The following is a 144,179-nucleotide window of genomic DNA, read 5'->3' on the forward strand; positions in this document are numbered from 1 at the left end:
GCATGTTACAACTAGCTGGAAAGCTATGTGGTACCAGCTCCCATTTTAAATTGTGAATAATTGAAGTATTGCACAGAGGGAATAGAGATGTAGCTGTTAGTAATTCTTTTTGACACAGCTGATTTTGTATGTAGCATCAATTTTGTATGTAACATCACTTGTTAAATCTAGCTATGGTATTTACATCTTGCTCTCCTAAATAATGCTCAATAATATTGAGGAAGAGAAATACCAACAGGTGTTTTTTCTGTTTTAGAGGCTAACCTAGCCTGAATTTTATCTTGTAGCACTAGCATGGATACAGGACACAGGGAACTCCATTCTGAGCTCCTTCTGTTGGGCACTTGGTGTCAAGGGTGTCTACAACTAGCAACAGGGCTGTGTGGGATGTAACTCCTAAGTTCTTAGGAGGCCTGTGAATTATCCAAGGGATCTGTTTCAGGACCCTTTAATACAATGTGTGTGCCATTAGGAACATTATCCTTCTTACCTGTAAGGAAGTAGCTTCTGACTGCACCTACTACAATGCAATCTGAGCCTTAGCACATGCACAATGGAGGACCTTCTTATAGCAACACCAGAGGTACTCCAAGTGTCCAGCTACTGGTCAAAGGACATTTAGTATAATGTCAAGTTTTTAAACTTTGTTTGTGTTTTCAAATACATGACAACTTGTACCCTCTATTCAATTCTGACATGATAAATAAATAAATACCTGTAATGAAAATTGTCTATGGCTGAAGCTCACTATCAAATTCCTCTGGAGGCCCTAGAAAATGCCTGGAATGTTCTCTCTAGGTCTCCAGCACAATGCTATGGTCAACTTCCAACAGAACATCCAGCAGATGATCTTTGTCAATAAATGAAATCACATTCAAAAATTCACACAATAGCCTCCTGTATACGGAGTCCTGCCCTCCATGACATTAACAGAGGCCATTTCTAGATCTCACTTTTCAGGGATAGCTCTGATCTGGCAGCCCTATCTGTGTCATAAACACAGCTTAGAGAAGCTACCTTTTGGATTACAGCTCCAAGAATCCCTGGGGTTAGCTATGATAGCTGCGGATACTAGAAGCAGTACTCCCCTAAAGCTCTAGTTGTGAATCTAGGTTATAAGATGCTTTGTTCAGTTATGCCCACTTGGGAAGGTGGGCATGATAGGATTTTGGAAGTCCTCCCCTTGGGATTCAAATTTAAATGTATTCAAATGAGTATTTGGATTCTCTGTTTTGCTTTTGGTTTGTTCTCTTTCCTCTTCTATGTGTGTGTATGTGGTCAAATGCAGGTTGAATTATTAAAAGCCAAAGAAGCATTTGTATCCCAGGAAAGAAGGGCAGAAGTTATCACTTTTATTACATTCTCCCTATGCTAGAGAAAGGGATACTTATCATTTCCATCAGTAAAACTTCCCTGCTTAATATATTAAATGTACAAAATAGGACTGTTCTCTGGCCAGTATCACTAATGCAGAATGCAAGAGATGGCACCTGGCACCTACAGCCGAAGCTTGCTTTAAAAAAAACTTTCACGTGTTTTGTACACTCTCTGTATCAATGCTGAGAGTTGCCAGATTGGCAACTCAAAGGAAGCTGGTGAATAGATCATAATGACACCCTCTTTGTTGAGCTAACTAATAATTTGCTCCAGAGCAGCCTGTCCCTCCCAGAGTGAATTAATTCTGATGGACTGGAATCAACCTCCCAAGTACTCCCCTCCCCACATTTATTGACAAGCAAACGTGTATTATACACAGTATTATATGCAATGTGTCACCAAAGAAGGACAAGCTGCACAGAAGAAAAACGTTGGCTTGCACTTCCTCTCAAATCCAGGGCAAATCACTGGATAAGGGGACGAGATGAAGAGACAAGGTGTGGCTGCAGGAAAGCTTTGAGCAGTGGTAATTGTGCACCACGTACTTATAGTGCTGTGATAACTGCTCTTTCGTTACCTGAGAGACAGATTAATCAAATAATAATTAACTTTACTGCCTGCGGGGAAACTAATACACAAGCGTCTTCTGTTCAGTGGGTCCCCAGACTCAAGTGATCCTGTCAAGGAAGGGAATCCTAGAAACTAGATTGCGGTGTGTGTTTTTCCCTTCCTGTCCCCAGCCTTTTTGATTTCGGCATAGTAGGATCCCTAAGGGACACAACAGCTGGCACAGCTGCCTTAATGAGCACGGTTACCTTTTGTCAAGGAAGAGAGTCATTGCGTGACTGTATATTATAATTTACATAAACGCATGCACATTCATAATAACCTCAAAATCTGCTGGCATACTGTTATGGTTGAATAATGACAAAACGGTCCCCTGCCTCCATCCCATTCCAAAACAGCCCAGTTAAAACCCAGCAAAACATTTCTGTATTCTGCTCTGATTAATTCAGATCCACCTTACTGGTGTATGTCTCGTTCTATGGATTTAGAGCCATCGGAAGGTGTAGCATGCAATGTGATTACTGATCAGAGAGGGAGATGTTTAAATGGCTGCAGTTTTTAAGCATGTGAGATGGTTTGTGTGTTTCTCACAGATGATAATGCACCTCTTTTGAGCATGGCTTTTACTCTACCTTCATGGGGAAAACGTCAAGTGGGAAACATATTTTCAAGGCATCTCACCACGGTACTTCCAGCCATCCACTTCTGTGGTTTCTAAAGCAGGGTGGCCAGAAGGTAAACCAGGATCTTGTAGTCTCTGAATCAGGGGTCCCCAAACTAAGGCCCGGGGGCCGGATGCGGCCCTCCAAGGTCATTTACCTGGCCCCCACCCTCAGTTTTATAATATAATATTTTTATTGCATTTTAAATAATATAATATATTGTATATACATATAATATTGATAATAATATTATAATGTTATACAGTATAATACTAATAATACCATATAATAATATTCATTATATGATATATACTACATGTAATATTACAGTATAGTGGTATAGCTCAATATAGTAATATATAATGCTAATATTGTGCTATGCTAATAATATAATATATTGTATGTACATACAGCTTCTCTGAGTCCCCTTCAGGGTGAGAAGGGCGGGATATAAATGTAATAAATAAATGTAGTAAATGAATAAATAAATAATTTTAGACTTAGGCTCGCCCAAAGTCTGAAATGACTTGAAGGCATACAACAACAACAATTAACTTGACTATCTCATTGGCCAGAAGCAGGCCCACACTTCCCATTGAAATCCTGATAGGTTTATGTTGGTTACAATTGTTTTCATTTTTAAATATTGTATTGTTCTTTCAATGTTGTTGTTTTGCACTACAAATAAGACATGTGCAGGGTGCACAGGAATTTGTTCCTTTTTTTTCCAAATGATAATTTGGCCCCTCAACAGTCTGAAGGATTGTGGACTGGCCCTCTGCTTTAAAAGTTTGAGGACCCCTGCTCTGAATTATTTGCACTAGATCTTTAAGGATTCCTAATTACCAATAATTTAATCATTCCATGTCAAACTATAAATTACAAATTAAATGTCTTCCATGGCTGACATTGTACCAATATTTCTTTGTTTACTTACCTGCCTTGTCTTTCTGCTTATAAATTATTAAAATGAGTGGATGAAAGAGTACCGACTGAAATAATAAAACAGATTACATTTTTTTTAAAAAAAAAACCCTTTAAAAGTAGTTAAAGCCCAATTAAAACAAAAGTAAGCACCCTGCCTGGATTAAACACCCCTTTCATAGGAAGCCAGCCCAACGAACTGCCAGCTTTTTATAGCCATAACATTCCTCTCCTGTAGACTATGGATATTAGGTTCTTGTCTTCACTCTCTTTGGGGAGCTATTCTGGCCAGTTTTAGAAAGTGATGTGATAATTCCTAATTTATAATAACTAAGGTATTTGTATATGCAGTCTTACAATTGAATGGCCAGCTCATGCCTCACCATTTTATATCTGGATCTGATGTCCCTTCCCCCAACTCAGCTTTGTACTGGTATGACTGGCTGATCTGAGTTTTAGTTAAAACCCAGCTTGGGAACGTTTCTTTGGTGGCTAGCATGCCCTTGGTACCTTGCATATACATAATGGGAGATTATGCACATGTAGGTCCCTTTTTGCCCTTGCACAAAAGGTGGAGGATGCTCTGTCCACATTCATCTCTTTTCTTTTAGCTATCCCTGTAGCTTGGAGGGATCTTCCATATATGTATCCTGGCTAGGCTCTATTCCCTGCCTAGAGTTACATTTTCCAGAATCTGCAAGCAAGTCCTGGAATGGGTTGCTGTGAGTTTTCTGGGCTGTATGGCCATGTTCCAGAAGCATTCTCTCCTAACATTTCACCCACATCTATGGCACACATTCTCAGAGACTGTGAGGAAACTAGGCAAGTGGGTTTTATATATCTGTGGGATGTCCAGGGTGGGAGAAAGAACTCTTGTCTACTTGAGGCAAGTGTGAATGTTGCAATTGGCCACCTTGATTAGCATGGAATGGCCTTGCAACTTCAAAGCCTGCCTGTTCCCTGCCTGGAGAATCCTTCGTTGGGAGGTTTAGCTGGCTCTGATTGTTTCTTGTCTGGAATTCCCCTGTTTTCAGAGTGTTGTTCTTTATTTAATGTCCTGATTTTAGAGATTTTAAATACAGGTAGCCAGATTTTGTTCATTTTCATGGTTTCCTCCTTTCCTTTGAAACTCTCCACATGTCAATGGCTTCTCTGTGTAGTCTCATGTGGTGGTTGTGAGGGTGGTCCAGCATTTCTGTGTTCTCCAATAACATGCTGTGTCCAGGTTGGTTCATCAAGTGCTTTGCTATGGCTGATTTCTCTGGTTGAGTTAGTATTCAGTGCCTTTCATGTTCCATGAGTAGACTTGTCCACAGCTGCATGGTATAAGGTAGACTCCTGCAGAGGTGAGAGGCTTCCTCTTGTCCTTTGCCGAACAGAACATTTGTTGGATTTTATTAGTGGTTCTGTAGATAGTTTGTAGGTTGTGTTCTTCATCAGCTTCCCTTTGCGGTCAGTGATTCCCTTGATGTATGGTAAGAACACTTGTCCTCTGGGCAGGGGTGGCTGAAGCTTCCTGATCCAGGGAAGTTATGCTCCCCCTCTATTCTGCCTTGGTCAGACCACACCTGGAATACTGTGTCCAATTTTGGGCACCACAGTTGAAGGGAGATGTTGACAAGCTGGAAAGCGTCCAGAGGAGGGCGACTAAAATGATTAAGGGTCTGGAGAACATGCCCTATGAGGAGCGGCTTAAAGAGCTGGGCATGTTTAGCCTGCAGAAGAGAAGGCTGAGAGGAGACATGATAGCCATGTACAAATACGGGAAGGGAAGTCATAGGGAGGAGGGAGCAAGCTTGTTTTCTGCTGCCCTGCAGACTAGGACACGGAACAATGGCTTCAAACTACAGGAAAGGAGATTCCACCTGAACATCAGGAAGAACTTCCTCACTGTGAGAGCTGTTCGACAGTGGAACTCTCTCCCCGGGGCCGTGGTGGAGGCTCCTTCTTTGGAGGCTTTTAAGCAGAGGCTGGATGGCCATCTGTCGGGGGTGCTTTGAATGCGATTTCCTGCTTCTTAGCAGGGGGTTGGACTGGATGGCCCATGTGGTCTCTTCCAACTCTACTATTCTATGATTCTATGATTCTATTCTATGAAGCTATAAGCTGGGTAAGCAACTGTGGGTGGCGCAAAATCCACTAGGGGCGCCGTTGAGGTGCTGGGCCCTGGAGTGCCCATGGAGCATTGCGAGGTCACCTCCCTGCATCCCGGCTCAGCGCTAAGGCCTGGTGCTCGGTGCTCGGCTCAGAGCGCTTAGTCAGCCTGGAAGGGAAGGGGGAGGAGCTGCCTGAATGATGGACAGCCATGGGTATCATCATTATTATTTCTTGATGGTCTGGAAAAAAATACACTGTGTAAATAAACTTCTGATTTGTAAGGTAACTCTTTTATCTATTCTATTCACCTCTACCTACTACATTTTATTTTTCAATGATTGGTTTGGAGGGGAACGCCAAAATACTGTTTGCTTACACTTGAAAATTACCTAGGGCCAGCCCTGCCTCTGGGTGGATCTTTGTCTTTACACTCATTGCTTCTTCTTGGTCTTGCAGCTGTCCTGGAATTCTGGGAATTGTAGACCAAAAGAGTAACTTTTCCATGTTATACATCCAAAAGAGAGCCTGGATTTATAGCAAAGCAGGAATGTGTGTGCTGGGGTAAATGTAGGACGTGTTTCATGTTGTTTCTGAGAAGCAGTATGGCTTTCTTTGGATTGTCAGAGTAGGATATCACTGTGTAGCAATGACATATATCTTTGCTCAGAACAATTACAATCTCTCTTTCTCAATCTCTCAGCCACCCAATCTTGCTAGTTCCTATCTGATCTTGTCAGCATCTTGTCAGTGAGGCTGAAGATGGAGGAGGTCCAAATAGACAAACTGCTGAAGGCGAGGCCACAACAACCCTTTGAAACAACAGGTGATGATGCTGTATGCATGTTTACTTGGTTAGAACCTTTGGGGTATAACATAATTTAGGGAACCAGAGCAGAATGCAAGAGGTGCAAAAAGAAACAAGCACTGTAAGATGGGGGACCTGCAGGTTCCTTATGAATCTTAATGATTTGCTTCCCTTAAGCTATGTCATCCCCAGTATGAGGTATCTATAGTAAATTTTGGAACTCAGCCAGCATAGCTAAGTCCTTCAGGAGGGTCCAAATTAAAGGAGGATCCAAATTATACATTGATGTGATGATTAATATCAAGAGATCCTTTCTAGCACACATGGATTACAACTCCCAACATCCCCAGTCATTGGACATGCTGAGCAGAGTTGATGGGAGCTGGAGTCCAACATCATCTGAAGGGCCAGAGGTTCCCCTCCCCATCCCAATATGAGCTGCGAGCTGTATTCAGAGTCATAACTCACACATGCACACAGCTGATTTGTTCAAATCTATATGCTACCTTTAAACCACACATGACTTGTTTCCGATTATGGCAGATTAAAATTAGTTTATTGATGATAGAGAAGATAATTGGATGAGATAAGGGAGAAACAAGATTAAGTTGGACTGCGAAATGAAATAAAAATTGAGTCCTGGCTAGTATATAGATGGTGTAGTTATTTCCCAGCATGCTAAAGTTGTGGGAACAATGGGTGCTGGGATTTCTCATTGATATAGGTGCCCACATTGAACTCTTAGTCAATGAGGTTTTCTCTGGAGTTTTATTTTCAGTCCAAATACCTTTCCTGGATTTACAAAATTGACCTAATCACATATCTTCTTAGTTCCATGGAGTCGGAGAGCCCACAAGTGGTATGAAAGAACTGCCATTAACTCTCCTCTAGGTATCCAAATTCTGACCTTGGACACTGCTAGGCACAAAAAGGCTTCCCCTAAGATTTCACTACCATATCCATTCCAGAACTTTGTTTGAGGACTACAACTATCAGAATCCCCAAGCCAATGCTACTACTTTCCTGGCTAGTTGAAGAATACTTGGAGTTAGAGTACAAACAGGAATATCCCTAAGCTCTGCCCTTTATTCCCCAGCAGGGATATTTATTCCATATCCAGAATCCTGCATTGTGCAATGCCACAAATGATGACAGGAATACCACTTCTAAAAAACGTACGTGTCCCAGAGCAGACTACTCCATCTCAATTCAATATCATGTCATTCTGTAACAAGTATCAGTCTTTAGTAAGGAGGAATAAGAGCATGTGGGACAAACACAGCACAAAATAAATTAAAAGATTATTGGGCTCCTGTTGTAGTAGTATTTGAAGAGACAACTCCTTCTTTGGAGGCTTTTAAGCAGAGGCTGGATGGCCATCTGTCAGGGGTGCTTTGAATGCGATTTCCTGCTACTTGGCAGGGGGTTGGACTGGATGGCCCATGAGGTCTCTTTCAACTTTACTATTCTATGATTCTATGAACTGAGTATGAGACTATATTCGCACTGTAGAATTATAGCAGCTTGACACAACTTTGCCTGCCATGGCTCCATCCTGAGGAATCCTGGGATTTGTAGCTTGTTGTGGAAACAGAGTTCTCTGAACGAGAATAAATATCTCACAAAACTACAAATCCCAGAGTTCCATGTCATGTCAAACTACTATAATACAATGTGTGGACACAGTCTCTCTCTGTTTTAGCATTAAAAAGCATAATGAAAGTCTAGTATATTAGCCAGCCCTCTCAATATCCAGGGAAAATGTTTCCTACTCTGCTCCAAAAGCAAAGGCTGGCTTTGCAGTTTTATACAAGGGATACATTTTTACTATGCCATTGTATCTAATGGGTTATGTCATGTATCTAATGTATGATATTTGGTATCAATAGTGGATGGCATTGGGGTTGAAGGGCTAGAATAGGCATGGGCAAACTTCAGCCCTCCAGGTGTTTTGTACTTCAACTCCCACAATTCCTAACAGCCGTTTAACTGGCTGGGATTTCTGGGAGTTGAAGTCCAAACACATGGAGAGCCAAAGTTTACTGATACATGGGCTAGAATCAACCCTCTCCCCTCCAGTTTCCTCAGTCCATGCCATTCAGTTGTCTATTCATCATCTACAATTAGTGATTACCTTTGTTCTTTTCATCCACATGCTGACACCCTGAACAATTTGGGGAAAGGACTAAGATCTTCATGGTCTTTCTGTTGTCCAAAGTACTGGGGTTCACCTAGCATGCCAAGCTCCGAATGAGTCCAATGAAGACACAAAGGATGGAGAGCAGTCAGACCTTGCTTTATTTCACTTGTCGGCTAAGGAAGGACGTTAGGGGGATTCTCTCAGTTCTGACATGCCTCACCTTTACAGACACTGACATTTTATAGACATTTGAAAAGAATAGACATCACTGGGATTGGTACAAATTACGATCCGCAATCTTATTGGTTCAAAATATATTTACTGTTGTAAGATTTACAGTTTGTGATTGGTGTACAGTGCGGCAGAAGACTTAATAAAGTCTTTCACTAGAAGAATCTGCCTTACATATCCGCACTGCCCCTTTCTGCCCATGGGAGCTCATTTACAGTGATTTTTTTAAAAAGAGGAAACAATGCTTGCTGATGAATATCATGGCTGGGAAGTGGAAGACTTTTTAATTAAACAATAGACAGTAACTGATAGCAATCCCAGGATGATGGGTTTGGGATTTCTTTTGGGGAAGGAGGTAGATCTGGTAAGTTTCTAGATGAGGAATTCTAACCCAGGATAAAAGCTGCTTTTTCTCTCCTATATTAGATTGCTGAATTTGAAAAAATGTAAAGAACAGAAAACCAGAAATGATTTGTGTGGAAAAATTACTTTGTTTTTCTTACCAGAATCCCCCAGCCAACATAGCCATATGCACATGCCACTTGGAGCTTTAATTTTTAAAAGTAATAGCTTCAAGTTTTGTTTGTATATGGAGCAGTTCAGGTACTGAAAATAAATGCCAGGACTGGGCATCTGCAGCTCCAGAGGAGCTTGTGGATCTACTGGTAGCAAATCCACACTGCCTTGTGGACACTCTTCCTGGAGCCCCCGGTGGCACAATGGGTTAAAGCCTTGTGCCAGCAGGACTGCTGACTTGAAGGTTGGGTTGCTGACCTGAAGGTTGCCGGTTCGAATCCAACCTGGGGATAGCATGGATGAGCTCCCTCTGTCAGCCTCAGCTCCATGTGGGGAAACAAGAGAAGCCTCCTACATAAAACATCGAAAACATCTGGGCATCCCCTGTGCAACATCATTGCAGACGGTCAATTCTCTCACACCAGAAGTGACTTGAAGCTTCTCAAATAGCTCCTGACACACACAAAAAATATACTCATCCTGGAGTTGCTTGAGGGTGTATATATGGCACATAAATTCTCCTGGCACCAAAGCTTTCCTCAGAGATATGGCAGAGCATATTTAGATGGTCTCTGTACTTGCTATAAAACCAATAATGAATTCACTGTGTTGTTGAAGGCTTTCATGGCTGGAATCACTGGGTTGCTGTGAGTTTTCTGGGCAGTATGGCAATGTTCCAGAAGCATTATCTCCTGATATTTCACCCACATCTATGGCAGGCATCCTTAGAGGTAGCAATATTCACACAGACAATTCCAACAGATAAGAGTTCTTTCTGCCACCCTGGACCTTTGACAGATATATAAACCTCCATTACCTAGTTTCCAATATACCTCACAACCTCTGAGGATGCCTGCCATAGATGTGGGCAAAACATCAAGAGAGAATGCTTCTGGAACATGGCCATACAGCCTGGAAAACCCACAGCAACCCAATGAATTCACTGTCTCCACAAAATGAATACACCAGACTCCCCCGCCCCACGGTTCTGGATAAGGCTTTTATTCAAGGGATGAATCTATTGTTCTGCCCATTCACTTAATGTTGTGGGCTTTGCCTCTATCGTTCTCCACCTGTAATCCCTCTATTTTTTCCACAATTGTTCTTAATATGGGGAAAGTGTTAAGAAGAAAAATGATGGAATAGCTGTACATTCCATCTACCTGTTAGTGTGAGGAAACACTAATTACGGAAGTTTCAAATCAGTCTGTTTGGAAACACTCAAGTGGTCTGAAAAATCCCATGAATGAAGCAGGACAATTGTACAATAAAAGCCTGATCTAGAAGTGTTCGAGCTTGTCTTCCATTTGTAACCCTCTTGTGTTTTCTCGCTTCTGCTTCTCCCCTCCTTTTTTTTTTTTACTATAAAAAGCTGCATTAGCAAGAAAGATGGAATAGCGAGCTATATGGTTCCTTTTAACTAGCGCTAGGAGCCTTCTCTCTGAAGCACCTTTGTTCCTCCAGTTTATGCCACTGTCATGAGTAATTGTTTTAGACCTAACTCCATTTGGTGGTCCTTTGGGTTGTAGAGGAGGCACACTTAAAGAATATTAAAATATTATTCAATTGTAGTTTATACCCATACCAAGGTTTACATAGTACCTTTTAAAAAAGACATTTCTCCTGTTTTGGAAGTAGACAGGCATTTGGAACGGGCCTGGTCAATCATTTGCTGACATAATTTCTTAACTACTTTTAAAATGTCCCAATTTTAAAATGTCTCCTTCCCATGCTTTCCTCTTTTGCCTTTGTTTTACTTCAGCTGCTGAATGCATAGTTCACAGTGCAAAAGCAGCACTCAACTAACTTAACAGGATGGACATGATTGGAGGGAACAGTTTTGCCCTTCCTATTGCCAATAGTGGTTGTTCTTTTCCTTTCTTTAGGGTTTCCTAAACTCATTAATACATACCAGGATTTACCTGCTTCAAAAAGCATTTTGACTAGTTCTTTCCCATTAATAACTTGCTCTCTTTTTTGCTAATCACACTCTTTCAACTACAATCTGATGTTGCTCAGCTTTACATGTCCTGGTTTTCATCTGTGAAATCTTGGAGGGATGCTCCCTACCAATCCTTGCACACTTTGTTTAGTCCTTCTATTGGACCCCTCTCAATTGAACAACTTTCGGCCAGGTTCCAATCTCCCCTTTTTGGGCAAAATCATGGAGCATGTGGTAGCCTTGCAACTCCAGATGTTCGTCAAAGAAATGGATTATCTAGATCCGGCACAGTCTGGCTTTAGGCTGGGATATGGAACTGAAACAGCCCTGGTAGATTATCTACGCTGGGAACTGGACGGGGGAGTGTGTCGCTGCTGGTTCTCCTGAACCCCTCAGAAGCCTTCGATGCTGTTGACCATGGTATCCTTCTTGGCCTCCTTGTGGGAATGGGGCATGGAGGTACTGTTCTGCAGTGACTCCGGTCCTTCCTGGAGGGTTGCTCCCAGGTGTTGTAGGGGCACACCTGCTTGGGCCCGCAGCAATTGTTCTGTGGGGTCCTGCAGGGTTCAGTATTGTCCCCGATGTTGTTTAACATCTACATGAAGCCACTGGGAGAGATCATCCAGAGTTATGGAGTTCGATCTCATCTGTATGCAGATGATGTTCATTCAACCCTATCACTCCTTTCCACCTGTTACTACGAAGGCTGTTCAGGTCCTGAACTGGTGCTTGGCAGCTGTGATGAGGGTGAACAAATTGAAACTGAATCCAGACAAGATAGAGGTACTCCTGGTCAGTCATAAGGCCAAACAGAGTATAGGGTTACAGCCTGTACTGGACGGGGTTACACTCCCCCTGAAGACACAGGTTCGCAGCTTGGGAGTGAGCCTAGATTTACCATTGAGCCTGGAACCCCAGGTTTCAGCAGTGGTTAGGGGAGCTTTTGCACAATTAAAACTTGTGCGCCAGTTGCAACCATACCTTGAGAAGTCAGACGTGGCCATGGTGGTCCATGCTCTTGTTACTTCCCGAATAGATTACTGCAATGTGCTTTACATGGGGTTGCCTTTGAAGACTCTTCGGAAGCTTTAAATGGTCCAATGGGTGGCAGCCAGGTTGCTCACCAGAGCAGTATACAGAGAGCACACAACCCCCCTGATACGTCAGCACCACTGGCTGCCAGTCTGTTACCGAGCACAATTCAAAGTGCTGGCTTTGACCTATAAAGCCCTAAACAGTTCCGGCCCAGCTTACCTGTCCGAATGTATCTCCCGCTATGATCCACCTCAGAAGTTAAGATCGCCGGGGGAGGCCCTGCTCTCGGTCCCTCCACCCTCGCAAGCACGGCTGGTGGAGATGAGAGACAGTGGTGGCCCCTCATCTGTGGAACTCCCTCCCCAAGGAAATCAGATCAGCTCCCTCCCTCCTGACCTTCAGGAAAAAACTTAAGACATGGCTGTGGGACCAAGCATTTGAGCAGTAATTGAAGCAGTGCGATAATGAGAATAAATTAAGGTGATTGACAAATGGACAAGCCTTGGACCATGATTTGAATTTGCATGGTTTTAATTGACGTTTTAATAATTGATGTTTTAATTGTCTGGTTTTTAATTGTAACTATTTTCGGAATTGTATGTTGTTGACATTGAATTGTGGCCTATTGTAAGGCCATCCTGAGTCCCCTTCGGGGTGAGAAGGGCGGGATATAAATGTGGGAAATAAATAAATAATGAATAATTAAATGTTGTGCCTAAAAATTGGAGTAGTAATTTTCAGGCAGGAAAATATGGTAGGCACTGGCCTGCAGTTGACACAGAGTCCCTCAGAGCTTGGCTACTGGCTGCCAGGAAGTAGGAGTTAATGAATAATGATTTAATGGCACTTCCACAACCTCCTCTTCATGATACTTCTGAAGAAGATGTCAGACAGTCAATCTCTTTTCCTGAAACAAACTGCCTGGCAGAGATTCACTCAACCATAGGACACAGGCCAGAGCTGGCTGCTGCCTATTAGGCAGAAACGACAAGGTGAACACAAGATGTAATTAGAATGGTCAATGTTTTATTTATTAGTCATTTTAATATCTCACTTTCACTTCAATTAATTCTTTCCTTTCTTTATCGTGTTGAAGTTAATCAGATTGCAGGGGAGTGAATGGCCCAAGGTGACCCACTACATTTCATGGCTCAGGAGGAGCTAGAACTTGGACCTCCCAAACTCAGCACCTCAGCCCCTGCATTCCTTTGGCTCTTATCCATGCTGGCCAATATTTGCCAAACTGACTGCCGTAGTTTACCAACATTCCTAGAAAGAGACCTTTTGCAGGCTTTCTTAGTTGACAACCTTTAACTGGATATGCCAATGATGCATGGAACTGAGAACTTATACACACAACCAGTCTGCCCTACTGTAAGTTATTCTATTCTGAGAAATAAAGTCTGGCAAATATGCATGCAACAAACTAGTTTCTGGATCAGTGGTTGTAAAAGCTGCCATGCTTAAGGAGCAAATGACACACACACACACCTTTGTTCACTGGCCTGAAGTATTGCTTGATTGTCATTCTAGATCATAGAAAGATGCAATCTATATATTAGTCATGCCTTTCTTAAGTCTTGGAAGTCACCTTCAAGATGAAAAATAAAGAAACCAATGCTCCTGGCTCCAAAGGGAAGGGAGGTGTACCATTGGGGACATAAGACTCTAGGGAGGATCAAAGGCCCCTTCCACACAGCTGAATAAAATTCCACATTTTCTGCTTTGAACTGGAATATATGGCAGTGTGGACTCAGATAATCCAGTTCAAAGCAGATATTGTGGGATTTTCTGCTTTGCTATTCTGGGTAATATGGCTGTGGAAGGGCCCAAAGATTGATAAAGAAATACAAATGTGTTTGATGCTTAAGGATTGTGTAATGACAGTGTGTCACTGGTTGATATTGGAGATGCTTGTGCAGGGATAGAAGAAGAGACAGAAAAAAACATCACAGATAAGGTCAGGTAAATCTGAAAAGAAGAGATAGAATTCATGAAAATGTAACACGTAGCTGTTGTACTATGGGGATTCAGAGAGCAGGGTATTACTGGATGCAATGAAGGTCGCTTGCAACCTTCTGTCTTAAAATCTGCAAAAGAAAGGGTTGTTGTTTATTATAAATGTTCCAAAAATGCTACATTCAAACAAAACAATTTGATCCAAAGGACGACCATCTGAGTGTGGGCAGACATCAATAAACTGTACTCTCCAACAATTTGCAGATGAAAATGGGGGCATGTTTAACCAAGGAACATCAGAGTGTGGTCAAAATGGCAAAAGATTAATGAGAAAGAAAATGCAAGCTAGAAGAGGCTGCAGTAGTTTCCTTTTGCGTGAGTCTACTGGAAAGAGCAAGATTTCATTCCCCTTTCTCCTCAGTTTGGTTTGCAGCAATTTAAGTAGCTGAAGAGAAAGGGAAGGGGAGGAGAAGAGGAGAACTAGGGTATTTTGAAAGCTGATAAGACACTGGGATGGCAAAGGATCAATTGGGATGGTCCCTGCTGAATTGGAACTGGGACAAACTTCTATCTAGGCCTGGGATGGAAGGTGGCCAATCCTGGGATCTCACAGACTACAAAAAGAAATGAACAAAACCAAAGCAGAAGTTGCCATAAGTCTAGTTTTATTTGGCAAGGAGAAGGTGAATATTTTTCTTGTTAAAATCGAACCCCCTCCCCCCCCTGCACAGAAACTTCCTTAAAAGGTGAATCACCCACTCCCCAGTGGCACAGTAGGTTAAACCCTTGTGCCAGCAGGACTGATGACTTGAAGGTTGGATTGCTGACCTGAAGGTTGCCAGTTTGAATCCAACCTGGGGAAAGCGTGGGTGAGCTCCCTCTATCAGCTCCAGCTCCATGCTGGGACATGAGAGAAGGATACAAGGATAGTAAACCCATCAAAACCTCCGGGCATCCCCTGGGCAATATTTTTGCAGATGGCTAATTTTCTCACACCAGAAATGAATTGCAGTTTCTCAAGTCGCTCCTGACACACAAAAAACCAATCCATTCCTGATGGCTAGCCAGAAAAGGAATAGTCCAGGGCATCTACAGGAATCAAGGGGTACAAAAGCCACAAATTTGTAAGGTTCCAAAAACTTAAAGGCAAAACTCTTCTGTTCTGATTTTTAACCAGAGCTGCATTCTGACAAACCCATAAATCAGCTGAACATGTCTGTCCAGCTATCTCCCCCATTGGCTCCAGCTTTCCCCAAAACATGTGCATTTTCAATTTTGTCAATGTCTTCTTATCAGCATCAGCCTTCCAGCTCTGGCAGTCCTCAAGAGATCCTGCTGGTTGGTGATTTCTGACATTGCAATGTGGCACTGCCATTCTTCAGTAACACATGAACACGCTCACCGGGATCAGATAAGCGGCATCAAATAGAAGCAGAGACAGAAAAGAAACCCAATGCAGAAAGGTAGCTCCTGCCTCTCAGATGGAATGTCTGAGGGCTGAGCAAGCCCAAAGGGTCAGTCTTTTATAATCTTGATTTCTACCATCAAAGGAAGCATAAATCTATCTGGTCCAAACTATCTTTTCAAGAATAAGCCACCTGCTTCTGTTAAATCAGGTTAAAAAGTTTCTTTGACCGAGTGACCAAGCCCACTGAGAACGTTTTAAAAGACAAATAACTCTATATCAGAAGTTGCTTTTTTCAAATCAAAGAAAACCCAGAAAAGTACAATTCCTGATATATGCTTTTAATGATTCAAGCAAATTTATTTTCATTTCTGGTGTTTCATTGGAAAGCAAGCCTTAGATCATTGTCAATTTGACTTTGAAAAATGTATTACTGAGCTACAAATCCTGATAAGCAACTGGACATACAAGACATGTAATGCTCAATTGCGGAGTAAAGGTACATTTAAGAGCTGAGGCCTGAATAGTACTTGAATAGGAGACTGCCAATGAATGCTGGGTATTGTAAGCTACATTTAAAAGGAAGGAATTGGCAAAATCACTTCTGAATACTCATTGCCTAAGAAAACTGCATGAAGTTGATGGGGTTGCCATAATTCAACAAATTACTTGAAACATTCACTTATGGTTAGTAGTCAGATCTTTGAATCTAAAAGGTCCCAAGTTTCAGTCCCTGTTATCTCTACATAGGGATGGAAGAGTCCAGTCTGAAACCCTGGGGAGCCACTGAGCATCAATGTAAATGGTATTGAGAAGGTACACAACAACTGCAAAAATATGTATTGGAGTGGCAGCATGAAGAATGTTCTCCTACATCTCAAATACTTGAAACAACATCATGTGAAATAGAGTAATTTAGAGCAAATAGAGCAACTTAGTTAGATCCAGGCCGCGGACAGCGAAACCCCGAAGCACGGAGACCGAGTCCCTATAAGCAGATACTGGCACCAGCTGTGGGCCGCCTGTGGATCCATGCGCCTGGCCATACTGCCCGGAAAACATACAACAACCCTGTGATCCCAGCCATGAAAGCCTTCGACAACACAATGTGCTCTTTAACTACCACTATTCACTTTTCCACATAATCACCAGACAGTTGGATACATTTCTGCCAATGATGAACAAGTTTCTGAAGCCGTAACAGAAGACATCGACACTCTGTTTCCGCACAGATCTTCCGACAGCCAAGCAAAACAATAATGTGACCCACACGTTCTTGTGAAATGCCGATTATGCTTGAAATTTCTGAGTGATACGACGATCATCCTGAACCAATCTGTTAACCTTCTGCTTGTGAAACTCGGTGGTTGCTGTCACAGGACGTCCAACTCTTTGTCAGGCAAGTCAGATGTTCCCACCTCAACAACTTTAAACTTACTTGTCCAATGACACACAGTACTCACATTAACACAATCACAATCTCTGATGATTCTCCTTTGGGGTGACACCTTCTGCTGTCAAGAATTCAATGACTGCATGTTGCTTAAGTCGCATTGACCGACTGTCTGTGCAGGGTTCCATACTTCGCACTTTAACAACACAACCATTAAATGCTAAGGCTTCCCACCAAATGGAACTGTAGAGGAGAGTTTACTGAACAAGCCAGTACCTGCCACATACCAGTACTGCCATATGTTGAGGAGTTACAAAGGTGGAGGCATTACTTTTCATTCAACCCTCGTACATATACTCCTTTTCATAGCGTGATTATGGTAAAGAAAAATACACATTGTACATGAGAAAGATTATTTTCTTCTTTCTATAATAACAAAGGTTTCATTGTGTGTGTGTGTGTGAGAGAGAGAGAGAGAGAGAGAGAGAGATACAGATGCAAAACTTCCCAAATTTCAAAAACATTTGATTGTCTATTATACATCCCCAAAAAGCAGCACAAGATCACTGAAGGTGTATCTGATACTCTCTTGCTTTTCCAGGAACTATTAAGAGAATATCTGTAGGGGAAACATTATTGCGGAAGACTTTGTATTGAGGAGTCAGCGATATGGTGCCTGAATGTTTTGGTTGAATCCCTAATTACTCGTACTATAAATCTTTACTTGTGCAAGATCAGAGAGAGCCTGAAGGATGTGGAGAGTATGTTATCTGGTTGGCCTCTGACTTTGAGGATGGCTTCAAGAATTCATCTGAGCCTTGGTTCATTAGAGGCACCTGGTGGAAAATTACCCAGGAGGGCTTTCTTGTTGGAACCTCGATGCAGGCATAGCCTGGTCACTGCACGACATGAATTAGCCAAATTGGAGTCTTTCTCCTTGCTTTTTGTAGGGTTTCCGCAACGAAAAAGAAAACTGGGTATTGTATACTTTGCTTTTTATTTACATTTATATCTGTTTTGCTGTAAATACTTTTCTTTATTCATGAATCACCAGAGTGCTTATTTTTTCCGGATCCACAAGAACTAGTTTACAATTTGCAAAACAACATCCGAGCATGCACAGAGTGCCTTTTGCTTGCCACTGAAAACACTTGCTTGAGATTTCAGAGTGTTTGCTGGGAAGGAGTTATAGTTTACAAGGTCCTTAGTTTGCTTTGACAAAGTGCTGGTACCTCACCAAACTACAACTCCCAGGATCCCATAGCATTGGGCTATGGGAGTTATGGGCCGGGCTGTGGCGCAGGATGGTAAACAGCTGCTGCAATAAATCACTCTGACCATGAGGTCATGAGTTCGAGGCCAGCTCGTGGCGGGGTGAGCACCCGTCAATTAAAAATAAAATATAGCCCCTGCTCGTTGCTGACCTAGCAACCCGAAAGATAGTTGCATCTATCAAGTAGGAAATAAGGTATCACTTATAAAAGTGGGGAGGCAAGTTTAACTAATTTACAACGTTGGAATGAGGAAGTGAGGAAGTGCCATCAGAGTGGATGATGAAGCAGCTGCTCCCCCCTGTGGCCAGAATCGAACATCCCCTCAGGAGAAGGTTAAATTGCCTTTGTCTGTCTGTCTGTCTCTGTCTTGGTTTGATGTGTTTATGGCATTGAATGTTTGCCCTATATGTACATAATGTGATCCGCCCTGAGTCCCCTTTGGGGTGAGAAGGGCGGAATATAAATACTGTAAATAAATAAATAAAGTGGTGTCATGCTTAATTAGTTCTACAGAGGTACCCTAAATGAATGAAAGATGTTAGTAGCATAAGCAATTGCAATTGAAGCTTGTTTTTTTTGGTTTTTTTTTACTAAACTAAGGTTCATGTTTGTATGTTAAACATAATTTAATTTTAATTTTAAATGTTATATGTTATACTTTGGTTTTACATGTGGGTTTATCATGGTATATGTCACTCTATTGTGGGTTTTGGGTTGTTTAGTATTGTATTTTTATTTTATATTTATTGTTTTTTCAAGAATTGAATGTTTGCCTTTTTGTTGTTGGAATCCGTCCTGAGTCCTCCTGGGGAGATAGGGTGGAATACAAATAAAGTATTATTATTATTATTATTATTATTATTATTATTATTATTATTAGCTTCCTCTAAGGCAGGCAGAGCTTTCCAAACGGTGTATAGTCCCTAGTCGTATTGTGTGAAAATACATTTTGTTGTTACAATGTATTGGATGTGTCTGTATCTCTTATAAAGGGTTGGTTTAACATCTGAATTACTGTGTCATGAAATGATGCAAGTCTAAAAAGTGTCACCAACATGGAAAGTTTGGGAAGCTCTGCTCTAAGGCACCTTTCCTTTCTGATGGTTCATTGTACACCAACAGTATTTGAAACCTTTGGTATAAAATTACTGGTACTATTCTATTATCCGGGCAGAGACTACCAGGGGAGCTAGAGAGAGAAGGATTGTCTCATTTATGGGGGTGGGTTAAAGGAGGAAAACCATTTCCCCCTTGTTTTCCTTTTATTCCCTCCACCCATGTCCCCATTGTGGAAACAACCCTCCTTTATGACATGGGAAGTGGAGGGGGGGGGGGAATAGCCAGTAAAAATAGGGGAAATGATTTTCCTCCTTCAACTCCACCCCTATAAATGGGACAATCCTTCTCTCTCTAGTGCCCCTGGTGGCCTCTGCCCAGGTAATGGAACAGTACCAAATTACCTTCAGACTATATGTATAAGGGAGCCCCTGGTTGCGCAGTGTGTTAAAGCGCTGAGGTGCTGAACTTGTGGACCGAAAGGTTGCAGGTTTGAATCCGGGGAGTGGAGTGAGCACCTGCTGTTAGCACCAGCTTCTGCCAACCTAGCAGTACGAAAACATGGAAATGTGATTAGATCAATAGGTACCGCTCCGGCAGGAAGGTAATGGTGCTCCATGCAGTCATGCTGGCCACATGACCTTGGAGGTGTCTACAGAAAACACCAGCTTTTCGGCTTAGAAATGGAGATGAGCACCAACCCCCAGAGTCGGATACGACTGGACTTAATGTCAGGGGAAAACCTTTACCTTTACCTATAAGGTGTATATGAAACATGTGTGTGTGTATATATATATGCATTTGTATATATATAAATATATATAAGTATACAAAATATATATATATATATATATATATATATATATATATATATATATAGAGGTAATGTGCAGGAAAAACCATTCCTCTAGAATGCAAGTACCCAGCATTCCAAGCAGCAAGCCTATTCCATTGTATTCCAGCTCACCAAACAAGGATTCCCATAAGAAGAAAATGGCCAGGCTTTGAGGCTGCAAGGCTATTCACTGCTATTCTACCTGGCCAACAAATTATTCCCATAAACCACAGAAACACGTGGCCGGGTACAGCTAGTGTGTGTGTGTGTGTGTGTATGTATGTGTGTGTGTGTGTGTATATATATATATATATATATATATATATATATATATATATACACACACACACACACACACACACACATTTGTATACATATAATCTTAATATATTTATATATGTTATCTATATCTTCTATATATATAATAAAAGTGAAATCGGAGTATGTATCAGCGTTTTGATTGGCCTGGCGGAATATGTGCTCGCGTTTTGATTGGCTGCCACTATCCCAGGCCACTGAGACCAACAGGAATGACGGATCTGCACCAAACTTGGCACACTTCATCCCCACGATGCACTTTATAACCTGCTGCCATTTGGGGGAGGATGGACCACAGATGATGGGATTTGCAGTACTTTCAAACACTTTAACTCCCACAGACTACTGCAATGCCCACCAATGATAGAAATGGACCAAACTTGGCACACAGAACTCCTGTCGACCCCTTTACATCCTGATGTATATTGGGGCAGGATGGACCAAGGATGATGGAATTTGCAGTACCTTCCCTCACTTCTTGAGACCACAGCAACTGCCACAAATCACACAACTGAACCAAACCAGGCACACATATCCCAAATGACATACTTCACATGCTGCAGCAGTTTGACGGAGGCTGGACCAAGGATTATGGGATTTGCAATACATTCATCCAATTCACCTCCCACAAACCACTGTGATGCCCATGAATGACAAAACTGTATCAAACTTGACACGCAGGTGCAGGGTAGCCCACTTTACATCCTGGTGCAGTTTGGGGGAAGAGGGACCGTGGATGAGGGGACTTACAATATCTTCAGTCACTTCCTGGGACTACTGTGACCCCCACCAATGACTGATCAAGACCAAACTTGGCACATAGAGCCACCATGGCCCACTCTACATCTTGGTGAGATTTGAAAGAGCTTGGACCTTGGATGATGGGACTTGCAGTATGTTCACTCACTTCCCGAGACCACTGTCACCCCCATCAATGTCTCATCAAGACCAAACTTGACACAGACAACACCCAGGACTCACTCTACACCTAGGTGCAGTTTGGAGGATGATGGACCATGGATGATGGGACTTCCAATACCTTCACTCACTTCCTGAGAGCACCGCGACCCACACAAATGACTGATCAAGATCAAACATGGTACATGGAGCCCCCATGACCTACTCTACATACTGGCTCTGTTTGCAGAGGGATGGACACTGGACGATGGGACTTGCATATGGGAGTTGGAGCTCACCCGCACCCACTGAACCCACCTGACATTGGATATAGGCTACACTTGGAACACAGGCAAACAATGCCTTTCTCAAATGACCCGGGCACCGCCGGGTCTCCAAGCTAGTATCTATCTATAAATGTCAACGTCTGTCCGTATCACAAAGGCTGTTGCTAGGTGAAGTAGCCCTCTCCGATATGACCAGATTGGTGATGTGGCCCTCTGCGATGTCACAGGATTGGCTGTTACTATCTGAAGGATTTACTGTTGCTAGGTGAAGTGTGATGTCATTGGATTGGCTGTTGCCAGGAGAAGGATTGGCTTTTGCTAGGTGAAGTGGCCCTGTGTGAAGTCATTGGATTGGCTGTTGCTATCTGAAGGATTGGCTGTTGCTAGGTGAAGTGGCCCTGTGTGAAGTCATTGGATTGGTTGTTGCTAGGTGGAGTGGCCCGTTGTTATGTCACTGGGAAAGGTCATGTGTATGAAGGAAGGGAGGGAGGAAGGAAAGAGAAAAAGAAGGGAAAGAAAGAGATGGGGGAATAAAAAGTTGGGAAGAGAAAGGAAAGGGGAAAATATATGAGGGGAATGGAAGGAGAGAGCGAGAAGGGGTGGAAAGGGGCAGCGGTCCCTCCAACACACACGCAGCGCCTCTGGGTTGCTGCGAGTTTTCCGGGCGGTATAGCCATGTCCCAGAAGCATTCTCTCCTGACGTTTCGCCCACAGGCATCCTCAGAGGTTGGGAGGTTTTTGGGGGTTGGCAAGTGGGGGTTAATATACCTGTGGAATAATGTCCAGGGTGGGAGAAAGAACTCTTGTCTGTTGGTGGCAAGTGTGAATGTTGCAATTGGCCGGCTTGATGGGCATTGAATGGCCTTTCAGCTTCAGAGCCTGGCTGCTTCCTGCCGGGGGGGAATCCTTTGTTGGATAATGTCTTTTTCTGGTCCCAAGCCTCATGGAGAAAGAGAGACACAACGGATAGGTACAGCACTCGCCTTCCAACCACGCTTCCCAGCGGCCCTTGCGGCGAAGGGGGCGTGGCCAAGCGAGGCGGGCGGAAGCGGCAAAGGCGGAAGCAGCTGAAGCAGCGCGGGGCTCTTTTACCTCCTCCTCCTCACTACCGGGTAATAATCACTGCGTTATCCCCTCAGACCCCGCCGCTTCTCTCAGCTCGGTCTTGAGAGCCGTGTCTCCAGAGCTGTCCCCGTTTGGGGCAGGCCTTCCCCTGGCTCCCCTCCTGCCCCACAGGCTTCGTGACCTCTCCTCCCCTTTAGGGCTGTAGCCATGATATGACACAGGCCTGGGCAAACTTCGGCCCTCCCTCCAGGTGTTTTGTACTTCAACTCCCACAATTCCTAACAGACCGGCTGTTAGGAATTGTGGGAGTTGAAGTCCAAAACACCTGGAGGGAGGGCCGAAGTTTGCCCAGGCCTGATATACCAGGTCCGTTCAATTTGCATTTGAGCAGCAATTGGGCAGCAGTTGGATTTCTTGAAATGCTACATATTCCCATTTAATATTGAAACTATCATGACAGTGGTTCCCAACCATTAATTTGTATTTAAGGAATAGGTGGGCAGCAGAAAGGTACCATAGATACAGTAATTACATATAGGTAAAGGTTTCCCCCTGATATTAAGACTAGCCCTGTCTTGACTCTGGGAATTGGTGCTCCTCTCCATTTCTAAGTCAAAGATCTGGCTTGTCCATAGTCAGCAAGTTCAGCAGCTCAGCAGTTTAATCTGCTGCACCACTGGGGGCTTCGGATGCCTTTCTGTATTTTCTGCATCCAAACTATAATAACAGTGATTCTCCAGGTGTTTTGGACTTTAAGCCCTAGTTTTGTTGGCCAAGAGTCAGTCATTCTGGAAGCTGTAGTCCAAAAACTTGGAAGATCAAAGATTGGAATCCAGTGACGCAATGGGTTAAACCGCTGAGCTGCTGAACTTGCTGACGGAAAGATTGGTGGTTCGAGTCCAGGGAGTGGGATCCTGCTGTTAGCACCAGCTTCTGCAGTTCAAAAACATGCAAATGTGAGTAAATCAATAGATACTGCTCCTGTGGAAAGGTAACAGCGCTCCATGCAGTTGTGCCGGCCATATGACCTTGGAGGTGTCTACGGAAAACACCAGCACTTCAGCTTAGAAATGGAGATGAGCACCAATCCCCAGAGTCGGACACAACTAGATTTGATGTCAGGGGAAAACCTTTACCTTTTTATAGCAATGGTATCCAATCTTTGGCCCTCCAAGTGTTTGGGACCCCAACTCCCAGAACCCCTGGCCTGCTTGTCTAATGGTAATGAAGTATGGGAACTGAAGACCAAAACATTCAGAGGACCAAAATTTGGACATAATGGCACTATAATGTACAATGACTGGTTCCCAGCCTTTGGTCCTCCAGGTGTTTAAGACTTCCACTACCAGAAGTCCCAGCTAACATGGCCAGTAGTCAGGAATTCTAGGAGCTGAGTCCCAAAACACTTGGAGGACCAAAGATAGGGAACCACTGTCAAAGTATATTGGAATAGTAGATCCCAATGTTTGATCCTCCGGGTGTTTAGGAGTTCCACTACCAGAAGCCCCAGCTAGCTTGGCCAAGAGTCGGGAATTCTGGGAATCAAAGCCTCAAACATCTGGAGGAGTTAAAGTTGCATCGGAAGATTCCTTCCGGCAGGAAGTCTGATCCTGTTTTTAAACACCTGTCCCGTAACTCAGATACTTAGTTGTTGGGGATTGGTTTGTAGCTACAAAGATGGAAGCCTGCGTCATCGTGTCTAATAAATGTACATTTTCTAGAGGGATCCAGGCATTTTTCATCATGGCAGTCCCGCTGCTGTGAGGTTATTGCATTTTCTTTTTACTCACATCATAATATTTTATCATGGGAAAGTGTGATTTGTGTCTTTCCCCTCAACCTTTTTTAACGCTCCTTCTAGAGAAGTTAATGCTCTGTGAAATGGCTCTTGCAAGCATGTTGAGCTCCAGTTGGATAATGTCTGCAACATCACTGATCTCTTAGCTAATGCCACCCTTCTAGGGCTGATGGAAGTTGTAGTATACCCATTCAGGAGGGAACTAAGTTGGGGAAGTCTGTTGCAGAGCATAACTCTCTTTTCTCTCTAATGCTTGTCTCATTTTATGTAGCACTTAAAGGTTTTTATTATCCTTTTTTGTCTGAAAAATGACACTCTTCCAGAGGACTTGTGTATTGTAGAACAATAATTGTTTAAATGCTGTGTGCTTCCCTTCTCTGGTGATGGAGCATAAACCTCCCCCCTCCCCATAAAAGTACTGCTTAAAAAAGGCAATCAACAGATCATCTCTCCCTTCTCTGTCTGGCACCCACAACATTAAGTTGAATGAAATGTACAGCTCTCACATGGAGTACATTTCATTCAACTTAATGGGAATTACAGCCCTATCCTATGCATGTTTATTCAGTGCTGCTGTAGTCATATGATTGTTAGCCTGAATGTAGCACTAAAGAAAAGCAAAGGAGAGTAGGTTTGACTTCTGAAGAGATCATTAGTACTTCATGTGTTTTAAGAATGAATCCTGTCTCTTAGAATAGGTTGCAGAACTAAATCCTGGCCGAGATTTTACTTACATTTGATCTCATTGATAGCGCATTAATTTGACATTTGTTTGCTATTCATTATTTTGTATTCTGTTTGGTCTGGATAGCTTTCACATGTGAATGCATAATGCTATATTCCTTGTCCTTTTTGAGAGAGAACCTTGAGAACATCACATCTGACAAATTTACAAAAGCTAGAGGCAAAATTTTCCCTTGATTCAAGAATAAGGCTTTGAGTTTTTAAAAATGCAATTTGCTCGCTCCTCCATTCTGACATTTTGTATCTGATAATTTATGAAATGCCTAGATAAAATTCCAATAACAGATCATTGATATGAGAACCCCCACTTTTCTCATTTTACCCTAGATGTGATATCTGCAGTTGTTTACAATGACAACAAAACTTGCTCAAGTTCTAACAGGTTCTCCTTGTTATGTTAAGTCAAAAGAGATGTCTTACAATCTGTGTTAGTAACAGATGCATTGTCAAGTGAGATGACATTTTTCACACATTCAACCAGAACAATCAATTAGTTTGGCTAACAGCATGAATTAATGAAAAGGCTATGCCATGTTAGCTGGAGTCTACCTTCGCTAGTGTTCTCTAGCTGTTTTGGTTTAGAGTGCCCCTCAACCAAGACAATTTATCACTCTGGTTGAGGCTGATGAGTGTTGTAGTCCACAACATCTGGATGAATTCAGCTTCCAGGCGGCTGTTCTGCATCCTTGAAATGTCCTATTTTGTAGACAGATGGTAACAATCCAGAAAGAGATCTTAGTCAATTTGCAAATAGGCATATGAGAACAGATAGCCCCTTAAGTATGTTGGCATGATTTTTAATGGCATCACAGGTCACAACTAGTCTCTTACTAGGAAGACAATATGAAACCTGTACAGATGGTAGAGTGTGTTATGCTCTCTGTGTATAGTGAATTATGCTTTTAGTGACCTGTCACTTTGTTCAGCTCTATCAGAATCCTCTGAACAGCTTTTGGTGATAGGAAAGTATAATAGGGTACATTGCAGTAGCTTAGCTCTGCACAGTTTTTCTCTTCTCTTCTGATAATTAGTGTTGTTTGACCATTGTATTTGTGACCATCCATCTGCCACTCTATTTTTAATAGAAAACTATTATACATCTGGATACACTGAGCTAATTTAGTGTGCATAAGAATAAAAAGTTCTCCCCCTCCTCTCTTCTTTCCTCTTTTTTTTATAGGGAGTTCACTCCCTGTCACTATTAATATCCTTTTGAGTGGGATATAAAAATACAAATATTAATGGCAGCCCCCTGTAACATACTAAACATAATGAGCTGATATTGCAACTGCTTGTGCTACTGTACACAAATTTCATTACATCTAACCTCCCACGAGGAGATAGTTAATGTAACCTACACATTTGCTTATTACAGTAGTAATCTGAGAATCTACATTTATTTTCTAACACATGTGGAATGGAGGAGAGGACAGGTAGCCCATGAGGTGATATTGGCATTTACCTTGGCTATGTATTGTATGTCATTGCTGTTCATTTGTGTAAAAAGGCATTGAATGCTTGCCTTCTATGTGTACTGTAATCCTCTTTGAGTCCCTCCGGGGAGATAAAATGGAATATAAATAAAGTGTATTATTATTATTTTATTATGACACAGCAAACAAGGTAGATATGCTGGATTTCGTATCACAAAATCACAAGTCGAACACTTCCCAAGTGTCTAGGACTGTGTGATGTATTTTCGGATGATGCGTGCAGATCCCAGTAGGGTGGCCTTTTGCAGTTGTCAATGCCTATTGTTTCCAAATGCCGGCTGAGATCTTTTGGCACGGCACCCAATGTGCCGATCGCCACCAGGACCACCTGCACTGGTTTCTGCCAGAGTCTTTGAAGTTCAATCTTGAGGTCCTGATAGCGGCTGAGTTTTTCCTGTTGTTTTTCGTCAATGTGACTGTCACCTGGGATGGCAACATCAATGATCCAAACCTTTTTCTTTTCCACAACTGTGATGTCTGGTGTGTTGTGTTCCAGAACTTTGTCAGTCTGGATTCGGAAGTCCCACACTATCTTTGCATGCTCATTTTCCAATACTTTTGCAGGTTTGTGATCCCACCAGTTCTTTACTGCTGGGAGGTGGTACTTGAGGCATAAGTTCCAATGAATCATTTGGGCCACATAGTTGTGCCTCTGTTTGTAGTCTGTCTGTGTGATTTTCTTTCAGCAGCTGAGGATATGATCAATGGTTTCGTCAGCTTCCTTGCACAGTCTGCATTTTGGGTCATCAGCTGATTTTTCGATCTTGCCTTAATTGCATTTGTTCTGATGGCTTGCTCCTGGGCTGCAAGGATCAGGCCTTCTGGCTCCTTCAGTGTCCCATTCGTGAGCCAGAGCCAGGTATTATTATTATTATTATTATTATTATTATTATTATTATTATTATTATTATTATTGAAAGGAAGGCTTTAAAAATGGGTTGCAAGGCATCCCCATCTACCTAACAGAAATGCATGCAACAGACATAAGATACTGGTTTGAGGTATATATGATGTGCTTCTGGGGAAGAAGTTTTTTAAAGCAGTGTACACAAAATGAATGAAATAAAACTATACTCTGAGATGGACCATGTAAGTCTGTAGTAGATGTAGTGTGTATGAGAAAACTATATTGGCATGCACACTGAATTTTTGTTTAAGAACATTAGCAGGAAATATATATATATTAGTGTCTTCTCAAAGACCTGTACTGAAGTGCAAAAAATGTTTGGACAGAAAGGGATTCCATAATATTGTGACCATATTGCACAGGTCCCACTGTTTGTTTGTACAGATTTTAGTTTAGTCATGGTTAGCAGCTACATAAATTAATTGCTGAGCCCATAACAAGGCCATCTGAACTAAATGGAGAAATATATGTGTGAAGGCCAGTCCTTGAATGTCCTAAACCATTTTGATTTTTACTTTTCAACATTAGCACTTTGAATAGAGCCTGGAATAGAGCATGTGGCTCAAGAGTGGTGTTGTATGACAATAAGGATTTTAAAAAGACTAAATAATGTTATATTTATTGATTCCTATTGTGTCTCAAGAAGCATCCTTCCTGAAATAGTTTCAAACTATTTCCACTGATTACCCAGGTTGGTTAGTTTCTTGTTTCTAAAAGGTTTGGCTTTTTCCCTTTCTGGTGCTTACATGCCGTTCAGAGCAGCCTGGGCAATTAATGCCAATTATAAAATACAGCAACATTCCATAAAAATAACAATGTGATAAAATGAAGTCAAGTTTAGTAGTTCAGTAAAGATGTCAGATAGGAAATTATATGCCCTGTAAAATAAAGGCCTGTAGGAATGTTGCTTTGTAAGAAAAGTTATCCCCTATTCAGCAAGCAGTTCAATTGGGCGTAGAAGGCAGGGTCCTCTGAGTATCGCTGGGGCTTTGTGTTCAAACTCTGTAACAAATGATGTTATACTTGGGGAATGCCGATGTACATTGGTATTCCCCACTCTGTAGGTGAGCCTTTTTCCTGCGCATATTGGACTGTGCAAATTTACGTGTGTATCAGTTGTAGTCCTTTGGGTACAATGGATGAACCATGATAACTGCTGGGACTTTATTGAATTACAAAGAGATTCTATTTGTCAGGGCTTCTGCAGGAGGGAAGTTATATGGTGTCCCTCACCAGCACCCCCGTCTTTTCCTGGTGTACTTGCAGTCCCAGGCACTCAGTGCCTCATAAAACATATATTCCTTCATTCCCAGCTGCCAGGCTGTGTTTTTCACTGTTTCCTGTCAACATGCACTGTAACTGCTATTCTTCATTATGGTTCTTTCAGTATCTGTGCCTTATTCACTTAATGTTGTTGAGTGACCACCATGTGATGGGTCACTTTCCGGCAAGAATAAAATTTGTCCTGGGATTCAAAGGAGAGGAGTTGGAGAACAGGCACAGGGATTTGGCGGCATAAAAGAAGCTTGCAATAACTATTCTCGATAAAAATGAGCAGAGTTTTGTACTTTGCAGAATTCAAGACTGCATAATTAGGCTTGAGCTATTCATAAATTCACATCATTTAAGGAGGCTTCTGACATGTGACACTATGAAAGCTTGAAAATGTGACTTTTGTGGAGCATAGTTCCCACAGTCTTCCAACCAGCAACATCATAGTCCAAAAAAGGGAGACCTTTACATCTATTTTGGAACTTGGATTTTCTCAGTGTCCTGAACAGCAATAGAGATAGTAGTCTCCCTCAAAACAATTCCATTGCATTGAGCCACAACAGTTACAGTGATGTCAAACAGCTTTAATTCTGCAGAATTATAATAATTTGTCATGGTTCAATGCTGTAGAATTCTGAAATTTGTAATTTTGTGAGATTTCTCCCCTTCTTTGTCAGAGAGCTCTAGTGCCACAACAAACTACAAAACTCTAGACTCCATAGGATGGAGCTATGGCAATTAAAGTAGTGTTAAGCTGTAATAATTCTGCACTGTGGGTGATCTCTAAGTGGACTGCATGAGGTCACTATTGTAATCCCCCCTTTTCAAACCTGGTTTTTTTTTTTTTTTTTGTGTGGCACCTTGCGCAGTGAAAAGATAAGTTTTGAAAAAATGATACATGTGGGAGAAACTTATTTGCTGACTCATAGATGGGTGATAATGCCTGGGAGATCAGAGCTCTATCCATCAGAAGCAATGGCACTTTTTTCACCCCTGTCTCATTTTGAATCCTCCAGGTATGCCCCATAAGTGCCAGCTAGGTTGCTTTGGGCAAGGCTGGCCCACAGATCATGGGTGCAGCCTACTTCTCACTCTCCTCTTCCTCTCTTGTGTGTGATGTCTCTGCAGCCTGAAATAGCAGCAACTCTTTCATCACTGTCAGCTCATCTCCAATTTGCTCTCATCCTGTGTCTTCTTTCCAGGTTTCTGTCCCTGCTCAGTGTCTGCATTTCCTTTCTCCGCAAGCTGTGCCTTGCCCGGCTGAGTCGTGTTTTATTTCTAGCCTTGCTCACTTCCTTTGAATTATTTCCGTGTTCTTTCAGCTCTTTGCTGCAAAACTCTCTTTAGTGTCATCTGCAAATGTAATTGTCAAGCATTTGGAAATAAAATTTTGGGAAACTTTCCCTGAAGTTCAGCTGCACCAGAATTTTAATGCTGTTTCTCTTCTCTAGCCTGTGTATCTTTTGATGGCAATTTTGATAGAGTCAGTTTTCAGCTCTTTTTAATCCTGGTTGCCCCGATCATCCATGATCCCATCACTGTCTAGATATGTGTAGCCTTATATTCACCCTCTCTTGGTTGGGTTTTTTATTTCAGTGCTTCATACAGATGCTGAGCTCACCATCTGGCACTTTAAAAATTGCACAGCTCTCTCCTTTTGGAAATCTGACCACATATATGAAAAAGCTGTTGTTCAGAGGAAAGAGAATGCAGAAGACGGAACTAGGAATCCAAAGTCCAGCCCCTCACCAGAATTCCTTTTTTAACAATCGCTTATCAGGAGTTCAGTAAGTTAATTAGTTCAACCCGGCATGCCCTGGAATGCATGTCATTTGTAAGGTGCTAGCTTTAGATGTATTGCATGTATGTGACAGCATTTTCACAAGGTCATTCTTCTTTTCCTCTTTCTTTCCTTTTTGTTCAAGACAGATTTAAATAATCTTATTCCTGTTGGACTCTTGTTAATTTCATCTCTCTTCTTATTTATCGATGTGCTCTCAAGCAGGGCGTCTGCCCTTGATATATCTGTACAATCCAAGCCTAATTCCCAAAGCCCTTTTGGTCAGACATTAATTCACTTTTCTCCATTGTTGCCTTGTCTTTTTTTCTCTTGCAGGCTTAAAGGCATAACACTGACTCCAAAGGCAATTTTAGTACTGAACTGGTGTTATTAAGGATGTGTGTCATTTAGTGGGCCTGAAATGGAAAGAAAATCAAGTGCTTCCTCTATTGTGTCTTTTTTATTTTGGCCTACTGGAATGAGTCACACATTCTCAGCCCCAGAAAACTTGGGAAGGACTGAAGGCATGCAACAACAATCCTTGCATATTTAGAATTGCAGCAAGAAATAGAATTGCTTTCCTACTCTTTGTGTGGGTTTTTCTATTTCAGTGGGGGAAACATGGATACAGTGAAGGGAATTACAGTGAAGAAGACATGGATCCAGTGAAGAAGATTTTTACCAGCCTCTGCTGTTAGAGATGATAGGATTGTCAGTCAGAATTGATGGGGAATTCTATAGCTTTAAGAGGTGACAGACAATCGTGGTAGAAGCGGGATATGGATCTCCTGCTCTCCAGCTGGCTGGATTCAAAGCTACTTACTGGCTTTATGACAAGTGTTGCAAGTGTTCCTAAAGTGCAGGGGAGCATGACAGAGCCCTGAAGCAACGTTTTTCAACTTCTGGTTTTTTAGCTGCTTCATGATGGGAGCCAGCTCAGTTTTGCTGCTGAATGGAAAGCTTTACACTCTCTTGTTCTGACAGCAAATGTTAGGAGTCCTGTATTTATAGGTTTCTTTTGGATCACTGCATGTGTGTGTTCAGCTAGTCCTGCTGTAGGACGATAGGTTGAATCTTGGCCAGCTTAGTCTCCGAGGGAGACTGATAATGGTTTGATGTCCAACTTGCCATTGTGAAAGCTAGAAGTGAGATGGCAGAGGTTTTAGTGGTGGCTGGATCAAGAGAGTGGAAATAGTAACTGGTTCAAGACTGGCTGTTAAGCAATACTTACTCATCCCATACAAGAAAGATTGCAGATTGCTGAGAGTTTGCCAAGTTTTTGTTTTGAGGGGTGGCAGCGATGGAAAGTGGCATTATTCAGAACTACAAATTTGTTTTTGTACAGCAGGCCTAGGGATTCAGCATGCCTTCACTCCAGCTTCTACTATCTTTGGGCACTAGCTGGAGAACATTAAGGCTGTAGGTGAATATCATCTGTAGGACTGCAGGCTCTTCACCCCTGCTATAAAGCTATATAGATCTGAGTATTCATGGATTATGTTAATATGATCTGTTATCCCAAATGTTGGGATGTATTTAGCAGCTAGTGGGAGAGTGGCCACTTATGCCTTACCAAAAAAAGGACACCAATTTGCATATGCTTTTTATAGCTTCTGATATAGAAATAATTACTGTAATTTACATGAAATTATAACACACCCTACAGGGGAGGATATGATCAGATGATCTATGTGTTTTTGCTGTCCAGGTGTTCTTTGAACCTGGTTCCTGACTCTCATTCATGGGATTGTTCATATTTCAACTTACCTTGAACATGGGAACCCATCAACTAGACCAGGTATGGGCAAATCTCAATCCTCCAGGTGTTTTGGACTTCAACTCCCATAATTCCTAACAGCTGGCTGTTAGGAATTGTGGGAGTTGAAATCCAAAACACCTGGAGGGCCAAAGTTTGCCCATGCCTGGTCTAGACAATGCCTTTCTCCATTCAACTAGAGGTCTTTTGTTTCTAAAGCAGGATTTGTAGTCCTGCTGTTTGTGGGATATTCCCCCAATTACTCCCTAAGCTTTTCGCTCTATGTATCTGTTGGTACAAGATATAGTCATTGGGCCTTTATTATGCTATGTATTTGTGAGAACTTATTTTTGGTGGGTATATTTAAGCTGTTTTGGGCCCTTTTAACTAACAGTAAGCAGCCCGGAGAAGAAGGTGCCGTGAAGCCTTGTATTTCCTTTGCCAAGGTGTTTCTCTTGGCGCGTTCAAAAGGGAAGGTGCTCTTGCCAAGTGTCTGTAGAGTAAATGACTGGATCACTCTAAAGGGCTTTTTAATTTAGGTTGTTTGGAGTCTCCTTGCACTTCTCTCTTTTTATTGGCGTTATTATTTTGTAAGAAGTGCCCATTCTGCAACTAGCCATAAAGACAGACATTGTGCATGTGCAAATGCTGAGTGACACCTGGTGCGGTCCCTCAAGGGCAATTTGCTCCTCCCTAAACAGCAATTGAGAGATGCTCTCACTTAGCAAAGGGGGCAGAGCTGTAGGGGAGGGAGAAATAGCTTATGGGTTCTGGTCACTACGAAGCTTGTGGACAATGTGACAGCCATATCTCTAGGGCCAAGAATCAAGCTGGCATTTGCATTGTTCCTTTCCCAGGGCCCTGGAGCAAATAATGTTTGCCTTGCCATCCCTTCATTACCTAGCCCAAGGGGTCATCACTTCTCGCCTGTGATCAAGGCTCTAAAGGTTAAATATTCTATTGATTGAATTATGGATTGAGTGGAATCGGAAACCACAAAGGCTAAAAATACAGTTTGCTGCCAGGAAGCAATAGCGGCTGCTGGGAGCTCATGGGGTGCGACTTCAGCCTTTACTCCTTGCAGCTCTGCTGGTGCCGATGTGGTGGAGGCTGTTGTGCTCAAAGGATGTGCTTTCTCCTAATGTCACAGTAGGCTCTCCCCATCTCTCATAAAGGAACAAATGTGCTTTCCCCAATGGCTGCTGGTCTCAGGGGAATACAGTTTGTGAGATGCCAGGTGCTGCTGCCAAGATTGGGGTGCTGACAGGAGGATTATGTTTCAAGGGTAAGTGGTTAGAGCAGTGCAGCTGCAGTGTAATGTAAAGTATGTGTACATTTTGATTTGGGTTGTTTCTAGTGCCTTTGCTGGATGCCACCCCTTGTTGCCAACTTGTACTACTCCATGCTATTCTGTGTTCCTGCCTCACAACAGGGTCCCTACATGTGTTGTGTTTTACCTCTGTTTAGGCCTAGACAACCAAAGATCCGATGACGGTTGTAACTCTCTCCTTCATTTTTTGTGATCCTCTGTGGTACAGTTTTCCAAACATTTTACGTTGGTGACATACCTTTTTAGACATGAATTATTTTTAAACACAGCAATTCAGCTTTATTAGCAAACCAGAGGTTAAATCAATCTCTAATAAGATATACAGACACATACATACATTGTAGTGATGGAATGTATGGGGACATGAGGTATCTCAGAAAACCTTTCATTTATATATTTAAAATATATGATTTGTAAGATTTTTTTATTGTGTCAGAAGCAAACATAGTGCAAGTCACTTCTGGTGTGAGAGAATTGGCCCTCTACAAGGATATTGCCCAGGGGACATCTGGATGTGTTACCATCTTACTGGGGGGCTTCTCTCATGTCTCTGCATGAGAAGCTAGGGCTGACAGACAGTAGCTCACCCTGTCTCGTGGATTCGAACTGCCGATATATACTAATAAATATGTTATTATTTGTAAGATAACATATTTCCAAGATTTTTGTCATTTCTTGTTACATTTGCACAACACACCTATACACTGCAATGGCACAGTAACAATTTGTGACACACAGTTTGGAAAGCTCTGCTCTATAGAAATTTCAATTTCTATTAGTGTGGCCCTTTCTTTGCATGGATATTAAAGGCTATACAAATATCTGTGTGAAAACGTGGAATTTTTGTGTCTCTATGACATCTCCCTATAGATTCAGAGGAAGAAATCGGCAACAGTGTTTCCTGTCAGCCATGTTGCCTGGCCTATATGCATCTCAGGCATCCTCAGTGTATGTGTTGCTGGAAAAAGGAAAACTGTTTAATTTTGATTGAATTCCAGAAAGATGTATAGAAATAATGACAGAGAAAGGAGGGCAAATTTTAGATGTTGAGTAGAGAAAAAGGAAAGGTTGTTAGAATGGTTTTGAAACATGATCACACAGAGATGCAGACAGAAAAAAGAAATTAATAGAAAATGGGTTTAAAACGAAAACACTTAAAATGGAAATAACAGTTCCTTAGTGTAGCAGTATGACTATGAAGTCATTAAAAGTGGCTGTCAGATTAATTTGATTTGGACGCCTGTCCCCTGAAAGGTTGTTTTCTCCGAGAATCATCGCCAGACTTCCATTTTTGGCTTTATGGCATGTCCAGTTTGGACACTATCTTGTTCCTTGTATAGTTTTTCATTTGCAATGTTGTGCAGTTTGGATTAAGGTTTTTTTTTAAGCACAGAAGTTAGAGCAGCAAAGTTGGAAGTTGTGTTGTTCAGTGTAGTGTAAAGAGGAGACACGCCAAGGGACACTGATTCAACCCTCTGAGCATGAAATCGGTTGGTGCCGAGGCGTGGAGTGGGGAGGGGGGCGTCTGATGGAGTGTGTAATAGACTGCGGATACAAGGAAGATACAGGATCCTGAGAAATGAAATTTGTGGGCTGCTTTTCTACTCCCACCCTACGAAACAAAACAAAACTGCAGAGGTTGACGCAAAAGCTATGGTCTCGTTAGGTTGAAGGCATCACAGGGCAAGGCTCCTAAGATGATAAGAGCCCTATTGGATCACACCAAGAACATAAGAACTGAGTCCCATCAGACCAAAGACCTATTTTGTCAAACCTTCTATTCCATCAATGCCTATTACAAGCCCACAGCAGGACATGAGTGTGAAAACATCCTCACACACACATACGTATGCCATGTCAGTAAAAGCCTTATTTTTCTATGGATTTTTCTGATCCCCCTTTAAAGCCACTCGGGTTGGTGCCCATCCCAATATCTTGTGGTTGCAAACTCCACCAATTTAATTATGTCCTCTCTGGCCTATTGGCAGCCAGTTAGATGGGAAGCCTATAAATCGGGCCTGAAAGGTTCAGCCTTCCCCAGCAGCTGGTGTGTGGAAGCACACTACCTTTGGATACTCTCATGTTCAGTAACTTCTTCTTGACTGTCTTCTCTGCATTTGTCTTATCTCCTTTTATCTCCAAGGCAGCATCTGTCACCACATATTATGGTGGCGAATTCTGTGTTATTTGGATGTTATATATGAATAAAAACTTTTATTTATTTATTTATTTATTTCTCACATTTATATCCTGCCCTTCGCACCCGAAGGGACTCAGGGCAACAATTAGATGCCAATACAGACCAATAAAAAACAGCACATAAAACAGTTAAAACTATTAAAATACATTATGAATGACAAAATATGCCTTTTGTGTGTTCTGAATCTACTTCTAATTGTTTTGATAGTTTGTCCAGATATTTTCGATAATATGAGAGAGAGAGAGAGAAAAAACAAACACCTATCTACTATCTTGTCAATGCCTAGCATTTAGGCAACTTTTATCATGTTTCTGTTAAGTCATCTTATTTTCAAAACCAAACAGCCCAATTGTTTTGAAATTTCTTCATAGTGAAAGTGCTCCAGAGTCTTAATTCCTTTAGTTGCCCTTCCATATCTTTTCAGCATTTCAGTGTAATTTCTGAAGCAGGGCAATCTGGTCTGTGCATGTTGTCTGGCCTGGATTCCATTTTACCCTTTGGGTAAATGTAAAACCACCTTTTACAGAATGGATGCAGTTGCTGTGTGCTTACAGATTTTACATGTTTGGTTCCACATAAGATGTGAACACTGTATTCCCACAGGTGCATCAATTGGGGAGTTACTATTGGACGAGGATACTAAATGTACATACATAGATATATGATGAGAACACTAATATACACACAAGTGTAATTTTCATGTATTTCTCCTTGAGTGACAAGGAGACAGAAAGGTTATTCAACAGGCTATAAACTCTGACATCAGTTGGCTTTTAATGGGAAATGTGACTGACCATGGCTCTTCAGACCATGGAACGGTGCCGGCTGTGCTGCTTCAAGATGACAGACTGGCAGATTTGTTTCATCCTAGATGAAGGATGGCTCTCCATTCTGAGGAGTGGGAAGTGGACAGATAAGTCATTTTATAATAATATAATTTTATTCTTGTAACCCGCCCCCTTTTCGCCAAAGGGATTTGGGGCAGCTTACATGGGGACCAAGCTCGAAAAATGATGTACAAGATATAAAAATGCATAACAAACAATATAATTAAAAGCAATTAAAACCACAGAATGAAAGCATCAAAGCATATTCTAAGGAAGGTTTGTGATTTGCAGTCCCAGTTTGGGCTTGCAGTGTAGGTTTGGGTTCAATATAGGAATGGTTGATCATTCAGTGGACTCTAGATTGGAAGAAGTTAGCATGGCTGGATTGCAATATTCTCTGTAGTCAAATACTGGAACAACCAGATTTCATTATGTATTCCTGCATGATAGGGCGTTGGACTGGATGGCCCTTGTGGGCTCTTGCAACTCTATATGGTTGTATGATTCATGCTTGTGTAATTAAGGTGGCATCCTGTTACAAAAATACTTCATAGATATGGAATGCATGTTGATGAGACACTGTAGGATTATTAATTTGGTGGGATGATTTCATCATATGGGAGACTGACAGATAAATTCATTCTTTTTTCTTATGAGTAAAATTATATGTATTTTTTCTTTAATTTCACCCAGTCATGCTGGCAGAGCTACTGTGGACCTAATAAGCTGCTTTGGGGGACACATCTAGATTGTCAGTTCACTGTCCCTCATCTAAGTGATAAAAGTGTCACCAACAGTGATCAAAATACTCGACTCTCCAGAGCCATAGACTATATATTGTATTCATTGGAGGTTTTGTTTCCAGACTTCCTGGAACTGAGCCTTGAGCTCTCAGATGCATTGCAGTCATGTCTTTTCTTTATCTCTATGATCATCAAGGCTAAAAAGCATTGAACAGAACCTGAGATCCTTTTGTTACAGAAACTGTGGCTGGAAGGAAGCATTGAAATCAGCAAATGTCAGCAGCTGTAAGATAATAAATGTCCCCAAATTCACTTTGTTGCCATCATGTTGTTGGATTCTGGCTGGCCTGAGAGCAAGAGTGGCAAGTCTCTGATCCAAAAAAACTGCTATTAATGTTTTTAGAAACCAGTTCCTAGGGACCAGTGTCAATTTTTTAGGATGCTGGGTAACTAAATGCCTAGGGATTTTCCAATCTTGTCTGGGAGAGGTAATTTTCATCAACCCATTAATTTACCAGCAGAACTAATTGGTGTGAATTGGACATTCATTATGTGAAAAGCTGTATGTAAGGCAAACAACTGCTTGCATTAGATACTGGTGAGAGGACCCCAGCTAGTGGCTTGAGGTACACTGGGTAGTGGGAATATATTGCAATTTTAAGAAAAGCAATAAAAAGGAATGTTCATCTCTTGAAGTTTTATAGAAAAGACTGAACAGGTATCTATTACAGGTGGATTGTCAAGGGAATTCACTGTAAAGGAATTGATGTATCATGTATCTATAAGTACTTGTCTGTTTTGTGAAGGATGAGTGGATCATAGTCTGGGGCACTGGGGTTGGGATGTCAGAAACCACATTAGGGGAAAATCAAGAAGTGGAACTAGGGAATAGATTTGTGTGAAATGACTTCCTCTCTCTGTCCATCACATATGCTGGGCCTCTAGGTTAGGGGTGGGCAACCTGTTACCTTCATGACAATGGACTACAACTCCTGTCATCCCATTATTTGTTTTGTTTTGAGACATAGGATTCATGGGAGTTTCTGCCAACAATTTACAGAAGGTCACAGTTTCCTTGTCTTTGCTTTAGCTAGTTCATAATTCCATTTTTAAATCATATTACATTAGTTTTACAGATATGTTGAGAAGATCTGATCTGTACATTTCCAAACATCAGTTTTGAGTGCTGGCGAGTGTGGATTTTGTAGCAAATTGCTTGTTTGACCATCAAATAGGAACTTACATAGCCTAATTGTCCTTTCAATGCTTGTTGAGGTGGCAGCAGTTGGACAGCTATGTTTTTGTATTGTCTTTTTTTGGTTTGACTGCTAATTATTTCCATAGTACTAATTCTGCAATCTCTGATTAGTTCATAACGGCTTCATTGTGATGTCCAGTTTTGTGTTTGCCACAAGAATGAACTCTGAAAGGTAATTACCAGCAGTGTTGTTGTATGCCATTGCCCCTCTGGAGCTATCGCTAAGTCAGTTGCCATCAGAGAGCCCCTCAAGCACCCAGTTTACTTGAGCACGATCCCTTGCTCACAGTGGGTGTGTCTGTTTGGAAAGGAATAGATTAGATTTTGTGCTGAAAAATGACTCCTCCGGGCTGAAGCTGTCTTAATGATACGTTCTCTTCTCACTGAGTCAATAAAGATGAAGGGGACCGTTCTGCTGGTGAAATTAGCTTATTGGCGAATGGAAAAGATCCAAGATCTCTGCCTCAGTTAGGAAATGGATTGTAGATTCTTTACTTTGTGTAAAAGTTTGCTCCATGCTAAGAGCATGATGTCCTAGTTTAGGATGGCCTACAACAAGGGTCCCCAAACTTTTTAAACAGGGGGCCAGTTCATGGTCCCTCCGTTCATGGTCCCTCCGTTCATGGTCCCTTCACATATCTTATTTTGAAGTAAAAAAACAAACAAAATAGGAACAAATACAGCCTCAATGATAATAATAATAATTATCATCATCATCATCATCATCATAAAAATGATAAAAGGGGGGTTGGAAGAGACCTCTTGGGCCATTTAGTTCAACCCTCTTCTGCCTTTGTGCACCAAAAGCACAAAGCACCCTGACAGATAGCCACCCAGCCTCAATGTTGTTGTTGATTATGATGGTGATGGTGATGATAATAATAATCCATCACACAGTCCTAAACCCTTGGGAAGTGTTCGACTTGTGATTATGTGATTCGAAATCCAGCATATGTATCTCATTGGCTGTGTTATACTGTGTCTTTGTATCAATAACAACAACAACAACAACAACAAAGAGGGTTGGAAGAGACCACTTGTGCTATTTAGTCCAATCCCCTTCTGCCTTTGTGCACCAAAAGCACTAGCAAAATACCCCTTAATAATTAATAATTAATTAATAATAATTAAAATACCATTATAAACAAGCAAAGCTTTGGAAGGGTGCGCACTGAGAGAGGGAGGAGGTAGGAAAGGCATGTGCCTTTCCCTCCTCCCTCGCGCCGCACGCGCCTTCCTCGGTGGAGGAGGAGGGAGCTTCTGCCCTGGGGGCCGGATAAATGGCTTTGATGGGCCACATGTAGCCCCCCGGGCCGTAGTTTGGGGACTCCTGGCCTACAACTATTAACTTACAAAAAACCAACCCTATTAACAAAAAATTAAAATACAATTAAACCAAAAAAGGACAACCAGGCTTTGCAGGGAAGGGAGTTCCACAACTTGGGAGTTGCCACTGCGAAAACTCTCCTGTGCCCCCTGACATGGTGGTGGGACCAGGTGAAAGCCCTACTCTGCATATTGTAAACCTCAGGCAGCCTTATAAGGAGATACAGCTTTTCATTTAGTCTGGACCTAAGCCATGCTGATGTCAGAGAATGAGAAAATTAGTTATTTGAACTGGAATTCCCAAAATCCCCAGTTACCTTTTCTGTGCTTAATGTTGAGGCTGCACCCAGCAGGCATAACTGTAAGAGCAAGTGAAGGAAGAAGAATCTCAGATTTCTATGGATCTACATGTTGGATAGTAGAGCTTGTTCCAGATCTATATTCTAACAAGTTGTTAGAGAAATCTTACTGGTTTGTTAGGTTTGGCATGATGCTGAATAGTTGGGTACCTTCTGGGTGTAAGCCAGGCCATTTGTGATGTAAAGCCTGCCTATTTTTTAACCTGTTAGGCGGTTCAGGGAAAGTATAGCCCTCCAGATCTGGTTGCATTGCAACCTCAATTAATTCTAACCAGCATGTGAGACATGGGAGCTATAATTTTACAGTTGCAGGAGGCAGCAAGTCCCCCATTTTTCTATGATTGTGCCAGACAGAAATAGGCTGGCATGTATCTTAAATATGCATCCTGGACTGCCCTGTCTTTTATTTCGGGACACTGACCTTTTATTCTATATCTGTGTGAGATTTCTTGTGAGTTTCTTTTGCAACAGACTTGCTCCCTAGTCTCTGTGGCCCCCTGACACTCTGTTTACTGGGGACAGATCTGTTTTCACTTCAGATCAGATGAAGGGGAGAGGAGTATGGTGGGGAAGGCAAACACAGCCTAATGCACCGGAGGTGCCTCGGAAATGAGAGCCTTGGATGAATTCCTGGCCCTATTGATTGGTATACAGTTTATGCATCCTGACATTCATAATCTTGGTCTGCTGCTGATGGTCCAGATTAATGGGCCCAGGGGCTGTCCATCCGTCACTTCCCATTAATTACTAGAGAGGTGTTTTTCCAGTGATTTACCTGACAGTGGCCCATGATGAATACCCCTAAACAGAGTGGGCAGTGATTAATCATGTGGCCACACCCTTCCCCAACTCTTCCTTTCCCCTCAACCACAGGACAGAGCCTCGAGCCATCCGTCTCCATAAACATGGCCTGATGCATATTTATAGGGGCATGGGTCTGGCAGATAGCAGCTTTGCTGTTTGTGCCAAAGCTTATGAGAAATAAATCTCTCTGGCAAGTGGGCACCACAAGTATCTGGGGCCTTGGGGTGGTGGTTAGGCTTGAAGACTTTGCGGCTTGGGGTTTGGAGGGAAGGGTCAAGGGGTTTCAAAGAAGAGGAAGAGAAAGTGGCCAGGCGAACACCACTGAAAGGCTGAGAGTCAGGATTCCTGGACTGTGTTTTCTTTCTCTGGCAAAAGAAATGGGCTCTCGAGATCAAAACAATATTGCCAGATTCTTCTTAGGGTCCCTGTTATCCATTGGAGGTAGATGACATATAGTGGGTTTGGAGGGCAGGAGATTGGATCACTAAAGGAGTTTGAAATTTAAAAACCAGGGTAATCTTTTCTCAGCCCTGCTTCGATTTGCTGAGTGTGTAAACTTGGCTATTTATCTGGGAGTAATTTCGCCAACTATAGAATGTGTTTGAGATCAGTCATTGAGGTGCAGTGAGACAGAGTACCTAGCTTGTGTCTTGTACAAGCTGGGTGCATTGCAGCTGTTTGCGCTGGCTATGGTGCACCCCAAGTGAATTTTGCTATTTTGAACCATTCTTATAACAGCTCTCCATGCAGTCATGCCAGCCACATGACCTTGGAGGAGTCTACAAATAACGCCGGCTCTTCAGCTTAGAAATGGAGATAACTCCCAGAGTTAGACACAACTAGACTTAATGTCAGGGGAAAACCTTTACCTTTAACTACCGTTCTGAGCATGGGAGAGAGATCATTATCATCATCATCATCATCATCATCATCATTTAATTACTTATTAATCGCCCTCCATCCACGATGCTCTAGGCGATTTACAAGATAAAATTGTAAAGGATAAAAATACATACATACAAATATTGATTAAAAAAATATTAAAATAGATTAAAAGCTCTAGTAAAGAGCCATGTCTTGAGTGCTAGGGTAAAAGGCCCTAACTCACGCATGGCTCTCATATAGGGCGGCAAGGCATTCCATAAGGCAGGGGCAGAAACAGAAAAAGCTCTGCGCCTGGTCTGCTTGTGTTCTGTGTAGCCGAGATTCCTAGGACTTCTGGCACTTAATGATAAGTTCAAAAATAAGATCAAATCACCCTGTTCATTCTCTGGATCCAGTGTAGACAGTGCCTGTTACCCTGTGATTACCTTTTCCTGTAATTTTTCTGGATGTTTGTAATCCTCTGTTTGTCCTTTGAAATCCAGATGTGATGATACCTGTCCTGTCTAAGGGCAAACCTTCTCTTTTTCTGCACATTTTTTCATGGGGTAAACACCTTAACTACTGCTTGGCTCAATATTCAGCCTTCTCCCAACTCGGCAATTAAACTGTTCAGTTTCCTAAAGGCATTACTTCCCACATGTATCACATTTGTTCGCTTTGTATAGTCATATTTTATCTTAGAACATACATTCAGTATTATTGCCATCTGTCAATCCATATTACATCTGCTGTTCCTCTTTCTAGCTCAAAAGCAGTAATTGAGATGATATTGTCCAGTACTGTAACTCCTACCATCCCTCAATTGTGTTTTGTCTAAGGCTGATTCAAAGTAGAGTCCAGCACCATCTGGAGGACCACATTATGCCCACTCCTGATCTGAGAAGTTTATTTTTGTCCTAAATATTGCCCTAAACATATATGACTGCTGCTGCCTGGGCATTATGTTACTGCAGATACAAAAACATAGGCACCTATAAGTCTGGCGGGCCTTATAGTTGCAGTGATAGACAACACCTGGGACATGAATTTCATGCATTTGTTTTGGGCTTGTTTGGGGTATGTGTGAGAGAATGTAAGTAAAGTAGATTTAGCACTTATCTGCATCCAATTATTCTTCATCATAGGAAGGCATAGTTAACAACACACAGTCAACCCTCTAATCTACCCAAGGAAAGTTTTGGGACAACATTTTCTTCTCTTGCTTTATTAATCTGTGAACCATGTGTACTATATATTTTCACCAGTACAACAAACAAGAGGGGGGTATGCTTATTTACATCCTTTCTTGTTTGTTTGTTTGTAAGAGCTTAAAACTAGCTCTTAGGTATTTAATGGTTTGGGATATCTATAGTGCACATGTTATATATCTTTTGGGAATGCAATCATAAAGAAGATACCACAACACATCATAACTCCTCTCTTTGCTCATATTGGTTTCATTGTTCATGAGTATTGATAGATATTTGGATTTGGTGGAAAGAGTGTCCAAAACACTATGGTGGACTTCTTATCTGTGATTTTTAGAAGTACCTGGATCATTTATGACCCTAGAAGTACAGGTTTTTTTTATGCATCTCTGCATTTTGTGGGTGCTCTGTTCAATGAAAGGAGTATTCTGTGCAATGAAAGGAACGTATCTCCTCTTATAAGCCATCTAGAACTCTTAAGATCACCCGGAGAGACCCTGCTCTTGGTCCCACCAGCCTCGGCTGGTGGGAATGAGGGACAGGGCCTTCTTGGTGGTGGCTCCCCGGCTGTGGAACACCCTCCCTAGCAACATCCGACAAGCCCCGACTCTTCTGGGCTTTAGAAAGGCTTTAAAGACATGGCTGTGTGCCCAAGCATTCAATGAATAATCACCTAAGTCGACATGGTCTGAATCAAGGTTTAAGCATGAGGTCCTGGATTAATGGTTTCAATCACACAGATGTTTAAAATTTTATAATGTGTTTTAATAGTGTTTTGTTAATTGATTTGTATGTATTGTTTTGCTTTTAATGACTATATTTTGGGCATTGAATTTTGCTGATCTTTGTAAGCCGCCCTGAGTCCCCTCGGGTGAGAAGGGTGAGATAAAAATGCTGTAAATAAATAAAATAAAATTTTAAGCTCAGCAAAATCTGATTTTCCCACTTTCTAAAAGTCTAAGGAATTGAAATGCCAGACATTCTTAAAAATGTTCATTAAGAATCAGTATTTTGATGGTAACATGGACATCCTACATAAACAAATCAACACATATTTTGGGATGAAAGTTTTTGACCTCAGTTCTAATGGGTATTAATTGTTAAGAAATTCACCCAAACTACCTAATCACATGAAAGCATGTGTTATTCCCCCTGCCACGTAGCATATTCAAAGTGGGAGGCAATCATTATGTGGGCTTCATCTTGAAAGAGACTAAGTTGAAGGTCTAGCTTGTTAATTGAAGGGTGGTGGGTAGAAGAGAGACTTGCTCTTTGACTTATTTTGATAGTGGAAATTCACACTACCACCCACAAAAAGAGATAAATCCGTTGCTAATTCAGTGAGGCATAGATTAGGACATCTGAGTGTAAAAGAAAGCTTTCTAGTGAAACTCCCTATCCCATGACAGTGGAAGATAATATGGCAGATTTAGGCTAGAAGTCAAATATGGGCTAAACATGTTTACTTCATTTTATTTGTTGCATCTGTACTAAACTGCTTATTCTGTCTAGTTTTCTTATCCTTGAAAACCAAATGTTTCCTAGGTTTGGACACAAATATTTGTATACTTATCAGCTAGACCATCAGCCTGGGTGTGAACTTCCAGCATTTTGGAAATAGCAATCGCTTTTCTAATTTTAAAGAGTTGCTGACAACTATTACTGTGGTTCCCCTGCAGGATAGAGACAAAACAGATAAAAGCCTTAAGGGAGCTTGGTTAGAGTTTGTGTTAGGTGGGATCAAAAGGCTGGTGTGCAGGAGAAAGCAAATGGAAACTTGCCCATTTAACTTTTTGGAAATAGCAAGCCAACCTTGGATGCAGTATAAGAAAATGTCATAAAGCAGTAGAATTCTCTTCTGTGCTCAGTGCAAAATCATAGTGATTTATTTGGGCATGATTGTCCTTTTGGTTGGGCTATATCTGACAGAAAGCTACAAAGGATTGGATGCCAACGAACCACATGCAAGGTGTATAAAATGTGGACAGGTAGTTTGCTGATTTGAAAGAGTTGTCAAAATACTATGCCAGGGTATTTCTCTACACCTTTATAGGTTTTAAGTATAGATACACATAAAGATGAAGCATTTGAAGACAGAATGTTTAGAACTTCCTTGCTGTTGTATAATCTTGCATAGAATTACTTGTTTTTGAGCTCAGAGGGATAGCAGAGACAATCTGTTGCAACATTATTTTTTGTTTTTAAAGCATATTTCTGGTCATCACATTTAGAAAATGAATTGGATACATTTTAATAGTGGGGAAGTTATAAAGGAGTGTTGCAGGCAAGTGGGTATTTTTTCAATTAATTATTTCTCATCCATAATTGGTTATGTCTCAGTGCCTGACTCTAAAGGATATCCAATGACCATCTTCATTCTCTTTCTCATCCTCCTCTCTGTCTGTACCATTTTATTCCTCCCCCCCACCCCCCCAATCTGATGTGGCTTTTGAAAACTGGAAACCTGAAAGCAAATGAAGGAAATAAAAGCAACTGTACTCTGAATGTAAGATTTGGGTTCCCTTATCATAGAATGCATGCAGTCGTGGTTATTTATAATGCTGTTATAATTGAATACAATGGTCAAGCACACCGGTACTCTGGTCCCTTTCCCAAAGGAACTTGATTTCTCGGCTAGCTCTGCTTCTGCATTATCCGTCTTTCAGTGCAGTTCTGGTTTAGAAAAGGTGCCTTTTGGAACTTGGTCTGTTCCAAGGCAGACTAAATTTTACATAGACTGTGCTTTAGTTTCACACTTCTTCCTCACGCAAGCTTGAATTGTTGTGCTGAAGCTTTGGACTTATTGCTTTCCTCTCTTATAGATGCTGGAAGTACTATGCAGCCCGATGCGGAGAGAACTCGGCCACGGCCCAAAAAACCGGATATGGCTTTGTATGTTCCCAGGGGACGGCGGGATATGGCAGTCTCAAAGACCAGTACCAAATGTGGACAGGAAGAAAGCCATTGCACCACAGGGAAAGAGAGCATTAAGAAATGTAAGCCAGGGAAGAGCGCCAGAACTGGAAGAAACCTGCTTCATAGTAGTCAAGAAAAAACTGGTTTCCCTAGGCCAGCGAGAGAAGCTTTGTCTCTTGACTGGAGAAATGACAATGCATTCTGCCAAAGCCACCCAAGTCCAAAGGTACACAAAGAGGAGAGACTTCGTTCCCAACAGAAGCCCAAATTACACCAATCCTTGCCTGCCTCTAACCTCGTAAACCCAATGTCCATATCACTGCCCAACAGTGGGGTGGAGACACCTTTGGAGTGTTCCACTGCACCCAGTGCTAAATGCCTAGAGCAGCTGGAGGATCTCCATCTTCAGGCAGGGCAGACTGATATAGTTTGCACTTTGGGACAAGCTCACACTGTTCCATCAGCATATCAGGACCCCTTTTCTTTGCAAAGGACTCACACCCTTGGCAGGATCAAGCAGTTAGGAGCACTTCTCCCAGACCAGGTAGGGCTGAGTGAAAGAAGTGTGCAAGAAGGCAGCAGTGGGTTAGAGCTCATGGATCAGAGACAGGTGAGTGAAGTGAGTGTGTTGGCTAGCAAGGATAACATAATGGAGTCTGTACTCAAAGGTGAATCAGAACCAACTAGAATAAGACAGGGTGAAATATCTGAAAATGGAAGCAACGAGGTTCCAGATAGAACAGAAACACACAAGGATGACTCACCAGTGTGTACAAGTGAAAGACTATCTGATCAGGCAGCAATAGGCAAGAGTAGTCTGCTGGAGCACATTGATGAGAGCACTCTGGTTTGCACAGAGGTGGCTGGATGTGATCAATTTCAATGTCTAGATGAGAACAACTCCAGCCAGACCAAAATGGGTGGTGGGAGCACCCTGGAATACACCCACAGACAAATTGCAGAGCAGGCAGAACCAAAGGAAGACAGTAAAACCAAAGATGATGTTGCTCAGGCACAAATAAATGAGCATTGCACACTAGAAAATGGAGAAATGCATGATAGTTCTGTGTCTAAACACATGTCCGAGCAGAAGGGAGTGAGCCTGGAGCAAGTGTCTCACTACTGGGATGGGAATGTTTTGACAGGTAGCCTAAAAGAGAGTGCAAATAAAGCTTTTCAAGGTAGCTCAGGTATGGCAATAGACCATGGTTGTTCAGATTGGCCCTGTGGGAGATTAGATACTTTGCCCGGTTGTCTCTTCCATAGAGCAGAGGATCAAACAGAACCTGTGTGTAGCAATAAAGGTGGAGAGAAAGGCAGCTTCTCCAGTCCTGCCTCTAAGTGTGAAGTTGATATTTCTGAGGGTGCACATTTGATGGGAGAGGTTTGCTTGGACTTGGGAGATCAAAACACTGAGGGCAGAGACAGTACTGCATCTAACAGTTCTTCTCAAGGGGTTGCCTGCCAGTCCCTGGAATATGCCTCTGAGAAGATGGCTTGTTCTTCAGAGAGCATTTTGCCTAGCGGCAGGTCACCTGTAAGTCACACCTCTGTGGAACAATCAACTCATGGGGATGTGCTCATGAGGTTAAAGCACCCACTCAATGCCGAGGCAGAAGGAGAAGTTGGACAGAAAACACCATCCAGTTGGGAGGAACCTACTAGAACCTGTGCCATTCGTGAGGATGACAACATGACTGATGAGAGCTGGGATGCTCTGTTTAGTGATGATGGTGAATGCCTGGATCCACGTTTGTTGGAAGGGGTGAGTACTGTATGCAGATCATTTCTAGAGTAGAGGTCCATTGGATATAGTAGTAGGAATGGTGTGTACGTTGGGAGCATGTGGCACATCCCAGTCTGGAGCTAATGTAGTTTACTTTTAAGGTCCTAAGCAGCTTGCTCAGCCTGGAGCCAGCCTTTTTTTTTCCACAGTGATTATATTATGTGGTTTTTGGTTCTGCCTCTGTCTGTCTCTTTTTTTTCTTTCTTGGCAGATCATACCAAAAGCAATGAAACTAGAATTCTTTCTTTTTTCTTTTTGAGAAAGACGCACACACACACATATGTGTGTGTGTGTGTATGTATGTATGTGTGTGTGTGTGTATGTATGTATGTATATACACACACACACCCCTCAGTTTTCAGGAGAAACTGAAAATATTTCAAAATGCATCCATTATGGTAATGCTGTTACATTTTATTATCTCTCTGTGTGTACACACACAATAATTGCATTATTTTTGTGACTGATGAGAAAGAGACAAATAGAGAGGATATATGGGTTCAAGGTTTTGGTAACTTGCAGACCTAAGAAGCAAACAAAAAACTGCAGAATCAGATGTCCCTTGGCTACATTCCAGTCTGAGCATTCTAAACATTTAACAAAATCCACCACATATATCTTGGAACTCAGTGCTATGAAGACTAATAATGTGCTTTTTAAAAATTATAATGAACATGTAGAATGGGTTAGCTTCACAAACTTACCTATTGTATAGACATGTCCTGTGCTGATTTCTGTTCCTTTTAATAATAATGGGCAGAAAATCACATGTGTTCTGAAAGAAAATCAGTGGGGAGGTTAAAGAAAAATGTTGGTTTGCAGCTTGTGTGGCTAGTCTGTGGAACTCTCCAACACAACTCATGGCTGAGGAAGCATGGGCTAAGGACATTCAAAGCAAGCCGAGCTCCCTAATGCTTGCTAAACCTCTGTGGCAGAAGTGAGAAATATACTTGGTTGACAGTATATAAAATTTATGCAATAAAGCAGGCGGAAATACTGTGCCTAGTACCTGCTTTGCTATGGAGAAAAGCCATCATGATGACCGCCAGGCATGGAGAGACATACCGTGAAGTTTCATGGAAATGGCAGCTTTTTAATTGGTTCCGGCTTGTTAGTGTAGTGTCTTGCGATTGTAGTGTTTGAACGGATTGCCATGAGAAGCTCAGTATGGGGAATGCGCAGACTTCCCTTCGGTTTACGAGGAAAGCTCTGTGTCGGCTGGATGGCGGCGAGCCCCTTATTAAAGCTTAAATCAATACTGTAAACCCTGTACTTTTGGAGTGACACAAAGGTACCTAAAGTAACAAAGTATCCTAATATTGTAGCAAAGTGCATGCAGGCCTGCATAGGACTCGGGTTTATCTCAATGGATTAAGCTTGCTAATAGTTCCTGTGATCCATTGAAATTAACTAAGCAGGCTCATTACTAAGGGTTAGCTCATAAACCATCCTAAACTCTTGGTAATGGAGGCTGTTAAAACTCCATGGGGGCGGCTTTTACAGGAACTGACTTTGGGTTCACTGCTGCTTATTCCAGGCAGTAATGGCATGGAAATGAATGCCCCCACCCCCACCTCTAAATAGGTAACTTTCAATTCAGAATCCAGACCAGATTGTGCACGTGGTGCAAGGGAACCATCTACCAATCATAATATTTTAGTAAGGGGCAACTCATGGAGTAGATCCTGGCTATCTTGTTGAAGAATGGATGGGATTCCTATTTCACATACACACACACACACAATGACTGTCCTTTCATGTGCAGTTCATCACACATGTGTTTCCTCTTGATGGTGCTGTTTCTGTATATCAAGGCAGCCATGTACTCTACAAGAAAAAATTTGCAGAGGTGACATGCCCATTTCACAGAGCTTCATAACTCTGATGCTTAAGAAACTATTTTGGAGTGAGATGGAGAGAGGAAAATTATTTGCAAGCTGGGAGACACCAGGAAAAGGCAGGAGGGAATGGTTTAGATCAGTGGTTCCCAAACTTATTTGGCCTACGGCTCCCTTTCCAGAAAAAATATGACTCAGCACCCCCTGGAAAGGCTTAGAGAAGTGGGCAAGGCCTCCTGCTAAAGAAGACGGGCTGGGAGGGGGAGGTGGGCAGGGCCCCAAATGGGCGGCCAGGACTGGGATGGGTGGAGTTACGAGCTCTGAGGCAGGGCTGAGCTTCTATCCCTGTCCTGGATGCAGGGGGCGGGGCTATAGGAGCAGGCGGGGCCTATAGGAGCAGGCAGTGCCTGACAGGGCTGAACCTCTATACCCCGCCCCCATGTTCTAACAAGCGCCTCAGGGGAGGTATACAGAGGCTCAGCCCTGTCTCTTGGGAATAGGCCCCGCCCCCACCCTTGCCCTGCCCTTGAGTCCTAAAAGGCCTCTCAGGAGAGGCTCAGCCCTGTCTCACGCTCTTAGGAATAGGCCCCGCCCTTAGTCCCGCCCTTGAGTCCTAAAAGGCCTCTCAGGAGAGGCTCAGCCCTGTCTCATGCTCTTGGGGAGAGGCCCCGCCCCTAGCCCCACCCTTTAGTCCTAAAAGGCCTCTCAGGAGAGGCTCAGCCCTGTCTCGGGCTCTTGGGAGGAGGCCCCGCCCCGCGCCTTCCCTAGCTCCGCCCTCTGTCTCCCAACAAGCACCTCAGGAGAGGTATAGATTCTCAGCCCTGTCTCGGGCTCTTGGGAAGAAGCCACGCCCACTCCTCTAGCTCCGCCCCCTGTGTCCTAACGGGCACCTCAGGGGCTCAGCCCTGTCTACGGCACTTGGGAAGAGGCCCCGCCCCTCCCCTGGCCCTGCTCCCGTCTCCTAATAGGTGCCATCACCCCCCCCCCGTGTATCGCTGCAGTTCCCACCAGGGGGCGGTAGCGCCCAGTTTGGGAATCATTGGTTTAGATTATCAAGTTTAGAACTGTGTCTTTTTATTTCTTTTGCTGTATGGCTATCTTTGCTCTACTGGCCTTTTTGGTGCAGTCACATGGCTGCACTTAAATATACATAGTGTGGCCTGAAGTGTTCCTGTGCAACTCTTGGAAAAGGTATCTTCCCCTGTTGCAACACACAGGATCTCTTAACAAGGACACTCTCCAAATCTGGGAGTTGTCCTTCAGAGTGTACATTTTCCAAGTGGCTTCTCTGGTGGGACTTTTATTTTCAATTCCTGAGGAGAGACTTGACCAACTTGTAAGATTATGAATTCTGTGGTTTACAATCTTTTTAAATTTTAAATCAAGTCTGTGCTTGATTTACTGGTACCAGTAAACTGTCGACATTAAAAAGCACTAATTTTAGAAAGTCAGGGATAATTTACTTTCAATTATATTACATGTAACCTCTCCAAGCAAAGTGCAGCCAACTACATTCAGAGAGTGAAGTTGCAATAGCTGTAGCCAATACTCTTCAGAAGAATCGGGTGAGAGCTGCAAGCTGACTTGTGAAAGCAAAGAGGTAACTCAGGTCCCTTCTACACAGCTGTATAAAATCCATACCATCTGCTTTGAATTGGATTATATGGCAGTGTAGACTAAGATAATCCAGTTCAAATCAGACAATGTGGATTTTCTGCTTTGATAACCTGGATTATCTGGCAGTGTAGAAGGGGCCTATGATGACTTGGGTACTTTCAGGGGGTCCTACTATGGTTTGCATGTTTCTTCAACATCCTAATGGCTAATAACCTAATTACTGAAGAAGACTCCCAAACATTCCACTTGCTATGGTGAATGACAGACCCAGCCAACTTGCTTTTCACCTTTTAAAAGTAGAGGCAAGATCTTGTTTGAATCTTTCAGATAGGATAAAAATAATTGTGTTGTCATTTTCGCACAAGTGTTTTGTCAGAATCATACACGGATATGTGAGGGCATTTGTTTACATCAGGTTTCCCCAATCTATTGCTCTCCCAGTGTATTGGATTATAGTACCCATTGTCCCTCATCATGCCTGATCACGTTGCTGGGGATGGTTTGACTTGTAGCCCAACAATTTGCAGGGAAGTTAATTTTACGGAATATCTAGACCAGTATTCATGTCACGCAACACTATTTTAGCAGTGTCATTGTCCTTTGTTGTCCTGGAACAAATCTTATACTCTTTCTCCCCTATGTACATCTACCTATCCTCATGTCAATATGCATCTCCTTTCTTGTTCTGTTCCAGAACTGGGTGTACTTCCAGGCCTCCCCAAGAGTTCTTTTGCTGCCAAACTCTGACACAAGTTACTGTTACAAGATAAGCTTTATAGATGATGCAGATGGTACACAGTGGGAAAACATCCCAGTGCTTTTGCTTATGGGATCCAACATCTCTTCACAGCCAGTGGTAGAATTGGGCTCCAAAAGAATTCTACCCAGACTATTCCTGGCCAACAGTCAAATTCCCCAGAACTGGTTATATGGGGCATCCTGCTGGGGCATGGGGCCTGTCCTTTCCTGGGCAGGGCCAGTGGAAGATGGACTTCCAAGCATCATATAAAATGCAGAAGCAAACAAAGAAATAAAAGTGCATAAACATGGCCATTTCCCCCACATTAGCAATGAGAACAGTGCAAGCAGGTTAGCAATACAAATTACTCCCTTCCACACAGCTGCATAAAATCCACATTGGCAATGTGGACTCAGATAATCCAGTTCAAAGCAGATACTGCAGATTATCTGCCTTGATATTCTGGGTTATATGGCTGTGTGGAAGGGCACTCAGTCTGCTCTCAGCCATATTATCTTTTTTTAGCCTCAAACGACCATGCTAATGCAAGAAGTATCAAACAAGGTCACTGATACAAATTGACTTTTTCAGGCCACTGGGCAGTGGTTAATATTTGGCCATGATCCTAAAAAGAATGCCAAAACCTATCTACCTGGTTGCAGACAACGAACTCAGTGTATTCTTACAATTGTTATGCTTTCTAATAATTACATTAATGAATGACTGGGAATTATGCAGACCTCCATGTGTCATTACACTTTAACTCCCAGCATTCTTTGCCATTGGCTTTGTTGATTACAATTGCTGGTACTTGCAGTTCAACAACATTGGAAGGACTTTGTGATTTCCACTTTACATAAACACTGAGGCACATACAACTGCATTAATATAAGTACATGTATTCTGGATCTTTTTTGCTAGACTTGATTCCCCCACCCATCCAAGAGAATGGACTTTGAGTCAGCTTGTTGAGCAAAAGCTGGGCTCTGTGTTCATGAAGTCGGTAGATTTACTGTCTTGTAAGAGAAATTAGACAATGTAGTTGAAGCATGTCCTGGCAAACAGGGGTTGTGCTAGAAATTCAGCTTAAAGAAGAAAGTATTTTGATAATGAAAGAGAAGAAAGGACAGTAGCCAGGAAGAAGAACAGCACAAGATTTTTGTCAAGACCAATTATACCAAAGCTTGTACTTCTTTAATGAGGTACAAGATTTTGTGTGGATAAAACAGGACTTGGGTTGCAAACTGTGACAGATCTGGGGATGTGGTGTAGGCGGCATTCTTTCCTTCCATAAAAATCAGCATCAGAAGATGCAGAAAAATAAAAACATTAAAAGCTGCCAGTGGGGAATGACTCTAATAAAGAGTGCATTTACACTTATAGTTACACCAGAATCTGCAACAATATTCATTATGTGATATAGCATTATTGTGGGTCAACCTACCTTTGCCCTGCGGTAGATTATTCAAAGCAGTTTTGTAAAGTAGTAGGGGGAAGTGTTTTGCTTAGGTTAAAACCCTGCTCTTTTAACTGCATGTACACTAGGACGTTGGATATCAGAAGATTTTTGAGTATTCAGAAAAAGGTGGTAATAAAAAGGCTTCCAGCAAAATCCAGGGTTTGGGTTTTCTGTGCAGCTCTAACATAGTCACTGGGTTGATGTAGGTATGCACTTACGCATATCCCACTTGTGTTTTAAAAAGAACAAGATGCTGTAAAAATAGAGGAAAAAAATGGCAATCTTGAGAAAACAAATCACGTCTAAATAAAGTTGTGTCTGTTCTATTACTTGCTCCATGAAAATGAAAAACTTAACCTGGTCCCTCACAAAAAGGTCAGTGTGACTTACGTTGTATAGGGGCTTGTGTATTAAGGTTAGGAGCCTGTGAAAATGGGATTTAGGAGGACAGCCAGAAGATGTTGCCATATGCACGCCAGGGGAGGTGTTTTGAATGGGTTTATGTTTGGGCTGTCAGCAGACGTGTCTACACATGTCTGAGATAGGAGCAGTTCTATTTATTTGCAGACCATCCAATCCAGCTCTTTTTCTTTCAGTCTAATTAGAAAATAACCTTGTATCTCCCTCATTCAAAAAGAGATTATTTTTCCCAAGTCAGAACAGAAAAAATAATTTATAACAGATAACGTTTGTACTTGTATGTTTGGCACCATCAAAGAATATGGTTCTCTTTACAGACTTATGCATCCACGTAATTCCTTCAGTCACTCATAGAAACTGCCATCACCCATAGAAATGTAGTGTATCATGGGGATTCATTTTTGGTAAACTGCCTGTTTTGGGAGGCTGAAACCTCCCAGCCCCTCAGTGTATGCAGGATTAATACTCTGGAAATTTGAAGGTTGTGCATGTATGTCTCTTGGTGAGATAGATGGTAGATAGATGGTCTTCCCATGGGAATGAGGCTTGTCCAAAACCTGTCACGAGCACCCCATCTTGTGTTGTTTGTCTTCCCTGTCTTGAATGCTAAGGAAACAAGCAGCAGTCAGCATGCTACCCCGCTTGCTTGGAACATGGACCGCCACTGATAAATCTTGGAGAGCGTTGAGCCGTAGCAGACAGTCTTCATTTCCTGTGTCCTTTTGCTCCTTGCTGCCTGTGTATCCGCTGGCAAAGCCTTTCCCAGCACAGGACAAGCCTTGAGCATTAGCGATCTCTGGGAAGGAGACCGTGAACAGGAGGCTGGGACTGTGTTAATGCAGCGCTTAGGGTGCACGGTTCCTGTAAGCAACCCAAGACAGGAAGCTCCAGCATTTAATGGGCTTGCCCTCTTGGTGTGCAGATCGTTGCAAACATACTTGCAATAACGTGATGCCATGCGCCCCACTGCATTACTTGATACAAGCTTGCACTCCTAAGCTGCATAGACTAAAATTGCGCCGAGCACACCAAGCTTTAAGAAGTGTTCCCCCTCCTTCCCTTTTCTGTGGGCTCTATAGACAAATTCCAATTTGTGTGTGTGGTGAACTGCAGTGCTTGAATCTGTTGCCCTCTGCAGTAAGCCAGCATCCCCATTCTGTTGGTGTTTCTTCTGCTGGGTTTAGTGGTTTGTGAAGGGCAAGGTGCTCAAGCAGTGCGCTCTCTCAGTGCTGTCTGGTAATCTGCCACATCATTGAGCTTTATAAGGGCCCTGCTCCCTCAGGCCTGATCCTGCTGGACCTGGGTTCCAACTGCTTTGGTTCATAGCTTGGCTTCTGTTTAACCCATTGAGGCATGTGTTTCTTCCTGCTACAGCTCCATCCTTTCTCCCTCTTATTCTGGCAGGCTCTGACTCAACCACAAATTCACCTTCCTTATCTGAATTACCATCTCTTATTGACTGAAGTGGCTGGAATTTATATACTCTCCATGGACAGCCCTGGCTTTCATTGGTCCTGGGTACTTGGGGAAGCAGACAGGAGTCTGCCTGAATTATAGACTCCCTTCCCAACCCAACGTGTGCTGATCTGTGCAGCTTAGGGACCCAGCATGAGCGGCCTGTGCGCAAATCACCAGTAGCTGGGCCCAGCATTCAGCAATCAATCTCTCTCCCTGTAGCCATGGGTGACGAGGCAGGCTTAGAGGTTGAAGGTTCACCAAGCCATCCCTTTGGAGCAGGGGCTGCATGGCTAGGCTAAGGCAATTCAGCACAGGGAGTGCCCATTAAATTGCACATATGGGGTGAAAAGCAGTTATTTCTCTGCCAACATTTTGGGGGTATTGCTAGAGAGAACCCCAGTATCTTTTCAGCAGAGGCAGCCATCACATCAGCGTTTGGGGACTAAGAAGACCATATAAGGCAGTGCAGTTCTGTTGTGAATAAGGACAATTGTTTACTTGTTTATCAAAATACGTTTATATTCTTCATAACAGAGGTGGGGATCCTCAGACCCTGGAGTTCAATCTGGTCATCCTGGGATTCCAAGACAGCCCTTTAGGCTTCCTCAAATAGCCATGGCATCTTCTTTACTGACACCTTCACTTGGTACATTCCCAGCTGTTGTAGGGGCCATTTTCCCCATTCTGAATGGTTGGAGTTTAGTTGCTGGCAGAAGCTAGCATTTAGGGTCTTTTGCCTTTAGGTTCCAGCCACCACTGGAATGCTTCCTCCCTCCTGGGAAGCTCCTTTGAAATTAAATTTGACCCCCAATATAGTAGCAATGAGAGAAGCGTGATCTGTAGGCAACACCCAACCCAAAACCACCTGGGAACATCTGAGGCCCACAGACAACCCATTTAAAAAGCACTTCAGTTCAAAAATGCATGCAAAATAAAAAATTTTCATAAAACATGCTAATTTGACCTTTCACCCCCTCCAATCCTCCCAAAAAACTATTCAGAAATGGAAGTGGCATGATGGTACCTATGTTTGTGACAAGAAAGGCTGTGCCTCTCATGGGCAAATGGCTCCTGCCCCCTCGGTAATTCCCTATCCCTGCTCTATAGGTATGTGACAAATCAAATTTCATCACTGTCAAATGGAGAACACTTTAAAAGGCAGAGCAGAATAGATCCACAGTAGGCGGGGTTAAAATACATGAAAAGCCTGATAGAATTAATACATTTCAGCTGCTTGTCCAAAAGATGAGACAGAACAGAGCAGTCTAATCTCCATTGGTGCTGTTGCTGAAAAGACCCTATCCCACTTTTCCATCAGCCACACCAATTTTTGCAGGATAGTACGAAGTAGGTCCTTCAGAAGACAACCACAACTGACAGGTCATTTCAGATTCAGGTCATAGCCCTTCCAGCATTCTGTTTGCAACCCATTTTGAACTTTTGGGGTAGTGCAGTATAAGCAGAACCTGGGTGTGAGCCTAGAAACAAATCAGAAGCAGGTGTAATTTGAACAAGACAGATATAATGTGATCAGAAAAGCAGACAGACACCAAAGCCTATTCTGGCTGTGACATATTTCACGAGCTATATCTTCTGACTATTTTTCATGGGCAACTGCACATGGGGCACCCTGCAGTAATTGCCAAAAAAAACCTAATTTCCCTTAGGAGTTGTTACTAGAGCCAGCTTACTTCATGCTTCCATTCTCTCCCATCCACAAGTAATCACACAACTGCTAGAGTTGGGAACCATGATATTGGAGTGTACCCTAGCACTTTCTGAACCTACTTTAAAACTCATGTATACACACCCCTCTGAATATTTTATATCATTACCAGTTATTGATATGCATTAATGTGTTAATGTATTCTCAGATTTGGAATCTGTTGGCACAGTAGCTTATCTTTGGGAATAATTGTGTCCAGGTTTACTATTATCCCTCCCAGCTTGTGTCCCACGTGTCAATTCATCTCCTTTCTCTTATCTATGTTAATTTTTCTGCCTTTATCCAGATAACTACTGGTTATGTAAGCTGAGGTTTGTAGCTGCCTTCGGGGATCAGTTTTGGTGCCACTAATTCTCTGCTGTGCATTATGTTGAAGGATCAATATGCATAAAGGCTAGGAGCAAGACCCCAGCAAATTCCTTTGACTTCTGGATTCTGAGACCAAGGACCTAATCTTGCCTCCCGCAGACAGTGTGAGGGAGCCACCTCCCTAGAATTGGGGAAACAGCAGAGGGAAATTGTTAACTTGGGAAGTATGCAAGCAGCAGGAGGCACCTGATCAATAACTCCCAATCTCCCCTGGGCCATCAATCCTTTTTCAGAGCATGAGCCCACGGCTCCATCAATCAGGCAGTGCACCCGCTTCCAGGTTGATAGGAGGCCCAAGGTGCTCGGCAGTCAGAAGAAATGTGTATTTCCTGTCATTTGAGGATTAGGGGAGGGGAGAAGATCAGTTTATTGAGGTAACATCTGGGGACCTTGATAGTTTGACTACTTTTAGGGAAAGTGCGAGACAAGAGCCTTCTGATAGGTAGCCTGCACATTGGGCTCACTGTTGTTCCCCCTCTTCCAGCTGTCTGCCCGCACCCCAGCCACTACAGATTTGCAGGAGCCACGGTTTGACTACTATAACTACTCTCCAGCAGACCTGGACTTGAGCGACTCTGAGCTGCCACACGTCATTGAGATCTACGACTTCCCAGCTGAGTTCCGCACAGAGGACCTGATGCGTGTCTTCTGCAGTTACCTGTGAGCAGGCTTTTCTGCACCATTCCCCTACACTGCTGTTCTCTTGTAATGCTGAGGTTGAGGTCAGGGTTGGCAACAGAGCACATGGCAGTTGCCCTCACTTTGAGCTTTCCTTTCTGTGGGCCTGCTGTTAGGGTGACCCCCATTGCTCCAGCTCACTGAGCAGCACCACTTTGAAGCCATCCCACAATCCAGACCAAGAACCAGCCTTGATCCAAAAATGCTTGTGTTTGTACTGGTTCTATTGCTGCTTCACTCTGTTGTGGGAATAATAATACTAGGTGTCCTTTTAGTGAGAATTTGAGAGGGAACATACAATGCTTCTCTAGTTCTGCATGTTTTTTGAGCTTTTCTCAGGACTGCACAAAATTGCATTTTCACATATACACGCTAGACAGATGCTGTGATACTTTTTTTTTTCCTCCCTTGCCAGGAAGAAAGGCTTTGACATTAAATGGGTAGATGACACGCATGCACTGGGCATCTTTTCCAGCCCCATCACAGGTATGATCTGTTTCTAAGCACAGTTTGCCTTGGCATCTGCTGGGCACCCTTTTTGGGACTTTGGTATCTGTCTGTGATGCCTGTTCACTGGGCAGAAAATGCAAGAACCATGCTTAGCCTACTTCTTGGTATAATGCCAGAGGTTTTTTTTCTTCCCACAGCTCGGGATGCTCTCACTACCAAACACCTGATGGTGAAAACCCGTCCAATGTCACAGGCAACACGTGCTGCAAAAACTAAGGCTCGAGCTTATGCTGGTGAGACCAAGAGAGAGTTTGGAATAATGTAGTCCATTTTCCCCCCTTCTCTACCCCCCAAAAATCTGGTAATTTTTAGATATGTTGGCCTACAGCTGCAATCACTCCAGTATGTGCAAATAGGTGTAACACTGCCTGAGGATGGCAGAGGTTGCAGTCTAACATGCTGGAGTATGACTGGTTGGTCAGCCCAGATCAGCTTTCTTCATATAATTTTAAATATGCATGATCCCATCTCATTTGGAAGCTAAGCAGCTTTTGGTGTGGGAAATAACAGAGGTCTCTAGATAAGAACAGGGAAACATTGATTACTAAAAGGCAGACTGCATTGGATAATACAGAATGTTGGATAAGCGGAGGTTGGATAAGCGAGACTCTACTGTACCATCAAATTTGATTGTTAGCTCGGGAGGGTTTCAGGCAAGATATTTTTTAGTCAATGTTTTCAATACATTGTGATATTTTGATGCTAAATTCGTAAATACAGTAATTACTGCATAACGTTACCGCGTATTGAACTGCTTTTTCTGTTGATTTGTTGTAAAACATGATGTTTTGGTGCTTAATTTGTAAAATCATAAAGTAATTTGATGTTTTATAGGCTGTTCCTTAATGGCTCCTTATTATCCAACATTTTCACTTATTCAACATTCTGCCAGCCCGTTTACATTGGATAAGCGAGACTTTACTGTACTGGGCTATATGGATCAGTGATCTCACTTGGTATAAGGCAGTTTCTTCCTTTCTGTGTCTTATGCTCATGCAGGTAGTATATATTATCTTTCTACAGATAGCAACACTTTTAATCCCTATAGTAGGTAGTGGTAGCGGAGAGGCTTTAGCTGCCCCACCTTCCCATTTTGCCCACCCGTGTGAAAGGTTGTTTAGTGTTGTTAAAATATGCCAGTAAAAATACCTACTTATCATGAAAATGGTTCTCCTTAAGTCTCGTTCCCTTTTACATTGGCTTTTCTGAATCCTTCCTCTACAGCAAAGCATCTGGTAATGGAAGAGGCCCATTGTTTTTGTCCAGCTTTACAGCTTTAATAAGGATCCCTATGCTGGTTTGCTGGGTCATCCCTTAGCCATACTAGCTCACAGATCTCTACATCAATTCAATCCTGAACTGAAGAGAGAAAATAAGTATGTTGGTTTCCCAGTTTCATGCTTGGGAGCATTTGGCAAATTGAAAGGTGTCCATAACTTGTTTGCAGTGCAGAATTGTGGAAGAAAGAGACTGGGAGCATGGGCACAACTGGGCGAAATGCTATGTAGTTAGAGGAGAGCAACAGCGTGTAGTTTATTCCCCTCTGCTTGCCCGTCATGCCTGCTCTTAGTAGGTGCATTGTGTATCATTCCTTTGGCATCTACGTCAGCCTGAGGGGTACTGTTCCATTATCTGGGCGGAGTTTAAAAAAGGGAATCAAGACAAAGAAAGAGTCCATTTTGTGGGGAGGGGGATGGATTGAAGTGTAAAATCATTTCCCTTTGTTTTCCCGTTATTCCCCTCACCCATGTTGCCATCATGGAAACAACCCTCGTTTATCACATGGGAAGAGTGTGTGTGTGTGTGTGTGGGGGTGGGGGGGTGTTGGTGGTGGTGGAAATAACTAGCGAACATGGGGTAAATTATTTTTCTGCTTCAAATCCCACCTCCCCCCCCCCCTCCCAGTAAAATGAATTATCCTTCTCTGTCTGGGCCCCATTTTGGAGTCCACCCAGATAATGGGACAGTACTGCCTGAGGTTCATGAGCAAATCTATTGAGGGTGCTTTCAATCTCTTTCACTATTCTGCTAGCTATGTGGCAGAAGGGAGCAGTCAGATGGACCCCTTCTTAAGATGCACCTAGTATCATTTCAAATGAAGTAGGCCTTGGGGAAGAACTGATCTGCTAATTCCTATCTTCTTGGGAAGATGGGTGTAGTTGTGACTCAAAGGACCTTTGTTGCTTCTTTGTTAAACCCTTTAGAGTTCCTGCAGCCAGCCAAAGAGCGCCCAGAGACTTCAGCTGCGCTGGCCAGGAGACTGGTGACAGGAGCTCTTGGGGTGCGGAGCAAACAAAGTAAGGAGGAACGTGAAGCCGAACGCAAGCAGTTGCAAGCTGCCCGAGGTAAGCTTCAAGGTTAGTCTGTGGGGATGGAGAGAACAGCTGATATTGGATTGCAGAGGAGGCAAGTGTTTGCGATGTCAGCGATTGAGGCTGCGGTGTTGTAGAGACCAGGTGAAGGGTGCTGGGGATCTTGCCCTGTCTCAGCTTCAGGCTCCCCTGCTCTCACTTACTAGCATTTGGGCATCCCTAAGGAGTCTGCCTGGCCTAGCTCTCTACTGCAAAGCAGGATGACACGTCCACTAGTCAGTCTGCCAGGCTTCCCACTGCTGTCACACATCCTGCCCTGCCTGCTTACATACTTCAGGGAGGCACCCAAGCAGCCAGTGGATTCCACTGATGTAGAAGGGATATGTAAGGATGTAGCATGTGAATGTCAGGTTGCTTAGAGCTTGGAAATTGTACTTGTTTAGACTACAACTCCCACACTTTCCCACTCAGCATGGCCATACTGGCAGGGGAATTCTAATAGTTTTCATCCAGAAAGTTAACTTTTCCAACCTCTGCGTAAAGAGAACATTCCTGCTAATGTACAGTAAAAGGGGATAGCTTACAGAGGAAAGAATAGTTTTTGCCTACCCAGCATGGTCCTGGCTACAATGAATCCACAGAAATATGGCCTCTCCTTGGCCATCCAGTTGTCCCTTGCTTATTGTATCCGTTAATGACCCTGTCCCTTTTTGGTGTGATGGCAGCTGGCTCGCCGCCTGCCCTTCAGCTGCACTAGCCCGATAACAGTGATGGAGCGTGCAGGTCTGACTAGAGGAATGCACGGGTTTGTCATACTTGCTTTGAAACCATAATGAGATCAGCAAGGTCTTTGCACGTTCCCAGTCTGTCTTTGTCTTTTTCCTGGGAACTGATGTTGGGGAGAGAGACCAGTAGGAGCTGACCAGGGCATAGCTACCTAGATACATGTGCAAATGAATTATCCCCATAAGAAAGGAGTTCCCTTGTGCACAGTGGGAGCCTTTAGTCTCCTGTTTGTAATGGGGTATCCTGATATGTCCAGTCATCTTAGGAATACAACTAGCTTAGCTCCCATCCTTCATCCCAGGGGGGTTCTACGGAGTTTGGATCATAACTGTGATGAATTAGGACATGTGAACCTCCCAGAGTGATTTACCAGTATGTACAGTTGCAGATTTGACTACAAGCTACTGACTTGGCCCAAAGAAAAGGTAGGAATAATTAGATTGAATGTGTTTAGAAAAAGCTACAAAAAAGTTAGTTGTTACAAAAGTCCCAGGCAAATGTATTCCTTCAAATCAGTTCCTCTGTGCTGGGTAAATTCTATTATCCTGACACAGACCACCATGGCTGTCTTACAGGCATAGTGGAATGTCTTCATTTATTTATCAGTTAAATAAAATTTCCACCTTTCCTCCAGAGTGGCATATATAGCTCTCCTCCTATGTACTTTATCTATGAAATTGCTTATGCTGAGAGAGAGAGAAACTTGAACACCAGGGTCTCCCAGATTCCAGCCCAGCAGTCTACCTACTAGTAAAGGTTTTCCCCTGACATTAAGTCTAGTCATGTGTGACTCTGGAGATTGGTGCTCATCTCCATTTCTAAGCCAAAGAAGTGGTGTTGTCCGTAGACACCTCCAAGGCCATGTGGCCGGCATGACTGCATGGAACACTGTTACCTTCCTGCCGGAGCTGTACCTGTTGATCTACTCACATTTGCATGTTTTTGAACTGTTAGGTTGGCAGAAGTTGGGGCTAACAACAGGAGCTCATCCCGCTCCACGGATTCGAAGTGCTGACCTTTCAGTCAGTAAGTTCAGCAGCTCAACACTTCAACCCGCTGCGCCACTGGGGGCAGTGTAGCTCTGCAAGGATGCAGGAGCCTTTCTCGATATTTTCTGTCCTGCCTTATATGCCATAGTCGAGTGAACAAATGTGCTTGAAGCATTTTCAATTTATCTAAAACAAAGCCATCCTGCACTGTGGAAGTTGGAAGAATTAAGGAGAGTGGGACAGCTTTGGGTTGTTGTGAGTTTTTTGGGCTGTATGACCATGTTCCAGAAGCATTCTCTCCTGACGTTTCACCCACATCTATGGCAGTAATCCTCAGAGGTTGAGAGGCCTATTGGAAACTTAAGTAAGGGACAGCTTTGTCATCTAAGGTAGTAAGATGGGGTAGAGCTGAATTCTTGTCCTGCTGCAGCAGAATCTCTGGAAACAATCAAGGGATCACCATGAAAAGATTTAAAGCATGGGTTATGGAACCTCCCATTTGGGCTTTGTTAAGTATTGCTTTCCAAACTCATGAAGAAATCTTTCAGGTAGCCATGAAAAAGGGAGCATGCAGATAATATGGCTATCTGTTTCCAAATAACTACCTTTTGTGTGTCACGAATGTGTTAGCAGTCATTCTGTGAGTTTCTAGCTTGTCAAGTAGCTTCTTCTCTATGATGATTCTCCTCAATTAAGAACTCCCACACCTGTTTTCGCCCTGCTCCTTATTCCCCATGGAGTGTTCTTGGCAAACTCCTTTGTGAAATGTTTGTTCCTCTGCTGTCTCCTGCCCGATTGTTCTTTTGAAACTGAAGCATGAGAGTTGATTGCTGTGGGTCTCTATGACATTTCGTGCATAATCAGAAGTTGTTAAAGATGGGTTTTATCTGTAGCTTTAGTCTGTCTCTCCCTTTTGAATAGGATCTGTATCCAATAATTGCTGCCTTGTTTCCAGAGCTATTACCATTGCCGGTGAGGGTATGTGCCCTGTGAACACAGCATTTTTGGAATAATTTCTACATCAGACATGTATAAAGCATAATGCTAAGGTTATCGTATTCTTACTCATTATCTCCCATTTCTTTTTTAAAAGCTGTATTTCAGTAGGTCCGTATATATATATATATGCAGATGTCTCTCCTTCTATCCACGTTAGAGCAGAGATTGTTCGATTTCTTATTCCTTTTTCTTGAATCTACTGAGTAGGCACGATCACATACCTGAAACTGCAAGATCAGTTTACAACTCTCAATAGATGCCTTTGAGAGAGGAGGCGCAGGGCGATGGGGCATCGCTGTATGTCAGCCACTCCAGGAAAAATGGTGTATGGAAAAATAATGAGGCCATGCCCAATCCGCAGCCTGCAGTTTTGAACACTAGGTGGCGCTCCTGTCTTGCCTTCTGCTCTATGAAACTGAACTGGTAGCAAGGCCCAGCTGCAGGAGGCAGTGTAAGTCATGCATAGGAATAGCTCATTTATTTTAATTGCCACTGCCAACTTTGCAGTTCCCCTGTTCTTTTCTGCTCACTAGCCTTTCCCTTGGGTCATCAAGCTGGGTCTCCAATTCTAGCAGAGGTGAGATGCAGCTCCCTCAATTGTTCCATGAATCTGCAGGTTGAAAATGAGTTTCAGGGACATTGCATAGCGTGGCTGAGAGGATGCCCATTTGCAAGGAGGTTGGTGTAGGGTGTGCTATTCTGAGTGCCAGCAGGATGGTCAACCTCAATTTGTTTAGGTAAAATGGTGTGGCATGCCACAGAGACAGAGCCTAATGTGCTAAGATGTGGAGAGGTAGTGTGCCAAGGCTATGGAAAAGGTTAATGATCTTGTACATCATCAATGCCCAGTTTTTCCCTGCATGGATGGACCCACTGCACCCCATGTGGCACCTGCTTCATCTGTCACTTTTCTCCTCACAGAAAGGAAGCGCCTGGAGGCCAAGCAGAGGGAAGATGCCTGGGAAGGCCGTGAGTGAACTAATGCCTATGCAAGGAGATGGGAAGAGAGATGACCACACTCGCCTGAGATTGGCACAGAGAGGCAGGTTGTGTTTGTGTTACTGGGAAAGTCTTACCATGGCATTTGGGGTGAGCGGCAAGACATGAGCATGTTGTGGCCATTCTTGAGTAGTCAAACCCTGCTAGAGAGAGTGATATGTATGCTCAGGCAAATATCCTTCCTGGGTTTGTCCTAGAACTTGAAAGAGATGGACGAGAGGCTGGCAGTGCCTCAAGAAGAATTGGGCATTGGGGCCAAAACCTTGGGTCAAGCAGTGTTCCTTGTGAGCTTTATGGCTACCGCAAAGATGTAATCCTAAGGCCTAAGCACTGTTAAGTTGAACGTTTTGGATTCAGTTTCAACCTGTTCTGTGAGCAGCAGATAGACTCCAGACCAGTCCTGTGTTCAGTGGAACTGGACTAAGATGCAGCAATTTTTTTTAAAGAATGGATCCATTAGGGTGGCCAAATGGGCCCACTATTGCATTTGTCATTAAAGTTTCTTTTTTCTTTTACACAATGTCATGTGTCTGTGTGATTCTACCTACCTTTCCTCCTTGCATATTACTATTGGGTTATTCTGTGGGCTGAATCCTGTGGTTAGTTCCAGTTAGTCTATTTCAGGGATATCAAACTCATTTTCATCGAGGGCCATATCAGCCATATGGTTGCCTTCAAAGGGCTGTTTGTAATTGTAAGGCTGTATAAATGTAAATACATTGTCTTGAATGGGGCCACATTGGTGCAGCGGGTTAAACTGCTAAGCTGCAGAACTTGTTGACCAGAAGGTCAGCAGTTCAAATCTGTGGGATGGGGTGAGCTCCCGCTGATAGCCCCAGCTTCTGCCAACCTAGTAGTTTGAAAACATGCAAATGTGGGTAGATTAATAGGTACCACTCTGGCAGGAATGTAACGGCGCTCCATGCAGTCATGCTGGCCACATAACCTAGGAAGTGTCTATGGACAATGCCGGCTCTTTGGCTTAGAAATGGAGATGAGCACCAGCCCCCAGAGATGGACTTGACTTGACTGAACATCAAGAGGAAACCTTTACCTATGTTACCCTGACATTGTAAACCTAATACCTGGCACTATATAAATAAATTAACAACAATCTTGCTCTGGCACTGAAAGCCTAATACATAGTGCTATATGAATAAATGGATAAATTAATAAAAGTGGTGATGATGATGATGATGATAGTAATAATAGAAAAATGAAACTCTGTTGCTCTGGTATTGAAAACCTAAAACACCTCCCACATGAAAGCCACCCACTGATTACTGAGGTCAGTTCAAACCTCATGTATCCCATTGTCCCCAGACCCTCTGTGAGGAAGAGCAAAGTGGGCAGAGCCGTTGATTCATCAAAATTCCCTTCCTAATTTGTGCCACTGAATGAGGGCCACTTTATTCTGGCTCAGCTAAGAAGGGAATGTATCCGACATGGGAATGCTGTTTTAAACCATTCACCTCCAGATCTGGCAACTCAGGGAAAAGGATACCTGGGCTCAGGGGCAAGAAGAGAGAGACCACCACCTGTCTCATGTGCCGAGCCTGCTGGAGCCTTACCCAGACATTTAAGCTCTGACTATGAGAGGCAATTTGCATTCAACATCCTCTCAGCGCAGCCAAAGCAACAGCACTGCCTCCTTTTCCTGTTCTCCTATAATCTCCAGGACACCAGGGAAATGGTCCCCAGCCAAAAACACGCTCCCTCACAGCTAGGTTCCTCCTGTGTTTGCAATGCAGAGGATGTAACCAGTGTTTGGCACAGGGGGCAGTTCCAGCACAGTGAAGGTCCGGACCTCATGGACCATATAAAATGATGTGGCAGGCTGGATTCAGCCCACAGATTCAGCCCTTGAGTTTGACACATGTGACCTAGAACCATTGAATCAATCTTTAAATGGTAAGGTAACACATAGGTAAATCCCGTTGAGTCAGTCGGGTTTTCCTAGTTGAGAGTGACAATAGCGTTCAGATATAGTATGTCCGTGGCCCTACAGATTAGCAGAAGGCAGTGATGGTCATCAGTGGATTAGCCACACTAGATAAAACTTCTGTGCTCCTGTTTGAGACCACCTTTAGAGGCTCTGGGCAACAGTTTCCCATTTCTAAGAATCACTGTGAGGCACACACACTCCAAAACTAAAAGTGTAAAAAGTTGGAAATCAGCTTTCAGATGTGTAAAAATGCTATTTTGGGACAAACCTATGTGTGGGTTATTGGAGAAGGGGTGCATATTTTTTGAAAGGAGAATAACTACTCCTGAAGGCTTCTAGGAATGGCAGTTCTTTTTTGACAAAAATATTTGGAATATATAAAAATAGGCAAGGAGGGGTGAGATGCATACTAGGACCACTTTAGTAGAATCCCCATACAGTTACTTTTAGATATATTACTGAAAAAGAAAGAGATGTTTATAAATGTGGAAATTAAGGATACACCACCCAAGCTGATGCCAAAATACAGGCTGTGCCATCAGAAAAATTCCTACTAGGCTGTGTATACTGGTGGGATTCCCTTCTTGTGACAGGAATGTTTGGGCAGCAGTTTCTACCCCACCCATCCCTAACAGCATTTCTTTCTCACTCTGTGAATAGTTGGTTCATACAAGTCTGATGCAGAACCCCAGCACAAAGATGCTTGCTCTGGCCCGCTTGCAGGAAAGATTGGATTTCACTTTACGGGCACTGACCCGCTCAGGAATGCTTCCCCAGGAGCAGCAGATAAAGTGCTCTCTGTTTCGGGCGGCTTGCTTAGCGCCACCTGAGTAGCAAGGAGATTGACCACTTCCTTGTTAACCTACACTGACAACACACCTTTGCTTGGCTCTGCCAGAGATTCCTGTGGTCAGGCGCTCCCATCTGCATCTGGGGTCAGTGCTCAAGGTCAGCTTGACTTTCTTGTGGTGGGGCCAGGAATCTTTGGCTGTTGCTGCCTGATTTTCACAGCACACTTCTCTAGGGTGGGGGCGGACACGGCTGCAGCCCAAATACCCAAAGTGACCCAGGCCTGGCCGCTAGCAGAAACTTGGAATTTATGGGCCATAATAGAAAAGAGTGTAAGGAAGAGAAAGAGGTGTGAGCAGGCATAGTCTGCTTAGCTGCCTCTGTGCTTGGTGCACTACATAACCAGAGGAAAGTCAGGAGCCTCCCTTCTGGAAATTGTGTCACTACATGGGAAATATTGCCCTTGCAACAACCAGTTCTGTTTAGCACTTCTCGGGGTCAGGTCAAGGTAGGCCAAGACAGCTCTCAAGACTGGAATGTGCTGGCAGGCTGTGTGTTTACAGGCTAGCAATGGTTGTAGGCTTCTCCTGGCTTGGAACAGCTCTCTCTTGTGTCTGTCCTTGGGAAGGGTGGAGCGAATGCTTGTGATGTGGGCGGCATTCTGGAAGGGGAGCGGATGGGTGCTCTCTGCTTTTCCTGGCAATTCTAGCAGTCTGTAAACCACGTCCCCCCTTGGTGAGGACTGGCCTTGTTATGCACTGCCAGCTGTTCCCTAGAACAAGCTTTCTCTATTTGGGCCAATTAAATACTATAAATACTTATACAGTGTAGTGGCTAAACTGGATCCCACCCCTGTTTATGGCTTTTGGGAGCCTGTAGAGACTTATGTCTTGAAAGGTTAGAGCAGATGAACCATCTGTGGCTTGTGAGCAACTCTGTAGGAGGTTTCCATTAGTCCAAGGCTTGGAAATGTCTCCCCTCTGACTACCCCTTCCCCTAGGAAATTAAATGTTATGTTTATTAGCATAGTTGCTGAACCAGTGTATTCCTTGGATAAATGATGCACTCTTAAACTTACCGTATTTGCTGAGAAGTAAATCGTTCTACATTTAATGGGGTTTACTCTTGGCTAAGTGTGGCTTTAATAGGGATGCTCTACAGTTTAGTATCACGTTGCACATTGATCTTATTCTGAATGGCAATTTATTGTCATACCAAATTTTCTATGTTAGTTTGGATCTTTTTACTCTGGCATCATGTTCTTTGCATTCTTTTGTCTATGCTCTATCTCATTCTTTTCATGTTAGATTCTTCTCGTGCAAGACAGAATCACAGAATGCAAAAGCACACAGACAGCTGAGCAAGGAGCATTGTTTCAAGGAGGGATGAGTGTCATGAAGACTTTTACAACAAAAGTTAAAACATACTGCTCAGACTGAACAGAATATCCCACTTCTGACACCAAAAATGTTATGAATAACTTTTCAATAACTTTAAAGCATAGGTTCTTTTTATTGCAGTTTTAGTCTGAGAGGTATAGCAGAACTTTTTACAGAACAACAAAGAACAACATTTAGACATACAAACATACAGATTCTATGCAACTACATTGGATTCACAAACAACCTACAGTTACATTGGCTAAGAAACAAACAAAGGGGGGGGTTACATTTTGATTCATCATTCACACACAACATGCATCCATCTTCATGCACACAAATATTACCATATTCTTTCTCCCTTCTTGGAGAAGCACTTGCTTAGGCCAGACCCAGCTTCCACTGCTCCCTGCCAAGACATCGTTCCAAAACGCCAAAACGCCAAAACTTCAAAAAGACCATGACTTCAAAACGCACTCTTTTCTCTTCCCATGAGAAAAAGAGGCCCCAAAAAGTGAACAGAATCCTGCTTTCCCATAGCAGATCTGCCACTCCCAACTACACCATCTCCACTGAGCATGGCGGGTGAAAAGCGTCGCTGTCTGTCACACCTTCTGGATTGTCATAAGGTCACTTTTATAGCAATATTTTGCTGATGATGTTGTCCCAAAGTTGTAAATGAGTGTTAGATGTCTTCCATCCTGGAATATCCTCAGTTTCCTGGACCAGATGTTGATTTCTCTTGATTGGTGTTAGCAAACACAAGCAGCTCTTCCCCAAAAGTTCATCAAGTCAGCAAATGTTGACAGATGTTAACAGATGTAAACATTTCTCTTATCAGTCACAGTTCTTATCACAGTTTGCCAGGCAGGTCAACTATTTCAGGTCTAATTAGCAGGTTTTAATTACAATTCCTGAGCAGGTAGTTAACAGACTGGTGTCTTCAAATTTCTAACTCACTCATTCTTCCATTCATACCACATATCATATATGCATACTTTGGTCACATGAGAAATCTTTGGCCCATTGTGCATTTTATACCCAGCATTGTCCAGGTGTCAGAGAGAATACTGCCCACCTGCCTTCACTCTTCTCCAGCTCTGAGAAGGCCTGTCTCACAATACCTCCATGGCCACACCTGCCCCCTCTTCTTTCTTTCCTTTTAATTTCTTCCTCTCTTTTTCCTTTTTTCTTCTTCACTCCTTCATTTGTCTCTTATTTTCCCTTTCTTTCTCTTTCCTTTCTCTTTCTTTCCTTCCCTCCCCTCATACCTTTCCTCCCTGCCTTTTCTTCCCCCCCTCTATTTTTCTTCCTTCCTTTCCCCTCCCTCCCTTCATTCTTACTTCCTTTTGTTTGCCAAGCTGCTTTGTTTTTTTCTTTCTTTCTCTCAGCTCTGTACCCAAAAGGTGTGGGGTGTTTTTGTAGTTCAAAGTCTTTAATTGTTTTAGGTTGGATAATGAAGATGTGCCGAGGTTAGTCCAGATCCATCAAGCCAAGGAAGAGCCTTTATGGTACAAAACCAACCAACATACATACATAGGGCCGGGCTTTAGCATAGCAGGCTAACCACGAGCTACAAGTAAATATTGTCAATCAAGAGGTTGACAATTCAAAGCCCGGTTCATGGTGAGATCCTGGCCTTTAGCCCAGCTTCTGCCTACCTAGCGGTTCAAAAGCAAAATGTAAGTAAATAAATAGGTACCGCTTAAAAAGTGGGGAGGTATTTTAAAAGCACCCGGAAATGCCAGAAAATGCCGGCAATTACATCAAAAGGAGGAAGTTTATGAACACAGCTCTTTGGAAGGGAGATGGAGTGACTGCACCCCTCCCTCCCAATAGCCGGAACCGAGCACAAGCCTCCAAGATGCCGAAGATGGGAAAGCCTATATACCTCTATGTATAATTGTCTCTTGTCTGTATATAAAACAGCATTGAATTTTTGCCACATATGTATGTTCTGTTATCCGCCCTGAGTCCCCTTCGGGGTGGGAAGGGCTGGATATAAATGCTTGTAAATAAATAAAATACATAAAATACATACTTTGATTTTTTTTTACAGATAGATAGGTAGTCATCCATGTTACCTTACCAATGGCTATCCTAGCTCAGACTTCAGATTCTGTAGCCTTCCAAAATAGGATGTAGGAATTGTTTGCTTGTGATAATCCTGAAAACAATTGTGAGTACATTCCTGCCAGGAGGACAGCATTGGGCATCTCCAAATCCTCATGGTTTCAGGTGTTTATCCAAAAATCTTATATCCAGAGTGGAACACTTGCAATTCTCCAGAGATTGTTGGCCTTCAAATTCTGCCAATATGGCCAGTGGTGATATATGGTGAAAGCTGTAGCATCTTGGGGGGGGGGGGGGGGGGTTACAAATATGACTTTTGTTGAGTCTGGCCACAGCCTTTCCACAACCCAAACTAGTTCCGGTTCTACAGACCTACAACCGTGACAGCAGTTCTTTTATGTCTTCTTGGCAATGATAGTGGGCAGCCAGGTTTGGATTATCCACCCTAAATTTTACATCAAAGTAGCTCACTTTGAGCAGGTTAGTACTGAATTGCACTACAATCACCACGAAGAAGATTTTTGTTAAAATTACGGTAGTGTTAGAGCAATTCATTAATGAGAAACTACAAGAAGGGAAAATGATGAGTGCCAGATCATGACAACCATGGAATGTGATTTGTTGGCCAAGTCAAGAACTTGGAAAATTGTGATCAGTTCATCTCTCACTGGAGCTATGATACCAACTTCTGCTTATTTTTTTAAAAAACAGCTTCCTGTCCTTTGTACAGTAGAGAGTCACTTATCCAACATAAACGGGCCGGCAGAACGTTGGATAAGTGAAAATGTTGGATAATGAGGGATTAAGAAATAGCTTATTAAATATCAAATTACATTATAATTTGACAAATTAAGCATCAAAATATCATTCCTTACAACAAATCGACAAAAGCAGTTCAATACATGGTAACATGTAGTAATTACTGTATTTACGAATTTAGCACCAAAACATAGCAAAGTATTGAAAACATTGACTATTAAAACATTGACTACTAAACGGCCGATTGCATTGGATAATACAGAATGTTGGATAAGCGGGGGTTGGATAAGCGAGACTCTACTGTACTTGCAAATATTATGGCACTGAGTCAACTTACTGAGAATGGAAGTTCACGACATAAAGACAGTCCTTCAAAGGATGTTCTCTTCTTCCTGAACTTTAAACTCTGCTCTTTTTAGGGCCAAAACAATTTAAATATCCAGGAAAGCATCAATGAATCTTCCCCGGCATAGTGTTTGCAAGATGCATTGGGCTACAGCTGCCATCATCCCAGTGACCATGCTGGGTAAAATATGATGGGAGTTGGACTCCAGCTTATCTGGTGGGAAAGCTTTCTTAAGCCATCTGTAGCATAGAACCTGTATGTTCCAACATGAAAGTTTCAGGGAGCTGAAATGACACATCAAACTGCTATCACATTTACCTCCATCCTGTCCTCTGCATTTCATGACCAAATTAGATACAATGCCAGAGATCCATGATTAGAATCTCCTACAGCTTTAAATGTATTACTCTTACTAATTAGCAATCCCATATGTTTGCTTTGGAGATAGGGAAAGTAGCACTGAAGGAGTGTGCTTAACTCTTTTCCTCCCTCGCCCTTTCTCCAATCTAAATCCACCACTCTTCTCAAGCCGCTGTTATCTCCATGCAATTAAACAAGGCAAGTACACCATCTGTACCTGTTCTTTCTCCCTTGCTTCCCTCCAAGCTAATAGCAACATCAGTGTGTATGTGTTGATTAGGGGAAAGGGTTAAAGATGCTCTACCAAAGCACCACTTTCCTGATGTTGGAAGCAGCCATTTGGGGCTTCTAATTAGTCTAAAACAAAACAAAAATGCAAGCTATCTAATCATGGATCTCTTGTGGCATGGAGAAAAGCTTTTGGATCTATGCCCACCTATTAATGTATCACTGTAATTCATTGCTGTGGACTTCAGTTTGGTCTCTGAGGCCTTTCGGCACAATCAGTTTATTACACAACAAATGTGCATTTCTTGTTCATCTGTTGTACAGAATCATCACCTCTTTTCTCAAGGTTGTACTTCTGCTGGAAGAAAAACTGCATCTTCCAAGCGTTCAGAACACAATATTTTGTACCAGGAAAACATGAAATACTCCCCACTTGCCTTGCCAAGGCTTATATATTCATTGTTATTATAGCTGTTTTATGGCATGTGATTGCGTAAATGTCATCACAGACAACTGACTCTTTTTGTGATGCTGTTCAGTATAAGCAACACAATTCCCTCTCTCCCATGCTGCCACAGGTTTGCAAACTATCCTGTTTTTTTTTCAGAAGGGCAAGGTATAAATCTTCATTAAAATGTTTGAAACTTGTGGGTTACCCAATCTACAACATCCTATGGTGTAAGTGATATTAGACAAAGCTTTGGCTATGTCAGTGAGAGAGACTGTGAAGTTAAATGGAGGAGCAAAAGTCATAACAGCCCATTTAAGTTACATAACTCTAAAAATGTAAAAATAATCTCCAAAATGAATTGTTTTGGTTGATTGGTTGATGTACCACCATCAGCGTGCTTGGCACTTTCAGTAAAAAGGATGGGTGATGGGTCCCTGCTCCAAGGAGCTTACAGTCAAAAATTAATTGGAAGGTGGGGGCAGAATTAGAGACAGAAGGCATGCAGTTGTATCAAAACAGGCTTTACCAAAGACAGGACATAGGAAACAAGTGTGAGAGGATCAGTTAAAAGCTTCTTGGAAAAGCTGCAGTTGATCTGAGATATGAGAGAAGGAAGATGCAATATCACAGCCAGAGGTCTATCATGCACTAAATCTCCCACGCATGTGGGGCTACAAAGGATAAAAGGTACTGATTGAATATTTCTTACCTGGAATGCTTGGGACCAGAAGTATTTTGGATTTTCCCCCCAGATTTTTGAATTCCTGTATTTGCATATCAATACATTATGAATTATCTTGGAGATGCAACACAAGTCTAAACAGGAAATTCATGTATCATATAAACATAACCAGAAGATAATTTTATACAATATTTGTAATATTCTTGTACACCAAACCAAGTTTGTGTACAGTTAACTATCAGAAAGCAAAGGTTTCACTTTGTCAGCTATCCATGTGGACGATTTTTTAAAACTTTGGAACATTTTGGATTTTGAGAATTCTTATTAAGGGATGTTAAACCTGTTGGATCTTCTGAAGAAAAGCAATGTAGTAGGAGCAGATGGTTCAGGGTGATCTGACACAAAGAGAAGAAGGGAACAATGCAGGGCAAGGGGATGTAGGGTGAGAGGCACAGAAGACCTGGGCTGAAAGATATGGAATGAAGTCAATAATATAAGTTTGTTTCCTCGATATAGACAGTATACTCCTTTTGATGCAGCCCAAAATTCCATTGACTTTTTAAGATGTGGCATCACATTGTTGAGGCATGTTCAACTTGTTGTGCACAAAGACTCAAAGATCTTTTTCACATGGACTATTGTCGAGCCAGGCATAACCCATCCTATATCTTTGCATTTCATTTTTTCTGCCTGAGTGTAGTATCTTACATGTGTCCTTGTTGAAATGCATTTTGTTGATTTTGGCCCAGCTTTCTAATCTGTTAAGATCATTTTGAATTCTGATTCTGTCCTTTGGAGTATTGACACTTAATTTGGTGTCACCTGCAAACTTGATAAGTATGCCCTCTAAACCTTTATCCAAATCATAAATAAAGATGTTGAACAGTACTGGACCCAGGACCGAACCCTGTGGCACTCCACTAGTCACTTCTTTCCAGGATGAAGAGGAACCATTGGTGAGCACTCTTTGGGTTCAGTTGCTTAACTGATTACAGATCCACCTAATAGTAGCACTGCCTAGTTCATATTTGACTAGTTTACTTGCAAGAAGATCATGGGGGACATTGTCGGAGGCTTTACTGAAATCAAGATATGCTACGTCCACAGCATTCCCTGCATCTACCAAGCTTGTAACTCTTTTGAAAAAACATAAGATTAGTCTGGCATGACTTGTTTTTGAGAAATCAATTTTGATTTTTAGTAATCACAGCATTCCTTTCTAGGTGATTTCAGACTGTCTCCTTAATTATCTGCTCCAGAATCTTTCCTGGTATTGAAGTCAGGCTGATTGGACGGTAATTGTTTGTGTCCTCTTTTTTCCCTTCTTGAAGATAGGGACAACATTTGCTCTTGTCCAGTCTGCTAGGACTTCTATTCTCCAAAAAGTGTCAAAGATTATTGCCAGTGATTCTGAAACGACTTCTAGTTCCTTCAATAATCTTGGATGTAGTTCATCTGGACCTGGAGACTTCAATTCCTTTAGAGTAGACAGGTATTCCTGAACTACTTCCTTTTTTCTATTTTGGATTGCATTTCCCCTATTACCTCTTTGGCTTCATACTGGTCAAGTTGAACACCAATCTGTTCTGGGGAGAAGACTGAGGCAAAGAAGGTGTTGTTTGCCTCAGTTTGTTCTGTCTTTTCTGTCTTAGAAACTATTCTCATTCTTTTCAGAAGCCCAAAGCCATCCTGCTTTCTCTTCCTTCCATTTGACGTACATGGACCACAAGTTAAATTAAATCTGGCCAAATTTATAATGAAATTATCCCACTTCCTTCTTTTCCCCTCTCACTGCCAGAACTGTGTGACAGGTGGGTTGGCTGGTCCTTGTATAACTTTTAAAGGAGGTAAACAGGTAGAAATACTTTAATCACAGCTGTAGTCAAAACAGTCAGTAACAGGAACTGTTAGGAGTGGAGGAACTGGGCAGATCTAAGCAAGGTTGTGGGGCTAAAAGCAGCTGTAGTTTAGTTTAGGAAGCCACTAAAAATAGGAAACCCTCCCTATTTGCATAGAAAATAGTCTCGGTGAATGTAGGATTCCAAAAGAAGACCAAATAGTCAAATATGCAAACAGAACAGAGAGGGTGGAATTACAAGTAGAGGAGAGAAAACTGAGTTTATTGACTAGGTTCCCATTTGCAATGCCTAATGAGGTTTCAGTAGTGTAGTAGGTGCAAGTGTGTGATAGGGAGGTCAAATAAGGTGTTTACAAGTGAAAGAAAGAAGAAAACAAGTATATGCAGAGAGGCGGGATCAGAAAGATGGAAGCAAGTTTGAAAACATAGGAGAATATATTTATCATTTGCCGGTTATATTTATATCCCATTTTTTCTACTACTGAGCTCATGTTGGTATACATGGTGCTGTTCCGCCCTTCATTATTCTTACACCAGTCCTGTGAGGCAGATTCGGATGGAAGAGTGTGCCTAGTTCACGGACATCCAGTTTTATTTTTACATCCAGTTAATTCTGTGGGGTAAATGGGGCAAGAGTTGGGAGCCTCCTAAGTCTTGATCCAGTATCATAACCAGTATAACACATTGTAATATTGAGCAGGTAAAGCCTCCATCAGAATATTTGGCACAATAAATTGCTTTTCCACATAGCACCTCTTTCTAAATGTACCTCGCAACTGAAAAAAGAGGAGGAAACAATGTGGGTTTTGTCTTGTAGTTTCTGTTCTCCGTATGCTGAAATGTGGTTCACCTTCTGTCTTAACATCTTGCCTTTGTTCTTTTTTAAGGCAGGCAGAGTGTCACTTTAGTAAAAAAAATTTTGCTATTCTGTGCCATTTGTAACTCCTTTGTCCCTGCCTAGTTCCTCATGTTCCAGACTATTGTGTCTCGCCTACCTACCTTGCCCATCTGTGGGAGATGTTTAGCTCTCTGGGTAGAGTCCATTTTATTGTGCTGTAGAAATGTTTAATAATAATAATAATAATAATAATAATAATAATAATAATATACATTATTTATATTCCACTCTATCTCCTTGAGGGGACTCAAAGCAGATTACAGGTACAGATTAGAGGTACAAACATTCAGTGCTGTTATACAATTGACAAAGACAGACAGTACATAAACAGAGGCAGGCTTTAGATGCATGGAGGGCTGAAAAGAGATTTCAGGTGGATAGTGTTCCTTTGATGTTAGAAATTATGAGGAGGTGGGGCTGTGCTTGTGCAGCCCCATGTGAAGTTTCCTGGAAGGATTTCATAGCCTAGAACTGCTGACCAAGAAACCTAGCTAAGATGGGGGAGCTGCGCATGCGTCAACGAGAGTAGACGTGCCTAATTGCTCTCCTAACTATAAAGGCAATTAAAGCCTCAAAAAGCCCATAAAGGGTCATAAATCTCTCCTTAACTGGAGTCCGGATCAAAGGAGAAAAGAGAGAAGGCTGGGAGGTCACAATCAAAGGTGACTGAAGCCATAAATCTCAGAATCCAAACAGAAGTTCGGACAACTGTGAGTATGGCGGACAGAAAGGAGAAGGAAGGGGAGGAAGAAAAATTGAACAAAATTATAACTACATTGGAACATCTTAAATTAAACATGGAGATTTTAAGACAGGGAAATGAGCAGACAAGAGAGCAAATCACACAAATTAATAGCAAACTCGGGCTGATAGAGAATAAAGTGGAAGAATGCCAAGAAAAGTTTAAGGAGGCAGCAGCGGAGATCAGAAGACAAAAAGGTGAATTAATCACTCTGAGAGACATTAATAGAAAACTTCTAGATAAAGTTGCTGACCTCGAGGACAGATCCCGAAGAGCCAATCTGCGTTTGAGAGCAGCAGGAGAGAGTCTCCAGATAAAGGAGAATCTGAAGGGAGTTATAACTGAATGGCTTACAACAAATGCTCAAGTCCCATCGCAAGGAATCGAGAGGATACATTGGGCTTTCAGAGGAGGCAGGAAACCCAAGGATATTTTGATACGGTTCACAAGGGAGGCTGAAAGGGACATTGTTTATCGAAAATTGAGGAAAATGAAGAACCTGACCTTGGCTGGCAGTAAAGTATGGCCACTCCTGGATTTATCTTCAGAGACATTGGGAAAGAGAGCAGAAATGAGGGAAATTACAGGAACTTTGGAAAGGAAAGGACAACGTTATACCTGGGCCTTTCCAGCCACCCTAATTGTATATAAAGACAATAAATTATATAAAGCTTCCGACTTGGAAAGTGGGAGGAAAATGCTTAAACAGTTAAAACTGGATACAGACGGAAAAGAAACAGATGGTCTGGAGGAGGAATCAGATAAGACCAAGGACAAGCCGACTGGACAAGAAGCATCGAGGGAGCTGGAGACTGCAGAGAGAGGCGGACCAACAGAGACAGACTTACTTCAGAGTCTATTTGCAATGGGAGATCCAAAGGACAGGGAAGAAAAGAGAACTTTAAGGAATTTGAAGGACCTGGATTTAGAACAAATTAAATCTATAGAAAAACAATTAAGAGATCTTAAAAAACAGAAAATTAGAGAGGAGAATAGAAGAATTGAAACGAGATCTTGTACAGAGACTTAAGAATGAACAGCCTAATATTTGTGGAATAATGAAATTTGGACAAATGGGGTTAAAGGGGTAAAAGATGATGCAGGAGGGGAGAGCAGTGGATGGCAACGCAGTCACCGGTGGGAGGGAGTCTGGGAATGGAAGAGAACAAAGGGAAAACTCTTTCAGGTCTCCCTCTGATGGGAGGAGGGAGAGGTCTGGACTCTGGGGGGCATGGGGGAGGATGGGAAGACAAGCAGACAGGGGAAAGAAACTACAGGAGGGTAAATGCAAATAATACTTGGTTATGGGTGAAGTAGTAATAATGTCTCATAATGTTAATGGTTTATCAACTCCACAAAGAAGGGCAAAAGTTATGAAAATGGTAAAGGATTATAAAGTTGGCATTCTGCTTTTACAAGAATGTCATAAGAGAAAGGACCATACTCCATTATTTAATGATAGGATTTGGGGACAGGTGTATGAATCGAGAGGTTCAAATAGAGCACGGGGTGTGGCAATTTTAATTAAAAATACAATAGACTTCCAAGTGGAAATGGTAAAAAGGGATTCAGATGGGAGATGGGTAATGATTAAAGGGAAAATTGAAAAAATTAGAATCACTTTAGTGTGTATATATGCCCCAAACAAAAATCAAAAAAAGTATTTAAAAAAGCTATTTGGGGAAATTGATAAGTTTGCACAAGGAGAAGTGTATTGTGCAGGAGATTATAACCTGGAATTGGTAACAACAAGGCAAAATAGTAATAGAAAGTTAAATATAAGGGAATATAACATGAATGATTTATTAGAAGGGGAACCAGAGAATAATAGATGGACATATTACTCGGGAAGACATGACATATATAGCAAAATAGATTATATTCTGGGGAAAAATACAAACCAATCAGTGATTCTAGAAGCAAAAACACTTCCAATACATTTATCGGATCATGCACCATTAAGAGTAAAAGTAAAATTAGAAATAGAAAGAAAAGAAAGAACCTGGAGATATAACACAGTTTTAAACAGTAGAGAGGAAGAATATGAAACAATTAGGAAAGAAATAAATAAGTATTTTGAGACCAATGACAATGGACAAGTAACTAAAGATATAATTTGGGATGCAAGTAAGGCAGTGATAAGGGGTCACTGTATAAGTTTAGAGGTAAATCTTAGAAGAAGATGGAGGAATGAACAGGATAAGAGAATAAAAGAAATAGAAACCCTGCAAGACAAACATAAAAGGACTAAGGATAGACAGATTTGGAGAGAGCTAAAGGAGAAAAAAAACCAATTAGAAGCATTTGAGGAAAGGAATATAATAAATAAATATCTATACGTTAAAAGCTATTCCCAAAGTTGGAATATAAAATCAATGAAGAGGATGGCTTACTATTTGAAAAAGAAAAAAGAAAAAACATGGATAAAGAGATTGAAAGACGAAAATGGGAAAGAACAAGAGGAGCAAAGTAAGATTAGGGAGATAATGGCAAAATATTATAAAAATCTATATAAGGAAGAGAGGGTAATGCAAGGGAACTTAAATATCAGAGAAAAAATTGCAGAGGAAGACAGAGAGTTATTAAACCAACCAATAACACAAGAGGAAACAATAAGGGCAATTAAAGGGTTAAAGGGAGGCAAGTCACCAGGGCCAGATGGATTTCCAGCAGAATATTATAAAGCATTTATGGAAGAGTTGGCACCACACCTAACAGAATTGTTCAATGAAATATACACTAAGCAAAAAGTCCCCCTAACATGGAAAGTATCAGAAATTATAACTATACCCAAAAAGGGGAGAGATTTAACACAACCAGGGTCATACAGACCCATTAGTCTATGCAATCAAGATTATAAAATATTTACAAAAATTTTAGCAAAAAGATTGGAAACAATAATGCCAAAAATAATCAAAGAGGATCAATATGGATTTGTGAAGGGAAGAAAAATTGGGGATCCAATAAAAAATGTAGTAATTGCAATGAATCATGCAAATTCGAATAAGAAAAAAATGGGAATTCTCAAATTGGATGTTTACAAAGCATTTGATAAAGTCAATCACAATTATCTGTTAAGATTATGTCAACAATTGAATATGGGGGAAAACTTTTGCAAAACACTGCAACAATTGTACAGCAACTGTAAAGCAAAAATAAGGGTGAATAATGGAAGGACAGGAGAGATACCAATTTTAAATGGTACAAAACAAGGTTGTCCATTATCCCCCACTTTATTTGTAATAGCGATAGAAATGCTAGCTGAAAGTATCAGGAATAGCACCAATTGGACAGGGTACAAAATAGAAAAGGAAGGAGGACAAAAGGAAGAAATAAGGCTTAATTTCTTTGCCGATGATGCAATGATTATTACAAGTCAACCGTTAATTATGGTAAAAGATATTATTAAAAAACTGGAAGAATTTAAAAATATATCAGGACTATTCGTTAATATTAAAAAGTCAGAGATACTATGTCTTAATACCCCACCAAGGGAACAACTGGAGATTAGGAAAATATCAGGGTTAAGATTAGGATTAAAGAAGCTGAAATACTTAGGAGTATGGATATATAAAAACCCAAAGAGTATAGTCAAGGGGAATTATAAACAAAAATGGAAGGTAATAGAGAAACAGTTTAAGAATTGGGAAGGAAAAACATTAACAAGAGTGGACAGAATAAGGGCACTAAAAATGTTTATAATACCAAAATTGACATATTTATTTCAAACATTACCGAACACAGTAGATAGGAAGACACTAAAGACATGGGACAGGAGAATAAGAAAATGGGCAGTCGGAGGAAAAAGGCCCAGAATAAGGGACAAATGGTTAAATGCAAAAGAGGAAGAGGGAGGCTGGGGGATTCCAAGTTTAGAAGTCTATCATGATGCGTTTCAAATCCAAAGATTATTGGAAATACAGTATACTAAAAAAAAATGGGCAAATATGGAGAAGATAATAAATAATACTAAAGAAAAAGAAATAATATTTAGGGAATGGAGTAGGAGAGAAGAAGCAGAATTTAAGGAACCTTTTAAAGGAACAATAAAAGTGTGGAAAAAAAGAAAGAAGAAGCTAAGTCCAGGCAATGAGAATAAGATGGCAACTATATGGCAAATTAATTACAATAACAACGAAATTATAGGCAGAACATTGAGATCAATTGAAAGTAGAGGGAAAAGGTTAGTGGAGGATTTGTACACAATAGATGGAGACCCTGTAGAACAAAAAGAAATTCAGAATTGGATAGGATCAGGGAATTGGATTCAAAGCTGGGCTATAAGACAGGAAATTTTTAGATTGCGAGAAAAAATTAGAGAACAGGACAGTCCATTTGAGAAGGTGATTAGGAAATGTTTGAGAGAGGAAAAGAAGGTGGCAGGAGATCTGTATGAACAAATTATAACGGTAAAAGAAGAAATAGTAGAGGAAATTTTCCAAACATGGAGAATGGACATGGAAATTGAGAGGGAAGATATACAAAGGGAAATAAGTAATATAGCAAAAGAAAAGTACAATGTATTAAGGGAAGCAAGAAGGAAAATGTTACAAAAATGGTACAGAACTCCTGCACAACTTTCACGGTTTTTACCAGGGATGAAAGATAGGTGTTGGCACGGTTGTGAACAAAGAGGGGTGTTCAATCATATGATATGGGAGTGCGATCGGGTGCAAGAATACTGGGGAATGATTGAAGGAGAAATCAATAGAATGCTAAATCTACAAATAGTAATAGCTAATAGAAATGTACTACATGCAAGGATAACAGAAGTGAAGAATATACAAAAAGAAAAAATGATTGACAAATTAATAGCATGTGCACAAATTGTTTTAGTGAGCGGTTGGAAAGATAAAACAAAATGGACTCTGACGAATTGGTATAAGTATATAATTGATATGTTAAATGTAGAAATCACAAACTGCAAATGGAATAATATAGATAAAATTGAAAATATTGCAATAATCAAGGGGATGTGGGAACCAGTTAAGAACTATTTAGAGAATGTACTAAGATGTGGAGTGGAAAAATTAAGATTGAGATTGATATTTCAAATGTAACTTCTGTAGTTTGTTGTATAAAGTGTATGTACAAGGAGGGGAGGGTGGGAGGGTGGGAGTGGGATAAGAAAAAAAAAAAAGAGAAAAAAAAAAAGAAACCTAGCTAAGATTAGTTCCTAAATTGACCTAACAAATCTAGGCCTTCCCCTGAATTTCAAAGTGTGACATATTGGATGTGTTCTGTGTAGGAATGGGGGAAATTCCTTCTTTTGGATTACAAGACCCAGAAGCTCTCTACCAGCATGATCAGTGGCTATGTTGTCAAGGTGTTTCAAGAGCTGAGTTCAAAAAACGAACTTTCACAAATTCTGCCTAGAGCACATCCATCATTTTCTTCTGTAAGTAGTCCAAAACAGGAATGTTTCCAGATTCTGGTTCGTAGACATACCCATGGCTAGCCGAAGATATTTTGGTGCCTTCATCAAAGTACAAAATGTTGAACCTCCTTCAGTGTTCATATTGACACAAGCTGGGCTGAAGCTTATTTCAGCACTGGTGATGGGAGAGCTTTCTTTATAGCACCTGAGGATAGCAGGCTAGCCTTGAAGGAACAGGACACCCTCTCAGCCCACAATTTTGTCCTCACTGTCCTGCCATGGCATCTAATGCTGAAGTAGTCACCTCATGCTATCTCACGAGTGCTGCTTCTAGTTGATGGTATTGAATAATGTTGAGGCCCAACCTGATCAGTTTGCATAACCCTATGTGAGAGTTCTTGACAGATGCTCAGGGATTCCTTAGCAAGAGTGCCAAGTTTCCTTGAAAGGTTAAAAAACTGAAAACTTAACTAGATAGATACCCTTCTGAATCTATTGAGTTTGAAACTAACTGTCATGGAACTGAATTCTGAGATATCATGGGAGTGAATGTTCATTTGAGTCGCTGAGCATTCTTTTCAGAGTGTATTGAATGTTAGTTTTGAAGGAAAAGTCTGTAGCTCAACAGTAAAAGGTTCTGGCTTCAGTTTCCTGTCAGCTCCAGATAAACCTGGGACAGATCTGTTGCTAGTCAGTGTAGACAGGGCTGTAGCGGGGTTGGGGAGTTAGGGGTTCAACCCCCCCCCTGAAAATTTTCAGGTTAAAATAAACCTGGTTTACTCACAAATTTTAACTGATTAACCAAATCCCCATGAGTGTCCACTTGTCATGATCTCCAATCTCTGACATCTCTGGACACAGACCAAGTGCTGACAAAGAACAGAATACCAGAATTGTTAGGTTCCCTTTTTCCAGTTGTGCTGTGGGTAAGTCTTCCACAGAAGAAAGCACCAAGACACACGCTGGTAGATTCCAACAGGTTTTATTGTACAGAATACCAGAATCTTCTCTGTAGCCCATTTATATAGGGGCTCACACATACCAGAGGGTAATTTAGGTTTTATGGCTGGTCCGTTTTATGGCTGGCATCTATTCTTTGCCAGCACTTATCTGTGTCCGGAGATGTCAGAGATCGGAGATCATGACATCACTGAAGTTTATCTGTCTTGAGTGTCCACTGAAGTTTATCGATGGAGCCTGATTTCTAATTTATTTTATGTTATGGAACTACTCTTCATGATTCGCTAAAAAAAAAGTTTCAACCGCCCACCCACCCACTCCCAGAAATTTTTTTCTGGCTATGGTTCTGAGTGTAGGTAACATAAAATTAGGTGAATCAGTAACCTAACTTGGAGCAAAGCAATGTTTCATGTGCCCATCCAAAGTGTGAAGTCAAGATAATATTTCCCATGGATTGGATGAGCCATTTTAGCACCAAGAAACTCTTGGGGCAAAATCATAAATGTCCAACAGTGGCTTATGTCAAGGGGAACAGTGCCTTTAGCTAAACAAGAGTGAGTGCTCAACCTGTCTCTGTTCTATGTTATGGCATTGAATGTTTGCCTTATATGTGCAATGTGATCTGCCCTGAGTCCCCTTTGGGGTGAGAAGGGTGGGATATAAATACTGTAAATAAATAAAATAATAACACCTGTAAACACCAGGTAGGACATGAACTAGAAGCAAGAGAGAAATGCAAAGGTTTGCCTGACAGTAATTGGCTCTTCAGTAATGACATGAAACTTTGCATCTACATCTGTCAAAACATGAAGCCATTCAGAGAACTGAGAACTTTCCAATAGCTCTCGTTAGGACAACTGTAGCTCTTTGAGTTCCCCCAAGTGACAGTTACCAGTTTTGAAAAGACTGGTGGCAAAACAGCTGAAGTATTTTTGTTGTTGTTGTTTATCTTCGTGACCTCATGGACCAGCCCACGCTAAAGCTCCCTGTCAGTTATGGCCATCCCCAGCTCCTTCAAGGTCAAACCAGTTACTTCAAGGATACCATCCATCCATCTTGCCTTTAGTAAATTATACTGGGTAGAAAGAGTGGTGAGGCATTATTTGTCAGTAGAGTTTAGGAGATGCTCTTTTTTATTTCTGATGTTTGGGGTGGTGCCTTTTAATGTTTTCTATAATCTCCCATCTTTTCTGAGAGCATGCCTAATGTTTCAAGATCTCTGTCATCAACCCTTTCCGCTTCCTTTAAGGACTAAACACATACGCTCATAGAGTGGTTCTGTTCACTTGTTTAGATCAGGATTCATTCTGCAACCTGTTGGACTTGGATCTAACTCACCAAAAGGTTTTCCCCCTTTAGCAGAGCCCTAGGTGCTTGTTGATATGCTGAAGGTCAGAATTAGGAGTGGGGACAAACACTTCTATTGGGTTTGATGGGGAAGTCAGGCAGGGGAAACTCTGGTCCTGGTACTACTTCACTGCTGTGCTGAGGATCGATAAGGCCGCAGGGTCTCGGCTTTGCTGCAGGCAGACATAAATCACTCCCACCCATTCCTCTTCATTCCTTGACACAAGCCTGCGGGGGCTACCTCCCTCCCCAGTGCATGGGGCCTGATGGATTGCAAACCATTGCTGTCCATCTGCCATTTGTCTCAGCTTTGCTTGTTGCTGCAGTGAGTTCTGCAACAGACTGAACTAGGGAAAATGCCTTTTTGCTGTGACCCCTTTTGACATCATGTGCAGGCTCTGCCTATGTCCAGATAGGATGCCAGTATTGCTGCCCTCAGTTCTGTGACAATAGACTTGCTCCTACTGCAAGGCATGAGCTTGGGAAAATGATTTGTTTGGATTAGGTAAAGGTAAAGGTTTTCTGGGAGTTAGTGCTCATCTCCATTTCTAAGCTAAAGACCCGGCATTGTCTGTAGACACCTCCAAGGTCATATGGCTGGCATGACTGCATGGAGCACCATTACCTTCTCGCTGGAGTGGTACCTATTGATTACTCACATGTGCATGTTTTTGAACTGCTAGGTTGGCAGAAGCTGGGGCTAACAGTGGGTGTTCACCCTGCTCCCTGGATTCAAACTTGCAACCTTTCGGTCTGCAAGTTCAGCAGCTCAGCGCTTTAACACACTGCGCCACCGGGGATTGTTTGAATTAGATCTCCTGAATCCCTGCTCCAGTGGCCATGTAGGTTGGGAGCCTTTGGGCATTTTACTTTGGGCTCTAGGTGTGTGATCATTCTGGCTCAACGTTCACCAGTTAATCTCAGAATAGGCTGTGCAAAGGAAGGTAGTGTGCACTTCTCCTGCAGTAGTAATGTCCTCTCTTCCTTGGGGATGTCACCCTTTCCTTGGCTCTTTTTCAACTTTCTGTCCCAAGTAGAAAAACGAAGAAATCAGCCTCTTCAAAGCAGAGACGGAGAAAAGTCTTAAAAGCAGATTTTGCACAGTTGTGTGTGTTTTCTCTCCCTTCAAGGACTCAGCCATGAATGATGTCATTTGGTTCAAAAAGTCTTTATTGGTAAATCAAATTCCATTAAAGATGGCATCAAAGAGCCCTTTTAATTCATCTTGGTGAAACGGGACTGTGACTCTTCCCTGAGCAAGTGGCCCGCCTCCCCCACCAGGCTTTAGCCACTGTATTTGGGGCCATCACATTTCATTGCATTCTGAGTAAATCCACAACTTCTCTTCTCCTAGCCACTTAATATTTTAAACCCCTCTCTTAGAACACGAAGTCCTATGACATTGGGGGCTTCTTTGTGTTGAGCTTTGACCAAAATGCAGGCATTCATTTTCAAACTCATGACTGTAGATTCTTGGGCCTGCAGGCGTACATATGCCCATGGAGGGGCAGGCAGTAGGTAGCTCTGGCGTGTCCCTAAATAAACCAAGCTCCTGAGAAATACATCTTCAATAGATGGAGCTGGTTGAGGTAGTTGTTCCGGGCTGTGCTGCTCACACACCCCTTCTGCCAGAGAGGCAAGAGAAGACCACCTCTCTTTAGCAGGGCTACTTTCTTGACTTGGAGAGTAGGTAGAAGAAAGAGGAAAACCTCTCCTCCTTGGTTCCCACTCATATCAGCCCTGCACTGTCCATAGTTACCAGTCTCAATAAATATAGGAAGGAAACCAGGCAGTCTGATTTGTGAAACGTGGTGAAAGGTTCAACATTGACAGTGAGGAAATGTGGCCTTGGATGTTGGCACTCTCAAGATAGGGAACAGGAAGAGAGAAGCCCTTATCGTTCTTGTGCCAGTCTGTGCCAGCTGTAGCTCTGCAACAGCCCTTGTCACGTTGCTCTGAGCCTTGAGCAAATCTGGGCCCAGGAACCCTTGAAAACCCCAAGTTCCTTGTGGAGTGTCTTGCTTCAGACAAGGTTGCTGGCTAGTCTTTGCTGTGCCTCTTCATCCCATGCTATGTTGGCACCGTATTCATCACCTACATATGAGAGAAAGAAAGGAAGGGGAGGGTCTGCATTAGCAGCCAAACTGACACAGTCAGTGTGTATTCTGCAGTGCAAGTGCAGCCCCCAATGGTGGCCTATGAGGTCTCCTTTGGCTCTAGCCATGACTCTTGTTGCTGTCTTACCTGTATGGCATCCATGTAACCAGAGGCGGTGTCCATCGTACTGACATTGGCAGCGAAGGGCATTGTTGGAGAAATCTGACTCTGCTACCTCATGCTTGGGATTCACAATCACCTGGTAGAAGAAAGGTGAATGGATAGAAACCAGGGAAAGTAACTTGTAACAGGCAGGACCAGAACTGTTATTTCTTTAAGTTTTAAAAAAGGCAGTATGTGTTGACTATCTGCCAGACAGTCTCCAGTGTTTTGAGGAGCCATCATGAGAAGTGTGGTCACCAGCCAGCCTTCCCATACTTACCTGGAATGTGTAACTCCCAGGTGGCACGTCAGTGATATCCACCCACTGGCAGTCTATGTCGTGTCTGTATGTGTCCCAGCAGCCTGCACTGACACCTTGTTCTCCAAAATTAGCACAGGCAAAACGCCGCTGCAGTCCTGTGTGGAAAATATTGGATTGGGTGAACTGGAATAGTTGGCCTTGCATCCTGCAGAAGGAATATATGCTCACAGAGGGTGCATTTGTGGCCAGACTCCTCCTGGTGACAAGTGCTGGTGTAAACTGTTACTCTGGCACTTGTGCTTTTTATCAGTTTTTGTAAAAGGTATGTATTGTGTACCACCTTGCACTGTGACACACACACCCAAAATTGATGCATGCACCCATAGTGGCCAAGGAAGGAAGGGGACACCTGGGTATCATCCAGCTGTAATTCTACATCCAGGAGAAAAAGAGCAAATATCATTATCTCCCAGTAAGTTACAGGAGACGCAATAACATTGTCTGTAACCACCTGGCCCTGGCCCCATTTAAGCTGCCCCGAGTCCCTTTGGGGAGATGGAGATGGGGTATACAAATAAAATTGCTGTTGTTGTTGTTGTTGTTGTTGTTGTATATGGGAAAGCAATATCTACTTTAACTCTTGCCACGATCCTTACCACTCTCCTTTAGCAATTCGTTAGCCATGGGGTCACAATCTGGGGCCCAAAAAAAAATCAATTCTCTTGAGGATATAACAGAAATCCAGTAGAAGTGCACCGACAGACCCACAGATATAAGCGAGTAAGTAGTTGAGTGCAAGCTATTGGATTGTGGAATTTCATGAATCTTACTGGGATGTAGCAATACAATTCCAGTCAGAACTAGGTATGCTTCCTAACACCTTCCCCAGGTTGCGGAAGACAGTTTTAGAGAATGATGCAGAAGCAACACTTGACTGATTCAGACTTCAAAGTGCAACGAAGCCAAAAGCCTGGGCCAAATCAGACTACTGCAAATGGGTTGCACTGCTTCCTAAGGTGAAGAAGAACTAAAGGCGGACCACAGGCAAAGACACATGCAGAGGTAGAGGTACAAGAGAGAATTACAGGTTTTCTTTCTGTAAACAATTGTCAGGGTGGTGGGAAGAGATGTGAAGTGGTGTTGCATGAGTGATAAAACTAACTTTTAAGCCCCAGGCACCATTTACAAAGGGAAGACCACTAACTATGCTCTGGGTATAAAACTGGACTGTAGAATCACCATTCTTCTAACACTATCACACGTTATTTCAAAAACCTAAAACTGGATTTGAGGTGTGGTAGCATATGCTTATGGCATTTTATAACTCATACAAATTGTCAAAAACAATCTGTAGGACAAAAATGGAAACTAGACACTCATCCCATTTTTAAGACTCTCGCGTGCAACAAAACTAATGTACATATCCTTCTGAAACTTGGCAGGTTTCTTACTTAGTGCCACTGCAATATTGTCTCTCATTTTCAGAATAGTGGCTCACATGGAACCTAAGTCAGGCAGATAAGAACTATGCATTTTTCATTTAAATCTTAACTGGCTTGACTACCTCCAAAAAGGCAAATGTGCCTGTATATTTCTTTTCATTCTACCAAGAAACAAATTTACTGACAGTTTTATTTTTTATCTAACTGTTAATGTTCTCAGTGGAATAACCACTGCACCTTCCTATTTGCAATTTGACAGATTAAGTGCATACACTTTTTAGCCGGCTCTAATATAGCGAAAAAATAGTTTTAACCATTTTCAATTTCCCAGTTCTAGTCAATGGAATGCACGAGTCCTTGGGTTTCCAAATGTGGAATCAGGTTTGGGAGCCTGAATTCTGGATCAGATTGAGCTGAAGCGGGAGCACTTTTCTATGCGCCAGATAGAAATCTAAACTGTGTGGTCACTGGACTTCCCAGTTTATTTTAAGCTGTCACTTACCATCTGGACAGTTGGTATCTTCCAGACAAAAACTGGCCTTGTGTCCTTCAGCCACTTTGGAGCCATTGAGGGTCAGTAAGTCATAGTGGGTGAAAACCTCAATGCTGTGATAGTGACTGTGGGAAGGAGGAGGAGATTACTTAGAGAGGCTGATGCATGTGAGGGAAATTCAAGAATTATAGAGAAATGGGTTCTGCTACACAGTTGCTATACAGAATCCTTCCTGATGGGGTGACAGGCAGGAGTAGAGATCCACTGATCTCCATGAAGTAGAAGGATGTGGAAGGGTTAGCCTTGGCTGTAGGCTCAGCTGCTATTATAGTTCTGCATCCCAGCTCACCCATAATGACAGCCTTGTTGTGAACGTTGCTATTTTCTCAGATGCAAACAAACTGAGCTCCCACCACAAAACAGTTGACTAAGATAGAATGCTTCTCTCTGGGACACGGGAGCCTCATCTCACAAGACGCAGCAGCAGCTGGGCTTGGGGGTGGAAACAGAGTCTAGACAGAAACTTATAAAAAAAACCCTCTACATTGGTAGGAAGAGGAAAGAGACATCAAATTCCTGACACCTAGCTTTCTTTTCAGAGTGTATACATGCATCAGAGAGCATAGGTGTTCCTCAAACACTGATAGCAGTCATGCTATATTAAGGGTTATCATTTACCTATGGCACTGGTGCCAAATCCATGCATGGCGGCCAGTTTTGGGGAGGAAATCTGCTCTTCCCAGATTGTGAATCTGTGAGGAAAAGCGGAGCAGTCGCCGGTAACCATCAGGCCAGTTCATGTGATTAGCAGAAGCAGAAAGGCAGCCTTCTTCATGGGCACAGTACAGCATGTTCAGTGGACGGTCCTCCAAATAAGCCGTCTCTTGCACCAATTGAGCATTCATCACCAGATCTGGGGCGCCTGGAAAGAAAAGTGGGTGTTCAAGATTACATGAGGTTCAGTGCCATGCAGGGCAGGACCAAATTTGTTAGTTTATGGAAGGAACTTTGAATCTTGATCATTGACACGCAAGATCCACACACACGTCTATATGAAAATTACCTTATATAGAGCATATCTAGAGTGGACACCAAGAATATAATGACAATAAGTTGGGATTTTCCCACTGAAAAAAGCGGGAGTGACCCAAGAAATCTAAGTGTACAAAGCAGGTCCTGTGCAAGAGAACTGTGGGTGCATATCCCTATGATGCATATCCTTTGAACTCGCCCTATAGTGAGCTTTACGCCAAGAATGAACTGTCTAATAGTATGAGGAGTATGCTACTCCCCCAAACCCCAAGTATATATTTTGTTGTTGTGTTCATTTAAATTGTTTCTGACTCAATGTGACCCTTGGATTTTCTTGGCAAGATGTATTCAGAAAAGCTTTGCTTCCTCTGAAGTTGAGAAACCATGACTGTGCCCAAAGTTACTCAGCAGGTTTCATGGCTCAACACGAATTTGAATCCTGGTCTCCAGAGTTAGGGTCCAATACTCAAAATACTGCATCAAGTAGTGTCACCAGAAATACCTATCATATTATAGTCTCTCAATGTACTAGTTTCAGGATCATCTATGCCCATCTGTACATTGTTCTACTCACTGTTGGTGCAGGTGACCCCGGCAGCAAAACGGCCTCCTCCTGTGGGGCAGTGCACAGGTCCATGGTGCTGGCACTGCTGGATGGCATGTTCTGTGCCTTTGCAACGTGTGCCACTCAGCAACACCTCAGTAGCACCCGGGTTGCCCTGCCAGTACCATGACTCCTGAAAGGGAGCACAAATAAATAAATAAAAAAGAATAACTTTATTTATATTCTGCCAAGGGGGCTCAGGGCAGATTACAACACACTAAAAACACATAGAGGCAAACATTCAATGCCTCACCATAAAAGCTGACAAAGATACAATTGATAACCTCCCAACACAAAGACAATTGTGTAGCACAAAAGAAAGATCTGAATTTGATGGTCCCTTTTATAGGTGGATGTGAGCACTTCCTATGAACTCCAAAATACACAAAACTGGATGGAAGTTTCAGGTCCCACCTTTTTCACTAGATAAGTTAGCCAGGCTTGCATCAGAGTAATATAAGGATCTGGCTTGGAGAATTGGACTCACCTGGAGAGCGTGGCTGGCAAAGCCCAAGCCCAGTTGCCGGCAAACGACCATGGCCTCCTCCAGCCCCCAGTGTTCCCCACACACAGCGCCCCAGCGTAAGGTGCCTCCCCTGGACATCAGCACTTCAACCACACCTTCCTCTGGGCTGCGTCCACCAGCAAGACGTACCTGAGTGGGGGAAATGAATGAATGAATGAAAATGGGGAGATGTATGTCACTGGACTATCTGAGGTGACACCAGACACTCCTCTGGGGGTGCAAAGAGCAGGTTTCACCATGTGGCAGCCAGCAGTTTATGTTCACTGCTTGCCAGATGCCGGTTTCAGTGTGCTTACTATATCATGGCTACAACAGATTTCCATCCAATTCTGCACTAAGATTCAATTACTGGTATTTTTTTTTCCGAATTTCCCTCTGTGATAAAAGAGTTCAGAAAAACACTTGATTTTCTTCATTTCACCTCTCCTTCACAGTTATGTGGTTATAATAGTCCAAGAATCAGGACTTACCTGTTTATGGACACCTGTTTGGGGCACATTGCAGCGAACAGCAGCATCAGCTTCATGCCGGCATCCAGTCTGCCTTGCCTCTTGAGAACTGCATTCTGCCAATGAGCGCTCATAGCCTCTGCACCGCACTCTGGTCAAGTGGATAGGACCCAGGCCTGTAATAGAAAGTCAGGCTTAGTAGATACGGGTAGAATGGTTCCTGTTCCTATTGTCACCCTGTGCCCAGTCTCTCCTGTATTCCCAGCTACTGGCCTTATTCCTTTTGCCAACTACTTCTTCTCCCAGTCTACCTAGCCTTTCCACATCTCTCTGAGGATTTCATTCATTTTATTTTTTTCTTTTACAAATCCATAGTTTTTACTCTAACCTGCAAGTATTCCTTCTTCTGGTACCTTTCTTGGACTCTGCTTCTTGAACCTTCAATATGGTTCCCAGGAGTCCTGCTAAGTGAGGAGCAACCTGCTCCTCGCCCTGTCTTCCTTTCCTATTATGACAGGGTTACTTTAAGCTACTTCACTCATTATTGTCAAGCTCCCTGCTCTCCTTACCTTGACCCAGCTGGGCTCCTAAAAGAGCCTCTCGGGCTGTGCCATATCCCAGCTGTCGACACACCACACTGGCAGCAGGCAGGTCCCAGCCATCGTCGCACACGGTGCCCCACTGGCCATTCATCACCACTTCCACACGCCCCTCTCCTACATGTGCACCTCCACGGAGACGCACCTGAGATTTCTGCAGGAATTGAGAGATTGATTAGGGGCTGTGGATGAAATGTGTTTGGGTGACTGAGACTGGCTTTAGCACAAAAGCAATTATGGCAGCGGAAACCAAGGAGCAATTAACAATTGTGGGTTTTTTTGCTCCTGAAGTGCACTTACCAGCAGATCCCAAAATTCTGTCACACAAGTTATTTTTTGTACTGCAACTCCCAGAATCCCCTCTCCAGCATGCAATTAATACTTTGATCCTACTTTCCAGGAAATATGGGGTCCCATTTTCACTTAATGGAAAGTATCCCCTGTCACTCACCTCTTTGGATTTTGACTTTGCTGGCAGCTTGGCTTTGTTGGGCTGGAATTCAGGGCCAGCTATACAACTGATGAGTGCATGCATGCCACGGGGGCAGGAAGATTTATTTCGCGATGGCGGCTGAACCTGCAACTTGCATTGTCCCAGATGGGCCTCAGTGCCCTGGCACTTGATTCGATGGATCCAGAATGTGTTGTTCCTACTCAGGCTCTTTAAACTGCAAAACAAAGGCCAGAAGTGATTGAGGTAAGTCGAGCTATTTACCATAGTGTTACCTCGAGAAATTCTTTCTAGGGCCCTGCTGAAAGGTACTGAGAATGACCAGCACAAGAGGGGAAACAATAGGGAATCCTTGCAATCTACTTTTAGCCTTCCCTTTTTCAAATGCTTGGTCAGATTTTGGGGGTAGGGGTCAGTCTGGGAGGTCTCAGCTCCATTCTGGCCTTTTAAGGCCAGATATTGCACTATCATAGGATCTCCTATCCCACTTTCCTTAAGATTTGAACTGCTGAAAAACTTAAATGTAAGACCAGCTCCTTACCTTGACCTTGGATCCTTCAGCTTCTGGTTCCAGAGTTTCCTGTAAGATCAAATATCAGCACTTGTGGAGACTGATATAGAAAACACTTTAAACACATCTAAATTAGCCATTGGGATAGTTCTATATAGGTCCAGATGTCCTCCCTAATGAGATGTTTATTTGTTTTCTTGTTTTTTTATATAAAAACAAAACATAACAAAGGCCAAGATCAAACCGAATTGTGGCACTGCTCAACTCCAACTTTTGCTTTGGGGGAGATCCTGCATCCAGCATGTGGCATTGTTTTGGTTCTGTCCCAGAGACCCTGTTATCATTTCAGCATGTGTGTGTGTGTGTGTGTTAGGAGTTACTTGAGAAACTGCACATCGCTTCTGGTGTGAGAGAATTGGCTGTCTACAAGGACGTTGCCCAGAGGACACCTGGATTTTTTACCATCCTGTGGGAGGCTTCTCTCATGTCCCCTCATGGGAAGCTGAAGCTGACAGACAGGATCTCACCCCACTCCCCGACTTCAAACTGCCGATCTTTCGGTCAGCAGTCCTGCCGGCACAAGGATTTAACCCAGTGTGCCACTGGGGGTTCCACCAATGCAGGTAAGCAGGTTCTACCAATGCAACAAATCCACCTGTTAGAGAAAAAGGTGCATGACTTCATGCAAAATGGCAAAATGTTTGGCATCCTTAGATGAATCTTTGCTTCTACGATCAAAGAAGATGGGTTTAGGTCTGTCTATAGCTCCAGTTGGCATCAGAAAATATAGGGGTCTAGGACTTTTAAGCTAGAGTACAAGGCATCCAGCACCGAGACATGGGCCCTGAGCCAGAAACAGCAGGTTCTGCTTTTCTTTGAAAAACTGCCTGAGCCCACAGTATCTTCCCTGTAATTACTCCACTGTGGTTTGGCTGATCCCCATAGTGAGACAGGCTTGGAACCCACACCTGCTCATTGTAGAGCTGTATTTATAGAGAATGGTGGGTGGGGTGCAGAAGATGGAAAGGGGAGGAACCGAGGGACACTGGAGACTACCAGAATGTGAGTGGGAAAGAGAACCCACAAAGCCACAGGAATTGAACAGGCCTCTCATGAGAAATGGAAGGGAGCTTTGAGATGAAGCATGAGAGGCTGTTGTGCCCTTTAAGGTCTATTGATGCACACCAAGTACCAGTAAACGTGATGCAACGTGCAGGAAAATCACACACTGCATAAGCAGACAGTGGTGTCTTGTAACGTGCCCTGTTTAAATTTACATGAACCTTCCTAGTTCACATGGAAGCTTGGAAAAGTTAATTTTTGGATCACAGTTGCTGAATCCAAAATGCCCAGTGATTAGGATGGAGCTCAATGCCATATTGGGAGGCTGAGACATTCTGGGAATTCTAATTTTGATGAGCTCATGTCATCAGTCAGTTTCCATGGGAGTATTCATTTAATTCTTGGAGGACATCACATACATGCCATTGCCCGCCCATCTGTGCAGCCCTCACCCTACTTTCCTCTTCTTACCTGTAGAAGCCTGTTGTCACCCGCCCTTCTCGAGGGAAGCCCAGCATCCCACAGACCACTCGAGTGTTGTTGCGAGTCCAGCCAGCATCACACACCTGGCGCCAGCGTCCTTGGAGCTTCACTTCAACAGCACCTTCTGTGATGGGAGAACTTAACTTGGCCCGGGCCAGGATTGGCTTAATCCGCACCTCTTCCACTTTGGAGCCCTGCCCAAAGAAGAGAAGGAGGGTATGTCGCTATGCTTCTCTGAGCTCCAGTGTATTAAGCTCTAATGAGCTTTGTCTCAGTTCTATGGTCCATTCATTATCAAAGTCCCAGTGGATTATGTGGGATCTACATCCAAGTATAATGCATAAGGTGGAGTTCAAGGCTTTTGGGAAGGTGGAAGGAAGTGCAGCTCAAATGCCTCACAAACAGTCCTCACCTGAAAGTGTGAAGAAGCAGGATTTGGTCGTCTCAGGCCTGTGCATACCACACCAATGTCCTCATTATGGTTGCAGTCGCTCACACCCCAACCATTGGATTCACATTCAGCCAGGGAACTTTCGGTGCCAGAGCAACGCATATTGTCCAACCAGATGGGACCTGTCAGCAAAAGGACGTCTGGTCATTATTTTTCATGGGTTACCATTGAAGCCTACTCTGCCCCGGTTAGACACCCTCTTTCTAGGAAACACATCTATGTTTTTAAGGACAACCTAACCTTCCCCATCCTGGCACCTTTAGCTATGTCAGACAGAATAGTCAGCTGGGATTATAGGAATTGTTGTTCAATGTAGCTGGAAGATGGTCAGGTTGAAGGAGGCCATTCCATCCTCACATTGCGAGTAACACTGTTGGATTAGTTATTTTGAGATATTAGAACAGTATTTGACAAGAAATATCATAGAACTTACTAATCATATAAATTTTGGTGTGACCTATAGATAAATCAATGGTTATTCCATGAAAGTGCCAGCATTGTCTTAGGGTCCTAGCTGTCCCTGGCACCCCAAGGGTTTACTATATACAGTAAGTAGGGAACCCTAGTTTATTTTAAGCTGTCAAGGGGACAAGGCAATTCTGTAAGATATTTAAGTCTTCCGTAAGATATTTGCAGGCCTTCTAAGCAAGATGGTATAATACAATTCAGCAGAAAATGTGCAATGGTTGAGAGATATTCCAAATATTCAGCCCACTTGGCCGCATCTGGCATTTCACAGCTCTTTGACCTGGATACAGACTTCAATTTCAGGAGGGTATGCTGTAAACTTATGCAAACTCATTTCTGTTTAGTGCCACACCAAGTTGGCAGCTTTTTTTGCTCTTGGCAGAGAAACTGACACTTTGGAACATTAAGCAGAATTGAAACACGCCTTACACAGGAGTCCCTACCTGAAGGCTTTATGGTGTTTCCTGCTGGGCAAGATGACTGTACTGGAACCCTCTCCTACTTGTTTCAAGTAGCTGGTGGCAACAGAGCTGATATTTCAAAGCCCATTGCCTATTCATGCCACTCCAGTGGTCAGTTTATCCCAAAAAGAGATTCTACAGTTCAGTGCAGTGAAGCAACTACACCCTACAGTCGGAAAGTCTGGAGCATGATGTAAGTATACGGAAATGACTGTGATTACTGTTAACACACTCCATACCTGGACAAAAACACTCTTCATTAACCCTGCTGGTAAAAACAGATCCAGGGCTTTGAACTGTTTAGTCTACCACCTAAAACTGAGCTTGTTCCACCCCTGTATCCCCTCTTTGCAGCCCCTCCTTACCGTCTCCTGGGCCATATTTGGCACTGTGAGCCCAATTTGTGGCCCCTTCATAGCCCAGCTCCCTGCAGGCCACGCCGGCTACGTAGATGTTAAAATCGTCATCGCACACGGTGCCCCACTGTCCATCGTACAGCACTTCTAGACGACCTTCTCCCACTTGGCTCCTGGGCCCCACAAGGCGCAGCTGAATATGTGGGCGTTGTGCCCAGCTGGGTGCCCCCAGGCAAACCAGGAAGCTGAGGAGAGCAAAGTGATGCGGAGCCAGAAGGAGCATTGTTGATGGAAGATGGCAGAGATACCTGGGAGACACAAGGAAGTTGGTTAGAAGTAGTATGGCTTCCTGAGAAAGGAAAAAATCCATAGAGAGAGAGGTGGGGCAGAGACCTAGGCTGGATAGTGAAGGGAGGGCAATTATTTAGAGGCAAATTTGATTCAGAGGATACTTATGAGAGTCCCAATTTCCAAAGAGAATCCAGAAATGCAAGCTGCTATGTTAGTCCATACAACAATATTTTGTTGCTTGAGAAATCTATGCCTTTCCTCCAACTACTCTGAATATTGTAGCTAATCTTAGAGGGAACAAAATAAACCTGGGAAGCGGGAAAACTGAGAATGTGGCATCCCACCTAGCCAAGAAGACTAGTGCTTGAACTCTGCCCATGAGCTCTGCCTCTGCTCCCTCACAACTTTTCTCCAAGTACTCCAGATCTTCCAGGGCAGAGGTGTGTTGTTTTAACAGGATGAGCCTTCTCGACTTGCCCCACAACACCACCTGTCCTGTTCCCCTAAGGCAGTGGTTCTCAACCTGAGGACCCCAGATATTTTTGGCCTACAACTCCCAGAAGTCCCAGCCAGTTTACCAGCTTTTTGGATTTCTGGGAGTTGAAGGCCAAAAACATCTGGGGAACCGAGGTTGAGAATCACTGTCCTAAGGACTGGTCACCTTTGTGTGTTGAAGGATGCCACCTTTGACAGCCATAAAGATAGGTGAAATAAATAAACAAACTTTATTTATACCCCACCACCATCTCCCCGAAGGGACTCGGGGTGGCTCACAAAAGCACACTAGAGTGCCACACATGGAATAAACAATACATAAACATAAAAACAATAACAACATAAAATTACAGCCACAAACAAAACGAACACACATTCATCACATAATAAAATTTTAAAATATATAAAATGCAGTAGTACCTGCAGATAAAACTGGGTGTCATCAATTAACAAACTAAAGTGCCGTAGTAAACAGTCCTGACATGCAGCCATTGAAGACTACTCAAGGTCAAAGGCCCATTTGAAAAGCCATGTTTTTAGACTAGACTGAAATGTTTGGAGAGTGGAGGCTAACCTAATCATTCTAGGGAGGGCATTACAGAGCTAAGGAGCCACCACCAAGAAGGCCCTCTCTCTTATCCCCACCCACAGTACTTGGGATGGTGGTGGGACCAAGAGAAGGGCCTCCCCGGCAGATCTCAGAGCCCACAGTAGTCTCGAAGATAGGTTGGACCCAAAGCGTATAGGGTTTTATAGGTGATAATCTGCCCTTTGAATTGGGCCCGGAAGCTTGTAGGAAGCCAGTGGACCTGCTTTAATAGGGGCATGGTTTATCCCCTATAGCTAGCCCCAGTTAGTAATCTAACTGCCAACCTTTGCACTAATTGCAGGTTCCAAACCGTCTTCAAGGGCAGCCTCACGTAGAGTGCATTACAGTAGTTCATTCTGGATGTAACTAGGGCATGGACCATCATTGTTGGTTACGATTAGTTGTAAAAACACTAGTAACAAAAGAAGATAAAACTGCACAAAAGAAGATAAAACTTCCCAGAATGAGAGGAAAGACCAACATAACATGTCACCTTCCCACCTTCCACATGCCCAAGACCACGAGGTCTCATCATCCATATTCCTCTAAATCAGGCATGGGCAAACTTTGGTCCTCCAGGTGTTTTAGACATCTGTTGTGGGAACTGAAGTCCAAAACACCTGGAGGGCCAAAGTTTGCCCATGCCTGCAATGGAGTCCGTTCAGTGGCTGCCTAGTCTGACTTCCCCAATGTATTAATGGACTTGGGTTCCTTCAGGACTGGCCTGGAGAGAGATGGGCAGGGAAGCTATCAGTGGATGCATCTACAGCAATGGTTCCCAACCTGTGGTCCGCGGACTGCCAGTGGTCTGCAAGAACTAAAATATGATCTGCAGCCTCACCGTTACTACATGGTTGCAATGAGAGTGACTGGCCTCGCGAAACAGGCAATGGGGATGTCGGGAGAGAAAAGACTGACTACCCATGAAAAGCAGGACAACTACCCTCCTGACTACTGCTTCTCCTCCTCCCTCCCTCTGAGTGGAGCCCTTCTATGTGGTGCTTGGAAGCAGGGGCGCCTTGGTGTCTTCGTTTTTAGGCGTGTTCCTGGGGTTATTTGGGGTGCTGATTCAGAAAATTGCATTGGATAGACCACATCAGCTCTATATTTTCTTTTCATGTCAGGAGCAACTTGAGAAACTGCAAGTTGCTTCTGCCGTGAGTAAATTTGCCGTCTGCAAGGACGTTCCCCAGGGGACGCCCAGATGTTGATGTTTTACCATCCTTGTGGGAGGCTTCTCTCATGTCCCCGCATAGGGAACAGGAGCTGACAGAGGGAGCTCACCCGCTCTCCCTGGTTTCAAACTACCAACCTGTCGGTCAGCAGTCCTGCCAACACAAGGGTTTAACCCATTGCGGGGAGGGGGGGGGGCGCTAGACTATTAAACATGGTTTTCTGTGAGCAAGCAGATGGCGACTACTTGATGGCATATGTTCTGTATCAGAAACTAGAGCTGATGTGGTCTATCCAATGTAATTTTCTGAATCAGCACACCAAATAACCAAATTGAATCTAAAGTTGACCAAAAACGGATTCATAACCCTTTTGGTGCTAATGTTGGAGAGTGGTCCCTGGTCAAAAAAAGGTTAGGAACTACTGATCTACAGTATCGAATTAGTGAAGTTTGACACCACGTTTACCGCCTGGTTCAATGCTCTGGAATCCTGGGAGTTAAAGTTTTTATGAGGTTTTGAGCTTTCCCCGCCGAGGAGCGCTGATGCCTCAGCAAACTCCAAATCCCAGGATTCCTTAGCATTGAGCCATAGCAGTTAAAGTAATGCCAAACTGCATTAAATGGGGTAGAGTAGATGAACCCACCCGGACTGCCCCCCCAGCCCTCCAGAAGCGACGCCTCTCCGAAAGAGTCAGACTGCAACTCTCATCATCCACGGCCACCCGAGGCGATGCCTCCCTGACTGATGACACAGCCCTTGAGGACGGGTCCCTATCCACCCAGGGTCTCGCATCGGGCAAAAAACCCAAGGAGTCCCCTTCCCCTTGCGACTCACCTGCAAGCGCTGCGCTGGGCACCTTTCGCGGGTGGCAGGAGGGCGAAGGAGGCTGAGGGGAGTTTCCACGCGAGAAGTGCGGAGGCGGAGGCGCGGTCCACGCCAGTCTCAGGGAGCCAAGGATGAGCCGCCTCCAGTCCGCCCCGTCTGCAGCCCGTGCGCCCTCCCAGCCCCCTTTTATCCGCGGCGGCCCCCCCGCAGCCCGGTTCCTGGACAAATCAGTGCCAAGGTGGGGTTTGGGGGGGAGGAAAGGAGGGTGAAAGGGCGAGACGGAGCCTCGACTGCCTCGGGGACGAAGGGGAGGGAGCCCAGGAATAGGGTGACCACCACGACGGGTTTTGCGTGTTTCCTGTTTCTCACCTCTTGGGTCCTTCTGTGCCGTTTAAAGCTGCTGGGAGAGCGAGAAATGCAGCCGCTTCCCTTTCGCCCTGGGCAAACCAGCCATCACCTGTTGGGTCCCTTCCTGCCTGGTGCACTCGCTCAGTTGAGCCAAAAAGCAGTAACTTTGGCAAACTTCACGGGTGTATATTGTCCCACTTCCCCATCGACTCTCTCTGAGTCCCCTTCTACACTGCTATATAATCCAGATTATCATAGAATCATTGAGTTGGAAGAGACTTAGTGAGCCATCCAGTCCAACCTGCTGCCAAGAAGCAGGAAAATTGCTTTCAAAGCCCCCCAGACAGATGGCCATCCAGCCTCTGCTTAAAAGCCTCCCAAGAAGGAGCCTCCACCACACTCTGGGGCAGAGAGTTCCACTGCTGAACAGCTCTCACAGTGAGGAAGTTCTTCCTAATGTTCAAGTGGAATCTCCTTTCCTGTAGTTTGAAGGCATTGTTCTGCATCCTAGTCTCCAGGGCAGCAGAAAACAAGCTTGCTCCCTCCTCCCTATGACATACCCTCACATCTTGATCCATGGCCCTCATCATGTCTCCTCTCAGCCTTCTCTTCTGCAGGCTAAACATGTCCAGCTCTTTAAGCCGCTCCTCATAGGACTTGTTCTCCAGACTCTTGATCATTTTAGTCGCCCTCCTCTGGATACATTCCAGCTTGTCAACGTCTCCCTTCAATTGTGGTGCCCAGAATTGGACTCAGTATTCCAGATGTGGTCTGACCAAGGCAGAAGAGATGGGTAGCATGACTTCCCTGGATCTAGACACTAGACTCCTATTTATGCAGGACAAAATACCATTGGCTTTTCAAGCATGTTTAACTTGTTCACAAGGACTCCAAGGTCTTTTTTACATGTACTGCAGTCGAGCCAGGCGTCCCCCATTCAGTATCTTTGCACCAATTTAACTGCTTTGAACTTAGATTAGCTCTGACTCTGTCCACCTTCTGCGGGGACTTGAAAACCTGGATGTTCCAGTGTGCCTTTGAATGACGGCTTCGTTCCTGATCATGACTGCCCAGCCCTAATGTACTGATAAGGTTTATTTACCTCCTGCCCTGGACCTATAGTCTGCGTTTTGCACAAGTCCTTGCCCTGCCCTCTCTAATCTGATCTTGCCTACCATATTCCTGGTTACTGGTGATTGAGGTTGGTTTGATTCATTTTTATGATTTTTATACTCTACTGGTTTTAATTGTTTTAATTAGATTATGTTATATATTATTACCGGTGGCGCAGCAGGTTAAACCACTGAGCTTCTGAACTTGCTGACCGAAAGGTTGGTGGTTCGAATCCGAGGAATGGAGTGAGCTCCCACTGTTAGCCCCAGCTTCTGCTAACCTAGCAGTTCGAAAACATGCAAATGTGAGTAGATAAATAGGTACTGATCCAGCGGGAAAGTAACGGCCCTCCATACAGTCATGTCGACCACATGACCTAGGAGGTGTCTACGGACAATGCTGGCTCTTCGGCTTAGAAATGGAGATGAGCACCAACCCCCAGAGTTGGACACGACTAGTTTTAATGTCAGGGGAAAACCTTTGCTGTATGTTATTATTTTTTAAATTGTGTCTTAGCTTGTAAATTTTTGTTTGTGCTGGGCTTGGTCCCCATATAAGCTGCCCCGAATCCCTTCGGGGAGATGGTGGCGGGATATAAAAATAAAGTTGTTGTTGCTATTATTATTATTATTATTATTATTATTATTATTATTATTATTATCATTATTATTGGATTATATGAGTCTACACTGCCATATAATCCAGTTCAAAGCAGATAATCTGGATTTTATATGGCAGTGTAGAAGGGCCCTGACAGATCCACTGTTACACTGGATCATAAGAGTATTATCAGACACACTTAGACTACAACAGCGGACATGTCTGGTATCGGCTACCCATTTTATGACCCATCCAACAGATGGAAGTTATACCAGGGAAGCCTGTGGGTTAGATCTCTGGTGCTGAGGGGTTTGTGTGGTGTTTGCTTTTGAAGAGAGCTATAAAGCACTGAAAGAGCTGCTTTCTTTGTGTCCCTTGAAGGACATCACAGAAGAGAATAAAGAGGATGACACTAACCTGAAAAGGAAAAGTTTCTGGGATCTTGCTGCACCTTTCCTGCCTCCATAAAGAACAGTTGTTAAACCCTTATAACTGAAAACTAGTGCCCATGTTTGCTTTTTCTCCTCCCCCCCACCTCCTCTTGCTTTGGTGTGATAGCTGATGTGCTTGAGGGTAAGGACCAGCTTAGTATTAATCATTATAAGCTGCAAAGGGAGTCATTTTTGGCCAAAGGTTGGCAGTTAAAGCCTTTCACATAAATAATAAACATAAACTGTAGATGCAGGGAAGGTCTCCTGCTGCACCCAAATAATGACTATAATTTTTAGTGCAGGAAATGAGCCTTTCCTCCACTCACCACAGCTCTATCTCCCCAGGAAGAGTGCTTGCGTCTTACTATGTTCATTGGCCTAAAAAGTAGCCAGCATGGGATAGTGGTTTGAGCATTGAACTACAAATCCAAGGACTAGGGTTTTATTGCTTATTCAATCATGGAAACCCATGTTGAGGAGTCACACACTTTCAGCTCCATAAAATTTCATCATAGGGTCAGCATAAGATTGCCATAAATCAGAAATGACTTGAAGGAAAACAAGGAGGAGGAAGGCTGATCTATCCAAGTGCTGAAATCCAATATTCGGATAAGACACTTGATTTAAAATGGTGTCTTTCAATGTCATCAAAAGGCCTGGCTACACAGACTTCCCTTGATCTAGCAGGTTTTTTCCCCCGTGTCAGGAGCAACTTGAGTCACTTCTGGAGTGATCTAGCAGTAATTTATAGGTATGTGGAAACATAGCATTCATTACAGTAAAGGAGGCAACTCTATATATGACATTTCCTATTCAGTTAAGAGACTCTAGTTGCAAAAAAAGAGAACAATAGATGATGATGGTGTTTTCATTATATCATGTCATTGTCCCAACAATGGGGTGCAAAGATGGCTAATAACATTTTTACAACGACGCCGATTTTAAAACTACACAAATGTTGATTAAAGTATATAAAAGTGAATTAAAGTCAATTAAATATTTTATGAAATTAAATCGTTAAACATTAAAAGCATTAAAATTCATTAAAACATTATGCAAACCATAACATCGTTCAGCACATGATTAAAAGCCCGCCCCACTTAATTTCCTAACTCCTGGCGGCACACAATATTTTCAGTTGCTGATGGAAGAAGAGTAAGCAGGGAGCCATCCTGGCCTCCTTAGAGGCAGAATTTGAAAGTCTCCTACAAAACAAGCCTGAGAAAGAGGTGTAACAGAGAGAAGGACCGCTCTAGATGATCTCAGAGAAATAATGGGCTCATAAAGGGAAATACGGTCCTTCAAATAGTCTGGACTTAAGTTATAACTTATATAGGGCTTTATAAATAATCCCTGGCACTTTTAATTTTTTCTGGAAATTAACTGGCAATCAGTAGAGTTACAACAAGGGAGTTGGGTGGCTGTGAGTTTCCCAGGCTGTATGGCCATGTTCCAGAAGCATTCTCTTCTGACATTTCACCCACATTTATGGAAGGCATCCTCAGAGGTTGTGGGGTTTGCTAGAAACTAAGCAAGTGAGATTTATATATCTGTGGAAGGTCCAAGGTGTGAGAAAGAACTGTTGTCTGTTGGAAGCCAGTGTGAATGTAGCAATTAATCACCTTGATTAGCACTGAAAAGCCTTGCAGCTTCAAAGCCTGACTGATTCCTGCCTGAGGAAATCTTTCGTTGGGAGGTGTTAGCTGGCCATGATTGTTTCATGTCTGGAATTCCCGTTTTCAGACTGCTGTTCTTTATTTACTGTTCTGATTTTAGAGTTTTTTAATACTGGTACCCAGATTTTGTTCATTTTCATGGTTCTCAACTTTCTGTTGAAATTGTCCATATGCTTGTGGATTTCAATGGCTTCTCTGTGTAGTCTGACATGCTGGTTGTTAGAGTGGTCCAGCATTTCTGTGTTCTCCAATAATACGTATGCTGTGTCCAGGTTGGTTCCTCAAGTGCTCTGCTATGGCTGACTTCTCTGGTTGAGCTAGTCTGCAGTGCTTCTCATGTTCCCTGATTCGTGTCTGGGCAGTGCTGCGTTTGGTAGTACCTATGTAGACTTGTTCACAGCCGCATGGTATACGGTAGACTCCTGCAGATGTAAAAGGATCATTCTTGTCCTTTGCTGAACATAGCATTTGTTGGAGTTTTAGTGGTACTGGCATGCAACAAGGGAGTTGTGTGCCAGCCCTAACAAGCAGTCCAGCTACAGCTCTTTAGACCAACTGAAGTCACTGAGTCCCTTTCAAAGGCAACCCCATCTGGAGCACATTACAGTTTTCAATACGAAGGCATGCGTAACCATCACCAGATCAGACTTCCCAGGAATGGGTGCAGTTAGCACACAACCGTTTGCTGTGCCAATGCATTCCTTGTCACTGTTGAAGCCTTGACTTCCAGTCTTAGGGCTGAATCCAGGGGCATGCCCAGAAATGTAAACCTTCATTTTCAGGGAGAGTGTCACACAGGCTGAATCAAATCCCTATTCCCAGATCTGTCTTTTGATGAACCAGGAGCACCTCTGTCTTATCTGGATTGAGCTTCGATTTGTTTCCCTCATCCAGTCCATTACAGCTGCCAGGCTGGAAAGAGATGAGAAAGCTGACAATGTGCAGTGGAGCCTAGGCTTGCAAAACCAAAGCACTACCTCTTTTTAATTAGCATGGCAAAGACACCATATGCCACACAGACGGATGAAATGTCCTTGTAACAACACATATATTGTTGCAAGACATCATTGTTATAATGCAACCTGTTTTTGACCAATCTTTTTTGGACTTTCAACAAATAAGACGCATGGGTTTTAGAAAAGACCTGGTCCTGATGGAGATACCTGCTCAGTTTTCAGTTAGTCTTTCTCTACAAAACAGGAAATGGAGCTCTTTCTCTCTGTACATGTCTGTCTGTGTGTAAATGTGTATATGTATGTATGGAAAACAGGCAAATGCACAATATTCACAGAGAGACAGACTCAGATCAATTTTAATGTCAGATAGTATCCTCATCCCATGGTTTTCTTTATAGCAAACTCATAATCAACAAATTGCAAGATGTCAGTCCCAATCCCAATGCAAATTGGTAAAACCTCTCTCAAGATTGTTGGTTTTAGGTAACAGACTACCACCCTCTTCAAATAGTCACAGAAGGAACCTGGAATCGCCATTTTTCCATGAATGAATTTCCTTCATGCCACAACTGGCTATAGAGATGTTTTCATTGTAACTCATCAGCCTTGTGCCTCTTAGGAATGTTACAGAACATCACAGTTATGTCAAATATTTCCATATTTAGTAATACCATTATTTTCCTTCTGGAGGAGGACAACAGGATCATGACAACATGGAACAGGAATCTGGTTAAGACCAGCTATCCAGACAAAGAGAAAGAGGGTGGATGAATCCCAATTTGAGTCTAAAAGAACTAATAACATGTATGTGAATGTTCACATTAATTCTAGGGATGTATTATTACTGCTTGGGACAAATGTTTGGTTTGAGACTTGTCTCTGCTGATATGTCTTTATTATTTAAATTACCCACCACTAAGCAGAGCCACACAGTAGTTCAGCAAATAGTGGAAGTTCACCAGAGGGGAAGAACTGTAAACGTTGTTTAACTCGTTGCTTTGCCTTCTGTAACTCCAAGACATTCAGGGCTGTAGTGGGGGGGGGGGGGGATTAGGGTTAGGGTCAAACCCCTCCCTGAAAATTTTCAGGTTTTTAAAAAACCTGGTTTATTCATGAATTTTAAATGGTTAACCAAATCCCCATGAGAGTGCACTGAAGCTTATCGATGGAGTCTGATTTCTAATATTTTTTGCGTTAAGGAACTACTCTTCATGATTCGCTAAAATAAAGTTTCAACCTTCCCTCCCCCCCCCCCCCCCCCCCGATTTATTTTTCCTGTCTATGGTCCTGAAGACATCTCCCTAAGACATACTTGTCTCCTGTGTTCAAAGCCACCAGATGGGTGGTAGGAGAGAATACTGATGTGGGGAGAACAGTTGCAGAAGCCAACCCCTCCTATATTCGTATTAAACAAATATTAATTTTTAAATTGGAACTCCCCCAGCCAACATAACCATGTTTTTGCATTATCCAAATATTTTTCAAAAGCAGCTCTGCACAGAGTGTGCTACAATAGTCCAAGGCCCCTTCCACACAGCCATATAACTTCGAACAGTGTGGTCCAACCTTTAGTTACCCGGAGCCAATCAAACTTTAGTATAGGAATGTGAGGGCCAGAGACATTCCAGAAAGAAAACAAATTACATAATTAATATTGAATTAAAAGGTAAAGGTTTTCCCCTGATGATAAGTCTAGTCGTGACCGACTCTGGGGGTTGGTGCTCATCTCCATTTCTAAGCCGAAGAGCCGGTGTTGTCTCTAGACACCTCCAAGGTGATGTGGCCGGCATGACTGCATGGAGCGCCGTTACCTTCCCACTGGAGCAGTACCTATTGATCTACTCACATTTGCATGTTTTTGAACTGCTAGGTTGGCAGGAGCTGGGGGTAACAGCGGGCGCTAATTCCGCTCCAGGGATTTGAACCTGGCACCTTTTGGTCTGCAAGTTCAGCATAATTAAAACATTTTTTCCAGTAAGAAGGGCAAGGGTCAACAAAAATTAATTGGTGGGCTGCATGCGGCCCGCAGGCCACAGGTTGGACCACACTGACTTAGAATATCAAGGCAGAATAACCCACAATATCTGCTTTGAACTGGGTTATTTGAGTCCACACTGCCATGTATCCCAGTTCAAAGCAGATATTGTGGGATTTTATTCAGCTGCGTGGAAGGGACCTAACTGGGGGGTGGAATTTGTTAAAGGATAATCCACTATGGCCAAACCAATGATCCCTCAGAAGGCACATCAGATACAATAGGGCAAAGGCCCCCCTATTAATGGCAGCCATATAGCCTTTCATAAGCAATTATAGGTCTAAGAGCATTCCTAAACTGCAAACATAGTCTTTCTGAAAGAGTGCAACTCCACACCAAGATGAGCCTATAATCCTGATCCCAGGTTGGTCTTCCTACTGAGCAAGAAAACTGCTGTCTTTCCTGGATTGAGATTAATTTCATTCACCTACATCTAAATCCTCACTGCATCTAGAGAATGATTCAGGGTGATCTATGTCATCTTGCTCAGCTTTTGTCTGGTATTCCCTCAAACTGTTCCTATAATGATAGTTGCTCATAGAAAAGTGTGGTTTCCTCCTATTAATCACTGTAAGAGGAGATATTTTCATTGGTTTTTCTCTCTAAGATACCTACTGTAGCCACTCACATGGGGCCAATGGCCCAGAATTGATGGAAAGCCAATTTTGTGAGCTCTAAATGTTGCCCTGGAAGATTTCTCTGTGCTAGGGCTATTTGTGACACTCTGATTTAACAATGGCGACAGCACAATCCAAAACTGAACCAGGCAAGTATCACCTCTTTAAAGAAAAGTGAGAATTCCTGGATGCAAATATATGCTGAGTGGACCAAACCATTTGCCCGTTGAGTTTCTCTGGCAAAGACTTAGAGCAGTCATCTCTAATCCAGCTCCTTCCAGATGTGTTGACATCAGCAACCATCATCCTCAGACAAAAGTGTTCTGGTGACTGGGCACAATGGGAATTCTAGTCTTGCACTTCGAAAGCCCACCAAGTTGGAGAAGACTGCTTTGGAAGATAACAGTTCAGAAGACTAATAGAGAGCTTGGCTTCCCGTCAATCATTTCCACCTTCAAGAGCCTGACTGTCCCCACACAGCCAATCTGAGGATTTATCTCCTGTCCATCTTAGTTAATAATAGCTACTTATATTCCTGTCTCCCCATCATTTTTGCCTAGTCATTTCTTTGAACTGTGTTTAGTCATGTTGGTCCTCTGACTGCAGGTAGCAAAGATTAATGGCACACTGTGCAGAAAGATACACACTTTGTTTTAAATGTGTGCATCAATTTTATTGGCTTCAAGGATGAGCATGTGAGCACTTCGGCAGGCTGTGAAGAGCTTTGTTAGAAAGCCGTGAGCCTGGATATACAGTAGAGTCTCACTTATCCAACATAAACGGGCTGGCAGAATGTTGGATAAGCGAATATGTTGGATAATAAGGAGGCATTAAGGAAAAGCCTATTAAACATCAAATTAGGTTATGCTTTTACAAATTAAGCACCAAAACATCATGCTATACCACAAATTTGACAGAAAAAGTAGTTCAATACGCAGTAATGCTATGTAGTAATTACTGTATTTACTAATTTAGCACCAAAATATCACGATATATTGAAAACATTGATTACAACAAAGCGTTGGATAATCCAGAAAGTTGGATAAGCGAGTGTTGGATAAGTGAGACTCTACTGTATATAGGTATGAACAAACATCACACACACACTTCCAGTTCTTCAGTACAGGAGAGTGAACCCTTTGTCACAGACATGGAAGTGGAAGGAATGGCAAATGGGACCATTCTGGAGGGCCACTCTACCACCTCCTTCTGCATGACAGGTGCTTGGGAGCAGGACCGTAGCCAGAAAAATTTTTTGGGAGGGGTTTTGAAAATTTGGGGGGGGGGGTTGAACCCCTAGCACATACCCCTCCTCGCTACAAACCTGTCAATATCTGCTTGAGATAGTGCCTGGAGGGACTCTTAATGTTTTGCATCTCATAGACTTAGCATGGGGATTTGATTAACCAGTTAAAATTCATGAGTAAACGAGATTTTTTTTATAACTTGAAAAATTTCGGGGGGGGGGGTTGAACCCCTAACCCCCCCCCCCCCCTCACTACAGGCCTGCTTGGGAGAGATCTGCCCCTACTTTGGCAAGTATTTTAGCAAGCAAATGAACAATAGGATCCCTAGGCGAATTGACCAATTGGGTCAGCTCTACTGAAAGATGAACTGAACCCTCCAACAGAGGTGGCAGAATGGAAAAAAGAACAATTTGCATCCTAAACCCCACAAACTGAAGATGTCTCTACCATTTCTTCAGCAGGGTAATTTGAGGGAAAGTGTGATGCCTGGGCCTTGCCAGCATTGTGGCAAACCAGATGGTCTCCACAACTCCCTCACACATCATGTCTCAGTCTCAGACCTCTCAGAACGAGGCTTTGTGGCCTCAGGAGTTCTCTAGTAAGCTGTGCCAGATGCATTTTGTAGGTGACATGGCTCTCTAGATAGGCAAGATGAGCTTGAGCTTGGTAGCAACAAGTTGTGTTTGTGTGAGCATGAGGGGGCGTGTTGTCCCTCCACCCAGGCAGGGACTTTTCTTCACAGCTACAAAACAAGAAGAGAGAGGATTAAACAGTGACCCTTTCACACTACACAGTTATATTATTCCACTTTCAGTGCCTGGGCGTTCAGTTTGGTGAGCCACAAAAGCACCTTTCCCAAAAATGCCAATTCATAATCCAGAACTATTGCAACTGAAGTGGAATAATAGTGCTATAATTCAACAGTGTGGATGAGCCTCTGGTCTTGCCTCTCAATCCATGACTAGGGATGTAATTACTAGGTAATTTTAACATCTGAGCATAACAGTTGTATATCCAACCCAAAATATATTATTTCATTTACTTTATAATGTGGGAAACTAGGCTTTGTAGGACCTTTCTGTTCATCCAGTGGAGCCCTAAAATTCTCCAGCTGATTGCACCATTGCCCAGGATCTCTAGACTAAATTTGTTTTTGTTTGTTTGTTTGTTTTTCTCATTTGGTACACAGGCCAGATGAAAGCTAGGGAGAAATAGTTCCAAATAACTTGCAATAACAGACAGGAAACAATCAGGGCCAATTAACACCTCCCAACAAAGGATTCCCCCAGGCAGGAAGCAGCCAGGCTTTGAAGCTGCAAGGCTATTCAATGCTAATCAAGGTGATTAATTGCAACAGTCATACTTGCCTCAAATAGAGTTCTTTCTCCCACCCTGGACATTCCACAGATATAGAACCCCCCTCCCCTGCCTAGTTTCCAATATACCTCACAACCTCTGAAAATGCCTGCCATAGATGTAGTTGAAACATCAGGAGAGAATGCTTCTGGAACATGGCCATACAGCCTGGAAAACTGACAGCAACCCAGTGATTCCAGCCATGAAAGCCTTCGATAACAACTTGCAAACAATTCCTATAACAATGGTATAACCATGTTGCATTACAATAACAATTTTATAAGGAATAACATCGTTTTTTGTAGTTTAACTATATCCTTTCAATTACTTGCATAGTTACAACACTACAGTCTCACTAAGTAATGGAGAAAAAATATATGATTCAGCTATTGCTTCATACTCTCTTATGGATATTGAGGTATTGACAAGAGGGGGTGATCTAAATACCCCAGAGGCACCAGATCATGTCTGAGTTTGGACACTAAGCAGGATCAGACCTGGTTAGTACTTGGATAGGAGACCACCAAAAATAGCAAGTGGCTATATTTCAGAGGTGTGAACTGGCAAAACCATCTCAGAGTATTCCTTTTGTAGGAAAGCCCTATGCAATTTATGGGGCCATTATAAGTGGCAGGTGACTTGAAGATTTGTAGCCAAGGGGGGGGGGGTGTTAGAGGTTTACTCATGAATTTTGACTGATTAACCAAATCCCCATGAGTGTCCACTGAAGTTTGTCTGTCTTGAGTGTCCACTGAAGTTTATCAATGGAGCCTGATTTCTAAATTATTTTGCGTTATGGAACTACTCTTCATGATTCGCTAAAAAAAGTCCCATTCCCCCCCCCCCCCCGAATTTTTTTTCTGGCTATGGTTCTGCATATGCCCATACATGTATATGGCATTCAAACCTTTGTACTTGTAATCTGCCCTGAGTCCCCCTAGGGAGAGAGAGTGGGTTAGACATTTTATTATTATTATTATTATTATTATTATTATTATTATTATTATTATTATTATACATTCATGGGAGAAGACAGTCCTGTAGCTTGTCATACTCATACTCAGGATCCTCTGAAGATGCGCTACAGATGCAGGTGAAACAACAGGAGAAAATGCTGCTAGAACACAGCCATACAGCCCAGAAACCACACAACACTCCAGTGATTCTGGCCGTGAAAGCCTTCAACAATACATTTAAAAGGAATTGTTTTAGTTGCTTTTGAGAAATAAGAAAGTTACTAGTCCTAACCTGCTTCTGTCACATAATTGTGCTTTAGTTTTGCCAAGCCTCCTCAACTTTGCTTCTCAATTCCCTTCCTGGCATGTTATTCCTTGGTCTGGGGCAGGCCCCAGTCACTCCCTTGAAGCTCCTCCTGGAATCTACTGGTCAGTCTGTGGCCTCATCCTGGCACAGCACTGCTCTCCCCCCCACAGTCCAATTGTGAGTCAAGAGATAAACAGGAAGCAACATTAGCCCATGTCGTAGCCCGCATCCCAGGCAGGAATGTGCCAGTGGCTGCACGTTGTTTGTTTTGAGTTTAAAGACTAGGTTTCTGACACGAGGAGCCAGAAAAAAACATGGCCCAAAAATACCCCACGATGATCTCATTGCAGTCACAGTCCTTTGGAGCTCTATGCAAGGAAAGACCCAGCCTGTGGAAAGAATATCCATGCCCCCAGCCACTTGCCCCACCTTGTTTATTGGTAGCATTCTAGGGAGACCTCTCTGTGGCCAGTTTCCTATCAAATGCGAGGCAGTGTCACCTTTCCACCTTTTTCCCCAGCACATGGCTTCTGATGAAGCAAAGACTGCCAAAAGAGGAGAGCCTTCCAAATTTATTGCTTGTCACTCTGTTCTGTCAGAAACAGCTCTTCTGTGCAAAACAGGAGGAGAATGGTCAATGCAGACCAGTTATGGAAGGGTGGTGGAGTGAATCAACAACATGGAAACAGAAACAGCACTTCTGCTTCTCTATAGACCGAGCCTGTTTACATGCCTCTTGTGACGACTCTGGGGATATCTGCCAGACATACAAGAGTGCAAGGAACAAATACAGAAAGAACTTGGGGGAAAGGACCCAGGTCTCTTGGTTCAGATGGGCATCTGTACTTGTGTGGAAAAACTCCAGTGGCGGATTCAACTTTGATGACCTCTATTATGCTTTTATCCAAATAGTGTCAACGCTGAGGGTGTATGTACACCAGGCATGGGCAAACTTAATCCTTCCAGGTGTTTTGGACTTCAACTCCCACAATTCCTAACAGCCTACTGGCTGTTAGGAATTGTGGGAGTTGAAGTCCAAAACACCTGGAAGGGTGAAACCTGATCTACACTATAGAATAACCATGGTTTGACACCACTTTAACTGTCATGGCTCAATGTTATGGAATCCTGGGAACTGCAGTTTGGTGAGGCACCAGAACTATTTGGCAGAAAAGACTAAAGACTTTATAAAGCTATAATTCCCATGATCCTGTAGCATTAAGCCGTAACAGTTAACGTGATGTAAACTGCATTAACTCTGCAGTGTAGATGCACTCTTACTTAGTGCCCATTAATCTGTAAGTCAGGGGATTTCAAGTTTGACAATACTATTATTTCCATAAATGTATATGACATTGCATTTTCACTCTGCCCTTTCTCTAAAGAATTCTGAGAAGTAAAGATTTATTTTCACACCAAGACTGTGGGATCGGATAAGCTATTAGATCATGCCTGTATGGTCACACAGTAAATTTCATGGCTCAATTAGAATTTGTAGCTATATATCCCTAGTCTCAGGCCAACCCTTCCCAGTCAAATCCCAATGCTGTGAATAAAGCCAGACTTTTAATAACAAAGGGTCAATCAGGCAAAGAAAGCCAAAAACTTTGTTCAAGAACAAAAGAAGATAATGTAGAATCGTATGTATAGAAATATTCTGCCATAGCTATGTGTTATGTTAGATACAGAATAAAGCTTAAGAAAGTTGCAGGAAATTAGTAATCTGCCTCGAGCCACAAGAAAATAATAATAATAATAATAATAATAATAATAATAATAATAATAATAATAATAGACCTGACAGAATGTGATTTGGTTGTAGAAAATATCATTTTGGGAGAATGGAATTAACCATCCCACATAAGCCCAGTGTAGAAATCTGACCCAAATCTCTTGTCCGCCACCAAGATGATATTTTTGTTGGTGAGGAAAACCAGTTGCAAATATGGATGCTTATCTTTATCCTGTCCTATAGCCAATAGAAACTGACTGGGATTGAGGATTATGCCCAGGGCAAGGGATGGCTATCTGTCTCTTAAGTGTCACGGTCTCATTTCAGATACCTTACATCTTCACAGGTACTGTTGATCCAAAAAAAGTAATTTGCCCCTGGGTTACCCCCATCCTATCTAGTTTGGTTCTGAAACTGAAGTTATATGGACATCAAGATTTCATGGGTTTTAGCTAGGATCAGAAACAACTTAGATTATGATTTGTATGGAACTAAGGCCCCTTGAGGCACAGTGGGTTAAACCGCTGAGCTGCTGAACTTGCTGACCGAAAGGTCCGCGGTTCGAATCTAGGGAGTGGGGGAGCTCCTGCTGTCACCAGCTTCTGTCAACCTAGCAGGACGAAAGCATGCAAATGTGAGTAGATCAATAGGTACCATTCCGGCGGGAAGGTAACGGTGCTCCATGCAGTCATGCCGCCCACATGACCTTGGAGGTGTCTGCGGACAATGCTGGCTCTTCGGCTTAGAAATGGAGATGAGTACCAATCTCAGAATCAGATACGACTAAACTTAATGTCAGGGGAAAACCTTTTCCTTTTCCTTAAGGACTGGAAAGGAATTGTAGATAAGCAGGGGGGCAGTTGTTCAATGAAAAGTGGTGAGCACATTTGGAAATCTCTTCAGGAAATTCAAGAGACATGCTATGTCAAATATGCCAAGTCATTTAAAACTATTTCTCCTTCTAATTCTAAAGCAGAGCTTAGAAAGTTGCTTTTGAGAAGCATAAATATAATGATATACTGAAGCTATCCATAACTGAACAGTTGGGTCCCAGAGCATTATTCTACCACTGTTTAATTATGGATGGCTTCAGCATGTTGTTACACACATTGTTCTTAAAAGTCAGTTTCCATACCCTGCAGTCTAAATTTAGACCTGATCAAGATCAGGTCCTACATGGAAAGGTGGAGTAAGTATAAACCTTCCTTTCTATATGTTGTTTACTTTAAAAGTCTGAAGGCCACTGCCTTTGATGTAGCCGTGGGCATGAATATATAGGGAATCTATCAATTTATACAAGCTGTCCTGGGAAGGAAAACAAGCAAACTCAAGCTTTACCTGTGGTTACGGGAGATCAGCCAGTTTGGCAAATAATCCTTCTTTGATGTTACAAATGATTCTATTTCCTACTTTGAACAGGAGAAATCTTAAAAGCATTCTAGAGAATCACAGGTTAACTTTCTTCCTCAAAGAGGCTCGGTTTGCTGCTTCCACTGGGCTCATTCATCAAGCCACAGACCTGCCCACAAAGTCGCATGTGTGAAGGAAATCTCCTTGGGCCCCCACATGGCTTATAATGCGACCCTGTCACCCCTCTGATTTAGCACAGTTCATTTCAGACATGGTACACAAAGCAGGACAAATGACTAGAGAATTGCCAGAGTACAAAGGCATAGCGGCCTCTTTACCCTCATCTATATTTGTCAAATGCTTTGCATGGTCCACCTTGGACGGGCTGCAAGGAGCTAATCCTCCCGAGTTTATGAACCTCAAATTTTGGCAAAGACTCATCTATCCCAGGACTGAGGCTAAATCATAATGGGCAGAATCTCTCCAGGGTCTCTTGGAAAAGGTTATGGATTCTCATTCCCAAGACTTGTGGTCTTTTACCAGAACATTAAATTGGATCCTCGCCCCATCCCAATACATAATAAAGCACACCAACTTGCACTGGGCTATAGGGCTCCATCCCTGAATCCCTTGCTGGTCTTTCTCTGAGGAACCAGTGGTGTATAAAGTCTTGTCCTGGGTAAGCAGGTGCCAGACTGCATCCAGAGACATTAATGAGATGGAGAGTTGGTTTTTATTTCCCTTTGGCAATTCCTTACATACTCTTTCTCTTCGGTGCTGCCCACAGAGAGAACTATGGCTCTGCTTCCAATGCAGCAGACACTCTCATTAATTTTGTGAGCCCAGTGCTGCTTGCCAGTCCAACGTGGCACAGGGTGGAGGAAGAGGAGGAGGAGGCGGCCCTCGGCCTCCTTGTCAGCCCAGCCCTGGCAAAAGGGAGCACGTGTCAGCACCTCAGGGCCCGGGATGCTCTGTGGTTAAGCCCAAGCAGCAGCGCAAGCAGCACTAAAAACAGCTCAGCTGGGAGCTATTCTCATCCCGTCAATATTTATATAGCTGTCTCAGGTGCAGCACCTCATTCCAAAGATATTTTATTTAAGGGTCTGGTGGGAGGCAGGGCACAGAGTTCACTTTGGAGAAGAGTCGGCGAGAGGAAGAGGTTTTGGAAGCAGATCAAAGAGATGGAGGACATTCAGCTCCCTTCAGTTGCCCAGCAGGGAACTGGTGCGTCAGGCTGAAATGGGGTGACTGGGCAGCCACACTTAGGTGGAGACACAAACACCCTGCCTCTTCTCTTTACACCAAGGAAAGGAGGGTGAGCTGGTAGTGTGCTTGAGGCTCAATGTTTTTGTTTATTGCTTAATAAGGGTTTGTATACTGTTGACCATTCTCTCCTCCTATCCCATGGGGTTACTTTATGATCTAGCTTGTATTTAAACAGAGAAGTCATGTGAGGTTTCAAGAAACCATTGCTGGTAAATGAAATGACCAGGGGCTTTGTGTGTGTCAGGAGCGATTTGAGAAACTGCAAGTCGCTTCTGGTGTGAGAGAATTGGCCATCTGCAAGGACATTACCCAGGAGACGTCCGGATGTTTTACCATCCTGTGGGAGGCTTCTCTCATGTCTCTGCATGGGAAGCTGGAGCTGACAGATGGGAGCTCACCCCACTTCCTGGATTCAAACTGATCTTTCGGTCAGCAGTCCTGAGGGACAAGGATTTAACCCACTGCGCCACCAGGGGCTCCAAATGTCCAAGTGAAAGCAGGACGTTAAATGATGGCTTTTTTGAACAACTAGAATTCCCAACCATAGTGGCTGGGAAAATATGGGCCCTGTGGTTCAAACAAAGTAACATTTCCAAGCATTGGCTATAAAACAGTTTCCTACAGTCTCTTGTCCATATACTAGGACATGCACCAAGTCTTGATTACCTGTGGAAAAAGCAGAGGAAGTAGGAAAGAGAAGCAATAGTATTTTGGGGATTATTTCCCAAACCACTTCCTTAGGTGTGTTCATTTTGGGAGACAGAGGATCAGGGCATGAGCACATGGAAACAAGTAGTGATGCCAGTTCTCAAGGGAAAGAAGGGCTGTTTAAACTAACCCAAAGTCAAATAAAGGCAGGTAGGAAAGTCGAGCAAGAGAAAGTGTCAGTGCTTCCAGTATGTTTGAAATATTGTAGCACAGTGCATGACATTTAAAATTCCCCAGCAGACACCTCACACCATGTGTATGCTAGCTGGGGAACCAATTGCAATGTAGTTATATTAATTTCCAAGCAGGAAACATGTAATGTTGTTTACAAGTGCCTAAAAGCCTAGCATTCTCTAAGTGAAGAAGAATCTCTGCTTTCCAGAACACCAGCTGCACACAGGGTTGGCCTTTCCCATTATTTACTAACTTAGTTGCATTTTGTCTTGTCTTTCTTCTATAAGAGTGGTTCTCAACCTGTGGGTCCCCAGATGTTTTGGCCTTCAACTCCCAGAAATCTTAACAGCTGGTAAACTGGCTGGGGTTTCTGGGAGTTGTAGGCCAAAACACCTGGAGACCCACAAGTTGAGAACCACTGCCCTATAAGGTAGTATAATAGTATACAACTTTTCCCACCTTCCCATTTTATCCATGCTACCACCTTGTGAAGCAGGTCAGGCTGTGAAAGATTGTTTCCAAGGTCAGCCAATGACTTCCAAGCCTCAGTGGGGATGAATGTTGAGACTTTCCTGATTCCAAACCAACACCCAACTACACCACATTGACGGCCTTAGAGGCCCTCGCCTTGGGGACACTAGTGAGGCAGCATAACATCACATATTACTTGCTTTCTCCCTACCAGCATCTCCATCATCTGCTTTGGAAGCTAGATCTTATAGGCATTGCTTTTTTCTCAGTTGCTAGCTGGACTTACCTTCCCATAGTTTCCATCATTCTTAACAACATATGTCTAGCAGAATGGCGTTCTCTGGATGCAGTGCTTCCTAGGTAATGCTGCTGTTGCTAAAATAGCTGTGTATAAGGTGGATATGGCATAATAAAACAATGAGAAGTATGGAACTGCATCAGAAAGGCAATTATTGTTATCCTACTTGGCTTCGTTCTTTTTAAACACTGCTGAGTAAGCTGTAAAGGAGCAATGCTTCCACCCTGTGGCAGTAATGGGTTTAACTGGCTGGGAGCAGTATTGAAAGGAGTTGCACAAATTTGTTTTCCTTTCATTGAGCTGCATTGTTTGGGGTCTTTAGGTAATGCATCTCTTTTCTGCAGAGGCACCCCTCTCAGCCAGTGGGATCTATCAAGATAAGGGATCACAGGATTAATACTTCAGTCATAGGATGCTGTTACAGAACTGAGACTTAAATTAAGAGAAAAAACACCAGGGAAATTGGCACAACTTTACATAAATTTACACAAGAATATTTATGTGACTTTTGACATTGAAATAGTTCAAGATTTTCCATAGTTTAGTTCAATCATTAATTAGAGTTTGCAGGCAATAAATTATGAATATGACTAACTACATTTTTATTGTGTCAGAAGCAAATTGAGAACATATTGCAAGTCGCTTCTAGTGTGAGAGAATCAGCCGTCTACAAAGACATTGTCCAGGGGACACTCAGATGTGTTATCATCCTGCTGGGAGGCTTCTCTCATATCCCCACATGGGAAGCTAACGCTGACAGATGGGAACTCACCCCGTCTTGTGGATTCAAACCACCAGCCTTCAAGTCAGCAGTTCAGCTGGCCCAAGGGTTTAAACCATTACACCACTGTGGCTAACTACATGTCTACATGGGACAAATCAAAGTACTAAAACTGAACCATTGCAAGAGTCCACATAGCACATATCAAATTGCACAGCAGGAGTACTGCTTCCAGCCATTAATGCATCATAAAAAAATCAGATTACTCTAGAGCTTTTAGAAAACTCCAGAGTGATCCCTGGTGTTTTTGATGTGTGGACAGCTGGACTGGGCTAGATCCAGGATGATCCAGTGTCCACATATTAATAAGACCCACTGTCATTTCACAGCCCAGAACTGTTCCATGGCACAGACTTCCTGGCAATGTTGCTTCTGGTGATCATCACAGGCCCTGTTGTGATCTCACCAGAAGCAACACTGCTAGCAAGGCTCTGCCGAGGAGCTGTTTTAGATCAGCAAAACAGCAGCAGGACCCACAGGAGGACAGGGCATTGGTGCCAATTCACTGTTGGCCCAACTAGTACATGTGGAGTCTGTGTAATCAAATTTCCAATTTCTACGTATGGTTGTGAAAGCTGAATATTGAGGAAAGGTGATAGGAAGAGAATCAACTCATGTGAGATGTGATGTTGGAGAAGAGTTCTATGAATACAATGGACTGATTAAAAAGAGAAATAAATGAGTCCTAGAACAAACCCAGCCTGGACTCTCCCTAGAAGTCAAGATGGCTAAACTAAGGCAGTTGTATTTTTGACATATCATGAGAAGACAGGAATCACTGGAGAATACAATAAATGCTTTGTAAACCAGAGGGCAATAGGAATAAGAAACCATATTCTAGATCAGTGTTTCTCAACCTGGAGGTCAGGACCCCTGGGGGTGGATTGCGAGGGGAGTGTCAGAGGGGTCACCAAAGACCATCAGAAAACACTTATTTCTGATGGTCTTAGGAACCCCTTTGGCAGAAAAGGCTGGATGTAGGTGAACTACAACTCCAAAACTCAATGTCAATGCCCACCAAAACCCAGCATTTTATGTTGGTCATGGGAGTTCTGTGTGCCAAGTTTGGTTCAATTCCATCGTTGGTGGAGCTCAGAATGCTCTTTGATTGTAGGTGAACTATAAATCCCAGCAACTACAACTTTCAAATGACAAAATCAATCCCCCCGCCCAACCCCAGTATTCAAATTTCAGCATATCAGATATTTGTGCCAAATTTGGTCCAGATCCATAGTTGTTTGGGTTCAGAGTGCTCTCCAGAGGTAGGTGAACTACATTGCCCCTAAATCACTAAGTTCCTCTCAAATCCCTCTAGTATTTTCTATTGGCCATGGGGCTTCTGTGTGGGAAGTTTGGCCCAATTCTATCATTGGTGGGATTCAAGGGGCTCTGATTGTATGTGAGCTATAAATTCCAGCAATTATAACTCCCAAATGTCAAGGTCTATTTTCCCCAAACTCCATTCGTGTTCACATTTGGGCATATTGAGTATTCGTGACAAATTTGGTCCAGATCCATCATTGTTTGAGTCCACAGTGCTCTCTGGATGTAGGTGAACTACAACTCCAAAACTCAAGATCAATGCCCACCAAACCCTTCCAATATTTTCACTGGTGGAGTTCAGAATGCTCTTTTGATTGTAGGTGAACTATAAATCCTAGCAACTACAACTTCCAAATGACAAACTCAATCCCCACCCCACCAGTATTCAAATTTGGGCATATCAGGTATTTGTGCAAAATTTGGTCCAGTGAATAAAAATACATCCTGCATATCAGATATTTACATTAAGATTCATAACAGTAGCAAAATGACAGGAAGTAGCAACAAAAATAATTTTATAGTTGAAGGTCACCACAAAATGAGGAACTGTATTAAGGGGTCACAGCATTAGGAAGGTTGAGAACCACTGTTCTAGATTAATAGATTCAGTCAGGAAAGCCACAGCCCTGAGTCTGTAAGACCAGAGCAGGGGTCTTGAGGATAGGGCAATTTGGATGTCTTTCATTTATGGGTCCAAGTTGACTTGAAGGCAGTTAATAACAAAGTTAATTGTTCCCGTATTTAAGTTCCTAACTACAGCTAGAGGGGAAACCATCAGAGGTTATAGGGGGATGCATACCAGACATGAATCAGCAGTGCAATGGTGCAGAAAGAAAAGTTATCCTGGACTTCATTATATCTCAGACAACATATTGTTTGTTTGACACATTTTTGTTGCGGGGTTGGGGAAGAGGGCACCCTTCATTTATTTTGTCTAATGTGCTTTCAGCTTCTTCAAAGGAAACATTCAGATGTCTACTTTTATGACTTTAATTGAATAGCTTTACATAAAACCTAGAAGCTTGTCAGCACTAGATAATTTTCTTCTCCTTGGAAAAGTCCGCCAGCTACTGCTGCACACAAGCACCATTTATTTCAATTGAATTTTATGCCAGGTTCTCAGGCAGGCCACATTGAAATGTATGGATATTGCTCAGCAATGGTATTTGGGGATGAGCACCCTGAAATTGTGGGCAATCCCAGCTACAAAACCACAGTTACCAGCAATATTGTTTGCTTGATTTTCCATTCTAAAACATAATGGTTGATGAGATCCTGACAAAAGGGAAGAAACGTGGTTACAAAGGATAATCAGGTTTTCGGTTTTAAAAAACTCTTTAATCTTTGATACATATTTTCTAAGTATATAGCCTGCAATGATTTTGCAATCATTTCTTCACATGAAATCAATCCATCATCGCTATGGAGGAAAGTTAGTTATTGATTTCCCTTACTGCGTTGACACTCTTTTGGCTGCAGTCCATGTGCCAATTAAAGTTGGGTATTTAGATTTAAGCTGATTTATTTCCACTGGTTTCAATGGAATGGAACTGGACAGAAGCCAAGAATGCCGGCTCAACTGATTTGTGAATCGGACGCCTCTTCCTGCAAAACACAACAGGCGCCCTGCCAGAGTGGGCAGCTGGCTTGCAGCCACCTCTAGGCTGGATTTGCAGTCAGGGCGCAGAAAGGTGTTTGCAAGCAGCTGCTCTTTGCTAGTGAGAAATATGGCTCTTTTGGACCGGAGCTCAGCCAGGCATGGCTAGCTTTGGATAGGGAGCACAAGGTCAGATGGCATGAATGGCAGCAGACTGTCCTAGTCCCTTCGCTAAGGTGATATTGTCAAAACTTGGCTCTGTTTCTGAGCTCCCAGAGACCATGTAACGTCTAGACATTAAGCTTATTTTCAGAGAGATAGAGAGCAAGTTGTTTAGCTTTCAGAGCCATAGTTCTCAAATGCCTATGTTATAAGACAAGCATGGGGGTAAAGTGCAACCTCCAACTGTATAGCTGATAATGAATGCTGAGAGTTGCAGTTCAACATCTGGACAGCTGCTCTCTGCTCCCTCTTGCTTTAACAAGTTGATGCATAGAAATTATTAAGACGCTCTGCCACATAAATTCAGCACAGCTGAGACTTCTGGAAGATATCCTGATGCTGTAAGACCTTTTCTGAAACCCTGAATCCAGCAGGTCTTGATACTCCTGGTCAAGGGACAGGATCTAACAGGCTCTAATCCAGTCGTTCCCAACCTTTGGTCCTCCAGGTGTTCTGGACTTCAACTCCCAGAAATCCCAGCTGTTGGGAATTGTGGGAGGTGAAGACCAAAACACCTGGAGGACCAACGGTTGAGAAGCACTGATCTAACCTAACTGTCCAGACTTTCATCTCTACTTCCCTCAGAAGGAAGAATAGATTTTATCTTCCAACTAGCCCAAGGAGAAAATGGAAGGTTGTTTAGAAATCAAGAGTGTTGGGGAATCTGAGCTGTTAGGCTCAAAAATAACCCTCAGTTGGGGCAATTCCACCAAAATATAGCAGAGTAACAGGAGTAGCAGCAGAAACTTATGTTTGGTGTAAAGGAAAAGCTTCTTAATCCCTAGGATGGTTTAGGATTGGCTCAAAAATATTTATTAGAGTAAAAAGAAATACATTCTTGATAGAAAGGTCTTGGATCTAACTAGCTTACTAAGTCTCATATTCTAAAGAAGGTAAAAGGTAAAAAAATATCCATGCAGCTACATTTTGCCTAGAGAGAGGCAAAACGTTTGTCCTCACAGGGAGAAAGGAAAAACAGAAGAGACCCTAAAATGGTGGAGACCACATGGTCAACCCAGGGCAGTTTAAATTTAAGAGGAAGTTCCCTAACAGAAATTCCATTACTACATCATCAAAGGGGGAGGAGACAGTGGCTAGCAATAAAGACAAAAGGCAAAACCATAAAGGAAAACATGCATAGGAATATGGGGAAAGGAATCCCTCAGCTTAGCCCTGTCTATAGTCTAGCTACTCATTGAGGACTAGAAACCTGGTGACATAAAATCTTGTGCAGTCCAGGGATGAAACCCAACAAAAAGCACCAATAAGAAAGCAGAATAGTATAGCACAAAACAGTCTGTGAGCTGATTTGTAAAGCTGGTTTGAGATCCAACATGGTGCGATGGTTTGAGCATTGGAACTAGGACTCTGGTGACCAGGATTCAGCCGTGGAAACCCACTGGTTAACCTTGGCGATTCACATTCTCTCAGTCTCAGTGCAAGGGAAATGCAATCTCCCCCTGAATAAATCTTGCTAAAAAAAAGGCCCATGATAAAAAAGTTGTCATAAGTTGGAAACAAAACAAAAAAAGGTTGGTTTTGTTCTCATCAATGTTCTTGTATAGCATGTTTGGGTATGACTGCAAGAACACTGACCAGCAACATTCCCTAACCATGGCATGTTGGGAACAACCAGTTTTGAGGGTGGCAATCTTTGCGAAGTCTCTCTCAAACCAGGTTTAAAGATGCTTCACTGCAGATTTGCTTCCAGAGGGTGTCCCCCTGCCCAATTTGCTGGAATGATTAGTTTGCAAACTGGTTAGGTCTCTTATTCTGAGTCACAGCAGCAAAATAAGTTCCTATTGGCTCATACGTTCTTGAAATCCTCCAGGGCTGTCCTGGCAGCATTGCGACCCGGAGCACCCATGACTCCTCCTCCTAGAAAGGAAATTGAGACAATGAAAGAATAGAGTAGGCAGCTTGACTGCATCTGCAGCCATGAATCCAGATGACAGAGCACATGGGAACATATTCCTGGGAGATAAGGCAAGGCTCATGATTTATGGTACATCTTTCTCGATCCAATTACACAGTTCCAGTCCCACAAGTGTATAATATGCTTTATATCTGAGGCCTTAATATCACTCTGCTCTGCATCTAAAGAGGTGGGTTTATATCAATGGAATCCCATTCTAAAATAAAAACAAATCAGTCTGAAAAGTGCTACCACTTTCTTTTTTTCTTCCCACTCTCCTTTTTGTACTGAGAGCACGATATACTCAACATTTTACACCCAGCTGGGCATAGTTCAGCCAGCTAAACTGCTAGCTGCAGAAACGTCCTGCCAATTGAAAGGTCAGCAATTCAAGTCCGGGTCGGGGTGAGCATCCGCCGTTAGCCCAAGCTCCCCACCCACCTAGCATATCAAAAGCAGAAATGTAAGTAGATAAATAGGTACTGCTTTTAGCAGGGAGATAATAACGGTATCCTTACGGACATCGATTGGAAGTCTAAGGACGACAAAGCTCCTTGGCATGGCAGATGGAGCGAGTGGCTGGAGTCGAACATAACCTCCAAGATGCCAGAAATAAGATGGGAAATGCCTTTATCTCTGTCTGCGTATTGTTTGTCCTTGTTAATTGTATAACGGCATTGAATGCTTGCCATATTGTGTTCTTCAATCTGCCCTGAGTCTGCTCGGGGAGATAAAGCAGAATATAAATAAAGTATATTATTATTACTATCCACTCTTGACTTTGAGACAAGCTTTGGACCAGCAACACTGCCATGTTTCTGGGCTCTCTTTCAATTCCCTTTACTTTCGGTCTGGTTTTGCTTTTTTTTTGTTGGAACACATCCTATCTAGCCTCCTATGCTGCGCATACAAGGCACATACCGGGATGAGCTCCACTTCCACAGAGGTAGAGACCTTGGACAGGAGACCGATAGCCAGAGTAAGAGGGCACTGGCCGGGCAAAATACAGCTGGTCTAAAGACATGGCTCCATGAAATATATTCTGAAAGAAAAAAGGCAGAAATAACAGATCTCTCTGAAAACAGTGGGCCCCATACAGAGTCCAATACAGGTGGTCCCAGAGTTACAAACATCCAACTTACAAAGACTCATAGTTAAGAATGGGACAAGATAACAAGAAGTGAGAGAAATCTACCCCTCAGAAGGGAATTTCACTCCTGAAAGAGTTATCACTCAGTGTCTCTGCTGAAGCTTTTATCACCAATCCTAGCTTCCACAATAAGCCAAATTTTGCAAAATCCAATTATCATAGGGACAGAAAGTGAGGTGAAATCTTCTGGACAGGAGCACAGACAGCAAATTAAACACCACAGGGGTGTTAACCCTTCCCTGTGCTAACCAAAGAGAGATAGATAGACAAATAGATAGATTTGGTTACAGTTATACTTAATCAACTTAAGAACAAACCTACAGAACCTATCTTGTTCGTAACTTGGGGATTGCCTGTATAAAGCAAGTGTGTGCACTGGAGTGGTAGATGAGTTTATACTTCAAGTATAAAGATCATTTGCAATGTCTGAGTTCTAAGACATGATAATTTTTAGCACCCAGGGCCAGTTCACAATACTATTTCACTGTGGAAGAGGAGGAGAGTGAAAAATTACCTGGCTGGACTTATCAAATCAGCCATCAGATGCTTCTGCGAGGTTGCAGTACAAGGGCTTTGTAGGGCACTATGCCAAACTAGAAGGGTCTATGGATAATGATCCTCAACAAATACTTACCCCACCAGGTAAACCAAAGATCCGTTCAAGATCTGGAGGTGTTAAAACATCCCTACCGATGACCGAGGCTTTGAACCCAGGTGCGTAGGCTTCAATACAATCAAATACTGTAAGCGGAAGAGATATTCCCGAAGAAGAGATAATGAGAATTGAGATCAAATATCATTTACCTAAGATGCCCCAACATTTGATTTCCATTCTAGGCTGAAACATCCTGCGGGAATTCAAACATTCTGGAATCACGAAGACTAAAAATATGCACATATCCTCATTAAATCCTTCTATAAGATTCTGATTCTAACCAACCTTAAGCAGGGTCATGTAAGTATACCAATGGTTCTTTCTGAATACATAGAATGCTAGATGGCCTTCCTGAAAGTTCAAGAATTTCCCCCTTCCAAATGCTGTAAAAGACTCTTACATCCTCAGTCAAATAGTCATACCTTGGTCAGCATAGTCATCACTCTCCTGTTGATCCCATTGCTTCCCTCCAGCCAGGGTATAGGGGGTGTATTGAGTAAAGAGTGAGACCACATGGCAACCTTGGGGAGCCAGAGTTGGGTCCAGGGCAGATGGAATGCACAGTTCAATCATGGGCCTAGAAGAGCAAGAATGACACTTACAGCTGGCCTGTTAATGGGGTCAATGATCCAGATTTATTCACCCTGCCACCCTCCAGTGTTAACATACAACTGCCATGACCGAGCCAGGCAGGGAGTGATGGTGGTTATGGTCCAATCTGGAGAATGCCAGGTTAGGTATAGCTGGTTCAGAACAACCTCAATGTAATAGTTCTTAGTCTGACATTAATAACATGTTATTTTTTATTATAATTCTCCTGGCATTTTGAAATAAGAAGGGAAGGTGGCCAAAAGCCTGGGAACAACTTTTTGGGAGACTCAAATAAAGTAAAGAGATAACACAACAGGGTAACACTGCCCTTCTCACATGCTAAACCTACAGAAACCTACTGAGCAACATTATGAATAAGAAACTCAACCAGTTATTAGAATGTCCATCTTCATGAAAGCAAAATGGCAGCTTCTTACACAAAAAGGAGACATTTCCAGATCATGTCAAAATTTGCAAAACAACTAAAATACTTAGGGCAATCTCCATTACCATGTAAAGAGGAAAAATTTCCTCCTTTTCAAGCTACCTTCGACTGAGATGAACAGTTGATTGAGTCCCTACCTGACTCTACATCCTAGTCTTCTGCACCTTATCACAGACATTTGCGATTAGTTCTCCTAATACATTGCACAATTATAATTTTATTCTTCTCTTCCAAGATCGAGGACTGAATTGCTATGATATTGCATCTGTTCAATGGCCATGCTTTTATTAAGCTGTTGATATATTAATTTGTTGTGATTGTTATGCATTTTATATTGTTGTATTTTATTGTATGTCATTGGGCTTAGTCCCTGTGTAAGCCACCTTGAGTCCTCTCGGGGAGATGGGGTAGGATACAAAAATAAAGTTGTTGTTGTTATTATTGTTGTTGTTGTTATTAAAACTCTCCCTCATGAGGACTGAGTATGGTCCATGGAAATGGAAGGGTGACTATTGTTTGGAATGGGGAGATGCACTATCCTGATCAGAAACAATTGTAATAGTTGTAACAGTTATTCCAGGCCCATGCTGTAACAATTATTCCAGATCGCATTTGCTATTTTCATAAAATAGGGATTGATAAGCTTTAGTTTTCCAAACCTACAACTCCCACCATCCCTTAATGTTGGTGAGAGCATCAGGATTTCTGAGCACTGAAGCCCAGATCATCTGGAAATTAAAGTTTCCTTAATACTGCCATAAAACTAATATGGTAAACCTTGAGAAATGAATCATGTATTTGCAGTTATGAGGACAGATGTAGCCCAGCGAACAAAGTATGGGACTGGGGATATAAGGGTCAGGACCTAATAAACTGTTGGCAGAACATAAATTCTCATTAGTGAAGCTACAGCAGTAGCCATGGGAAGGAAGTCTAGTCCTTCTCCAAGGACAGCTGGATGCTGCTTGGGTATACCCCAGTGGCTAATCAATGGTTAATGCCTGAAGCTATGCCTAGGAGCTGTCCATCTATTTTGTGTACCTGGGGCAAAGGCATTATGCAAGATGGCACTGGATAGCTTCTTGCATAACACACAATGATGTATTAATGTTAGAATCATAGAGCTGAAAGAGACCACAAGGGCCATCCAGTCCAATCTCCTGCCATACAGAAACACAGAATCAAAGCACCCCCGACAGATGACCATCCAGGCTCTGCTTAAAAACCTCTAGAGAAGGATTTTAAGCACTGGCAGCATATTCCAATGTCAAATAGCTTTACCATCAGGAAGTTCTTTCTAATGTTTAGGTGGAATCTTTTTTTCTGGCAATTTGAATCCATTGCTCTGTGTCCTAGTCTCCAGAGAGGCAGTACACAAGTCTGCCCCCTCCTTAAGGTCACATCCTTTCAAATATTTAAACATAGCTATCATGTCCCCTCTCAGCCTTCTGTTGATACCTCAGGTTATCCTAGCACATATCACCAACAGGATTTCGTCCATTATGTAACATCATGCTTTTGGAAACAGAATCCTTAATACCTAAGAAGCAAATCCTATGTACATTTTACTTGGACTATTAATTTCCTTTCTGTGCAATTTATACTGTAGCAGGTTGCGTGTCAAGGTGAATTACGGGAGGGACTGTAAATTATATTGTGCACGTAAAAGTGCTGAATAAATGATACTAATGAAAGGGAGAAAGCACAGAGAAGAGACACTAGCAAAATCTTTTGTTCTTGCACACAGTTTGTAATGGAATATCATGCAGAATTGTTGCAAATAATCAACAGTGCAGGAGGCACAGTCAAATGTTTCACTACACTCATCCTAGGAGCAAAAGTCTGCCAGACTCACAAGACTAAAATAATGGATTAAACTATGTATATCTGTCTACTCGTGAAACAGAATTTCCCAAAGCATCCACAGGATTATAAATATACCAGATGTGAACTTGACAGTATCCATTTGTTTTTTGCTGGAAGATGGGCTTTATCTCATTAGGCCAGGATTGTATCATGCTAAAGGCTTGAGACTAGGAATACTGCAAAGTGATACCTGTGTGAACAATTTGGGATTCTGCACTGGTCAGTTTTACATGCTCTGTCTTTTTATAGCTGGTCTGGGTCTGGGCTCTGACAATAGGGAGAGAAACTACTCTAAACAATTCTGATATATGAGTTCAATACAATGATCAGGAGAAAAAAAAGATACACATATACGTTTATATAAAGAAAGAGAAGGAGAAAAATATTTTAATTTTAAACACTAGAGACCAGTGCAAGGAAAAGTGCCAACCACAGACTGAATGTATCCTTCAATCCATGTTTCCTTCCAAGAGCTCCCAATGCATTTGTGGTGCCAAAAAAATTAAAATAAACCCACCCCTAGGCAAAAATGACATTTTTCTATTATTCAATGTTTCCAGGAAAAGCTGTTGGAGAAATAAGCCTGAAAAAAGCCCCACAAACCAAAGCCAAACAAACGAAAACCACAGAATGGTAGAATAAGTCAATTTGTTTATTTGTTTTTATTTTTTCTATTTTTTCATTTCCTCCTATTTTTGGGACTGGCATGTGCAAAAATCTGGTCCATGGGTCTGCTAATGTAGTCCATCCATAGTGACTATAATGTCTGCCAATCGTCAGCCTCTGGAATAAGTGTAGTGCAGACATTATCGTTTGGATGGACCCCTAGGTGGCTGGCTTGCAATTATTCTGCTTAGTCCTCAATTGAAAAGTCCCTGGAAAGCACAAGATTTTACTGATGCCTGCTCTCCCATCTCATCTTATTTATATTATGATCATTTCTACTTCAAGTCAGCAGCTCACTAACTTTAGACCCTGACAGTACATTCTGTTTTTCCTAGAGGACTGGAAAGCACACATACACACAAAAAAACTACACATACCGAAAGATACGAGAATAAGAGAAATACACACGTTTTACTCTTCAAAACAAAAGCAACAAGGCAGCAACCTAATGCTGCAGGTTGTACATTCTTGATTTAAGTGCATGATGTAATACACCCAGTCTTTCTTTTTACATTGAAGGGAAATTGATAGTTCAGGTCAATGCATATTTAGGTGCCCATCGCTGCCTGAAAGCTATAGGAAAGCTGCTCAGCAGAACCAAGGGACTATGGCCTGTTCATATCTATTGTAGATATACTATTCCACAGGCAAAAGCTTTAAGCCACTCTACTTCTTTCTTTGGCTCCTCTTGCTCTGAGACCAAGATAGGGCAGACTCTAAAGAACATGCATCAAACTCAAGGAATGTGGGAATAATTCAGCCCACTATATTATTTAATGTGGCCCACCAGATGCTGAATTACAACTTCTGTATTCCTCATTAGCTATCGAGACTAGAGCAGATGGGGAGTTGTGATATAGTAACATCTGGAAGGCTGAAGTTTGCGCTGTTTAGTCAGGATAGTGCTGTTTGAATTTAGTTACAAGGGTGGTGGGTATGTTCTGTCACGCGCTGAGCCTGTAACTGTTGTCTTTAGTATAGGACGTATACTTTATGCCCAGCGGGAAGCCAGGGCGCCTAAAGAGAGGTTCTTGAGGATTTCCTTGAAAAGGATGGCCTTTTGAGTCTTTAATGAAATAACAAAGTCTTTATTGATGAACAAATAATAAATCTTCTAGGAGTCAAATAACACTTCAAGGTTTCCTTAATAAACTGTTGGCTTTTCAATCTTGTCCTCAGGGGACGGGCAATTGGCTTGGGATAACTATATGTTCTCTCCCTCCCAGAGCCCTGAACAAGGGGCAGAACCAAACTTAATGATGATTGACAGGCGGCCTGTCTTATGACTGCAAACATTAGCAGCAAGAAAATAAAGTTGGAGCTTCTGGTACAGCCGTACCAGCACAGGGTATGTTGTGACTTTAAAATGTCTTTTAACCTTTCGCCCAACCTCAGAGCCACAAGTGCTATTAGGTTCAATTCCCATTATCCCCAGTCCACATGGCAGATAATCAAAAGTGATGAGAGATGTCATTCAATAACATCCACGGATCCAAATTCGGTTAAAACTAAGGAGCACCAGCCACTATGTAAAAGAAATAGACCCCCTGTACCCATGGATTCTCCGTACATGGATTCTACAGCCCTTGGAAGGCAACCATAAGACTGATGCAAGCCTCAATGAAAATGAGTCTGACGCTCCTGCAATAAAGCATCTCCTCTTCTACCTGTTTGTACTTACCGGCAAGATGGCCTCCCTTGGCAGGCATCCTCAAAGGCCTGGTGCACAGTTTGTATGTCTTCGCAATTGAGGTGAATGGAGCTTTGGTGATGAGGTGAAGGGCGGCCATCACTGCTGTTTGGAGCCGCTAGGAAATTGGGCAACCGGTCTACAGCCACTGCGGAGACAAGCTGCACAAGGTGAGGCCACCAAATAAAGCACAGCCTGCCTGCATCTTAGTCTCTGCGTCACAGTCACAGATCATACTTTTCACATCCAAGTTATTAGGAAGCATATGGATTTAATTGCACCAATTTAGCATTTCTTTAGAGCCAGATGGTACAGCTATTGGGAAGATCATGCAAGTGGGCTAATCTGAGTGTATGCACCTTTGTCCTTATTTGATATGCAGCTAGTCCTAATGCCAAGCAAGCAATATGGCTGGGTGAAAGGAGAATAGGTTTGCATCAATACTCCATTTTTGGAAAACTTACATAAGATACTTAGGTGGACGGGGGAGATTCAGAGAGCAGAGTATAAGGAAAGAGTTATAGTTCAATGGAACAGTAGAGACATTGCTTGTGGAAGGACTGGATTCATTGTCTCTAGATAGAACTGGAGAAAACTCTAGCCTGAAACCTGGAAAACTGCTATGAATCAGTGTTGGCAAAACTGAGAAATATAGACCAATTGTATGATGCAGTTGGGAGGTGAAACCATGAAAATGAACAAAATCTGGCTATCAGTATTTTAAAAAAATCTAAAATCAGGACAGTAAATAAAGAACAACACTTAGAAGAGAGGGGAAATCCAGACAGGAAACAATCAGGACCAGCTAACACTTCCCAATAAAGGAATCCCCAAGGCAGGAAGCAGCCAGACTTTGAAGCTGCAAGGCCATTTAATGCTAATCAAGGTGGCCAACTGGACCATTCAGACTTGCCTCAAACAGACAAGAGTTCTTTCTCCCACTCTGGACTTTCCACAGATATATAAACCCCACTTGCCTAGTTTCCAACACACCCCACAACTTCTGATGATGCCTACCATAGATGTGGGTGAAACATCAGGAGAGAATGCTTCTGGAACATGGCCATACAGCCCGGAAAACTCACAGCAACCCAGTTTTTAGTATTTCCAGAGTTCCTTTTTTCTGGGACAAATGTACAAAATGCTAAAGCGGAGGGAAAGAAGGAGGGAAGTACATTGTCCTACACCTTTTGTATAAACCATCTTAACTGGTTTCGATATAGGCACCGGCTTAAGTGTGGATTCTATACTTCACACATCTGAATCCTCTAAATCCGTTTTAATAAAATTCATTAATAATTTCTCTGTTCCCTCTGCCGGCCACATACGATACTTCACTTTTCTTGCATCTGCCATATTCTATGAGAATGTTTAAAGATTTTTCACTTTTTCCTGCTACATATGTTTGTGATTTTCTTTCCTTTAACTAAGCACAAACCAATCATAAAACCTTTACTGTGGCTCAGGGTAGATTCAAACATTACCTTTTAAAACCCACATGGTGCCTCTTCCTTTATTGACTGTTTGCAAGGCCATGGAAACTTATGAGCCAACAGATACCTTTGTGGGGAATTTTATGGCCATTTAACCATCCTGCAATACTCACCATTGATCTTGGTGACTGGAGAGCGTGTGTCAAACTGGGAGATTCTCTGGACAAATTCTGCAGGTAGAAAATCCTAGAAAGAAGAGCAAGAGATAAGAGAATGGAAAGAGCCTGGAAGCAAACTAAAGATTAAATTCTCTCCCTCTCTCTTTTATGCCTTGTCTCATAGAGAAGATATTTTTGAAATATGAAGGGGACAAAATAAAATACACTAACAGGCATTTTAGATATATAAAACTACCAAAATTACACAACAGTACACTTCAACTAACAACTATTACAAAAACTAAAAAAATTCCCACTGTCACTCTGATGGTTGTTATCATTTAATAGTCTACTACCTTTAAACAACAGCATAATTACTCTTCTATTTTAGGCAGCTCTCTGTTAATTCATGCATCCCAACATTGATAAATGTCCTGTCGTTTTTGTGAAAAGGTAATAAAAAGTTCCAAATCTGTCTTAGGTTAGTAAACACTTTCTCCTTAATAAACATTGCCAATTTACCCATTTCTGCTATTTTAAAGAATATCATTGGCCTATATTCTTGTGTTGGAATAATTGGTTCCTTCTATCTCTGAGCATATATAATGTTTGTGACACTCATCATATATTGTAGTATTCTCCTATTTTTTCTCTCTAGATGATCATCTAGCATTCCCAACAAATAAAATCCTGGTCTCATCATAAATAATAAATAAATAAATACACTTTATTTATATCCCGCCCTTCCCCCCTAGGGGACTCAGAGCGAATTACAGCATTTACATACATAGGGAAACATTAAATGCCTTTACAATCACATGAGACACACAAACACAAACAAAGGCAAGGCTTCTCCTTTCATTTCCAGCTTCTGTAGGCCGTGCTCATCTCTGGCTCTGGGGGGTGCTGTTTCTTCATTTTCAAGATGAAGAGCCTGTGATGTCACCTCCTGGTCTTGTGGTCAGCAAGATTGCTTTGAAGACTCTCTTTGCCCTTTTCTACTGAAGCAGTACTTATTTATCTAATCACATTTTCATGTTTGTGAACTGCAAGGTTGGCAGGAACTGGGCTGACAGATGGGAGCTCACCTTGTCTCGTGGATTCAAACTACCAACCTTCAGGTCAGCAGTTCAGTAGCACAAGGGTTTAACCCATTGCGCCTAAGTGTAAACTTAGCAACGTTTCCACCATGAAATGTTTCTGAGGCCAATATTTCTGGGTCTTTCCAGAAGACCATCAAATATGATTATCCTAACACTGTGTTTACATTTCCAACATTTGCCATTACACATTTTAGAAAGCCTCTCTGGTTGTCAACTGTCATCCATCCGGGTTGCTGTGAGGTTTCCAGGCTATATGGCCATGTTCCAAGGAAGCCTGCCTGTTCCCTGCCTGGGGGAATCTTTTGTTGGGAGGTGTTAGCTGGCCCTGACTGTTTCATATTTGGAATTCCTGTTTTCAGAGTGTTATTCTTTATTTATAGTCCTGATTTTAGAGTTTTTTTAAATACCAGTAGCCAGATTTTGTTCACTTTCATGGTTTCCTCTTTCCTGTTGAGTAGCCATTACATGCCAATCAAGGTGATTAGTTACAACATTCACACTTTCCTCCAACAGAACAGGAATTGTTTCTCCCACCCAGGGCCTTCCACAGATATATAAATCTCCCTTGCTTAGTTTCCAATACATCTCACACATCTGAAGATGCCTGCCATAGATGTGGGCGAAACGTAAGGAGAGAATGCTTCTGGAACATGGCCATACAGCCAGGAAAACTCACAGCAACCCAGTGGTTCCGGCCATGAAAGCCTTCAACAACACACTGTCATCCATCCATCACCCATACAGAAGATACCTTATACATACTATGAATGCATCCAAACATGCACTTTTCATGTCTGGTAATCAAAGTCCACCCTACATACATATAAATGTGTTTCTTGAATGTCAGCTCAATGTTTGCAATTCAGGACACTATGGATTAGGATGGGGAGGGAGAGAGAACAGTTTTGACATAGACAAATGACCCAACTGGAGCAAGAATAACAATGGGGGGGGGGGGGTTTGCTATAACTCAAAGACAGACTATAAGCTTTGCATGCAGAAGGTTCCAGGCTCTTTCTGTTGGATCTTGACATAAAAGGATCAAGGGAGGAAGAAAAGCTGTGAAACCTAGGGCAACAGTCATCTCTATATTCTAGTCTTTCAGCACAACATCCAGCACACTAGGACAGCAACATATGAGTTGCTGGCAAATCTTTTCCTGGCAAATCTTGGCCCCTGTCCTTTTTCAGGGTCCCTTCAGAATCTGAGAACAAAGAGACCTCCAAATTCTTTGCAACCTCTTGACATTTTACTCCTTTGTAGGGAAGGAATGGATTACAACAGAGTGCAGATTTAGACCTCTCAAAAGTGTCTTCCTGTGCACTTTCTATACAGACAAAAAGAGCACAGCTTACCTGAGGGGTCAATTCTAAAAAGGTGAGTTGTGGAGATGCATTGGAGAGCACTAGGCGGCTCTTCACTTCAGTTCCGTCCTTGAGGCAAACACCTCGCACCTTTCCATCAGAACTCTGAAGAATCTGAGCAACTTTCTGTTGGGTCAAGCATAAGACTTCTCATATAGCCAGGACCAGCCTGAGTTTGAAGAAAATGACAATCCTACCTGCTCCCGTTGAGAAGACATCAGAGGTACTAACCATAACCTCTGTTTCAACCACTCAATTTCCCCCAAAATATTAGTGACACCAATAGCTGGAAGCGGGACTAGCACAGCTAAAAGGCTATGGTGAGAGAATATTATTATTTGTCTTCATGAGGATATAGGCAGAATTTGGTGTCTAATTTACAGTTGGTTCTCAAGATCAATGGATGCTGCATCTACAGACTCAACTACCCAAAGTTTGAAAATATTGTATTAAAAACATTTCAAAATGCAATTTTTTGATTTTGCTATTTTATATAAAGAACACTATTTTACTACATCATTGTATAATAGGGCTTGACAACTAATTTGGGTATCCATGGGGGCTGTCCTAGTGGATACCAAGGGGTCTCTGTACTTGAAGAACATTATGTTCATCATTTAGGATGCAGTACTTTCTTTTGCTGAAGGGAAATGTACTCCAGTCAACTGATCTGATAATGCTGTTATCTGGGAAATCGTCAAGAATAACGTTTACTGGTAATTCCCAAAATATTGCTTTGGATGGGTAGTCATGTGAGGTAGTAGTGGCAGCCATTTTTGTTTTTTTAATACTTTTAAAAATAATAAGAATTAACTAAACATAACCTATGACTAACAAGCCACAGAGTTACTTTTTATGAAGAGTGCCAAGTAATGTTTAAAAGTTACTTTTAAAGTAAAGGATTCTAAGTCTGTGCCCTTTTCACATTAAACTGTCTGTGCTGAGGACTGATCCACTCACCTTCTCAGTGAAGATCTCAGCCCCAAGCTCAGTTGCAGCACGGGCCAAGGCCTGGGAAAGTGCTCCCATGCCACCAGTCACATAGCCCCAGGCTCCCTGCCAACCCTCTATCTGACCCATTACATGGTGCAGCAGCACATACCTAAAAGAGAGATGAAGGATTAGATAAGGAAATACTGTTAGCAAAGCTGAAAGTTCCCACAGCACACGGATATTTGGAGAATCTCTAGGGCAAATTCTACAAATTCATGCTCGGGCTGTGGCGCAGGTTGGAGAGCAGCTGCAATGAATCACTGCAATGAATCACTCTGACCAGGAGGTCATGAGTTCGAGGCCCACTCGGAGCCATGTTTGTCTTATCTTTGTTCTATGTTAAAAGGCATTGAATGTTTGCCTATATGTGTAATGTGACCCGCCCTGAGTCCCCTTCGGGGTGAGAAGGGTGGAATATAAATGCTGTAAATAAATAAATTAAATAAATGCAGTTGGGCAGGCTTGCCTCATCTTCATAAGGTATAATTCATGATGATACTTAGGGCACTATTTAATAGGCCACAGTTTTTATCTGACAAGAGCTTCAAAACATTAAAAGCAACAAGAACAGCAACAAAATAGGAAATTCTTATGGCTGGTATAACACACTGAAAATCCCTGCTTCCATTTTGCAAAGTCCACACGTGGATCTATGCAGATAAGACAGAGGACAAACAAAAGGGGAAAGGGACAAGGGATGCTTAACTGGGTCGACAATTGTTTTAGACTACAACTCCAAACACTATTTTACCATTGGCAATGCTGGTTGGGCTTCTAGCAGTTGACATCTAAAAATTTCCCAGTTCAGGGTTGCAGAATGGCAAAGATAATGGAAAGCTTTGTGCCCCAGACAGTGTCCTTACCCACTACCAGGTGTGTGGGGACTAGCCATGGCACCAATCACAGCATCTGTTGCCAGTGTTGCTTTCAAGGGCTCCGACTCAAACCAGAAATCCAAAATCTGCAAGAAGGGGCATAGAAAGCAGGTTCTGTATGATAGTGCTGAAGGGACTTAGCAATTCATTGCCCTCACCCACACATTTGAGAACATCCTCCGCCGTCATTTTTGTTGGCATCTATATACACATGTACATCAGTTTTGCAAAAGGTCAGTTTGACCAAAGATAGCTGCCCTCTCTTTGACCAATTAGTGAAAACGGCCTTGCATGTTACAGCAGAAGAAGAAGACAAAAAACACAAGATACATTTAATGAGCTACACATTCCAGAAGAATAAAGCAATGGGATAGAAAATGATAGAAAACCATGTTAGTTTATCCGATCAGTTGAAAGAAATTATGTTTGATTAACATTTGAGAGGTCCTGTAAAAATAATTTTTATTGCACCATTGCTTTTTTCCCATGCATGGCACCTACAGATCTGTGTTTTTTCTTTTACTTTTGTAGATTTAAAGGTAAAGGTTTCCCCTTGACATTAAGTCTAGTCATGTCGGACTTTGAGGGTTGGTGCTCATCTCCATTTCTAAGCTGAGAGCCGGCGTTATCCTTAGACGCCTCCTAGGTCATGTAGCCAGCATGACTGCATGAAGCGCTGTTATTTTCCCACTGGAGCAGTACCTATTGTTCTACTCACATTTGCATGTTTTCGAACTGCTAGGTTGGCAGAAGCTGGAGATCTTGGGAGTTCACCCTGGTCCGAGGATTCGAACCACCAACCTCTAGGTCAGCAAGTTCTGCAGCTCAGCAGTTTAACCTGCTGCACCACCATGGCCCTTTTTGTAGATTTAGTTATTTCAAAATAAACTTTTTCTCTCTTGAAATCAAAAATGCCCGGTCAATCTCCTGCTGGTTCTGATTGCCTGTCATCTTTTTAAGAGGTTGGGGAATGACACATTCACTGGCATAGCAGCATGGATGAGCTGGGTTTGCTGGTAACTTAAGGAAAATGTTTACAGAACTGATCTTACAGCTGTTTCTACAAAATGGGATGACACATCTATCCAAAGCCAGACACTGAAAGACCAGAATCCATCTTGATAAGTGATGAAGCACTTACTTTAGAAATGGGGGCTGTGAGGACTTCATAATATTGGGGAAGATCTTTGCCCAGGATAAAGCCTGTTGAGAAAAAAAATGGTGTCAGGTATTTTTGTGTGTGTCAGGAGCGACTTGAGAAACTGCACATCGCTTCTGATGTGAGAAAATTGTCCATCTGCAAGGATGTTGCCAAGGGGATGCCTGGATGTTTTGATGTTTTTGCTATCCTTGTAGGAGGCTTCTCTCATGTCCCCGCATGGAGCTAGAGCTGATAGAGGGAGCTCATCCACGCTCCCCCAGGGTTGGATTCGAACCGGCAACCTTCAGGTCAGCAACCCAACTTTCATGTCATCAGTCCTGCCAGCAGAAGTGTTTAACCCACTGTGCCACCAGGGGCTGGTTCACTCAAACATCAAAAAGGGAGACATACTCCTTTTAATCATCTCACAATTGCTGTGTAGAACTGAAACTCCAGGTCAGCCTGGAGAGACAGTCAAACCAGATGAGCACTATCTCTCCTAAGTCCAGATGAGCTGCTGGAGAAAAGGGATTGGGCTAAGGAAATGGGATGCAGTTTAAGGAGAAATTGAGCACACTGGGTGGCAAACACGTGGATCTAATGGTTCCCATGCCTGTTTTAGGCCCCTTCCACATAGTTGAATAAAATCCCACATTATCTGCTTTGAACTGGAATATATGGCAGTGTGGCCTCAGAAATCCCAGTTCAAAGAAGATATTGTGGAATTTTCTGCCTTGATATTCTGGGTTATATATGGTTGTGTGGAAGGGCCCTTAGATAGCAAAGGACTCATGAGTGTAAAGAATGGAACTCAGATGCAGAAGCTAAGAAATAATGCCTATATAACAGAACCAGAAGTTAAGTTACCCATAAATACATATCCAAAGGCCACTGGAGAAACACTTAGGTAAGTATTCGTCTTGATTTAAAGCCAGCCAGAACAAAAGATATGTGCTTCCCTCTTACCTGCATGGATTAGGGTTCGTAGTCCTTGCAAGGCTTTGAGCCGTTGAAACAGGGAGCCTTGGCTGAGCACAGCTACGTCCACAGGACAGGTATCGAGCAGAGGATCTATGGCTGACACCAAGCGGCTCATGAAAGCCTCATATTTGGGAAAGGCCTTTAAAGAGAAAGGAATGAGGAAACGGATGCATTTTGTTCTATTTGCAGCCCTGACTTCAGACTTCCTGCGAAGCACCATTTTGGTAAGGAAACTATTATCACAGGCCTACAACACACACTGGGAGCAGCACCCCTGGGTTCTGTTACTCTCCTGTTTTCAAAGACATGTTACCCACGATACCTGGGCATCCTTTGCAGAGAACTGAGCAATCTGTTTCTGAGTCTCAGCCATGTTGTTTCCCAGCAACAGTGAACGAGGAGGTCTCCCACCCTGGCCGTCCTCCAGCAACGGGGTGAAGGAATAAGGGTCACGAGGCAGCACTTGTAAGCCATGTCTCTGCAAGACACAAAACAACATGGTTGCTAGGCCTGATTATATGACATACATGCACTAGGCAGGCCCTATCCCCAGTCTTTGGATTTAAAGGGAAAGCTTCCTATGAACCTTCATGAGATGATTTTGCTCACACTGGTCTTGGAGTGACTCTTCTAATATTTTAAGAAATAAAGAGGGAGAAAAATCTCTGTCTGCATAATTTAGAATTTTATAAAGTCTGTCATCAGCCAATCAAGGTTGTAATCCTAAACACATATACCTGGGCCTAAGCTGTCAGGAGCCCTGGTGGCGAAGTATGTTAAAGCACTGAGCTGCTAAACTTGCAGACCGAAAGGTCCCAGGTTCAAATCCCGGGAGGGGAGTGAGCGCCCGCTGTTAGCTTCAGCTTCTGCCAACCTAGCAGTTCGAAAACATGCCAATGTGAGTAGATCAATAGGTACCGCTCCGGCGGGAAGGTAACGGTGCTTCATGCAGTCATGCCGGCCACATGACCTTGGAGGTGTCCACAGACAACGCCGGCTCTTCGGCTTAGAAATGGAGATGAGCACCAACCCCCAGAGTCAGACATGACTGGACTTAATGTCAGGGGAAACCTTTACCTTTACCTAAGATGTCAGAAATATTAAAAATTAACTAGGCACAAAGTTAATTGTGAGTCAAGCACTGAAAGGGTTAAATGGATGCAATGACTCAGCAAAAGCTGTAGTTCAATATAAGCAGGTGTGCCTGTAGTTTAGTAAGCCTCAGTGTGAGAAGGCCTCAAAGTGAGAGAAGGCCCAGGTTGAAGGCCTTATGTGTAAAGCTCCTGTCTAAGTTTGGTATGAGAGGAGGCTCTGTGAGAGTATCTGCATAAGAAAGAAGCCCTGCGTAGAAGCAAAGAAGGAACTATAAATAACTTTATTTGTGTTATGGAAACCTTATTTTTGTAAATATTGCAACCATATTATTTTGCTACAAAGAAAAGCCTCCTAAAGAAGAGATAACACTGGTCTGTTTGTTTTTGTTCTTTTTATCACTTTTGCTGGGTCATGCTGCTGCTAATAAGTTCCTCTGCTATACATTTATGGGGAGGGTCTTTTGTTAATAAGCCCACTCGCCCAACATAAGCTTCACTGGATATAAAGTATATATGCATTGGTATGCTGTTTATTTCCCCACTCTAAACTAATAACCTCACCTTCATAAGCCTATGATCTGCTAGTCTGCCTCTTTTTGACAAATGGGATACTCATCAAAGCAGGTCACAGTGCCTGGCTTGAGGATGGTGGCTGTTAATAAGAAAAAAAGTTCAGTCAAAAGAGACTGATAAATTTGGAAACTAAACAGGTTGAAAAGCATGTAGGCAGAGAATATGGCAAAGGCTTTATTGATGCTACCAAAAATAACAGAATAAAATTGCTAGATACCAGGTGGGATCTGTACAATCCCTACTGCTCTTTACGCATCCTTCAGCATATAGTTCATACCTTCAACTCCAGCTCTTCATAAATCTGGGGTCTTAGGAGGCTGAGCAGGTAAGAAGCTCTGGAGAAATGAAAACCTGCAGGACAAGTTGCATCCGGTGGGCCAAAAGGTAGAGAGCACATACTGGGCTGGGGGGGGGGGGGGGGAATCAATTTCAGATACAATCTCTTACCTGGGATAATCTCCTCCGTGACAGCAGCACCCCCCACAATATGCCTTCTCTCCAGCACTGCAGTCTTCAATCCTCCCTTTTGCAAGTAGGCAGCCTAGAGATGTAGAGTGTTGCCAGCTCACCTTTGAACAGTCCCACCTGCTACTCTATCAGGGTTATTGTTGGGGAGGTTTATTATTGTGACACTCCATACTGAGGATTGGAATCCCACCCCCACTACGAGCCTCAGGGACATGAAACCCCTCCCATGAAGGATGAAATGTCGAGCGTGTCACCTCCTCCTGGAACCCTGCATATACTCACAGCCACCAGTCCATTGTGTCCTGCAAACAGACAGACAAAGCATAAGAGACTCTACCTATGGACAAGAAGTCTCAGTTGAGGTACCTTGAGCATCGACCTCTTAAACCAATTTCAAACCAGTATTAAAGAAAGTGGTTTACTCTGCAGATGATTACACAGGAAGCCCTGGAATCAGTTTGAGGCCTGCTGTGATTACACAAACCAGAGTACTGATGCATGTCAAGGGATTTCTTTCTCACGACAACGTGCTTCAAACTGCATTAAATAGTCAAGTATAGTGGCTTCATAGAGGGGCCCTTGGTCAACAAGCCTCTGAGTTGCAGCACCTTATTCCACTTTAACTACTGTGGAAGTTTTCTGCAAAATTTTGAGGTTTAACGTTTATTGAGACCCTAGTCCTTTCTACACTGTCATACAAAATCCAGATTATCTGCTCTGAATTGGATTATATGGCAGTGTGGACTCAGATAATCTAGTTTAAAGGAGATCATCTGTGTTGTCTGATTTGATAATTTGGATTACATGGCAGTGTAGAAGGGGCCCCAATAGCTTTCTGGCTAAGGATTTTAAATTCTTCCCCAAATAGCAAATTCCAGGATACTGTATGATGTTGCCATGGCAGTTAAATTAGAAAAATAGTGCTATAACAGAGTACTGTGAACTCCACTAGCGGTTAGTGTCCACATCAATGCCCATGCTGGCAAGGAAATCCTGGGAACCCAGAAAATACCGTAACTTTCCAAGCTGTGATCTCTAACTCAGGCCCTGCCTACACTGCTAGATAACCCAGTTCAAAGCAGATAATCTGGATTTTATATGGCAGTGTAAAAGGGGCCCCAATGTACCTACAAATAGTCCTGATCTTCCTCCTCTTCATAGGGTTCACCTACACTGTAACATGTTTAATAATACAAAGAGTTTAAGTATATCCTTTAATCTTTTTATACTCATCTAAATGAATTTGCGTTGCTTTAATTTGATTGTGTCATATTTCTTTAAATCTACCTTAAGTCCCTATATTGGGAGAAAGGTGAGATAAAAATAAAGTAGATGAATAAAAAAACACTAACAGAATTCAAAGGCACGCATTTGTCTTGAACATTAATATGGCAAGGAATCTTGCAGCACTTTAGAGATTAAATATGAAGTTGGCAGCATAAGCTTTTGCAGAGCAAGAAGGGTACATCTACACTGTAGAATCAGTGCAACGTGACCCTACTTTAAGCGCAGTGGTCCATTGCTATGGAACTATAGGACTCGTAGATCTATAACACAAGCCAACAAGTATTTTTCTTCAGATATAATTTTAAGTCATTCTTAAGAGGGGGTTTTTTTTTGCGCTGAATGAGATTTTCCTGCTTCTTGCAGGGGGTTGGACTGGATGGCCCGTGAGGTCTATTCCAACTCTACGATTCTATGAATTCAGATCTGTGATTATTTTGTCTCCATCATGTGCAGTTTCTGCGATGAGGCTAATCAAATAATTAATGCATTTATGCATTGGTATCAATTAGATTCTATTGGTATCAATGCATAAATGCATTAATTGTTCGATTCGCCTCATCACAAAAACTACATGTGATGGAGAAAAAATAAACACAGATCTGAATTCAGCGCAAAAATGACCTAAAATTATATCTGAAGAAAGATACTTGTTGACTTGTGTTACATGAATATGATGCAAAATGTGCAGACTTTACAGCATTCCGCTGTCATATACCATTTTGTAATATTTTTAAAAGTTGACTCGATGGGAAAAAATAAAGACATACAGTAGAGTCTCACTTATCCAACATAAACGGGCCGGCAGAATGTTGGATAAGCAAATATGTGGGATAATAAGGAGGGGTTGAGGAAAAACCTATTAAACATCAAATTAGGTTATGATTTTACAAATTAAGCACCAAAACATCATGTTATACAACAAATTTGACAGAAAATGTAGTTCAATGCGCAGTAATGCTATGTAGTAATTACTGTATTTGCGAATTTAGCACCAAAATATCACGATGTATTGAAAACATTGGCTACAAAAATGCGTTGGATAATCCAGAACGTTGGATAAGCGAGTGTTGGATAAGTGAGACTCTACTGTAGTTAAAATCAGCATAAAAATCAGCATAAAAATAAACTGTGCTACTCTCATTTCTGAGAGCCCCCGATGGCGCAGTGTGTTAAAGTGCTGAGCTGCTGAACTTGCGGACTGAAAGGTCACAGGTTCGAATCCGGGGAGTGGAATGAGCACCCCCTGTTAGCCCCAGTTTCTGTCAAACTAGCAGTTCGAAAACATGCAATTGTGAGTAGATCAATAGGTACTGCTCTGGCAGGAAGGTAATGGAGCTCCATGCAGTCATGCCACCCACATGACCTTGGAGGTGTCTATGGACAACGCCAGCTCTTCGGCTCAGAAATGGAGATGGGCACCAACCCCTAGAGTCGGACACGACTGGACTTAATGTCAAGGGAAAACCTTTACCTAAACGAAGAAATCTCATTTCTGAAGATTACAAAATGTTTGATTTGTGTTGGCTTGTGTAATAGGTATGGGCAAACGTTTGCCCTCCAGGAGTTTTGGACGTCAACTCCCACAATTCCTAACAGCCGGTCTAATCTATAAGGGCTTTAGTAGTTGCAATACG

At 42.6% G+C, this 144,179-nt stretch overlaps 3 protein-coding genes and 1 long non-coding RNA gene across 7 annotated transcripts in view; 2 read left to right on the forward strand and 2 right to left on the reverse strand.

Annotated features, from left to right (window-relative positions):
• Window positions 1–22,724: 22,724 nt before the first annotated feature.
• r3hcc1l (R3H domain and coiled-coil containing 1 like) lies at window positions 22,725–65,575 on the forward strand. Of its 2 annotated transcripts, XM_062976365.1 has the most exons (8): window positions 30,434–30,786; window positions 46,277–48,135; window positions 58,267–58,442; window positions 58,876–58,946; window positions 59,108–59,203; window positions 61,175–61,315; window positions 63,023–63,094; window positions 64,978–65,575. In XM_062976365.1, exons 2-8 carry the CDS (start codon window positions 46,291–46,293, stop codon window positions 65,031–65,033), a joined length of 2,457 nt encoding a protein of 818 aa, XP_062832435.1. In that variant the 5' UTR covers window positions 30,434–30,786; window positions 46,277–46,290; the 3' UTR covers window positions 65,034–65,575. The 2 variants fall into 2 exon arrangements, with proteins under 2 accessions (XP_062832437.1, XP_062832435.1); XM_062976367.1 differs by lacking the exons at window positions 30,434–30,786; window positions 63,023–63,094 and adding an exon at window positions 22,725–22,832.
• Window positions 65,576–86,401: 20,826 nt separating this feature from the next.
• Window positions 86,402–97,533, reverse strand: loxl4 (lysyl oxidase like 4). 2 transcript variants are annotated; one of them, XM_062976369.1, is made up of 14 exons: window positions 97,168–97,533; window positions 95,835–95,995; window positions 95,411–95,646; window positions 93,908–93,946; window positions 93,367–93,583; window positions 92,886–93,069; window positions 92,338–92,492; window positions 91,829–91,996; window positions 91,312–91,474; window positions 90,384–90,627; window positions 89,715–89,830; window positions 87,789–87,925; window positions 87,494–87,605; window positions 86,402–87,343 (listed from the first exon to the last, which is right to left on the reverse strand). In XM_062976369.1, exons 1-14 carry the CDS (start codon window positions 97,526–97,528, stop codon window positions 87,273–87,275), a joined length of 2,364 nt encoding a protein of 787 aa, XP_062832439.1. In that variant the 5' UTR covers window positions 97,529–97,533; the 3' UTR covers window positions 86,402–87,272. The 2 variants fall into 2 exon arrangements, with proteins under 2 accessions (XP_062832439.1, XP_062832438.1); XM_062976368.1 differs by having other exon boundaries at window positions 95,411–95,616; window positions 97,168–97,532.
• Window positions 93,583–102,618, forward strand: LOC134297799 (uncharacterized). The gene is made up of 2 exons (XR_010004672.1): window positions 93,583–94,500; window positions 95,417–102,618. It is a non-coding gene; the product is annotated as an uncharacterized LOC134297799 (long non-coding RNA).
• An 18,976-nt stretch (window positions 102,619–121,594) lies between these two features.
• pyroxd2 (pyridine nucleotide-disulphide oxidoreductase domain 2) overlaps window positions 121,595–144,179 on the reverse strand; it is a 22,874-nt gene continuing 289 nt past the window's right edge. The window contains exons 2-16 of one of the 2 annotated variants that reach the window (XM_008106512.3): window positions 141,541–141,560; window positions 141,238–141,331; window positions 141,068–141,141; window positions 139,446–139,601; window positions 139,109–139,262; window positions 138,143–138,204; window positions 136,990–137,087; window positions 136,094–136,235; window positions 135,125–135,259; window positions 132,682–132,754; window positions 131,067–131,223; window positions 126,240–126,394; window positions 125,797–125,903; window positions 124,934–125,054; window positions 121,595–123,975 (exon numbers count right to left, since the gene is read on the reverse strand). In XM_008106512.3, coding sequence (XP_008104719.2) covers window positions 123,905–123,975; window positions 124,934–125,054; window positions 125,797–125,903; window positions 126,240–126,394; window positions 131,067–131,223; window positions 132,682–132,754; window positions 135,125–135,259; window positions 136,094–136,235; window positions 136,990–137,087; window positions 138,143–138,204; window positions 139,109–139,262; window positions 139,446–139,601; window positions 141,068–141,141; window positions 141,238–141,331; window positions 141,541–141,560 — 1,619 coding nt within the window. In that variant the 3' untranslated portion in view covers window positions 121,595–123,904. Of the gene's footprint in view, window positions 123,976–124,933; window positions 125,055–125,796; window positions 125,904–126,239; window positions 126,395–131,066; window positions 131,224–132,681; window positions 132,755–135,124; window positions 135,260–136,093; window positions 136,236–136,989; window positions 137,088–138,142; window positions 138,205–139,108; window positions 139,263–139,445; window positions 139,602–140,778; window positions 140,870–141,067; window positions 141,142–141,237; window positions 141,513–141,540; window positions 141,561–144,179 lie in introns of those variants that run through there. The other variant, XM_008106513.2, reaches the window with a different exon arrangement.

Source organism: Anolis carolinensis, chromosome 3 (assembly GCF_035594765.1).
Source record: "Anolis carolinensis isolate JA03-04 chromosome 3, rAnoCar3.1.pri, whole genome shotgun sequence".
In the NCBI taxonomy this organism is placed as follows: Eukaryota; Metazoa; Chordata; class Lepidosauria; order Squamata; family Dactyloidae; genus Anolis; species Anolis carolinensis.

What these genes read in the sequence shown, in the direction of transcription:
- loxl4 (XM_062976369.1), bottom strand. Translation starts at nt 97,528, where the DNA reads ATGGATTTTTTCCTTTCTCAGGAAGCCATACTACTTCTAACCAACTTC. An exon ending in CTGCTTCTTCACACTTTCAG is followed by an intron (nt 95,647 to 95,834) that starts GTGAGGACTGTT and finishes AGAGAAGCATAG; the next exon opens with CGACATACCCTCCTTCTCTT. An exon ending in TTGCCAGCCACGCTCTCCAG is followed by an intron (nt 91,475 to 91,828) that starts GTGAGTCCAATT and finishes GCTCCCTTTCAG; the next exon opens with GAGTCATGGTACTGGCAGGG.
- r3hcc1l (XM_062976365.1), top strand. Translation starts at nt 46,291, where the DNA reads ATGCAGCCCGATGCGGAGAGAACTCGGCCACGGCCCAAAAAACCGGAT. An exon ending in CTTTTCCAGCCCCATCACAG is followed by an intron (nt 58,947 to 59,107) that starts GTATGATCTGTT and finishes TTCTTCCCACAG; the next exon opens with CTCGGGATGCTCTCACTACC. An exon ending in AAGTGCTGACCTTTCAGTCA is followed by an intron (nt 63,095 to 64,977) that starts GTAAGTTCAGCA and finishes TTCTCCTCACAG; the next exon opens with AAAGGAAGCGCCTGGAGGCC.